The sequence below is a fragment of the Talpa europaea genome (assembly GCF_964194135.1).
Source record: "Talpa europaea genome assembly, chromosome: 6".
Taxonomy (NCBI): Eukaryota; Metazoa; Chordata; class Mammalia; order Eulipotyphla; family Talpidae; genus Talpa; species Talpa europaea.
This window is the reverse complement of record NC_140072.1, coordinates 95,766,310-95,895,867: the sequence shown is the minus strand read 5'-3', so window position 1 is coordinate 95,895,867 and position 129,558 is coordinate 95,766,310. Positions and strand designations below refer to the sequence as shown.

Genomic DNA, 129,558 nt, shown 5'->3' with positions numbered 1-129,558 from the left:
TCTCCAGCAAAAGAAAATTTATATATAAGTGTTAACTGGAAATAAAATTTCATTGATAGTTATAAAGATATAATAAGGAGTTTATTAGCTAATCAAAGTGGAAAGTGGTCAGACAGATTTCACTCTGGGAGAACTATTCCAACAAATACAAGTTTGAATTTAGTTTATACATATATAGGTAGGAATAGTGAGCCATTGGCATTAAAAGTGTAATTATTCCTCATAGGGTGGCTTCTGGTTCTATGTTGTTTGATCTAATGATAAACTGATGCTATCTATATGTAGAGGAAGGCAAGAATTTAATTTAAGAATTTAATTATAAGAATTTAATCTCTGTTTTTCCAGAGTGGACTATGGACATGCAAACTCTGGGTACCCAATATTTAAATCTTCTTTATCTGACTGCTTGGTCATTGGTGTGTGTGCGTGTGTGAAAAGACTGGCTTTACCTGCAGGCAGTAGCTTTTGCATAGCTGTCCCACAGACTGCAAGTCTATGCAGATGGTCTTGCTTGCTTTTTTATTTTGCTTTTTTTTTTTTTATTTATATAAGCACTGGGAACAGTCAGAAGTGGGGGAGGGTGAGAGAATTCACCAGAGCCAAAGGGAGAGAAGAGCAGGCAGAAGGACCGAAGTACACTGCTGAGGGGAGAGTGGGCGGCAGGAGAGGTCTGCACGCCACGTGGGACCCTCACCCGGTGGCCAGGGATCGAACCGGGTCTGATCGAACCGGCGATGCAGAGGCTGTGGGCAGCTTTGCAACCCAGCGCTCAACCGCTGCACCACCGGGGAGACCCTGGTCTTGCTTTCTTGCCTAATAAAATAGAAAGGGGTGTTTCCAGAATAGTTTACAGTTTGTTCATAGAAATAACTACTATATCACACTTGTAAACCAGAAGGGGATGTTTGTAACACGATGAGAAAATGAATTAATACAAAATGTATTATACCCATAATTATGAAATAAACTAATAAATAATATTAAAATCTAGTGAAATATACTTTATATTCACCCTTGTTCATAAAATCTTTCTTGCAGGGACAAGTATGCTTATTTGTTAATCAAAAAAAATGTTAGTTATAGTTTGAGTAACTGGACGGTGTTACAATGAGATAGGAAATAAAAAATGCTTTAAGAAAAGTTGTATCTCTGAGACATCGCAGAGAAACAAATAAATCTAGATGTTTGGAGAAATATAAGAGATCCTTAGAGTCCAATCTTACTTCTCATAGTATAAACCTTCCATCTAAGCTATCTTTAGGTCTTTTAACAAAATGACTTTAAAAATACAGGTAACTGTGGTTTACAAGACTGTACCTATCTTAGGAGTACAGATCCCCAAACAATGCCAGCCACCAAAATACCACCACAGTCCACTGGACCCCCTCCACCCTTTCCTTTTATCACCCCCTCACCCCCTGTTAACCTCAGTTCTACAATAAGGATCCAAGATTTTGTTTGGGTTTGGTTTTGTTTGTTCCTTTGTTTTGCTTTTTAATATTCCTCATATTAGTGAAATCTGCTATTTCTCCTTCTGACTTATATCACTAAGCAAAATCTATGCCAGTTTCATCTATATTGTTGAAAATGGTAAGATTTCATCTTTTTTTTCAAATAGCTGAGCATAGTATTCCATTGTGCATATATACCACATCTTCTTTATCCCATCATCCATCATTGAGTAGTTGGGTTGTCTCCATATCTTGCCTATTGTAAACAGTACTACAATAAACATAGTTGTGCATGTATCACTCTGTATCAGAGTTTTTAATATTCTTCAGAGACTTACCTAGAAGTAGAATTGCTGGAACATATGGCAGATATTATAATTAAAATATTTTTTATTTTTGCTGGAGCCTGAATAATGTTTCCATAGAGGTTGCACCAGTTTACATTCCCACCAACAGTGTATAATAGTTTCTTTTCTCCACACATTCATCAATACTTTTTATTTCTTTTTTTTTAATATATAAGTCATTCTCACAGGTATGAGGTGTTATATCATTGATTTTGACTTGCATTCCTCTAATAATAAGAGATGATGGAGGGATGACAAACATTTCTTTTCATGCGACTGTTGGAAATCTGTATATCTTCTCTAGAAGTTTGTTTAGTTTGTCCATTTTTTGATTGGTTTGCTTATTATTGAGTTTAATGAGGTTTTTATGCATCTTGGGTATGTCAGATCTATCATGTGCAAATAAATATTTTCTCCCATTCAGTAGGCTGTCTTTTCACTTTGATGATGGTTTCTTTCATTGTGGAGCTTTTCATTTGATATAGTCCCATTTGTCTATTTTTGCTTTTGTTTCCCTTGTTGTTGGGAGTTGAGCATCCAAAGAAACCAGTGTCATAGAAAAAATATATATGATGTGTCTTATGGTTTTGAGTCTTACATCTAAGTCTGTAATCCCTTTAACTTTTGAGTTAATTTTTATGTATGGCATGAGACAATGGTTTAGATTCTTGTCCATGTGGCCATCCAGTATTTGTTGAAGAGGCTTTCCTTTTTCCAAAGTGTGCTACTGGCTCCTTGGTTCTAAATTAATTGTCCATATATACGTGGTTCATTTCTGGACTATCAGTCCTATTCCATTAATCTATCTCAGTTCTATTCCATTTATCTCAGTGATAAAAAATTAAAGCTTTTCCTCTTGATTAGATATAAGACAAAGACTGAAGACTGGCGCTTCAATCAAGGCAGTCTGGAGCATTCTCTGATCCGGGGCTGGTGCAACTGCAATGATAATTCTAGGTGCTACCACCTTGCTCCTGTAGGCCCCAGTAGGTCAGGTCCTAAAATCTTGGTGTTGGTTTCCTCAGGAAAACCAAAAAAGAGTCAGTCCAGTGGTGAATAGACCCTTGATAACTTCCTCTACCAATGCTCAATTCTTCCCAAATTTCTCTCTTCTCCTACTTCCCCTCAGTGTAAGTATGGGTTGACTCTCCTTTGGAGAGCCATAATGGGAATTTATATGTAAGTGGAATTGTTCTAGCAAGCCAACAACTTGACTTGGGCAGCCACTGTGGGTGGGAGGTGAGAGGATGGTAGTTGATTCCTTTTCTTCCCAGAACCCAGACTCAGGATCCTTCCTTTCCATAAGGTGAAGAAAGGCAGAGATTGAGTGACTTGTACAGCACTCCTCAGCTCATTATAGGACTGAGGAGGTACCTAGCACAGAACCTGGCACAGAGTAGGTGCTCAGAAATGGAGAGCTCTTCTTTCTAGTATAGAAAGTGTTTCTCCTTAGGTTGAGTACCATTTACCCTTCTCCTATACATAATGCTGCATTCAAGGGCATTATGGTTTGTTTACTAATGCAGATTTTAGATACATGGGTTTTTTCAGTGTTTTCAATTTTTAAATTATAAATACAATGATGTTTCCAATTGATTGAATGTGAATTGAGAATCTCCTATTTTTTAATTTGTTTTTTCCATTACATTAAGGGGTGGGGGAGGATGTAGTGATTAATGACAAAAATTGATTTTATTTTCTCTAATTTGTGCTTAGTTAAGCACTCTTAATCTTTAAAAAGGATTCCCTTGGCTAGGGAGCAATGTCTATGCTCCAAATGCAATTAATCTCAGAAACCCATACCTCCACAAATCAAGAGTGCCAACCCATTTTAACTAACCACTCTTTTCTAACATGTCAGGAAATTCTCTTTTTCCCCTGTATGAACACTGAATATTTAATGAGAAATTGGTTGTTGAAGGACCTACAGTACCAAAGGTCTCAGAGTGATGTCTAGCTGCATACCTCTGAGGAGACTTAGTGATTAGTTGTTTTGTAATGGAAGAAAGAAAATAAGTAACAGTCACATAAACAATGTTTGGGTAAAACTTTCAAACTAATGTTCCCTGGAGAGCACTCTTTTTTTCAGCTGATTTTATTTTATTTTTTTTTTTTTATCCACTTTTTTATTTTATTTTTTTTTATAAATCTTTTTTTTTTTTTTTTTATAAATTTTATTGTTATATTCCCCATACAATTGCAGCCCCCCATTCTGACCCCAATCCCTCCCCTCCCGCCCCCGCCCCCCTAAAAGTGTCTCTGGTTCATAGTTTTTTGTTGATTTTGATTTTCACTTTCTTATAGTTATTCATTTTCCTGGTCCCTTATTTAAGTTTTCTAGATTCCTGCTATGAGTGAGACCATCCGGTATTTTTCTTTTTCTTTTTGGCTTATTTCGCTGAGCATGATCCCTTCCAGCGCCATCCATGTTGCAGCAAATTGCATGTGTTTATCTTTTTTGAATGCTGAGTAATATTCCATGGTATATATGTACCACATCTTCTTGATCCAGTCATCTATTTTTGGGCATTTGGGTTGTTTCCAAAGCTTAGCTATTGTAAACAGTGCTGCTATAAACATAGGGGTGCAGGTGTTCTTTGGAATTGATGTTTCTGTGTCCTTTGGGTAAATACCTAGGAGTGGAATTGCTGGGTCATATGGAAGCTCTATGTTTAGTAGGTCCAGAAATCTCCACACAGCTTTCCACAGTGGTTGGACCAGTTTGCACTCCCACCAACAGTGCAGAAGAGTTCCTTTTTCTCCACACCCTCGCCAACATTTGTTGTTGCTAGTTTTTTTAATATGTGTCATTCTCACTGGTGTAAGATGGTATCTCATGGTAGTTTTGATTTGCATTTCCCTGATGACAAGTGATGTTGAACATTTTTTCATATGCCTGTTGGCCATTTGCATTTCCTCTTCAGAGAAGTTTCTTTTAAGCTCTTCTGCCCATTTTTTGACTGGATTATTTTCTTTGTTGTTGTTGAGACTCATCAGCTCTTTGCAGATTTTTGTGATCAGTCCTTTATCATTAGTGTTGGGTGCAAAAATGTTCTCCCAGTTGGTGGGGTTTCTCTTTGTTTTTGTTATTGTCTCTTTTGCTGTGCAAAAGCTCTTTAATTTGATATAGTCCCAGCTGTTTATCTTTGCCTTCACTATCACAGCTTTGGGTGATGTGTCTGTAAAGATGTCTTTGATGTGCAAATCACGTAGTGTTTCGCCTATATTTCCTTCTATATATTTTATGGTTTCAGGTCTTATGTCTAGTTCTTTAATCCATTTTGAGTTGATTTTTGTGTATGGTGTGAGGTGGTGGTCAAGCTTCATTCTTTTGCATGTAGCGACCCAGTTTTCCCAGCACCATTTATTGAACAAACTTTCTTTGCTCCAATGCATAGTCTTTGCTCCTTTGTCAAAGATTAGTTGACCATAAACCTGTGGGTTTATTTCTGGATTTTCTATTCGATTCCATTGGTCTGTATGTCTGTTCTTGTTCCAATACCATGCGGTTTTGATGATTATGGCTTTGTAGTATAGTTTGAAGTCTGGGAGTCTGATGCCTCCATTCCCTTCTTTTTTTTTCAGGAGAGCTTTGGCTATTCGGGGTTTTTTGTGATTCCATATGAATTTCATCAATAATTGTTCTATTTCTTTGAAGAATGACATTGAAATTTTGATTGGAATAGCATTGAATCTGTATATTGCTTTTGGAAGGATGGCCATTTTAATAATGTTTATTCTTCCAATCCATGAGCAGGGGATGTCTCTCCATTTCTTTGTGTCTTCTTCTATTTCTTTTAACAGTGTTTTATAGTTTTCTTTGTATAGGTCCTTTACCTCTTTTGTTAGATTTATTCCCAAATATTTGATTTTTTTTGTTTCAATAACAAAAGGGATGGTCTTTTTGATTTCTTCTTCTTCAGATTTATTGTTTGTGTATAGGAAGGCTACTGACTTTTGCGTGTTGATTTTGTATCCTGCCACTTTACTGAACTGATTGATGAGTTGAATTAGCTTTTCTGTGGAGTTTTTGGGGTTCTCTATGTATAATATCATATCGTCTGCAAATAGTGATAGTTTGACTTCTTCTTTTCCTATTTGGATTCCTTGGATGTCTTTCTCTTGTCTTATTGCCCTGGCTAGGACTTCCAGTATTATATTGAAAAGCAATGGTGAGAGTGGACATCCTTGTCTTGTTCCAGATCTTAATGGAATTGCTTTCAGCTTTTCACCATTGAGAATGATACTGGCTGTTGGCTTGTCATAGATGGCCTTTATGATGTTGAGGTATGTTCCTTGTATCCCAAGAATTTCAAGGGCTTTTATCATGAATGGGTGTTGCACTTTGTCGAAAGCTTTCTCAGCATCTATTGATATTATCATATGGTTTTTATATTTCTTTTTGTTGATGTGTTGGATAACGTTGATTGATTTTCGGATGTTAAACCATCCTTGTGCCCCTGGAATGAATCCAACTTGGTCGTGGTGAATTATCTTATGGATACATTGTTGGATTCTGATAGCTAAAATTTTATTGAGGATTTTTGCATCAGTGTTCATTAGGGAGATTGGCCTGTAGTTTTCCTTTTTTGTGTTGTCCTTGTTCGGTTTTGGTATTAGTGTAATGTTGGCTTCATAGAACGTGTTTGGTATTGTCCCTTCCTTCTCAATTTTTTGGAAGAGTTTGTGAAGGATAGGCACTAATTCGTCTCTGAATGTTTGGTAGAATTCATTTGTAAATCCATCAGGTCCTGGGCTTTTGTTTTTGGGGAGGTTTTTGATTACCATTTCAATTTCGCTAATTGTAATTGGTCTGTTTAGGTGTTCTATTTCTTCTTTATCTAGCTTTGGGTGATTGTAGAGTAGTAGGAATTTGTCCATCTCCTCTAGATTGTTAAACTTGTTTCCATATAACTGTTCATAGTAGTTACTGATTATTCTTTTGATTTCTGCTGTGTCCGTTGTGATTTCTCCTCTTTCATTGATGATCCTGTTTATTTGTGCTTTCTCCCTTTTTTCCTTTGTGAGCCTGGCTAGGGGTTTGTCTATTTTATTTATTTTTTCAAAGAACCAGCTCTTGGTTTCATTGATCTTTTGGATTGTTTTTTTAGTTTCAATTTCATTTATTTCTGCTTTGGTTTTTATTATTTCTTTTCTTCTACTGTTTTTGGGGTTTTTTTGTTGTTCTTTTTCTAGATCTTTGAGCTTCGAGATTAGGTTGTTTCTTTGCGTTCTTTCTTGTTTCTTGATGTGAGCTTCTATTGCTATATATTTTCCTCTTATTACTGCTTTTGCTGCATCCCATACATTTAGGATATTGGTGTCCTCCTTGTCGTTCAATTCAAAAAATTTTTTAATTTCTTCTTTGATCTCCTCATTAGTCCAATGGTCTTCCAGTAGTGTGGTTTTTAATCTCCATGAGGTAGGAAAGTTCCTTGCCTTCTTTTTATGGTTTATTTCTAGTTTGATGCCTTCATGGTCAGAAAAGATGGTTGATATGATTTCAATCTTGGTGTATCTGTTGATGTTTGTCTTGTGCCCCAGTATGTGATCGATCCTGGAGAATGATCCGTGTGCGCTTGAGAAAAATGTGTACTCCGTTTTTTTGGGGTTTAGTGTTCTATAGATGTCTGTTAAGCCCAATTGCTCTAGGTCTTTATTTAGAGCTTTGGTTTCTTTACTTATTTTTTGTCTTGTTGATCTATCCATTGTTGATAGTGGTGTGTTGAAGTCTCCCACTACGTATGTGTTTTCTCTGATGTCTGTTTTCAGAGAGGACAACAGTTGTCTGATATATTTTGGTGCTCCTTCGTTTGGTGAGTATATGTTAATGAGTGTTATTTCTTCTTGAAGTATTGTCCCCTTGATCATAATGTAGTGACCATTGGGGTCTCTTTTTATCTTTTTGAGTTTGAAATCTGTTTTATCTGATATAAGTATAGCTGTTCCTGCTTTCTTTTTTGGTCCATTTGCTTGTAGGATTGTTTTCCATCCTTTAACTTTGAGCCTATTTTTATCTTTTGTAGCTAAATGTGTTTCCTGGAGACAGCAAAAGGTTGGGTTTTGTTTCTTAATCCAGGCTGCAACTCTGTGTCTTTTTATTGAAGAGTTTAGTCCATTTACATTTAGAGTTAATATTGATATGTTAACATCTGTATTTGCCATTGTGTTTGTCTTTCCTTTGATTTTATTTATTTATTCTTTTAATAACTTTTTTTTTTTTGGCCTTCTTTCATTGTTATTCGTCGCTCTGAGGTTCTGGCTTTAGGACTCCTTGTAGTATTTTTTGGAGTGGGGGTTTAGTTGCAATGAAATTCCGGAGTTTCTGTTTGTCTGGGAAGGTCCATATTCTTTCTTCAAAGAGGAAGGAGAGCTTTGCGGGATAGAGTATTCTTGGTTGGCATCTGTTTTCTTGGAGTCTGTTGACTATGTCCCTCCACTCTCTCCTTGCCCGTAGTGTTTCTTCGGAGAAGTCTGATGTCAGCCTGATTGGTTTTCCTTTGAATGTTATCTGTTTCTTCCCTCTTGCCAGCTTCATTATTTTTTCCTTGTCCTGGATTCTTGGGAGCTTTACTATTATGTGTCTTGCTGTATTTTTCCTTTCGTCGTGGAAGTTTGGTGTTCTTCTTGCTTCTTGTATATCAATTTTCAGCTCCTTCTTCACATTTGGGAAGTTCTCTTCAATTATCTCTTTGAATATTTTCTCTGTTCCTACATCTCTCTCCTCTCCTTCTGGTATTCCTATAACTCTTATATTTCCTTTCCTCATGGAGTCAGATAGTTCCCGAAGTCTTTCTTCGTTCTTTTTCCTTCGTACTTCTCTTTCCTTTTCTGTTTTGGTTCTTTTTATTTCTGTGTCTTCAAGATTACTTATTCGTTCTTCCATTTCATCTATTCTGCTTTCATTGCTTTTCCCAGAATTCTTTAGTTCTTCCATTAATTCTTTGATCTCCTGCATTTCTTTTACTTCCCTCTTTAGGGACTCAATTTCTTTCTTCTGACCATTGTTTTCCCTCTCTAGGGACTCAATTGCATTCTTCTGATCGTTGATTATTTTTCCCTTATCATTGTTTTCCTTTATGACTTCTGTCAGTTTTTTAATCACGGCAATTTTAAATTCTCTTTCTGGAAGGCTCAGAAATTCTTCCAAGTTATTGTCGTTGCAATCTGGGGGCTGGCTTTCTTTTTGTGGTGTGCTTTTTCTCTGGAGAGTTGCTAGGTTGCGTGTGGTTCTTCTCCTCCCTACTGTCTGTTTTCTAATTTGCCGTATGCGTTGGGACACTGTGTTGTTGGGACTTGCCGGCATCTTGGGTGGGCTTCTCTGTTCCCCTCTGGTTCTTCCAGGAGTCATCTGTCAGTTTCAAGCAGCCTTTACTGGAGAAAGGTCCCTGTTCTAAAATGCCGATGTGGGGACACACTCCCCTGTGCGCCTGGTCTGCCCCGGCGGTGGGTTCCTGCTTCCCTCTGGGCTTGGACTGCAGGCCAGAGGGGGTCTGGCGTGGGCGAACTTCCCCCGCTCACCTCTGGCTCCTGAGGAAGCCTTCTGCAGGTAGTCTTTACTGAAGAAATGTCCCTGTTCTAAAATGGTGATGTGGGACACACTCCCTGCGCTTCTGGTCTCAGGCACACTCTTCTGCGCGCCTGGTCTGCCCCGGCTGTGGGTGCTCGCTCTCCCTGTGGGCTCAGACTACTTGTTCAGAAGGGGCCCGGTGTGGGCTAACTCCCCAGCTGGCCACTAGCTCCTTCAGTAGCCTGTGCTGGGGTCAAGTCGCTAGGTGGCACCAGAGATCTCTCCTAGAGCCCTTGGGGAGCTGATTTTCCACCCCGTGGGACAGGGAGCAGAGCGGGGATGGTAGGGTACACCTCAACAGCTTTGGGGTGCTGTGTCTGCCTTGTGCCCCACCGTCGTGGGGAACCCACGCCCCTAATTTCGTGCCCCGGGTCTCAGTTCCAAAGCCCTCAGTTCCAGGACGCGGGCTGTAGCCCAGATCAGTGGCTCAGGAATGGCGCCTTTTGAATCCCGCTCCCCTGCCTGGGCGCCTTGTTCCTGCTCACTCAGGGAGGGCCTCGCCCGGGTCTCAGTTCCAAAGCCCTCAGTTCCAGGACGCGGGCTGTAGCCCAGATCAGTGGCGCGGGAATGGCGCCTTTTGAATCCCGCTCCCCTGCCTGGGCGCCTTGTTCCTGCTCACTCAGGGAGGGCCTCGCCCGGGTCTCAGTTCCAAAGCCCTCAGTTCCAGGACGCGGGCTGTAGCCCAGATCAGTGGCGCGGGAATGGCGCCTTTTGAATCCCGCTCCCCTGCCTGGGCGCCTTGTTCCTGCTCACTCAGGGAGGGCCTCGCCCGGGTCTCAGTTCCAAAGCCCTCAGTTCCAGGACTCGGGCTGTAGCCCAGATCAGTGGCGCGGGAATGGCGCCTTTTGAATCCCGCTCCCCTGCCTGGGCGCCTTGTTCCTGCTCACTCAGGGAGGGCCTCGCCCGGGTCTCAGTTCCAAAGCCCTCAGTTCCAGGACGTGGGCTGTAGCCCAGATCAGTGGCGCGGGAATGGCGCCTTTTGAATCCCGCTCCCCTGCCTGGGCACCTTGTTCCTGCTCACTCAGGGATGGCCTCCGCCGTCTCCCCGCAAGCCTAGGTCTCAGGCACAGGGTTCAGCTGATTTTAATGCACTGGTAATTTATTGAGCACCTACTAGATGCCATACACCACAAAATATAGGCCCACTGGCTAAAATACAATGTGAAATGTTCTATGACACAGAGGAGTAACTAGCACACCACAGAAGCACAGTGATTCAAGGAGAACCCTGAGGGCTTATTAGTTGAACCAAATGAGCAGGGTCATCTCTGTAATGTGTACAGCAAAGCATTATGGGAGACAAGGCTCAAGAAATCAACAAGACCATGGTCATAAGGCACTCACACACCATGCTAGGGAGGGACATTGAATGTTAATAAGTCAATGAGAGATATTAACAGAAGAACAACATGAACAATTGTGTATTTTAAATATACTAGGAATTTTAGAGAAGATACTAAGGTTTTCAACCAGGCACAACAGTAGTAGGAGAGAGGAGAATTTTCAAGAGTAATATATTAGAATATAATATTAGCAGATTGGATAGTGAACAGGAGGGAAGAGGGGAATCTCTACAATGATTCGTTTGATTTGCATTTCATAGGAAGAAGAAAATCTTTACTCATTAATTAAGCCCATAACTTTGTCAAAGAAAAAACAGTTTTATAGAACTGACATATATATATCAATATATGTTGGTTTTAATTCATATTCTATTTTTTTTGGAGCATGAAAGTGAAGTTGAGGCTGTTCTATTTAATATCACATATTAAAAAGCCCAGATACGCAAAACAAAATAAGGGTGATTATTCTATTTATAAAAGAATTATTTGTTTATAAAAAATCTTCATATGATACTTCTAAATTATCAGATAAAAATATGATTTAATATACTGCTCCTCGTAAATATTTATTTTATAAAAACAGACATGTATAAATTTGCAAAATAACTTAAGTTTTTTTCCCAAGGTGTTTTAGAGTAAGACATAGATTAGTATTTTCTAGAATTAAGAAATAGTTATTGGGTTCCCATTGTATGCCAGACACTGCTCTAGATATTTTGGTGATAGTATTGAATAAAACAAACCAAAGTTTCTCACTACATGACATGCACCTCAAAGACATCTTTACAGACACATCACCCAAAGCAGTGATAGTGAAGGCAAAGATCAACAGCTGGGACTACATCAAATTAAAGAGCTTCTGCACAGCAAAAGAGACAGTAACCAAAACAAAGAGAAACCCCACCAACTGGGAGAAAATTTTTGCACACAACACTAATGATAAAGGACTGATCACAAAAATCTACAAAGAGCTGATGAGACTCAACAGCTCAAAAATCCAGTCAAAAAATGGGCAGAACCGCTAAAAAGAAACTTCTCCAAAGAGGAAAGACAAATGGCCAACAGGCATATGAAAAAAATGTTCAACATCACTTGCAATCAGGGAAATACAAATCAAAACTACAATGAGATATCATCTCACACCAATGAGATGTTATAAAGGGCTATGGGGAGAAAGGATCAAGTTATTCTGTGCTGCTCTCCACTGTATCCACCTTCCCCCCTACCTCCCCTCCCCACCTTTGTTCCAAAAAGCAGTCATGGTGGGGCCCAGAGACAGTGCATAGGTCCAGGGCATTCAAACCACCTGTTCCTTTTCAGGGAATTTCTACCACAACTGCTCCTGAAATTTAGAAAGGATGTTTCCTGATCCTGGAGCATGAAAGGAGTAGGGTAAGTCTCCTCAAAGTGTCCCATCAATTTTGAAATGCCTTATCCTCCTTAGAGACATTTCCATAGAAACCTGCTAAATTTGCTTGATCATACAGAAAATCTGAGCCGATTAAATTTTTAACATGTTTAAATACAGAAAGCTGATGTTAGGAAATTGCATAGAAGCCAGTAAAATCTCCAAAATACTATTATGACTAGAGTCCCCTTAAGTGGAAACTTTCTGGGACTGTTAGGCATATTCTAAAGGAACTCAGACAATCCCCTACTATATACTTTTTCACAGTTTAGTAAGAATCATGGGCTACTTGAAAATATACAAGCAATAACTTCATTTTCTTCCTTTACTTGTCTCTAGCTCAATTTCATTTAGCTTCTGGGTTGCATAATGTTTTTGTACTAAAAAGAGATGCACATTAATTGCACTTTTAGATCCCTGAGTCACTCTTGCTTTTGCCATATGCTTTTAATTTGAGGAGTGAGATTCTAAAATGTAAGAATTACCCAAGTAATTTATAGTAATGCAAAATTTGGCTCAACAAGCAGATCAATAGTCTCCAAAAGGCCTAGGACAGATAGAGAGACAGTTACAAAAAGTCATTATCTAATTGGGAAATATCTACTCTAACACTAGATTTCCAAGTGACCTTAACTGCAGATACTCTTGGCCCAGAAAGCAAAATAATCGACAGTCCTTGAAACAGCAGCCAAGGGCATTTCTTTGCAACATCATGCATCATAGAAAGAATTGCCTATCTGGAACTTTCCAATTTCATTTTCCCCTTTTGTTTGGCAATACACCAAGAAAGAGACCCAAAATGATTTACAGTATTCCTTTGGCAAAGCTCAAAGAACCCTCAAATGTCCCTGTATTTTGATTACAACTGCATTCATCCCATTATGATAATAGAGGGTGTTTCTTATCATGACTGCTAGATCTAATGCTTTGTCCCCCTCTTTTTACAGAGCAAATGGAATTATAGCTATTTGTACTTCTCAGTGGACACAGTATAGATTATGTCCTGTGAAAAAAGATAAATCAGCTTCAATGAAGTAGGAAAACAGTATTACCTTATAAAGGTAATGGAGATGGCATTAAGATGCCATGTCCCATCTGAGGGTCTAGATCTTTCTCATTAGGGCAGGATCCCTACCCAAGCATGGGATAAGGAGCTCCTCCTAGCACACTAGCACCTCCAGGTCCAGGTTTATAAGTATCCTGGGGAGTTATAGGTAGGGGTCCAACAGGATAGTTGGACAGGAGCAGGTCTTGTGGCACTGCTAAAGATCATCCCTGATAGCAAGGCACAGGGACAGGTGGAGCCCATTTATACTGGCTGCAGGGCAGATGCAGAAAGGATGGCAGGCAGGGTGGTCAGTGATGAAGATAGCATTCAAGGCAGCTCCTAGGTTTATAAGAGGGACCCACCCAATCAGTCCCCTAACTCCCTTCTCACTCCCTGGCCAGCCTCCCTCCCCATGTTCTGATCATTCCCCCCTGCTCCGGTCCAGGTGACAACCTGGCATGATTCTCTTAATCAGAACTCAGGTTTTCTCTCCTCTATTCTCTGTGAGTTCCAGTTGCATACTGTTTTACCAACATTCTGAACAGCTGAATTCTCCTCTTTTTGTTCACAGTAGACTTTGATTTCTCCATCTAAACCATAGTCCAATTGTTAACAACCTAAGCCAATCTGGATCCCTTTTCCTCAGGAACTGGGAAAGTTCCATCTTCAAAACCCTTTGTAAAATTTCAAATGGACCCAGATCCTAGTCTGACAGCAGTGCCCACTCACAAAGGTTGACAGATCACACTCAAAACAAAATTCTAGGAACTGAGACCTCCCTGGAATGTTTGCCACAAAGCAGTCCACAAAAATAACATGTGTACTTTCATTTTGTCAAAAAACCTTTAACTTTGTAATGACAATATGTCTGAATTGAATAGTGATCTTCAATTTACATAACTTTGAACATTTTAAAAGATCTATTTCAAGAACTGAACAAGAAGTGGATGGGCCAAGTTCCCTTCCATACATGATTTTTAGGTTCAAACACATGGAGATATCAGTGCCTGAAATTTCTATGCCACGATGTTGTAATAAATTTTACATGGAAACATAACTATGCCTAACAATTGTTGAAAATACACTGTATGCCACTTACCCATTATTTAATTCTCACATCACTATATGAAACAGTTCTTTCAATATTGAGGAAATAGAAAGGATGAGTTTAAAAAGAATGCAATCTAAACAGTTAATTTCAGGGTTAAATATAAGCATATTAAAGTTAATTTGGCCCACCTCTGGTGATGCAGCCATTGAACGCTGGGTTGTGAAGCTGCCCGCAGCCGCTGCAGCCTCGATCCCTGGCCTCCAGCGAGGGTCCCACATGGTGCGACAGATCTCTCTTGCCACGCCCACTGATCCCCCCAGCAGTGTATTTCGTCAGTCTGCCTGTTCTGTTCCCCACTCTGGCTCTGGTGAATTCTCTCACCTTCCCGCGCTTCTGACCCAGTGCTTGTATAAATAAATAAATAAATCTTTAAAAATAAAATAAAATAAAGTAGTTAATTTGCCTTCTGGAAAAGTTATACTGACTCATGTACATACCCAACAGACAACACTACCGTCCTTTCAAACATACTCACCAAAGCATCAAGGATTATCTTTTAAAATATTTAATCATTTGATGGGTGAAAGTGGTGAAGGTGTTTTATTGTAGTTATTTTCATTGTCTTTATTTGAAATTCCATTTTCTAATATTTTAACTTTGTAGCCCTGAATATTGTGGGTTGGTAAACATAACTGTTAAATAAATACATAAAATGCTTCCCTGTTTTACCTGGAGCCAGTGTTAACTATTTTATTTTTAAAAGGAAAGAACAAATTAGAAAACAAAGAAGGTAAAAGTATCGTGCTTTCCGATATTTCTATAGTTTGTTCCAGAAATAGGAACAACCTCTTTATTCAGAGGAACCACAAAGAAGTTTGTTCTGTTTCTCTTCTCAATAGCCAGTGAGTCAGCACCAGCATTGGCACCTTCAAGAAGCTGAGAGTGACAGATCATATGATCAAAAGCCTGTGGCTATGTATATGTCAAAACTAGGTTGAGCCTCACTCTGCTTTTTCTCCTTTTCTTGTATAAGTGCTTCACTGGCAACAATCACATTAAAGTGTGTCCACATGCTGAGAATTTTTACAACTTAATAAATATGTGGTTATGAAATAAGCAAATCCCAATACCTATGCTCAAGTGTAAGGAAGTGGGTCAAACAGCGGAGCTTGTTCCTGTTGCATTGCCTTTCACCCAGCATGAAAGGGTTGCATCAAACAGGATGATGGGTGTTACAAGGGCAGAGACCACAAACCGTCTGTCACCACTGCCATGCACACTGGAACTGCCTTGCTGCTTCTCTCTCTCTCACCCTTTTGTGGCAAATAGCTTCTGGTACATTGCAAGAAGGCAGTGCTTTCCGGAAATAGGGCACCTCTAACGAAAATGTACATCAGACAACAGTGGAAAAAATCAGATTACCAGCTATTTTTAAGTACATTTGAATTCTCAAGTGCCATGATTCCATGCAAACCATTATTTTCTCTTCAGTTCTAACCAGAATAGCTAAAAGAAATTGACTATAACCAAGATGAAAATGCATACATTGTGAAAAAATGAAAAATGATGTAAAAATAAACTGACAAAGTAAAATAAAACTCAAAAAAAAAAAAAAAGAAATTCAGAGGCAGCAAGTGGAGAGGTATATCCTCAAAAGAACTGCCTTCCTACTTTGGCTAGTTTGTCTTAAAACAGATTCTGTCGAAAAATACTATTATGAGGTATGTGTCCTTCAAAAGTTTTATCTTCCAATGGCATAAAGACTATTCTATGGAAACAGGAACAACATTCAGATAAAAGGTGTATTCATTTTCTTTAGCTGCTTTAAATAGTCACCACAAATCAGTGACCCAAAACAAGTTCTGGAGATCTGGAGTGTGAAATGGTTTGAAGTCAAGTTGTCAGCAAAGCTGTGTTGCTTTTGGAGGCTCTAGGGGAATATCTATCTTCTTGTCCTTTCCAATTTCAAAAGTTACCCACATTTCTTGGCCCATGACCTATTCCTCTATCTTCAAATCTAGTAATGTCAGGCTGTCTCTCTCAAATTGCCATCTCTCTAATTTTGCTTGTCTCTCTCTTTTATAAAACCACTGTGATTACATCAGATCCACCCACATAATCCAGGCTTCCACCCATCTCAAGATCTGCTGATTATCAACCCAACTCTACCTGCAGCCTTAACTCCCCCCCTTGTCATGTAGCATAACATAGTCACAGGTTTCAGGGATCAGGGCATGGAAATCTCCGCAGGAATCATCATTCTGCCCAGCACAAGAGGAAACACCAAAGACTTCAGTTTTGTGTCTTTAATCCCAATATCAACCTTCAAAGTGGGATATTTACAAAGTAAGAAATTGAGGGGGTTTTTCAAAACTGAGGTTTTGAGAATTTAAGAAATTTTCCCAAAGATAATTCGGCTAGTGAGAGAGGGAACTAGAACATGATTCATATCTATTTTGGAAGCCCGTGCTTATCCTCCACGTCATGCTTTTTACCCAAGAGGCTCTTCCACTGAGTCACTAAACCAGATGGAACCTCAAGACTATTACGAAAGAACGTTAGAGGAAATTCATTTTTCTTTGAGAATTTCAGGGAATTCTGATGATGAGACCACCATATGATTCAGACATTTGCTAACTCTTTCAGGTTTTGGGGATTCTCAACCAAAAAACCAGGAGTTTGAACTAGATGGTATCTAGCACACCTTCCTGCCCTAAAGTTCTAAGATTGTACAATTCTATGGGGAAACCACTCTACTCAGGACAGTGCCATTCAATGCATGGTTGTGGATCACAGTCAATACACAAAGTTTTCTTGCATATCTGTCATAGTATGTTCTGGCTATAACAAAATACACTGATTGGGTAGCTTATAAAAAAAACAGAAATATATTGCTCACAATTCTGGAAGCTGGAAAGTCTAAGATCAAGGTGCCAGCATGGTCACCTCTAGCCAGCATCATAGCCAGTGTGTCTTGCTGTGTCCTCACGCGGTAGAAGGGCTAGGGATCTTTTTGGAGTCACTTTTATAAATGAACTAATGCCATTCCCGAGGGCTTTACCCTTAACATAAGCCACTTTCAAAGACTACTTCCTAACACTATCATCTTTGGGGGTTCAAATTTTAACATATTAATTATGTGTGTATTGGGGGAAATAGGGGGAAAAAACATTCAGCCTACAGCATTATCCATGACAAGACAAGCAATTTTAGCCAAAATGTTAGCCACCTACACCAGACGCTGAATGTCAGATGCCTGAAGGAATGAGGAGGACAGAAGTTTCCAGAACTAAAAAGAGGAGAGAACTATACAGAACAGGCTATTTGGGTGACCTCATTATCCTTCTTCTCTCAGGTCTTCTTTCAGGTCTTCATTGTTCATTTCTTTGGTTTTTTTTTAAGATTTATTTATGCATACAAGAACTGGGGTACAGGCCAGAGGTGCAGGGTGTGAGAAGATTCATAAGAGACAGAGTGGGGAACAGAACAGGCAGACTGACTGAAACACACTGCTGAGGGGAGCAGTGGGCAAGACAGGAGAGGTCTGCTGCGCCATGTGGGTAGCTCCCAAGCTGGGGGTCGAACTTGTGCTGCAGTGGCTGTGGATAGCTTCATAGGTTGCATCTCAACCCCTTGCGCCACCAGGGAGGCCCACAGGGTTCCTGATTGTTTAAACTCACAAACCCACCTGGAGTGTAGAGGCAAGGGAACCACAGGCACACAGTTTATAGCTAGACCTGCAGACAGCAGGGTGGAGAAGTGTGGGGAGTAAATCTGGAGGAGCTAACATAAGATACTTGACTCAGGCTCTAACTTCTGTTGTCATTTGTCATCATATTATTAAATGCAACAAAGCTCTTAGCTCAATAACCTCACACTCCATCCAGGACTACTTCACCTCAGAAATCAGAGGCTGCAAGTTTTATGTAGTCAGTAAAAATAGCATTGCTCACTCCTGGGTGAATAGATCTCTGATCTCTGCCTCTTTCTCCCTCTTCCTCCTCTGTCTTTCTCTCTCTCTCTCTCTCTCTCTCTCACACACACACACACACACACACACACACAGCAGTGGCTTCCTTTCATTGGTACTACTGTTAACCCATTTGATATCTTTCTCCCTCCCAGAAAGATGGTGTTTCTGTCCTAATCCAGGTCCACAGAGAATGAAGTTACTGTATTTCCTATCACTCTATTGGTTTTGTAAGCTACACTCAGCACCCCTCAGTCAACTTTTTTTTTAAAGATTTATTTATTTATTTGTACAAGCACTGGGTACAGTCAGAAGCGCGGGAGGGTGAGAGGATTCACCAGAGCCAGAGCGGGGAGCAGAACAGGCAGAAGGACCGAAGTACACTGCTGAGGGGAGCAGCGGGCGGCAGGAGAGGTCTGCGCGCCATGTGGGACCCTCGCCCGGTGGCCGGGGATTGAACCGGCGCTGCAGAGGCTGTGGGCAGCTTCGCAACCCAGCGCTCAACCGCTGCGCCATTGGGGAGGCCCACCCCTCAGTCAACTTTTTGTGGCTTGTAATCGTAAAATTCAGATTGGATCGGATCATCTGCACAGTCTCTTATGGCTCTCAAATCTGTGGTTCAGTAGTTCACAAAAGAAACTGGGCCATGGACGTAGGCTAAGCTGTGTGACCTTCCAACTAGATTTGAAAACATTTTAAAGAAAAAAATGTTTTAGCCTGTAAAACAGTGCCCTCTTGTGGGAAGATGTGACACCTACTAGAACCACAGTGCCCTGAGGAAATTACAGTCAGAATAAACTCTTAGATAATAGTGACCAACATTTAATTTACCACTTAGTGTCAAATACTGATCTACAAACTTCACAGGTATCACCCCCTTTAGCCTTTTAGTACTCCGATGTTGATGGGCAGTTTTTCTTCAGCTTCTTCAGAAGTGAAGAAACAGAAGAACCTAAGGCTTAGAGTAACTTGTCCACATGCTCACAGTTCTCAGAGTGGGACTGAATTCAAACAATGGGATTCTTACTGGGCTACATTCAGAACTCAGAATTATGCTTCCTCATCAGAGCAAAATACCTTTAAATGGTTATTAAAATGAAAAACTGCTTAGATATCATCTAGCCAGTATTTTCCCAAATGGTGTACTATCTAGAAGCAATTCACATGAGGAGAATGAAGTTATGGTCATGTGTTGGTGAGGGCAGGGAGGTGACTTTTTCATGATCAACATGTTTGAGAAACACTGGGCTAAAGAAAGCTTGCAAATATTCTTTATTTGTGGCTTGGAAGAATTAATACTGTTAATATAGCCCTCCTACCTAAAGCAATATAGAGATTCAGTGCAATCCCTCTCAACATCCCAATGGCACACTTCAAGGAAATAGGACTAACATTACTAAAAGAATTACAAAAGACCCCAAAGAACCAAAGCAATATTGAGAAGAAAAATGGAGGTATCATCCTCCTGGATTTCAAACTATACTACAAAGTGATAGCAATGAACATATATGGTACCAGAATAAAAACAGATACAGTGATCAATGGCATAAAATTGATAGCTCATAAATGAACATATATGGATATGTAATTTATTATAAAGACGCCAAGAGTAAACAACAGAAAGTGTCTTTAACAAATGCTGTTGGAGGCCTCCCTTGTGGCGCAGCGGTTGAGTGCTGGGCTGCGAAGCTGCCTGTAGCCTCTGCAGTGCGGGTTCGATCCCCAGCCCCCGGTGAGAGTCCCACATGGCGCAAGAGACCTCTCCTGCCATGCCCGCTGCTCCCCTCAGCAGTGTATTTCATCGGTCTGCCTGTTCTGTTCCCCGCTCTGGCTCTGGTGAATTCTTTCACCCTCCCGCGCTTCTGACTGTACCCAGTGCTTCTGACTGTACCCAGTGCTTGTATAAATAAATAAATAAATCTTTAAAAAAAAAACAAATGCTGTTGGGAAAACTGGACAACCATGTGAAAAGAATGAAACTGGGTCATTAAGACCATCCAAAAAAAATTTAAATGAGTTAAAGATTTGGATTTAAGATCTAAAGCCACAAAAATAACACAGAGGAAAATATAGGAAATATTCTCTGTGATATAGACCTTGTGGTCCAACAGCAAGATAAACAAAAGCAAAATAAGCATATGGGACTATCTCAAACTATAACGCTCCTCCACAGTGAGAAGCTCCTCCATCATCAAAATGAAAAGACAACTTATTGAATGGGAGAAAATATTTGCACATCATATATCTGAAAAACAGTTAATACCCAAGATATAAAGAAGGCACATAGCTCAACAACAAATAAACCAACAAACCAATCAAAAAATGGGCAGGTCTGACAAACACTTCTCCAAAGAAGACATCAGGTGGCCACCAGGCACATGAAAAAAATGTTGATAATTATTTATTATTAGGAAAATGCAAGTCAAAATTATAATGAGATAGCACCTCACACCTGTGAAATGGCCTGTCTCAAGACCAGAAACAACAAATGTTGGTGAAGATATAGAGAAAAAACTACCCTTGTTGGTGAGAATGTAAATTAGTGCAACCACTGAAAAACAGCGGGGAGGTTCCCCCAAAATTAAAAATTATGATCCACCAATTTCACTTTTAAGTATCTATACAAAGAATGTAAACATCTATTGAGGCTGATATGAATATGAAAGTTGGATCAGGGTGTAAATGTTATGGGGTCAGATAAGAACTTATACTGTGCTTTCTGAGTGTTCGAGAAGAGTTTGAAGTGTGAAATTAAGAATCCACAGAAGTTGTATGTTGGACTAGGTTCTATCCTGTTTCACATATACTTGGTGTACAGTCCATTCTGGAAGCAGGGACACATCTTATGCATCTCTCAGTCCACTCCAATTTTGGTTTTCAACAACCCATAATCTACTTTGGGAAAATAAGGAGGTAGCCAGTTGCTTCTGGCTTCAGGTGATGAGCACTTGGTTCCGAAGCTCTGTGCTATGCAGCTCCTACTTGCCTATGGACACAGTCATTAGAGCCCTTCTATCAAATGATAAAGGCACCACAGGCTTATCAAGAAGTATGGTGCTTTGTAATGACTGGAAAGAAAAAACTAACTCCTCCTTTTAAAAACGCTACAAGTTGTCCTTAAAGGGAAATGACAAGTTTAAAGCACAATCTGATTAAAACACTTTCCTAAAGGGTAATTGTCTAGCTGCTTCTCTTCCTTCAGAGATACCAAGGTAGAATGCTGAAATGCTGTTGATTTTGGTCACCTACAGGTCCATGTTTCTTTGCTTGAGGCTTGTGATGTACAGAACTCAGAGCAATGCTGCCACCTGCTGTACAGATGGATCTCTCTTTTTTCCCCTCTCCTAAAGCAACATTAGCTGTGACAGAAATTAAAGACAGAGGTGAAAGTAGGGAGAGAGATCATTCGCAACCAATCAACTAATCTCCTCATGTGCTGAGTTGGTGCCGAGTTGTGATTATGACCAAAGACATAATTTTGCTTACTGCATTTCTTTAACACATAGATATGTTTTGAAGTCTTCTTTATCACCATGTTGCCTGAAAAACAGACCATCAATTTCTCTCAACTTTCACTGATACTGTAACAGGATGGTACCCAAGAAAAGGGGAAGTTTCAGGTTTCCTGCCCCACCTAAAGGAGGGCGGAGCTGAGCAGGGAGAAAAAGAAGCCGCAGAGGAGACTGAAGAAGGAAGCAAGCAGGATGGGGAGCCAGAAGGAGCCGCGTGGAACAGAGATATGTGAAGAAACTACGCTGGCCTTTTGGTCCTGAAACAGATGTGGGTGAGACACTGTGGGGAGGTGACAATGGCAGTTTTTATCTTGATTTTGATTTTGCTCTTTTCCTCCCAGACTTGTCTGGTTATTTCTGATCCTTTTCTGTGGGTCCCCACTGAAAGGTGCTTTGGACTTGTGGCAGGCTTTGGGGCCTTGCTCTGGGCCCATCCTGTTTGGGGGGACCTTTACCCATGAGGGGATGGGTAGCTTTGGGTGCTTTATTTAGAAACTATATTCTTTGTCTTTTCTGTGTTGTTTACTAATTGTATTAAAGTACCTTTCCATTAAAGTCTTATATGTTTTGTGTTGATGTGGTGGATGGCAGAACCTATTTAGAGCAGGCAGTTTTGCAGGGTTTAGAGTGCCCCTCTCCCCATCCTGTAATAGTACTATTGCCATTCCAAGCACCATTATCTCACACATGCACTTGGAATCTCCTCCAAATGTTTGCCTATTCTTCATTTCTACCCAGAGCATTCCCTCCTTCAGGGAGATCACTTTCGAATGTATAGTCGAACCCACAAATCTCTTCACATAATCCTCTAGCATGTTCCTGTTGTACACAGAGTAAAATCCAGACTCTTTACCTTGATCTTGGCAGTCTAACATTATCCAGTTCCTGTTTGCTCTCTGTTCTCTTCCTGAGTTGTTCCAGCCATGATCATTTGAACAAAACAGACTCCTCTGCCCCTTGAGCCTTTTGTATTTGCCATTATTTTTTTTTTTTAAGATTTATTTATTTATACAAGAGCTGGGGTACAGGCCAGAGGTGCGGGGGGGTGAGAGGATTCACCAGAGACAGAGTAGGGAACAGAACAGACAGACACACCGAAGTACACTGCTGAGGGAGCAGCGGGCACGACAGGAGAGGTATGCCGCGCCACGTGGGATTCTCGCTGGCCTGGATTGAACCTGCACTGCAGGGGCTGCGGACAGCTTCACAGTGAGGCGCTCAACTGCCTGCGCCACCAGGGAGGCCCTACTTGCCATTATTTCTGCCAAAAGATGCAGGATCCGCCCTCAGGGATGTCATCTGGTCACAGAGCCAAGGGGACACATGGACACACCACCTCAGAGTGACCCGCTCCACACCCTGGTCCCATCAACCCTGAAAAGACCCCCGTAGCCACCCAGCCTCACTGGCCTCCTGGAGGGCGGCGCAACAGCTGTGTTTCCCTGTCCCTCCCTCGCCCTCTGCCCTCTCCACACCAGCCTCTGCACCGTGACTCCACGACGCTCCGCTGAGGGGCTCCGGTGCACGCGAGCCACCAGCGGCTATTATGAATAGTGCTGCTACCAATGTCGGGGTGGAAGTATCCGTTCAAGTTCTTGCTTTCAGTTCTGTTACAGGACAACCCCAAAAGGAAATGGGATGGCCTGGGTGTGAGTCCTTACCCGCAGGCTTAAAAAAAAAAAAATTTCAAACAAGCACAGAGTGCAGGCACAGATAGAAAAGGTTAATGACAGGTTTATTTACAAGGGAAATAAAAAGGGAGGGTGAAGGGGAGGGAAAGAGAGAGAGAAAGAGAGAGAGAAATTAGTTAACGCAGCTTACCGCCCACGCTGTCTGCGCTGGGGCTGCCGAGAGCACGCCGAAGGCAGGCAATACCAAGGGAGCTCAGGCCACAGGTGCTTCCATCGTACACCAAGCAATTTATGGCTGCTTAACGCCACCCTTAGTTCCCAGCAACCCCCGCTTCAGGAAGTCAACTCCACCTTTCGTTCCCAGCAACCCCCTCCCTCCTTCAGGAAGTCAAGCGTGGTAGCAGATGAAAGGCATGATGGGATTTGTAGTCCCCTGGCCTGGGATCTCCTTGGCATGGAGGTGTCAGTGGAGTACATAGAACATTACTGGGTGGAGTTCATTCAGCACATACTGTTCTCCCAACATACCAGGGGCTGGATTGGACTGATTACATTGTAATTCTGTGTTTAACTTTTTTTTTTCCTTTTACACAGAGGGTATGTCATTTCACATTCCCAAAAGCAACCACCCAACCACCGTGTTCCAAATTCTCCTCATCTATCTCATCTCTTGTGTTTTCCATTGCTACTATTACCAATTCCAGTGTCTTGAAGATTTTACACTATTCTTCAATGAGTTTTAAAATTTTAGCTCCTACATGTAGGTCTTCAATTGATGTTAAGTTAATCTTTATTATATAAGTTTGCTCTCCTGCTTAATTCTCTGTATGTGGCATATTCAGTTTTCTAAACACTATTCATGGATAAAACTGTTCTTTCCCCATTGAGTGTACTTTTAACCCTTATTGAAAATCAACTGACCATTTATGCAAGGATTATTCTGGGTTCTCTATTCTATTAGTTTGATCTATATATCTGTTCTTATGATAATATCCTAGTTTTTTTTTTAAATATCAAAACTGTGAGTACTCTAACTTTATTAATTTCAAGATTGCTTTGGTTATTCCATTCAATCTTATGATGGGTTTTTCTACTTGTGCAAAAAAAAAAGTCATTGAGATTTTACTGGGGAGTGTCTTTCATGAATGCATGCTATTTTCCCATTTACTTATATCTTGTTAAAATTAATTCAGGAAATTTTTGTAGTTTTCAGTATACAAGTCTTTCATATCTTAGATTAAATTTATTCCAAATCATTTATTCATTCGGATATTATTATCAATGGAATTATTTTCTTAATTTCTTTTTCAGCTTTTTCATTACTGCGGTTTAAATATGCAATTGAGTTTTGTACATTGATTTCTTAGCCTTTAATTTTAATTATTATACTCAAAGGACATAGAACAGTATGAGTAATGTGTATCTATTAAATAAAATCATGAAAAAATAGAACATTTTTAATCACTTAAATAGCTTATAAGAAGAGATATGCATGTTAAAACCACTATGAGATGCCATTCACACCTGTAATAATGGCACCTATTAAAAAACCTCAACAAGTGCTAGAGAGGGTACAGAGTAAGAGGAATCCTGTTAAACTCTTTGTAGAAAGGTCAAATGGTACAATTATTATTGAAAGCAATCCAGATATACATTAAAAACCTATAAATAGAAATATATGACCTGCAATACCACTCTTGGGCATCTATCCAAAGAATATGAAACTATCAATGAAAAAAAAAGTTCTATAATGTTCATAGCAGCATTATTAAAATAGTAAGGACAAGGAAGGAACCTAAATTGTCATCAACAGATGACTGGATCAAGAGATGTGGTGTATCCATATAATGGAATGCTATTCAGCCATTAGGAAAAAAGAATGATGTGTAGTAAAGCAAGTCAGAATAATTTAAAAATATTGGATGTTTACATAAAATATGACTTAATAAAATAAAATTACAAAAATTGTTTATATTAATAAATATTAGGTCTCTGAGGCTAAAGAGGAATTGGTGGGAAAAAGTGACAAGAGGACATGAAGAATGGTGATTATAAAAATCAGTCTGACCACACAAAGACCAATGGAATAGAATAGAAAATCCAGAAATAAACCCCCAGATTTATGGTCAACTAATCTTTGACAAAGGAGCAAAGAATATGCATTGGAGCAAAGAAAGTTTGTTCAATAAATTGTGCTGGGAAAACTGGGTCGCTACTTGCAAAAGAATGAAGCTTGACGACTACCTCACACCATACACAAAAAAAAAACAACTCAAAATGGATGAAAGAACTAGACATAAGACCTGAAACCATAAAATACATAGAAGGAAATATAGGCGAAACACTACGTGATATGCACATCAAAGACATCTTTACAGACACATCACCCAAAGCAGTGATAGTGAAGGCAAAGATAAACAGCTGGGACTACATCAAATTAAAGAGCTTCTGCACAGCAAAAGAGACAATAACAAAAACAAAGAGAAACCCCACCGACTGGGAGAACATTTTTGCACACAACACTAATGATAAAGGACTGATCACAAAAATCTACAAAGAGCTGATGAGACTCAACAAAAACAAAGAAAACAATCCAGTCAAAAATGGGCAGAAGAGCTAAAAAGAAACTTCTCTGAAGAGGAAATGCAAATGGCCAACAGGCATATGAAAAAATGTTCAACATCACGTGCCATCAGGGAAATGCAAATCAAAACTGCCATGAGATACTATCTTACACCAGTGAGAATGGCACATATTAAAAAAACTAGCGGGCCTCCCAGGTGGCGCGGCAGTTGAGCGCTGGGTTGCGAAGCTGCCCGCGGCCTCTGTGTCGCTGGTTCGATCCCCAGCTGCACCCTGGCCACTGGAGGAGGGTCCCACATGGCACGCAGACCTCTCCTGCCGCCCACTGCTCCCCTCATCAGTGTGCTTCGGTCCTTCTGCCTGCTCTGCTCCCCACTCTGGTGCATTCTCTCATCCTCCCACACTTCTGACTGTACACAGTGCATGTATAAACAAACAAACAAACAAATAAATAAATGAATAAAATACATGCCTCTTTAAAAAAAAAAAAAAACTAGCAACAACAAATGTTGGCGAGGTTGTGGAGAAAAAGGAACTCTCCTGTACTGTTGGTGGGAGTGCAAACTGGTCCAACCACTATGGAGAGCTGTGTGGAGATTTCTGGGACCTACTAAACATAGAGCTTCCATATGATCCAGCAATTCCACTCCTAGGTATTTACCCAAAGGACACAGAAACATCAACTCCAAAGAGCACCTGCACCCCTATGTTTATAGCAGCACTATTTACAATAGCTAAGCTTTGGAAACAACCCAAATGCCCAAAAATAGATGACTGGATCAAGAAGATGTGGTCCATATACACCATGGAATATTACTCAGCATTCAAAAAAGATAAACACATGCAATTTGCAGCAACATGGATGGTGCTGGAAGGGATCATGCTCTGCAAAATAAGCCAGAAAGAAAAAGAAAAATACCAGATGGTCTCACTCATAGCAGGAATCTAGAAAACTTAAATAAGGGACCAGGAAAAAGAATAGCTATAAGAAAGTGAAAATCAAAATCAACAAACAACTATGAACCAGAGACACTCTATAGGGGGTGGGGGGCAGGGAGGGGAGGGATTGGGGTCAAAATAAGGGGGTTGCAATTGTATGGGAAATATAAAAATAAAATATGTTAAAAAATTTAAAAAAATCAGTCTGACCATATGTGAAAATAAATTACTATATAAGACTATCATGCTCAATCAAGATTGGTATCATGCATATAAGAACAATGAAATACCACATTTTAAATGTTTTTCTATTGCTGCATGTCCTTTTCTAAGAGTTTTACAGTTTCAGCTCTAATATTTTAGTGGGAATAAAGATGATTATTTTTTCCATTTTATGTATTTTCATATTTTCTAAAGTGTTTCTTTTATAATAGCACATGAAAAATGCTGTTTTAAAAGTAGACATTTGTCACACAAAAAAGAGAACTGAGAACATTTTAAGCAAAAGTTAGAGCACTGGTGAAAAAAATAAAGGAGAAAAGGTCATGCAGTGTTCTTCAGAGTGTTCTCAGAATGGTGAATTATAAACTTTTTACTCTTCCAGAAGAGTAAAATTATTATTATATATGATAATTATATATGATCGATATAATGACCCAAGTTCTCCAGTTAACAGAGAAGGTACTAAGCAATAATGAGTGTATTTTTGTAGGGTTTAAGGAGAATTTGACAGTTTTGTAATTTTGGTTTAGCCCATCTTTTATCTTCTCCTGAGGAAAATGGCAGCTTAGCAATGAATACTTGTCAGAATTATCTCCTATCTGTGAGTTCTCAGTTTTCAACTGGTGCCGAGAAGCGCAGAAGGGCATTTGTAGTGGAGCCCAGGGTCATTCAAGGTAACTTCTCTACATGCCCTTAGGGATTCTGTTATCTTAAAAAAAATTTACATTTATAAAACTTAGTGTTATACTAAGTTTTTAAAGACCTCTTATAAGCTTTAAAATGTGATTATTTTATTGAAAACATACAAGGTGTGATGTGAATTACAAACTTAAACTAGACCTACATTAAAAGATTTGAAGATCCTGTTTTAAATAATTTCAACTACCCTATAAAATCAAAAGATTTTTTTCACAATGTCACCCTTCTGCATAACTGAATGTAGCAGTTGATAGTGCTAAATGAGTGGAAATCCAATACACAACTCAATATTTTTACAATACTTCTCAAAAACATTGAGAAGTCCATTGCTATAAAACCAGTGTAATGGTTGGTGAAAAGTCATGTACCTTTAAGAGTCAGATAAAGCCAAACTAAGAACCAATCTTAGAAAGCTGATTATAGAACTACCAGGAGGGGAGGGGTGAGAGCAAAGTGGAGAGAGGACAATGGACTTTGGTGGTGGGTGCCCTGGGGTAATGACACTTGGTGGGGGAGATCCTAGATTTCTTTTCCTTTTTTTTTAAATTTATTTATTTTTATACAAGAGCTGGGGTACAGGCAGAGGCACGGGAGGGTGAGAGGATCCACCAGAGACAGAGCGAGGAGCAGAACAGGCAGACTGAAGAAATACACTGCTGAGGGGAGCAGAGGGCAAGACAGGAGAGGTCTGCTGCGCCATGTGGGATCCTCGCTGGCATGCTGGCAGGGATCAAACCCATGCTGCAGAGGCTGTGGACAGCTTCACAGCACTGCGCTCAACCAACTGCACCACCAGGGAGGCCCGATCCTTGATTTCTAAAGCACACTGATGTAAACCAATGTTATCCCGAGAGGAAAAAACAAAAACCACAATTGTTAACAAAAGCGAATATAAGAGAGACCCTTGTCTTGGAATAAAAAGAATAAAAATTTTCTTCTGATGGAAGTAAGTCAAGATAGTCACAAGAGAAAAACTGTATCCTTTCAAATGTGTGACATTTCAGCCAGAATATTGAGTGAGGTATCTCAAATCTTGACTTTTCAGAAATAACTGATTGAAAAATGCATCCATATCATCAATGTTAAATGTATTCAATATTTTTAAGAGTTCATAGTTGTGCTATAGTGTTTTTTTTTTTAATCTAACTGAACTGCTATAATGGGAAAAATAGGTGCAGAGAATTCATGAAAGCTTCTTAAATGTCTTAAAAATAAATGTATGATTAGTTGAAGCTTTTAATTTAAGGCATGCAGCTGTTGGTGTAAGCAGTATCAAATTTCAAAAGAAGAAGTTAGAGCGTGAATAAATAGAGTAAGTGAAACAGTTTCCTGAGAAGAAATAAAGTAAAAATTAAGCACATGGATTATCATTACTTTGCTTCTCATATTCAAAACATAATGCTGAAATATAAATTTCAAGTATAAAATGTACTTTTATATTATACTGAGAAGCAGGCTATATAAAAATAATGCAAAGCAAAAGGTTAAGATTATCCAATAGTGTGATATGTAGTCTGTTTACATCATATAGAAATTGAATGATCTTACTGTTATTCCTTTTAAATAAAGAACACCAAGATAACATCATATTGCTACATTCACATAATTTATTAAACATAATATAAACTTGGCTGCTTAGAAAAGAGCTGTCATTATGTTGACATGTAGTTTGTTAATCTTCTGTTTATATCGATTGGTATTTAAGGTTATCACCTCAAATATTAAATATTTTCACTTAAAAAGAGACTTAAATTGGTTTTTAAACAGTAAAAAATAATAATAGACAGTTCACTTGGATGAGAATAGTAGCATACATTTAATACTAATAGAGTCACACATTCTAAATGTTCCTGTTAACCTCAAGTGATTTTTATGAGCTTTGGTCAATGTTAGATTCAACTGGAAACTAGTCTCAGATGTCTTTTGCTACCCATTTAAGGTAAAGTTTATTGAAAGTTATGATTACATAAGAATATCATGATTCAGGGTTTAAGTGTTGGTTTTGTAAGATTTTTTTTTTTTTTTTTGGCATTTAGGTCTGTGTCCTGGAATTGGTGCCCAAACAATTTTAAGTGTGGTATGAGCTGTTTATGTCACTGAGTAAAATTAGAGATGCCTGTTACTAATATGAGGAGAATGAAATATGAGACAAGGCCAACATGTGAGAGCTTTTTCTTCCGGGCAGAGTTGGAGGAGTTTAAATCGTTCACTTTCATTCTACAAGTAATGGGAAAGTTTGAAACATTTGTTCTTGGATCGCCCTCAAGCTGATTAAAGTTACTGTGCTTTTCTAATACATCTAAGGTAAGTAATCAGATTTAACTTGGATTTTATACAGTTCTGTGATTTAAAAATTGTACAATTTAAAAAATTCACAAAGATATAGGTTTCTTGATAATTTCCTTCATAGGTGATATAAAATGTTTAATAAATTTATCTGAAAATAATTACATACTAAGAAGCAACAAAATGTACTTAGTTTCTCATTTCAACCTTTCTTGAAGTTTTCCTGACCACTAACATGCTATATACTTTTGCATAATATTGTATTTCTAATCAGGTATTCAATTTCTATCAGGTATTCAATGTATACTATAATTACTCTTGACAAAGTTGACTCTTTAAGATACCCTACTGCTACACTACTCTTAAATTTCTGTTTAGAATTGCATTTGCTGTACAGTTTGTCAGTGTTTTTGTCGTAGGCATTAAGGAGCTGATTTAAATTAATAAGAGCAAAAGTCCAGGTTGTTTGGTAAATTGGGAAGAAGCAGAACAGGAGCAAAACACCAACTCTGTCTTCCCAATTATTCTTGGATAAAAGAAGGCAATTCTCTCCCAAAAACTGTGAAAAAAAATTGTTGTTCAAAATATATATTAAAAAGTAGGTATAACTAGGATAAAAGGTGAACACGTAGTGATGATGCTTTGACCTACTAAAGCTGTCAGTTGTTTGTGTTTCCTAGGTTAATATGGGACAGTCAGAAAACAAGTTTTTAAAAGAAGGCGTAGAGAAGAGACAATAAGGGAAAATATAACCAACTAGCTAAAAGATTTGTCAGCAGGATGAAGTAACTCACTGGTACAAAATGTCCCAGAAAATGTACTGTTTATTTTTTGCTATTTTCTTGGAAACATTTTGTAGAGCTAGACACAAAGAAGTGTACGAGTTCCTTACTTTTATAGGTTCTAACATTTTTCTATGGCTTTCTTTCGAAGCAAAATGCAAAGTAGTTTTTCAAAATATTTCAGTACTGAATTTCATCTCACTGCAGAACAGAGGCCATCAGAATGGGACAGTAAAGGGTGGGGACTAAGGGGGAAGGGGACCCACTGGTCTATGGTGAGGATTACTGGGGCTTTGCTGGTGGTCGTGGTGTGATAATTTACATGTGCAGCGATATGAACCTATATCCCTAAAACATATATGGTATCATTAACCAACCTTACCTCAATCAACATATATTTAGAAAATACATATAGACATATATATTGAATTTCAAAAAATAGCAAATCCCAATTTCCAAAAGAAGTTACCTAAGCTGCAGTAGAAATGCTGAAAGTAAAATTGGCCCAAGGTATCCTTTAAAAAGCATCCTTTCTAGTCATTATATTGAATATGAAAATCAAATAATAATGTAAATTATGAAGTTACTTTGTGTATTTTGTAGGATCTATGATCTCCCTTCATTCCTATGCTTCTTGGCTCATCTAAGCTACTTGCTTCTTCGCACCTGAGCCCAGTCCTCCCATGCCCACTGTGGTTTCCTGTCAGGAAGGAAAAATACTGTATGTCCTATGTGTGACTCCACCACCTTCCCATTTCCTCAGATGCCCCTTCTGTGTTTCTTTCTGTCCTTCCCTCTACCTTTTGTTCTCAGTCTTCTCAGCATCTGTCTAGCTTGTTCATCTCTGGACCTACTATAATGACAGACATTGTTATAATGTTCTCACAAGTATTCTAGAATTCCCCTTCTGCTATACCTGCCTTTTCAGACTCCAACTTCATTTTTAATTTTACATGTTATTCTGTCTTAGAGAATTTTATAGGAAGATAGATACAGGAGTATCTAATAATTTGTAGATTTTCAAGTCTCAAGACCTCTCAAAATATCAGAGTCCACTTGACTTCATATGACTGGTGTGTCATGTCCCACTGAGGGAAGATGAGCCTAGGGATGTCAGGAAGGCTTATGCCCAAAGAGTGTGTGCTTCATTCTAAGGCAGTAGAAAACCATTTGAACATTTACAACAGAAAAGTAGTATGGACAGATTTATTCTCTGGGAAGGTCACTCTGGTTGCCATGGCGAATGAAGTGGGGGCATGAAGGAAGGAGGTAGACAGGAAAGCTATAAAAAGGCAAACGATGGCCTCACCTGAAGACTGGGAAATGGAACCAACAGGCAGTTCTCATTGCTATAAACAGGTTATCTTAGAACCAGCTTTAGCTTTGTGGCTATTTTAATTCTACTTTAAAGATTCTCACTTGGTTGTACTTGTGAGACATCTCTGAAAAGTCTACTATCAACGGAGAAGTAGTGAGTACAAGTTATCTCATGTTTAAGCTATGGAGTTAGACTGACACTTTCTACCTGTATGCCCTTGTGTGAAATAATTACCCTCTGCCTCAGTCTCTTCACTTGTAAAACTGGAGCTAGCCATAGTATGTACCTCCTAAAGCAAAAAAGGAGCATCAGTTTAGTCCATACAAGAAACTTAGAAATTTTCTGCCTTCTTGGTAAGCATTAGCTCTATTTATCATCCTCTCTTCCTCCTCCTCCTCACCACCACCATCAGTAACAAGAAAACATGTAGCTTCTTATTCTCTCCTCCACTAAAAGGAAGTAAGGGAAGGACCTCAAAATGGTGATGAGTTTTCTAAACTGCTTCTCCTGGATTCCCTAAGAAGGCACCAGGAGGCCTATGGAGGCAGGAGAGTCTAGGCTGAGGCTATTTTTGCTCCAAAAGAGAATGTTCTCCACACTCAGCAATGCTGAGAGGAATGTGTACATTCCAGAACACAAATAGACAGCCCTCCCTGTTATTGTCACCAAATGAACTGAAAATCCCTAACAGTATCTTTATATTTATAAAGGAAAAAAATAAATCAAATGACTGCACAGGTGAATATTTTTCTTTCATAAAACATTTTAGATCCTAATGAAAATCTTTGTTAAAATATTCTAAAATGTGGGCCTCCCTGGTGGTGCAAGGGGTTAAGATGTAACCTGTGAAGCTATCTGCAGCCACTGCAGCACGAGTTCGATCCCCAGCAAGGGAGCTACCCACATGGCACAAAAGACCTCTCTTGATTCATCCGCTGCTCCCCTCAGCAGTGTATTTCAGTCATTCTGCCTGTTCTGTTCCCTACTCTGTCTCTGGTGAATCCTCTCACCACCCCCAACACCTCTGGCCGTACCCCAGTTCTTGTATGCATAAATAAATAAATCTTTACAAAAAATATTCTAAAATGTTCATCTCAATGAAACTTAGAAGTGTGAAGTGTGCTATCCCCATATCAGGATGTATTTATTGTAAAGGTGTAATTTTCACATTTGAAAATCATATTAAATCTTTCCAGTCCCAAAGAAATGGTGACTATAAGGACTGAAGTTAATCACAGCCCAAAAAATCCTATGAAACTTTTCAAAGAATTGTCAAAGCAGTCACAAGTTTCATATACACCACATTTGATAACTAAGAAACTTAATTATGTTTACCTCGAGAATTTCTTTTTTGTTTACATATTTAAAGATTTGCAATTAAAAAGAAACTCAGATTGGTTGACAAGTTTAAATAACTTTTTTAAAAAGTTGTTCTTAATTTTCTGGGCCTCCTGGTGATGCAGGGGTTAAAGTTTCAGCACTATCCAGCTATCCCCAGCCACTGCAGCATGAGTTCTATCCCTGGCCAGGGAGCTAACCCAAATGGCACAGCAGACCTCCCCTGTCTCGCCCACTGCTCCCCTCAGCAGTGTATTTCAGTAGATCTGCCTGTTCTGCTCCTCATTCTGTCTCTGGTGAATCCTCTAACCCCCTGCACCTCTGGCCTATGCCCCAGTTCTAATATGCATAAATAAATCAATCTTATTTTTAAAAAGTTGTTCTTAATTATTTGTAGATATCTTTTAGAATTAGACTTTAGTGAAGTGCTATTTTTAAAGACAAGGAAAATTGAGGTTTTTGAAGGAGGATTTAATAGTTGGTTTGCCTGGAAATTTCAGCATCAGTTATAAAATCAAACGTCTTAATGAAGTAGATGACAGGCTACCTAAATCTCTGGTTAAATGCAGCTTTCAAGTATAATTTAATTCAACACTTTGTTACACTCTGTCTTCCTTTGTAAACAATGTCAAACTTGAGGGTTCTAGCTACACAGGATAAATGGTTCTGTAATATAAGATGTTCCCCTTCCCTCAGCAGGACTGATACTTAACTGGCTCTTAAGTCACCAAAAAAGGTTTGCACACTTCTCCAGAGAATTGCCCTCATCTCAACCCACATCATTGCCCAACTCCTTCTCCTGCCCTAAGCTGCTGGTCTCATTGCCTGACATGGGCCACCAGAGAGCATTCCTTTAATATATCACTTGCATAGGAATCCTTATCTCAAACTATGCTTCTAGGAACTTCACATAAGTCTTCCACTGCTGAAATGCTTCCTTCTGTCTTTTTGATTCTGTGTGAAGCACTATCTACATTTGTCTGCATTTCATTTGTAATCTCTTTTTGTAATCTATATATTCAGTCTCTTCAGTGAAGGACTCTCTTTGTTCCTGGATCTCCTTTCTGAGAGACTTTGAGCCTGTCTGTCAGCCTTTGACTGATCTCCCAGTGTCTCATTTAACGTTTTCAATATTGTTGTTTTGAATTTGTTGTCAGATAGTTTCTCTATTGCTGTCTCCTTTACCTGTGTCCGGGACTTCTGTCCTTATCACTTCGCTTTTACATCTTGTGTTGAGATGTTCCTTGCTTCCTGGGCATATATATTGCCTTATTTATTGCTATTTATGTCTGTGTGGTTGGGGTGCTGGGGATTTATCTTTGTCTTCTTCTTAATTTACCTTACCATGTGGTGGAGGTAGACAGGGGGTCTAGGGCCTACCTCCTTCATCTTGGTTTGAGGAGTGATTTTAGTCACGCTACCTCTTGTTCCACAGCAAGCTGTATTCTGTGCGGAGATTGGCTCCACCTCCCCATTGTTCCTTTCTTCTGAGGGTCGTGATCTATGAAACTTGAGCCTCCCACAAGACTCACCTTCCAGAAAGTTTGCAACTATTAAGCAAACTTAAACAAGAGAAGAAAGCTGAAATTTATGTCCCCAAATTCCAGGATTTTCTATAAAGCTACAGTAATTAAGACACTGGGATGGACAGAGAGAGCTCAGCAGGTGATGTGTGCCCATGGTCACCTGAGGGCAGGGCAGGGGAGGTCAGTGGCAGGCAGTGCCATGGCAGGAGGAGGCAAAAAAAAAACCAAAAGGACATGTCACCTCTTCAGCCACAGAGCCTTCCCAGACTGAGCTTTGTCCAGTGCCCTCAATGTAAAGAGCAAGAAACCATTGAGTTATCATCATATTTAACTTGTAACAATGGGATTTTGACCCCTCTGCTTGGCATTCTCAGTGGGGCTGTGATGTAACAAAGCTGTCCTTTCCTGGAGCATCTTCCTGCCTCTGTGTTCCAAGCCAGAGATGAGGCTGGAAGCATGTGGGGGCCTATGGGAGCAGTTGCTGCCAAGACCAAGGAGGACCCTCCTTGGCCAGAGAGTGGAGGACTGGGTGGTGGTGGGTAGCTGAGATTCCCTGCCTGGTGGCAGGGCGCCCTGGGCAACATGCCTGGCGCTGTCTAGAACCCCAGAATGGATGGGGATTCACACTGTACATGCTGAAGAGTACTGGGCTTATACCACAAATACTTAATCTTAATGGATTAAGTTACAGCCCAAGTCACAGCTCTAGTTTCTAGCATCATCCTTAGAAGTTTGCTCAATTAATATTTTTATCAAATTCAACAGGCCTCTCATTCTTTCACTCAAGATTTTATTGTATGACTATTATGTATTAGCTGTAGTATTTTAAGGCCACAACAATGAACAAGAGCCACATGGATTTTTTATTCTAAAGGGCAGTCAATAAACAAGTAAACAACCAAATAAACAAAATGGGTGTGTCCAGGACTGAAATAGGGATGTTTAAGAGGTACCTCTATAGCAGAATTGCTGTTAACTTTCCTGTAAATCATTACAAAATTGTCTAAAATGGATATTAAAGTTTTCTCAATTTTATTATGTGTGAACAAAAGATTTCTATGGTAGGCAGAATAATGATTCCCCAAAATGCCCATGTCCTAATCTCTCGGACTTTACATGGTAAAAAGGAGTTTGCAGGTGTGATTACATTAAGACAGTAAGTGCGAGGATTAGTCCAGAGAATCCAGGTGAGCCCAATCTAATCTCAAGAATTCTTATTATGGGAAGGCAGAGGGGTCAGATTCAGAGAAGGAGATGTGAGGATGGAAACTAGAGGCTGCAGACAAGGAATTCAGTGAGCCTACTGCAGACAGAACAGGGAAGGACAGATTCTTCCCTGACCCTCCTGCCAACATTTTGCTTTTTAACCTTAGAAGAAGAACCATTTTCAGACTTGAACCCTAAAACTATAAAATAATAAAATTTTATTGGGTTTGTGACAATTTGTTATACCACCAATAAGAAATTATATATAGGAATATATAATTAGGAACAGATATATATAGCAGATGGAATATATATATAGGAATAGATATATATAGCCGATGGAAACTTTTGTGTGTGTGTGTGTGTGTGTGTTACACACATACATTCTTAGGAAACTGTTATCTTTATTGATTAGTAATAGTACTGTAAAATTATGCACTAGCTTTCAGTTTCAGTCACTCTGGTCACCTTTCCCAATCCAGCTGCAGTCTCTTGGTATATTATTTACAAATATTCTGAGGTAACCACCTTACTTCACAAAGTGACCAAACTTCGAAATAAAAATAATAGTATGACATGATGGAGAGTGACTATGTCTGGAGAAGGCTTTTTTGAGGAGATTACATGTAGCTGCTCCTGGAAACTAAGAAGGAGCCAGCAGAGTGTTTCAGGTGGAGAGTGCCCAGGACAAATCCTGCGTGAGAATTAACTTGGTCTGTTTAAAGCACAGATGGAACATAGTGATCAAAACCAAAATGGTAGTGAAACCAGAGATAAGCAAAGGTTAGGACATGCATGGCTTGATAGACGATAGAGGAATTTGGATGTTCTAAGTGTGGAGAAAAGTGTGGAATGTTGGCATTGTACACATTTGGCTACTGAGCACAGAATGGCTTCCAGAGGGGAAGAAGGAAAGTTGTTTTTCCTGTTGTGTAGATGAAAGTTCACGGTGGCTTGAATGAGTGGGATGGCAATGGGCATGAAAAGAAGTACAGATTTGGGGTTCCTGTGACAGTGAGGTTGATGAGACTTGTTGATGTGGGCCTGGAAATAAAAAAAAAGAAGAATGACTTCTGAGACTTTGACTGGAGCAACTGGGTGGGTGGTGGAGGACTCTAATATAAGGAAAACTGAGGAGTTCAAAGAAATTAATAAATAATGCCATTATGAAATCATTAAACATTTAAGTCTTGACTAATGTAGGTTATTATTAGTCTTACTGAGTATTTGAGATTATCATGATGAATAGCACAATTTTATATAAGCAAAACATGAGAAATTACCTATTGTTAAATTGGAGAGAGATTTCAATAACTATTTCAGCCTATGATTTACTTTAAGTAAGGACAATACCTCCAAGCCATTCCTAAAATAAATGCACGACCTTTGCATTTAAAAAAATCCCAGAGGAGAATATCTTTTATTCTGATTCATCATTTCACTACATTTGTAGTCAAAAAAGTTTTCTTGATCTCGTATCTTCACGTTATAAGTTAAAACCATTTTTCCTTTACATAAAGGGAAAATGAATAATTTTGTAAAATCCCTTGATAGAAATGAAATTGTTACTAAAAACTATTACCCTAATTTACATAAAGCAATAATAAATATTTATATATATCTTTACTCAAACACATTTTCTGATATTCCTGGAAGTAGTTTACTATTTAGGAACTTTATTATAGGCAAAAGTTAGTGTGGTCGGTTTTGTACAAAGAGCTTTTTATTTGTAATTTAGTAGCTGAAGAAAGACATAATTTAATCATTTGACATAAAATTACAAATTCAATTCTATTGCTTAAAAGCTATATAAGTACCCACTTGATTCTTTCCCCACTGAATCTTTTGAGAACTTGACAACTTGATTATTTTGGGATGATAGTTCAATTCCAAATTAAATCCTGCAGAATTTTGAAAGATTTATACATATTGAGTTTATTTATTAACATCTGAAAATATGATCACCGATTTCAAGTGGATTTGTCATAATTAAGATATTTTTAATGACAGATGAAATGCCACTCTGTGTTTGGAACACAGTGACATGTTTCAAAGTAATATTTCATTCTCTTTTTAAAAATCATCAATTTTGGAAATGTACTATTAGGATGAAAATATATTATTTTAGAATCACTATTGACAAACCAGTTCTCTCTCTCCCCCTCTCTCCCTCCTCCATCCTTAATCCCATTTGCTCCCCTCCCTTCACTCCCTGCACCACCCCCCTCCATGGTAGATGGTACGTGAACAGTACATTACAACCACAGAAGGCACCCACATTGAGAGACCAGGGAACCAATCTGTCTGCAAGATTGGCATTTATGGCTGGAGAAAGCGTTGCCTCTACTTATTTGTTCTTCTCTTGCTCGTCATTCTTCTGGTGAATTTTGCTCTCACAATTTGGATTCTGAAAGTGATGTGGTTTTTCCCAGTAAGTATTTTTTCCTGGCAAGATGTTCTTGTTTTGTTTGTTGAATCACTTTAACCATATTGTATGAGTAGAAGCTTGCTTTAGTGTAATTGGTGTTTCTTCTCTGTCTGGGTCAGAATCAGTAGCAAAACAAACATATAAAATTTTAATCTTTTTACCTTTTTATTAAACTTCACTATGAACTATAGTGTACTGGGTGTTTTGTTTACTTTTACTGTAATTTTATTGTAATTTTTCTCATTAGTCATTGTTTCTACATGGTGAAGAAATCAGATTCATCCAAGTTTGAGATTTATTGAGTAATGATTGCTTAATGATCTAAGTGACTAATTTGTAAATTTTTTCAATTCATGCTTTCCTAATCTCATTCATATTTACTATTAAAATCTTACTTTCTTATTTTCCTAAAAGAACCCTTCATTTTGATATACAATAAATTCTTGTCCAGAGGTCAAATGATAATTTAACAACAGATTTAACAATAAAATATCAGTAGTCCTAAGGAGTTTATATTTTATTCTAATATCCTCATGTTTTCAGGATAGCTGAGTGATTTTATATGCTCTGATGATATTTGGTGTAATTTTTGAAAAAAAAACTCATTTAATGTAGAATGGCATAATTTTGCAAGATAGTCACAGTGAGAAAAAAACACCACAGTCAACATCACAGGGAGATTAATATATTTCCCATGTGTATCTGGACGGTGTGATACAGACATGGGCTTTTTATAATCAGATTACTCCTTGACTTACTAGCCTTTACTTTCTATGCTATTGCCTGTATCTTTTTATAGTTGTACAGCCAGTAGATACATTATTAATTTCATTGGCATAATACAATAAATAAATGTTTACTTTTCATACATGCAAAGAGGTGAAATACCAATCCAAACAAAATATAGCTTGAAATATGTTATTTAATATAAATTTAATATATTAAATATTTAGTATAAATGTTATACATTATATTAGTAAACAAAGATATATTTAGTCAAATTTAAGTAATGATTTCTAGTTAAAATGTGCAAAAACAATATTTTTGCAATGCCTGAATAGTATTTAGTTCTATTGTACAGTTTTACTTTATGAAAGTAATACAACATGTGGCATAGATGTTTTTGTATATTATCTGCACTTTATGTCTAAATTTAAAATACTTTAATACTTTTTGGAGACTTAATCAAGGTTGGAATCTTCAAATTACAAATTATGGGATCTTTCAGCTACACTGTTGACTAGACGGCCCTACGTCAATCTGAAGTAAGTTCCTCAGTTATGCAAAATGCTAAGTAAGATAATTTAAATGAGCCTGGGAAAAAGAAGCCACTCTGTGTCCCAGAGACTGTCAGACTTTCACAGTCGCACCTTTTGACTCTGACACAGTCAGTAAATATATATTGGTGAATAGAAATGTGCATTATATTAGAAACATGTGTGAATTAATTTTGCTGACTATATTAATATAAAGTGACCATATTGCTAGTTTGTGTTTTCACAGCATTTAAAACAAGTTTTAGGTGTTATAAATCTTTATTTATAACAAATAAATAGCTGCTGGGTGCTTTTCGCAACTTAGGATAGCTAATCACTGAGATCAGCAATTTTTTCCCATCACCACTGCGCTATTTCTAGCCTGTACTTCCTAGTGAGATGTCCTCTTTGAGCATGGTGTTTTCTTCAACACTGGACATCTGTTGCTAATTGGTAGTGAATATTGCGAATTCTTTAATGATGCCCTTCAACAAAAAAACCACTGAAGAATACCAGTGTTTATGGGATCAAAAGTTAAGATGCACAATGACATTGTCTTGCTGAAGTAAAAAAGAAAAGTTTTTTAAAAAACCCATTGTCTCATCTTTGCAACAGACAGGAATGGGTCACTTGCGTGTTATAAAAGATGGACTTCGCCTAGAAGGAGAATCAGAATTTTTATTCCCATTGTATGCCAAAGAAATACGCTCCAGAATGGTAAGAAAATGATGAAACATCTAAATAATTTGTATTTTAAAAATAATAAAAGGACAGAAATCCAATATATTTCAGTGATTTCTTAATGTTTTATGTACACACATTTTTCATATACTATAAAATACTTGTTATTAAGAACTTATTTCTGATATTACATTCTAAAGAGATTATTTTCATGTGCTTCAGACTAGAATTTGATGGCCTCACCAATTTTGACCATAGTAAAGGAGTTTAGAAATGAAAACTTTTACCAAAAACAATCTAGATCTCTTTCCATTAGTGCAAGTAATTTAAAACATAACACCACGCTTATTTCAAGGCATGTTAATTGTATGAGAGGTTTAGAAAGAAATTATTTTGTATTAATATGTTCTGTACTAATTATATTAATTACAGATTATCATCCTATGGTATTATCCAAAAATAGATGAAAAATCAACACTATAACTGTGTAATCTCAAATTAAAACTGTATCACCATTGTCTTCATTTACAAATATGGAATTTATAACAAGTAGAGTCAAGCAAAAAATAGACAAATTTTGTAAAATGTTCTGTTCTCCTTATGTGATGCTATGACCTCATTGTAGATATAAACAATTTGCTAGATTAAGTAATATTATCTAGATAAAATGTTAAAACTTCATCCAACTATAACTTACCAATTATATGAAGAATATACACTTCATTTTCATCCCATATAGAGGAAGAAAGGATATGTCAGTATTTCCTACAAGCAGATTTTGTTCCAGCTACTCTAGGAGAATTAGAAAGGAGACAAAAAGTCGCCACTGGGAAACATTTGGTCTTGTAAGAGAGGTAACTGTACACTACTCAACTGGACATCAGACCAACCGCCAAGTTCTATTACCAACTGTAAAGTGATAGAGTGAAACTTAAACACACACACACACACACACACACACACACATATTAAAGGAGAGATCCTCTAGCATGTAAAGCACAAGCAGGTATTAGGCACAATCATTTTACTTCTGAAAGTATCTCAATTGACACTATGACTTGGAATGTCACAGGCTAATACATAGAAGAGCCTGATTCTGTCAATTTATTAAATTAATACACTCACATCCATCTTGATGACATTTTGGTGTATTAAACAGAAGCACTATTAAAAACAAGGAGAATTACCATAAACTTTGATTAAAAAAAGGAAATCAAATATGAAGAAAGAACTCAAATATTAAAAATTAGCCTTTCCATTCTTACTCCTCAGAGTTAGGTTGAATGATCCCTTACCATATTTTTTAAGATGTGAGACAGGAAGAATAGTGTCGTGACTGAAATCAGATGCCTAGATCTTAGATCATAGCAAATTTAAAATTTTGTGTTTAATAATTCCTTGTTCTATATTATCAGATTTTTTTAAATCTCTAATACACCTTTTATAAAAAAATAGCAAAGTTATGCAAAGTATTATGTAAAGTATCTAAAGTATTTTAGATACTCATAAATTATTTTAAATATTTGAAAAGATACTTGACTACTAAAGTAGAAATAAGAGCAATGTATTTGATGGTTTATAACAAGGATGGAAGCCAAATGTATGATAAATAAACATCATGACAGGAAAAAACAAAACAGGGCCTTGCTGATGGCGCAGCGGGTTGAGTGCCGTGCTGTGAAGCTGTCTGTAGACCCCGCAGTGCGAGTTCGATCCCTGCCGGCTGGCGAGGGTCCCACATGGCGCAGCAGACCTCTCCTGTCTCGCCCCTTGCTCCCCTAAGCAGTGTATCTCTGTCATCTTCCTGTTCTCCTCCTTGCTCTGCATCGGTGGGTCCTCTCCCTCTCCCGCGCCTCTGGCCTGTAACCCAGCTCTTGTATAAAAATAAATAAATCTTAAAAAAACAAAATAAAAACAGCTAGAGTAATTGGAGGCTTCTCACTGCCTTTTCTGGAGTTTTCAAAACTGTTTTCAAAACTATTTGATGGATGCAGTCTTGCCTTTGCACTGTGTTGTTGAGCCCATGTGGGTTGTATACATGACTAGATACAGTTAAAGCCTCTATAAAACCTTGAGATTTTGTATGAGAGGTGGAAGTTAGGTACAGAAAACCACTTGTTTTGCTGCCCAAGGCAATGCAACTTAAGTTCTCTTGTTCATTAAAACTGCTACCTACCAAAAAAAAAAAATAAATAAAGAAATGAAAATACAGGCCTACATTAAGAAACAAAAAAGGGAGGCCTCCCTGGTGGTGCTAGGGGTTAAGCACAGCACTGTGAAGTTATCTGTGAGTTTGATTCCCAGCCAGGGAACTGACCCACATGGCGCAGCAGACCTCTCCTGTCTCTCCTGCTGCTTCCCTCGGCAATGTATTTCGGTAGATCTGCCTGTTCTACTCCTCACTCTTGTCTCTGGTGAAACCTCTCACCCCCCACACCTCTGGCCTGTACCCAGCTCTTGTATGCATAAATAAACGAATAAATCTTTGGGGGCCTCCCTGTGGCGCAGGCGGTTGAGCCCCGCACTGTGAAGCTGTCCACTGTCTCTGCAGGGCAGGTTTGATCTCAGCCAGCCGGGAGAAACCCGCACTGTGCGGCACATCTCTCCTGTCTCGCCCGCTGCTCCCCTCAGCAGTGTATTTCAGTCTGCCTGTTCTGTTCCCCGCTCTGTCTCTGGTGAATCCTCTCACCCTCCCACCCATCTGGCCTGTACCCCGGTTCTTATATAAATAAATAGATCTTTAAAAAAATAATAATTAAAAAAATCTTTAAAAATAAAAAAAGAAACAAAAAAGAGCTCAAACAAATAATCTAAACTTAACTCAGGGAACTAAAGAAATAACAAATGAAATCAAAAGCCATTAAAAAGAGGAAATAATAAAAATTATAGCAGAATTTAATGAAAAAAAAACAATAAAAATGATCAATGAAATGAAGAGCTTCTTCAAAAGATAAAACAGACATACCTCTAGGGAGGCTCATAAGAATAAAAGAGAAAAAACTCATAAGAATAAAAGAATAATAAAAGAAACAAAAGAGGAGAAGTTACAACAGACATCTCAGAAAAGAAATACAGAAAAATCATAAAAAACTACTCTGAACATCTTTATGCCAACAAATTGGAAAATCTCAAAAAAAAAAAGGACAAATTCTTAGAATTATGCACCTTTCAAGACTGGATCAGGAAGAAATAGAAAAATTGAACACACCATTTATAAGAAAGGAAATTGAAAATTTAATGCAAAGTCACACCCCTAAAAAAGCAAAAATTCAGAAACAGAATTTCACTACTGTGTTTTACCAAACCCTCAAAGATGAACTAATATCTATTTTTCACAAAATTTTCCAAGAAACTGAGGAAGACGAAATGTTTCCAATTAGCTTTTATGAGATGAACATTACTCTGAAAGCAGGTAAGAACATCACAATAAGAGAAAACAATAGACCAATATCCCTGCTATACAGAAATGCAAAAATCCTCATCAAAATTAGCAAACCAAATTCAACAATACACTAAAAGAATTACATATCATGACCAAGTGGGATTTATTCCTGGGATGAAAGTATGGTCCCATATATATATATATATATATAAATGTGATAATTATAAATATAGCCAACAGTTCAACTCAGATGAATGAAAACATGAAATGCTCTTTTACAGAAACCAAACAAATGATGAACTAAATTAATTTAAAATAAACTTCTAGACTATAAAATGAATGACTGCTTACCAAAAGGGAAGGAGGGGTGGGTAAATCAGGGAAAGGGCTCAATTGTGTAGTGAAGGATATAATTGGGCTTTTAGCAGTGGGTAAACATCTGTAAAATATACAGATGTTAATTGTAATGACATACAACTGAATCTTATATACTACTATAATGATACTTCAATTTTAAGAAAGGAAAAAATAAAGTAAATCTGAGGTTTTTTTTAAAAGCTCTTTTGCTACCGACTTGTCATCTATTAATATTACAAAATTTTTCTAAAGGATATCACTAGCTAACTATGAAAACAGAAAAATTAATTCACAAGAGGTAGCTCTCACCTTCCTCATCTGGAAAGTTGAAATAATGCCCCCTATACCTCACAGTAAACATTACAGTTACCTGTCAATTGTTTTACTTATCAAAAAAGTAGATTAAAGAACAAGTGAAATTCTATGTGAGAAGATTTGGTAAATAGTTCAGGGAATATTTATATTATTTTGTTATTAATATTGTTACAGAGCAATTTCTGCTTTACTATGAGCAAGAGAAAATCTAGTTATAAGTTCTTTTATTCTCACATAACAAGAAGCTGGAAAGGGCACCTACATCATGGGTTTAGCACTCAGCAACATTGGGGTCAGTATTTTTACCATCTCCTGCCTTCCCCAGAGTCACTAGCTATCTGCTGGGCCATATCCCAGGTATGTGGGCAGGAAATATGCAATGACATTGTGTGTAACCCTTTCAAATGTTTGCCCAAAAACTCCCAGTCCCACTCTCAGCAGATGTGAGATAATTTAAATCTCATTGGCTAGAAGCATGTCACTCGCTTATTTCTGCATGCAAGAGGGGATGAGAAAGCAATTAACCTTTCTATCCCCGCAGTGGAAAGCAAGGGTGACAAAGGATTTGAGGATCCTCCTTGGATCAGACAACATAAGTGCTTCCCAGAGTAACTTCCTTAGTCTAAGAATGGGAGTGTATCTCACAGCTCTAACCTGAGCCCTATCCTACCATTCCAGGAGAATGATAAAAAAAAAAGAGCATGGAAATTGGCAACTAAAGACTAGGTTCTGTCATGGAAATGTCACTCACTAGCTGTAACTTTGGGTGAGCTATAATTTAACCTCTTTGAATTTAATTTCTTTATCTATGTATTAGGAGTAATGATACTTCATAATGTGAAGGATGAAATGAAAGAATGGATGCTACTGGTGAATTATTATTAATTCTTATTATCATGCTAGTTAGAAAATTATTAACAGTGCAAAAACAAGTATTAACGTCTCACAGGATTAAATGTGAGACAGATCCATCTGTTTTCAAAAAGCAAGTTGGAGAATTTCTCGCCAGGTAGATAAAATTCCAAAGGGCTCTTTCCTTTATGAAAAAAAAAAAAAGACATTATTCCCTATAACTTTGGAAGATATTTGATTTCCTCTGAATGAGCGATAAAACTATCTAAATCCAACAACCAAAAATTACTATATTCCTTTTGAAGAAAATTGTTTATATAAAAGCAAATAATGTATAAAAAAAACCCCACCCAATCAGAACTATGATTGAAAACACTTGAGTGTTTATAAAACCACTTTATCTCTCAAAAAAAAAACTGAAAAATATATAGGGTTGGCCAAATAAATTTGGAAAGCTTTTAAGTATGTGAGAAACCTTTGCATTTTGAATGTAAGCACTTCTATTTATTATAGAAGTGCTAACCATATTATAGAAGATTTGATTTATCTTCTTGAAATATATTGTGTCCTAGAGATAAATAATAAAAATGAAATTTTAATTACTTGTAAAAGAGAAAGTACTATTAATTAAACCCATGAAAGAGGATCACTGGATCTGTGACTGGAGAAACTATTTTATATCAACCCTAAATTTATATATAAATATAAAATATAGTCACTTAAAATAGTATCCATCTGGCTAATTTTGTAAATCCTTTCCTAGGACACGTCTCTGCTTCTACAGTCAACTCAGAATGTGACTTTAAATGCACGAAACTCTGAAGGAGAGGTCACAAGCAGATTAAAAGTGGGTGAGTCCAGCTTCATCACAATAATTTGTAATCATGTGGCCCATAAATAGTTGAAATGAATGGATGAATTTGCTTTTTCTTCTAAACAATTCAAAGTTATTTAGGAATGATCAAAGTATGAGTTTTGCAATTAGGCTGTGTTGACAACAGAAAGAATAATTATCACACGGGAGGATGGTCCGAAATAATTTATTTATTTTTTAAAGATCTATTTATTTATGCATACAAGAGCTGGGGCACAGGCCAGAGATGCAGGGGGGTGAGAGGATGAGCGGATTCACTAGAGACAGAGTGGGGAACAGAACAAGCAGATTGACTGAAATATTCTGCTGAGGGGCACAGTGGGTGAGTCAGGAGAGGTCTGCCGCGCCATGTGGGTTGCTCCCTGGCAGGCTGGGGATCAAACTCATGCTGCAGAGGCTGTGGACTGGCCCATAGTGTGGTGCCCAACCCCCTGTGCCACCAGGGAGGACCTGGCCTGAAATAATTTAATTAAAATTATTTTGATTACAAGAACTAGAGGACCATTCAAGATCAAGGTAAAGTTAATGACCTCAAGAGAACAGAGTTCCACGCTCAACTTTAGGAGCTGACCTCGAGAGAACAGAGATCAGAAGGCTAAAGGCCTCCCTTGCCCATTTTCTTTCTAGACACTTCTTTTCCAATATATCTCAACTGATCATTTTCACTTGGTATTACCACTGCATCAGTTTTAACTCTATTTAGCCTCCCTGATTCTCTATCTGATTGACGAAAGCTCTCAGTGCCAACCAATGTAGTCTTGAACATCATGAACTATAAATTCATAACAAAGTTCTCTAATTGGCCCAACTCATCTGTTCAACCAACTACCTTGGGTCAGCTATGTACACCCATGAGTCAGCTAAGGCCAGAGAATGAGGTCATATGGAATTGAGGTCGCATGAAATCAAGCATGGTGAGAAAATGATTACAAAGAAAGAATATAGATTTAAAACAAACAAAAAGAGCAAACCAGCTGGTACAAGGAATATGTATGCATTCTCTGTACTATCAAACATGCTATGCATTTGCTAAATCTAAGAAATTGGATGGCCCTTAAGATTATGAGAAAATATATGATAAGTGTACTGCTAACACAAATGGGTAACTTTAAGTGTCTCTCCTTTTAATTTTTTTTTTTTTTTTTTTTTTTTGGTGGGACCCTCGCCGGTAGCCAGGGAACAAACTGGCCCTGCAAAGGCTGCGGGCAGCCTCGCAGCCCAGCGCTCAATCGCTGCGCCATCAGGGGAGGCCCAAGTGTCTCTCCTTTTAAACGACTTTTACAAAACAGAATAATGTTACAATAGAAACTACAGCTATGTATTAACCCAATGACTCCTTTTTTTATTGTACTAATACAGATGCTCCACATTTTATGTTCTACTTTAATCTATATAAGTATCCTAAATAATGAATTGTATTCTTTTGCTTAAAAGTTTGTTTGATTATAATGTCTAATGAAATAAATTCTCAGTGGATCTAGAGACAAACATATACATTTTTGAACTTGTCAAAATTATATTTTCTTGAAGAGTTTTATAGTATTTGTGATTTATCTTTTTCATTTTCTCTTTAAATTATTTCACTCTCTATAGATATTGTGTGACCCATCTTTTTTATGTGGTTAGTTTCTATAGACTGTCAAGTAATTAATAATATGTAAAGAATCTGCAATATTTTTTCTGTCCCTTAAATGGCCCTTCACTAACATCTCTCATCTGTCTTCCCACACTTTTCTCGATTTGTCTTTGTTACCACAGAACCTTTGAGAAATCAGAATTGGAAGCAGGAATGTGGTCAATTATAGCCCTAGGACTTGTAAATTATTGTCCTTTGACTCAAAGTTTGTAGTTTGAGTCATCCCTGTCTTCAAGTAATTAGCTGAAAGTGTAGTTTCTTTATAATTTTTATAGTTGTGAAAATATTCCATATAACATGGGGAGGAGATTTGAGGAATTAAATTACAATCAAGTTACCACTGAATTAAATATTGTGCAAGATGGGAAGGTCGAAAAAGCCAGTTTAAACCTGGGAGAGTATTCCAAGAGATGAGATGGATGGAGCAAGATGGCCTGTCTGAGCTGTGTCCATGGAGATCTTTTGGTCACAGAAAGGCTTACAAATTGAAAATAAAACCAAGATTTTTTAGTCAAAACAGATATAACTTCAACAAAGCAATCTGAGAATAAATAAAAGGGGATTCATCCAAGATAATTGCCATGAATAGCACTGAGGTTTAATTACAGAGTCGAAAAACATAATGGTAATAAATCTTAAATATTTAGAAATTTGGTATTACTGGGTGAGATAGCATATGTAAAAATAGATATTTAAACACTGCTTATAGTAAATATTTTACAATAAACTTTTAAATTAATTCCTCAGGTCCCAAAATGGTAGATGTTCAGAGTCAACAGTTTCAGATCAACAACAAGGATGGCAAGCCACTGTTTACTGTTGATGAAAAGGAAGTGGTAATCGGTGTAGATAAACTTCGAGTAACTGGTATGTAGTAATTCTGGTTTGTTTATTTGTAACTTTTTTTATTGGGGTAATATTGGCTTAACAAAGCTATATAATTTAGAAGTATAGGTTCACACCTCTTCAGGTGTATGGTATCATACCATACCCAACACCAAAGCACCCATAATCTTCTTCTGTAGACATTCACCCTTTTGTCCCCCCACTCCTCTTTTCAGTACCCTCATTCTGTAGTCCTAGTTCAAACTAGAAAATTCATAACCTATGTGACAATACACATTAAAGCAGTTTTTTTCCCTAAAAGACAAAGAAATCTAATTATAGGAAATTGATTAATCCCTAATCAATAAATGGCCAGGTTTCCCAAATACCTTGGTCATCAGAAATCCAGCAGTGTATAGTTAGGAGAATACACACTTGATAGATGTAGATTTTTTATTCCTATGTCAGCTGCATGATCACAGGCAATTTATTTAATCTTAGTATGCTGTTTCTTCATTTTAAAAAATGGGTTGATTTCTACTGTATGAAATTGACAATAAAGGTTTTGGTTGAGTATTATTGTACTGCAGGGCAATGAAGTCTTTGGGGAAAATTCTCAAATAAATAGCATAGAGGCAGGAGGGGAGCGGCACCCACCGCCGGGGCAAACTGGGTGCGCAGGGGAGCGCATTCTCGCAGCAGCATTTTGGAGCAGGGACCTTTCTTTGGTGGAGACTGCTTGAAGTTGGAGCAGGGCTCCCGGAGGAGCCAGAGGTGAGCTGGGAAGTTCGCCCACGCCAGGCCCCTTCTGGCCTGCAGTCTGAGCCCAGAGGGGAGTGGCACCCACCACTGGGGCAGACCGGGCGCGCAGGGTAGCATGTCCCCCGCATCGCCATTTTAGAACAGGGACCTTTCTTCAGTAGAGACGGCTTGAAATCAGCAGAAGGCTCCCAGAGGAGCCAGAGGTGAGCTGGGAGGTTTGCCCACGCCGGGCCCCTTTTGGACTACAGTCCGAGCCCAGAGGGGGGCGGCACCCATTACCAGGGCAGACCCGGCACACAGGGGAGCATGTCCCCGGCATCGCCATTTTGGAGCAGGGACCTTTCTTTGGTGGAGACTGTTTGAAACTGGCAGAAGGCTCCCAGAGAAGCCAGAGGTGAGCTGGGAGGCTCGCCCACACCAGGCCCCTTCCTGCCTGCAGTCCGAGCCCAGAGGGGAGCGGCACCCACCGCCGGGGCAGACTGGGCGCGCAGGGGAGCATGTCCCCCACATCGGCATTTTAGAACAGGGACCTTTCTTCAGTAAAGACTGCTTGAAACTGGCAGAAGGCTCCCAGAGGAGCCAGAGGTGAGGTGGGAAGTTCGCCCAAGATGCCGGCCAGTACCAGCAACACAGTGTCCCAAGGAATACGGCAAATTAGAAAACAGGCAGTAGGGAGTAGAAAAACCACATGCAAACCAGGAACTCCTCAGGAAAAAAGCACAGCACAAAAAGAAAACCACCTACCAGATTGCAACAACAGTAACTTGGAAGAACTTCTGAGCCTTCCAGAAAGAGAATTTAAAATTGCAATGATTAAAAAACTGACAGAAGTCATAAAGGAAAACAATGATAAGGGAAAAATAATTAACGATCAGAAGAATGAAACTGAGTCCCTAAAGAGGGAAGTAAAAGAAATGCAGGAGATCAAAGAATTAATGGAGGCGCTAAGAACTCTGGGAAAAGCAATGAAAGCAGAATAGATGAAATGGAAGAACGAATAAGTACTCTTGAAGACACAGAAAGAAAAAGAACTAAAACAGAAAAGGAAAGAGAAATACGAAGGAAAAAGACAGAAGAAAGACTTTGGGAACTATCTGACTCCATGAGGAAAGGAAATATAAGAGTTATAGAAATCCCAGAAGGAGAGGAGAGAGATATAGGAACAGAGAAAATATTCAAGGAAATAATTGAAGAGAACTTCCCAAACGTGAAGAAGGAGCTGAAAATTGATATACAAGAAGCAAGAAGAACACCAAACTTCCATGACGAAAGGAAAAATACAGCAAGACACATAATAGTAAAGCTCCCAAGAATTCAAGACAAGGAAAAAATAATGAAGCTGACAAGAGGGAAGAAACAGATAACATTCAAAGGAAAACCAATCAGGTTGACATCAGACATCTCCGAAGAAACACTAGGGTCAAGGAGAGAATGGAGGGACATAGTCAACAGACTCCAAGAAAACAGATGCCAACCAAGAATACTCTATCCCGCAAAGCTCTCCTTCCTCTATGAAGAAAGAATAAGGACCTTCCCAGACAAACAGAAACTCTGGAATTTCATTACAACTAAACCCCCACTTCAAAAAATACTAAAAGGAGTCCTAAAGCCAGAACCTCAGAGGGACGAATAACAACTAAAGAAGGCCAAAAAAAAATAGTTATTAAAAGAATAAATAAATAAAATCAAAGGAAAGACAAACACAATGGCAAATACAGATGCTAACATATCAATACTAACTTTAAATGTAAATGGACTAAACACTTCAATAAAAAGACACAGAGTCGCAAGCTGGATTAAGAAACAAAACCCAACCTTTTGAGCTCTCCAGGAAACACATTTAGCTACAAAAGATAAAAATAGACTCAAAGTTAAAGGATGGAAAACTATCCTACAAGCAAATGGACCAAAAAAGAAGGCAGGAACAGCTATACTCATATTAGATAAAACAGATTTCAAACTGAAAAAGATAAAAAGAGACCCCAACAGTCACTACATTATGATCAAGGGGACAATACTTCAAGAAGAAATAACACTCATTAACATATATTCACCAAACGAAGGAGCACCAAAATATATCAGACAACTATTGTCATCTCTGAAAACAGACATCAGAGAAAACACATACGTAGTGGGAGACTTCAACACACCACTATCAACAATGGATAGATCAACGAGACAAAAAATAAGTAAAAACACTAAAGCTCTAAATAAGGATCTAGAGAGCTTGGGCTTAACAGACATCTGCAGAACACAAAACCCAAAAAAATCTGAGAACACATTTTTCTCAAGTGCACATGGATCATTCTCCAGGATCGATCACATACTGGGACACAAGACAAACATCAACAGATACACCAAGATTGAAATCATACCAATGATCTTTTTGACCATGAAGGCATCAAACTAGAAATAAACCATAAAAAGAAGGCAAGGTACACTCCTACCTCATGGAGATTGAAACCCACACTACTGGAAGACCACTGGAATGATGAAGAGATCAAAGAAGAAATTAAAAAATTCTTTGAATTGAATGACAATGAGGACACCAATTTCCTAAATGTATGGGATGCAGCAAAAGCAGTAATAAGAGGAAAATATGTAGCAATAGAGGCTTACATCAAGAAACAAGAAAGAACTTAAAGAAACAACCTAATCTCGAAGCTCAAAGATCTAGAAAAGAACAACAAAAAACCCGAAAACTAGTAGAAGAAAAATAATAAAAACCAAAGCAGAAATAAATGAAATCAAAATTAAAAAAATAATCCAAAAGATCAATGAAACCAAGAGCTGGTTCTTCAAAAAAATCAATAAAATAGACAAACCCCTAGCCAGGCTCACAAAGGAAAAAAGGAAGAAAGCACAAATAAACAGGATCATAAATGAAAGAGGAGACAGCGGACACAGCAGAAATTAAACGAATAATCAGTAACTACTATGAACAGTTATATGGAAACAAGTTCAACAATCTAGAGGATATGGACAAATTCCTACAACTCTATGATCACCCAAAGCTAGATAAAGAAGAAATAGAACACCTAAACAGACCAATTACAAGTATGAAATTGAAACGGTAATCAAAAACCTCCCCAAAAACAAAACCCCAGGACCTGATGGATTTACAAATGAATTCTACCAAACATTCAGAAATGAATTAGTGCCTATCCTTCACAAACTCTTCCAAAAAATTGAGAAGGAAGGGATAATACCAAACACGTTCTATGAAGCCAACATTACACAAATACCAAAACCGAACAAGGACAACACAAAAAAGAAAACTACAGGCCAATCTCCCTAATAAACACTGATGCAAAAATCCTCAATAAAATTTTAGCTATCAGAGTCCAACAATGTATCCATAAGATAATTCACTACGACCAAGTAGGATTCATTCCAGGGACATAAGGATGGTTCAACATCCGAAAATCAATCAACGTTATCCAACACATCAACAAAAAGAAATATAAAAACCATATGATAATATCAATAGATGCCGAGAAAGCTTTCAACAAAGTACAACACCCATTCATGATAAAAGCCCTTGAAATTCTTGAAATTCTTGGGATACAAAGAACATACCTCAACATCATAAAGGTCATATATGACAAGCCAACAGCCAGTGTCATTCTCAATGGTGAAAAGCTGAAAACATTTCCATTAAGATCTGGAACAAGACAAGGATGTCCACTCTCACCAATGCTTTCCAATATAATACTGGAAGGCCTAGCCAGAGCAATAAGACAAGAGAAAGACATACAAGGAATCCAAATAGGAAAAGAAGAAGTCAAACTATCACTATTTGCAGATGATATGATAATATACATAGAGAACCCCAAAAACTCCACAGAAAAACTAATCAAACTAATCAATCAGTTCATTAAAGTGGCAGGATACAAAATCAACATGCAAAAGTAGTAGCCTTCCTAAACACAAACAATAAATCTGAAGAAGAAGAAATAAAAAAAACTATCCCTTTTATTAGCGAAACAAAAAAAATCAAATACTTGGGAATAAATCTAACAGAAGAGGTAAAGGACCTATACAAAGAAAACTATAAAACACTGTTAAAAGAAATAGAAGAAAATACAAAGAAATGGAAAGACATCCCCTGCTTATGGATTGGAAGAATAAATATTATTAACATGGCCATACTACCAAAAGCAATATACAGTTTCAATGCTATTCCAAACAAAATTTCAATGTCATTCTTCAAAGAAATAGAAAAATTATTGATGAAATTCATATGGAATCACCAAAAACCCCAAATAGCCAAAGCTCTCCTGAAAAAAAAGGGAATGGAGGCATCACACGCCCAGACTTCAAACTATACTACAAAGCCATAATCATCAAAACTGCATGGTATTAGAACAAGAACAGACACACAGACCAATGGAATTGAATAGAAAATCCAGAAATAAACCCCCAGATTTATGGTCAACTAATCCTTAACAAAGGAGCAAAAATATGCATTGGAGTTAAAGAAAGTTTGTTCAATAAATGGTACTAGGAAAACTGGGTTGCTACATGCAAAAGAATGAAGCTTGACTACTACCTCACACCATACACAAAAACCAACTCAAAATGGATTAAAGAACTAGACATAAGACCTGAAACCATAAAATACATAGAAGGAAATATAGGCAAAACACTACATGATATGCACATCAAAGACATCTTTACAGATACATCACCCAAAGCAGTGATAGTGAAGGCAAAGATCAACAGCTGGGACTACATCAAATTAAGAGCTTCTGCACAGCAAAAGAGACAATAACAAAAACAAAGAGAAATCCCACCGACTTGGAGAACATGTTTGCACACAACACTAATGATAAAGGACTGATCACAAAAATTTACTAAGAGCTGATGAGACTCAACAACAACAAAGAAAATAACCCAGTCAAAAAATGGGCAGAAGAGCTAAAAAGATACTTCTCTGAAGAGGAAATGCAAATGGCCAACAGGCATATGAAAAAATGTTCAACATCACTTGTAATCAGGGAAATGCAAATCAAAACTACCATGAGATACCATCTTACACCATTGAGAATGGCACATATTAAAAAAACTAGCAACAACAAATGTTGGCGAGGTTGTAGAGAAAAAGGAACTCTCTTGCACTGTTGGTGGGAGTGCAAACTGGTCCAACCACTATGGAGAATTGTGTGGAGATTTCTTGACCTACTAAACATAGAGCTTCCATATGATCCAGCAATTCCACTCCTAGGTATTTACCCAAAGGACATAGAAACATCAACTCCAAAGAGCACCTGCACCCCTATGTTTATAGCAGCACTATTTACAATAGCTAAGCTTTGGAAACAACCCAAATGCCCAAAAATAGATGACTGGATCAAGAAGATGTGGTACGTATACACCATGGAATATTACTCAGCATTCAAAAAAGATAAATACATGCAATTTGCAGCAACATGGAGGGCACTGGAAGGGATCATGCTCAGTGAAATAAGCCAGAAAGAAAAAGAAAAATACCGGATGGTCTCACTCATAGCAGGAATTTAGAAAACATAAATAAGGGACCAGGAAAATGAATAACTATAAGAAAGTGAAAATCAAAATCAACAAAAACTATGAACCAGAGACAAACTATAAGGGGTGGGGAGTGGGGAGGGGAGGGCTTGGGGTCAAAATAAGGGGGTTGCAATTGTATGGGGAATATAAAGATAAAATTTATAAAAATTTCAAAAAAAATAAATAGCATAGAGGCTTCAAACCCAGGTCATCCTATACAATGCATTAGCAAAATGCTCATTTTTTTTAGCCTAGACCTCTTTATAAGCTATGACATCAATTTTAGTATAACAGAAGAGAAAAATCATATATTACCTGCATGCATATATCAGAATCACTTGGAGATTTTGCCTATATATATATTGTCTGTCTGTAATGGAACCTAAGAATATGCATTTCTTACAAGTATTCAATTGATGCTGATGCTGAAGTGCCAGGGGGCACATGTTACAAATGCAATGGAAAGGGACTGAATTCTTTGAACAGGGTATTCTCTGATTTAATATATATCTTAAGATCAATATAACCATTAAAAGGAAAGAGAAAAGAATGGAAACAATAAGACCAGTTAAGAGGATGTTACTAGTAGTATGTGATAGAAGATGGTGACCTAGACTAGGTAATAGCAATGACATAGAGGGAAGCTAATGACTCCAGATTAAGGGTTAACATAGAAACTGGGATCAAATGGATAGCAGGCATTTGGGAGGGAATCAAAGATGAAAGATGCACTTGTTTGTAAATGATAGCCTTACTCCTTTGGTTATGGAGAAGCCTGAGGAGAATAATTTAGCAGAAAGAACCTTCAGTTAATACTGTAGACACATTAATTGAATATATCTGTGAAAAGGCCAAGTGAATGGATGTGCCAAATCAGCTATTGGCTATGTGAGCTATCTATTGCTCAAAGCTTAAGTCTTGATTAGAGATGTAAATGAAGCTATCATCAATTAACTGAACTCTGAGATTAATAGATAAATTGTGGAGCATATATTCAATGGAATATTACACAGCTGTGAAGAAAGATGAAATGGTGGCATTTGGGACAAAAAGGATGAAACTTGAGGTAATTATGCTGGATGAAATCAGTCAAAAAGTGAAAGACAACTTCAGATGGTTTCACTCATCTGTGGGAAATAAATACCCCAAAAGTAATTACATGCTAAAAATAGAAGGAATAAAAATTTGAACTCAGAATAAAGGGTTAGGAAGAGGGAGGCAGATGGAGTATGGCATAGGTGGTTTGGTGGAAGGTCTTTAAAAAAATGAGAAAAAGGGGCCTTCCTGGTAGTGCAGGAGTTAAAGACAGCACTATCAAGCTATCACCAGCCACTGCAGTGCAAGTTTGATCCCCAGCCAGGGAGCTGACCCACATGGTGCAGCAGACCTCTCCTGTCTTGCCCGCTGCTCTCCTCAGCAGTGTGTTTCAGTGGGTTTGCCTGTTCTGCTCCCCACTCTGTCTCTGGTGAGTCCCCATACCTCTGGCCTGCACCCCATTTCTTTATGCATACATAAGTAAATCTTTTTAAAAAACAACAAAAACAAAAGTATTAGTTATCTTGTTAATCACTTACTTAGCAGAAAAATTTTTTAAAAAATGAGAAAAAAATTTACTGAATGCTGAGATATGCCAAAACTAAAGGTGAGGTAAAGGAAGAGTAAATACCAAAGGAGTGTGAGAAGGAAGACAATGTTAAGGGAGAAATACCACAAGAGCCATGGAATCAAGAGAGTCTATGTTCTTGCAAAGAGGTCCAGAAAATAGGAGGAGAGAAATTACCATTGAATTGATTATTATGGTCATTATTATCTTAACACAAGCATTTTCATGGACAAAAAACAGTTTTAAGTGGTGACAATGTGAATGGAATAGACAATAGAAACATTACGTGGAAGTTTGGCTGTAAAGCAAAGCAATGGATTTTTTTTTTTTTTTTGGCAGCACTTGAAATGCCATATTTGTCCATAAAAGTCCAATAGAAGTGTAAGGTTAATCTTATAAACATGATTTCTGTAGATACAAAAAATCTAACAAAGGTCAGGGTGGGTATCATCCACTGTTTGAACAGAAGTATTAATATTAAACTCTTAAGTACTCGAACAGTATCATGGTGGGAAGAATGGTCAACGTTGAACTCCGTCAACTGCCTTCACTACCATTTCAATTGATTTTATATCTTTTTTTTTTTTCTTCATTCGGTTTTTTTTTTTTTATAGAGGCATGTTTATTTATTTGTTTGTTTGTTTGTTTTGTTTATACATGCACTGGGTACAGTCAGAAGCACGGGAGGGTGAGAGAATTCACCAGAGCCAGAGCGGAGAACAGAGCAGGCAGAAGGACCGAAGTACACTGCTGAGGGGAGCAGCGGGCGGCAGGAGAGGTCTGCGCACCATGTGGGACCCTCCTCCGGCAGCCGGGGATTGAACCGGTGCCGCTGAGGCTGCGGGCAGCTTCGCAACCCAGCGCTCAACCGCTGCGCCACCGGGGAGGCCCACAATCTGTATCTTCACTATAAATTGTTCCAGGATCTAGAGGGGAAGAATTGTGTCATCCAAATACTTTCGATACTTTATAGGAGAAATGACCAGATCATTTACTGTCTAATCTCAGTGACATATTCTAAAAAAAGTTATCATAAAGTTCAACTGAGTTTTTTTTCTTTTTGGATTATGCTTCCCCACATAAATATATTTATACAGGGTCATATTATACAGGATAGTTTTATTTATATGATATAGTAGAACTTTTTTCTGTTAAAAATTAGAAAAAAATTAGAATATACAATCAAAAATTTGTACTATTTCCCACAGGAAACAGATATTACACCAATTTTTAATATAATTTTGATTGGGAATATTAAATATGATTACAAATATAAATGAAATATAATTACATTGAAAATCAACAACCATTTACTGACAGTTATTTTATGAAACTATTTAGAGGCATCCATTTTTATATGCAAATAGATCTTAGGAGTATTTGAGACTTAACAGTAATGGTATAATCAACATCACATAATTTGAGCATTTACAAGTCAAATAATAAAAAGTTGCTCCTCTTAGTTAAACATAGTACTTTTATTATTATTATTATTAACATGTTATTTTACAGACTGCCTATCAATGTATTACCATTATCACATGCTACTATAATATCACTAATTGGTAATATTAGAAGTTAAGTCCTTGGCATGCATTTAAAAACTAATTATGGAGTTACATTTCCTTGTAAAATAGTGCCATTGACACTCTTAAAAATTTAGCTCATGGGGGAAAAGAATTGAAGTGGTGTTAAAATAATAATTGCCTTTAAAATTATAGCCTATTGCAATTTCTAGCTGGATTTTGTAAAGACTGTATGTTTATAGTTAAAATGTGTTGAGACTTTTTCTCTTACTCATGAATTCATTTGTTTATATAAAATAGATAAAAAATAATTATACAAGTTTATGGCCTGCATTCCTTTTGTTCCTAGCTATGGAAAGTAATGATTATTTTTTGATGATTATTTTAAAGTTCATCCTAGTTTCTTCATAGCAGGTTTTTCTAGTCACGTTTTGAACAGTTATATAAACCTAGACAATAAATCTACCTAGTGAATAAAACTATAGTGTATCTCTACCTGTCTTATTAATGGATGATTTGAAGTGGTTTTTCTTTATTTTTTTCTTTTACATTTTGTCAATCAGGAAAAGCAAGGGGGGAAAGAAAAGGATAAAGGGGAAAAGGATAAAGGATAACACGTGCATACTATGTTAAATTATTTCCCATGTCAAATAGAAAAATGTTTTTATATTTCAGGCAAACCAGACATTGAACTACAAAATTTGATTAGCACAGTTTATTGTGGAAACTCCAATCCTCAGTATAGCCTTACTTTACATAATGACTTCCATTATCATTTAGCTTTGCTTAAGTAGTATTTTAAGAGGTATATCCTGTTACAGCATGTGTGAACATCTGTTTCTCATCTGAATATAAATTGCATGAAATGTTACCCTTCACTTTTGTTTTTTTATTTCAGTTGATTATATTTTTCTGTTAACTATGTTACTAAATCTGGTTTGTAATTTTGACATTTCGTTTTATGTTGATTAAAGTCTCTTTTACTTATGTGCCACAAACTATTATTTCTTGAGTGAGGGCTTTCAATGTATGCTTTGTTCATCCTTCATATTTAAATGTTACTGAAGAAGCAGTAGCTATATTAACAAAACTGATCTAGTTAGCAATACTGTGCTGAAAATGTGAGGATATTGTAAATTGTTAAATTAGTAAGGGTTGCTGACAAAACCTTTTAGCTCAGACTTATGATTTCTCAAACTAGTGTCTGGGAAACTTTCACACCAGCAATTTTATTTCAATGCTAAATATCAAAACCAGTGCAAAAGTATATTTGAAAGTAAACATTTGAATTGCTTTCAGTGTTTCTTAAAAAGGAAACTCTGCACAATGTAAGACAGTTCTGGGCCACTTCTGGAACCAAGAAGGAGACGAACAGATTATTTGCAAACTGCAAATGGGCCCTGCGACAGGGGAGAGGCCTAAAAGACTGGTGGGGAGGTACCAGAAGGGCCAAAGGAGGCACGTCAAAAAAAAAGGGGTAGAGCTTAAGACAGGCAGCTGCACCTAGGTAAATCATAAAAAAGTATTTTTATCGTGGTGGCGCCGGCGGTTGAGCGCAGCGCTGTGAAGCTGTCCACAGCCTCTGCAGCGCTGGTTCGATCCCGGCCGACCAGCGAGGGTCCCACATGGTGTGGCAGACCTCTCCTGTCTCACCTGTTGCTCCCCTCAGCAGTTTATTTCGTCAGTCTGCCTGTTCTCTTCCCCACTCTGTGTCTGGTGAATCCTCTCACCCTCCCGCGCATCCAGCCTGTACCCCGGTTCTTGTATAAATAGATAAATAAATCTTTTTAAAAAAAGTATTTTTATAAGCAGTGTGGTGCTACTTAATCTGTATAAGCCAATAAAAATAAGAAATGTTTTAAATATAATATGAAAGATATATTTCCTTATCAAATCCTTTACTTTTCCAGGGAACTGGATTGTTTGTTCATTCTTAAATTGTCACATTTTCCTGTCTATAAGCTACTGTATTGAAAATCATTGTCCACACCCTCCATATATTTAAAACAGTGCCAAGGGGGGAGAGAGGTCACTATCTGTGATTTCTGTTTGTGTGCTGACAGTTATAAGACACCACTCAGGCTTAGGTGCAACAACAATGGGGTTTATTTGCAAAGGGGCAACTGGGGAAAAGAGTTTCTAAGATCACCAGTGGCTGGCTCTTGCTCCAGATAGCATCCACTGTACCCAGTAGTCTAAAACAAAAGCTGCTCATGCAAGATGGGGCAGTCCCTTAGTAAAAGCCTGGAGCTGGTGGCACTCTGCAAGCAGTGCACAAGGATACAATTCGTGGTGGCAGCTAGAGGTGTGGGACAGTGCTAGACTTAACAGCACCAGGGGGAAATGCTGGACAACCAGAAGCAGTGGAGCTGACAGAGTGCCAGCCTCTGTAACAAACATGTGGATTCCTAGAAATCAGAAATTCAATTTCAAATATTTAAAACTTTTTGCTTTTCTATAAATGTCCTGTAGTGCTCTAAGAAACAGATAGTATAAGATACAAGTTTTAGCCATAAAATTGAATAAATTCAATCACCCTAAAATAATGTGCTGAAGCAATTTTCAACAGAAATTACTACTTTTTCAATTTACGGATTAAATATTGCACTCTAATTTTAAAATAAGTATTTATAAATGCTTTGAAAAGTATTTTGTGTCTAGGAACCTAGTGAAATCACGTAATCCTTGGAAAAGTAAGAAAGCAGATCTATGCCAGTTTTTATTATCTACAACTCAAAGGACCTACACAAATCCAGCAACAAAGATGTCGGCTAATTCTTTAATTTGTTTAGTGTCATTTACTTAACTTTTGTAAAATGATACATTTTGTTTCTTGTCTAGGTCCTGAAGGGGCTCTTTTTGAACATTCAGTGGAGACACCCCTTGTAAGAGCCGACCCTTTTGAGGACCTTAGGTAAGAATTTTGTTCAAATATAAACAAGTTCTCTTGTGGAAGATAGCTGGATATGTGCTGGGATAATGTTTTAGTAGTTATTTTCAGATTCTTACTCCATTTGTTGTCTTTATCTTCATGACTTTCTGCTTATAATTAATCATTATGTATTCACATCCAGTGATATTAGTCCCACCCCAACCCATGGCCACACTTTTCTACCTTCCGTTTCTATAAATTTGACTACTCTAAGTGTACCTCATATAAGTGGAATTACCTCTTTGTCCCTTTATAGCTGGCTCACTTCACTTAACATGTCTGTAACCTTTAGTACATCCTTAAATAATATCAGAATATATAAAATTACCTAATTCCTGCTATATATGCCCATGTATATTTACTTTATCATTAGACTACTGAATGTCATTTACTGCTGTAACTGTATATTCCAAATACAAATAGTATATTTGTATTGTATTAAACAACAAATAAATAATACCATTGTGAACTTGCAAAGTGAGAGCCTCAAGGCCTTTAAGCATATTTGTGAGTATACAGTGTCATTGTGCTGCAGAAGCCATGGCTGACCCCGCTTCTCTTTCAAGATGCTCTCCTTAATTGCTCTGCCAGCAAAATGATGGAAATATGTGTGAACTTCTTGACTTTGAGAAATGTTTCTAACTTTCCAAATTAAATGATGTCTGCTATAGGTTTTTGGTAAATATCTATTATCAAGTTAGGAAATTTCCATTTTAGTCTAAGTTCCCAGGTCTCCTTTCCCTCGTCTTTGAACCAAGGTATAAGAACAATTGAAAATTTGATATAAACTCATCTGCAGAATGAAAAATCCAGTACTTTGGGGGAGATTGGATTTTATTCTATCAATGCCAGTTCTTTAATGAAGTTATTTTCAATTTTTCTATTTTTAAGTCCATTTTAGTTCTTTATTTCTTGGTAGAAATTTTTCCTTCCTACTTAAGATTTCCAGATTTTTGGCAGAGAGGAATTAATAAATTTTTATGATGAAAGTATGTCCTTTTCTTTACAGCAAGGTGTATATATATACATAGATATACATGTATATATACATACACATATATACACATATATATATACTATTATACCAATCTTATGAATTCCATTGTTAGTATCTTCTATATATTTATACTTGCCTTCTTTATCAGTTCACAAAGAAGTTTGTTACAACTCCCACTATAATTTTATATTGTTGACTTTCCTCTTCATTATGCATTTTTAGATGCATGCAAGTCTGTGTCAACTAATCTTGTTAATTGTTCCTTTGAATCATTAAGTCATTGCTCCTATATTGTCTGGTGTTAATATTACTATACACAGGTCTACTTTCCTTTGTACTAATTTACCTTTTCCCAAACTTTTTCTTCAATATTTTTGCCCTATTATGTTTTAGTTATTTCTCTTAGGGTAATTTTCTTGAATTGAGCTTTTCTTTTAACCCCTATATATTTTTTAACTTTTAATAGATGAATTTAACCATTTACATATTATGATCATTGGTTTACTTGCTATATTTTTATATTATTTACTGTGCTGCTTCTTTTCAATGTTTCTCTGTTCTGATTTTTTTGATTAGTAATTTTTCTATTATTCTCCCCACTCATTTTTCCTTTCAATATTCTATATTTATTCTTCTAATGATTATTCTTCACATGCATGGAGATAAATTAGTACTTTCTAAGGCATTTTCATTATTTTCCCAAATAATACTAACAAATTTAGAAAGTTATTTCTATCCAAACTTCCCTCTCAATTTTTATTTTTACTTGTCTTCCACTGTTATATTTTTCAGGCAATACATATTTATATATATATAAATATATATATACAAATATTTTTTATACATATATTTTATAATATATACACATATATTTTTTTTTGTGGGACCCTCGCCAGTGGCCGGGGAACAAACCGGCGCTGCAGAGGCTGCGGGTAGCCTCACAGCCCAGCGCTCAACCGCTGTGCCACCACGGAGGCCCTATCTTTATTTTTTAAATATTTATTTATTTATGCATACAAGAACTGGGGTACAGGCCAGAGGTATGGGGTGGTGAGAGGATTCACCATAGACAGAGTGGGGAACAGAATAGGCAGATTGACTGAAATATACTGCTGAGGGGAGCAGCGGGCGAGACAGGAGAGGTCTGCTGTGGGTTGCTCCCTGGCTGGGGATTGAACTCATGCTTGCAGCGACTGTGGATGGATGACTTCATAGGTTGCGTCTTAACCCCTTGCGCCATCAAAGAGGCCCCATATTTATCTTTAATGACACATTTTATTAATTTTTCTAATGTCTACTCTGCTTCTTGCAGAATACTCTTTTCTTCTGATTTTCATTTCCATAAGTACTTTTATCAGTAAGGATCTATAGTAAACTTCTCCCCTCTGGGTCTGAAATGTCTAATTCCTTCAGAGTTGAATAATAGTTAAGTTGAAGTATATCTCCTCCAGACTGACTAAATTTACATCAGCATTTTAAAAGTACTACTAGGCACTTTAGGTTCTTTGTAAGCAATCTGATCTTCATTATATTTTCAAGATTTTCTCACTAATCTTAATATTGTGCAGTTTAGCCACAGTGTTTGGGTGTTGAGTATGTTTGAATTCATACTTGTGTCTTGACATACTGTTTCAATTTTAGAAACTCCTGTTATTTTTTACATTCTGGAAAATTATTTGCCATTACCTCTTCATGTGTGTGTCTTCCTCGTTCTGTAGAGTACAAGGCTTCTTAAAACAATCCTTGCATCTGCTCTGTAAAAATCTTCCTAAATTATAAAAAAAATGCAAACAAAACCTAAAGGACAAACTTATTTTCTATTTTATTAACATGTAACAAATACATATATTGTACTTAAATCTGTATTTTTCCAAAACAAATTTGTGTTTTAACTTAAAAAATTAGTTTTAGGAGTTATTCACAAGTAGAATTTTCTTCTGTTGTGCTATGCCAAAATGTTTAAACATCTGAAACTGCTGTGTAGGGTTGGGCTGTTTAATGTTTTTATCTACTTTTAGGGCACACTAATTTCATAAACTCTCATTAATGCTAAGTTTATTTATTGCACATTATTTCTGAATTTATCAATGAATAATATACAATATGTTAACATTCAAGAATGACACAGAGATACTATATACTTTATTAACCATATTTCTGTGCTGAACTGTTCATTATTGGGATGACTTTTTTAATACTCTTTTTTCTTGGTTTCTTTTCCCCATTTCAGATTAGAAGCCCCCACACGGAGTCTAAGCATGGATGCCCCAAAGGGTGTTTATATTAAAGCTCATGCTGGGAAAATTGAGGGCCTTTCTCAAATGGATATCATTTTTCATAGTAGTGATGGAATGGTGAGTTCAATAAATCAAGCCCCTGATGATACTAGTATCATGACCTTTAAGGTTTCAGTACCTTAAATTTATAGCAGTTTGTAAAGAAGTATTATGAAAGTCGAAGAGCAGAAACCGAAAAGGAAGGCAAAAGATAAGTTAGCATTAAAAGAAGGGCCAAAAACAGTTAAAATGATTTTATATTGGATTCACACAAATTTCTTGGATTGGTATTTGTGCTATATAAAGTCTCTTATTATTTTAAGCTTTGGAAAAATACTACAGACTTTGATTTTACAGAGACTATCAATTCTGCCATTTCAGTTGACTCTGAGAATTACCTGCAAATGATAACCATCATCTGAAATTGCCTAAAGCATTATTCTTGCTTACAAAAAAAGTGTTTAAGTGGAAATTAAATATGAAAAGAGCTTTAAAGACAGCTTCAATGAGGATAAAACCTGGAACTTCAAGTCCAAAAAGAAAAAAATCACTGATAAAAGAAGTCATAATATGGCTACCCAGTACGTATTTTTCTAGGACTAGATCAATACACTAATTTGAATTCAGGACAGTTAACAAGCCTCTGAGGTCTATCTTACTATAAAATAGGGAAAAAAATATTTGCTTACCTATGTCATGAGGTTCTGAAACACCAATGTGGCAGCATGTATGACATTGTGAAATTATATTAAAAGGTTGGTGTCGCTGAGGTAGCAAATAGTGTCCTTAGTGGCAGCTCGGGACAGGACCTACACAAGTCATCTGGAAAAGCCCCTGAAAGTTTCAACTCATTGGTATGAAGTCAAGAGCTGCAGATGAATAGAAAAATAGAAATAAAAAATTTTGGAATTTCATTACTAAATCATGAAGTTACTACATACTTGAAAATTTATTACACTGAAAATGTATGTATGGGTTTTAATTTTGAAATATTAGTGGTTTCCATAAATTGTCATTTTTACAAGAAGTATATGTCCTGACCCACATTTAATGTTTATATTCCTTATTACTAGGAGCTAGGTCAATGTGAAGACATGTGTGGCATCCCACAAAATATTGTCTCACAAAGGCAAATAAAGATGAGCCAGGAAGCAGTATGTGGACTACTAGTTACAAAAGCAGGAAAAAAATTGACCAATTAACTAAAGAATACCAACTAACCACAAGAAAGATGAGAAGCTAACAAGTTAGGGGAAAGCAAAGTATATATGGGAAAAACAACCAAAGATCCTCAAACACTGGACAGTAACTTAAATAGGTTCTTCTTTAAAAAAAAAAGACAAAAAAAAAAAAACCCACCTAATTGGTTATTTTACTCTGAGTGTCCCAGACCAGAGTAGAGCTTTCCCAGCAATACACTCCTAGATTCCCACATATGGTCAGCATGCCAAGAGGAAATACAGTCTGCAAATATCAATTTATTAAAAGACTGGAATTCATGGGTGTTATGTAAGCCAAAAGCTCTAACTTTGTGGAAGAAAATGATGCCTACCTACAATACACTTTAATTCCTTCTAAAAAGCAAGTGCTCTAGACTAGGTAACATTTTGCTGCTCAATATGACTATTTTTATTTTTCAAAAGACTTCCAGATTTCAATCATTGGCCAGAATATGTTTGCAGTTCAGTTTAAATAGATTTTAATAGGATGCAAAAATTTGGCAACTTTCATTTTATTTGGTTGGTTTTAGTCTGTGTACCTACTGCTTTTCAGCATCTATTAGAAGGCAGCATAGTCTCAAATAATAGTAACAAGTTAGGGAAATTGTAGATAGCTAATGATGAATTTGTCTTTCATAGAAAAATAAAGCCAGGATAAATTCCAACATTCTCAGATAGTAATAAATTCCAACATTCTCAAATAAATTCCAACATTATTAAGATAAATATATTTCTTTGAGTTGTATGTTATCCAATTGAGAAGATAAGCCAGCATACAGAGTGGACCACAGGTAATTGTGACTCAGCAAAATAATTCCAGTTTTTGTCAGATAATCCATAAAAGAATTTTTAAGATATATAATTGCAAATTTCCCTAACTACCACAATGGGTAAAAGAAAAAGTAACTTCTCTCCAATTTAGAGAAGGAATTAAGTTCCTGACTGAATGTGAATCAGGAACTAGGCTTCAAAAAAATCAGATAGTTATAATATGACTTAAGTAAAGCCAGTTGCCTACTGTATTCTCTATGCAGAGAAAAAAAATAATTTGGAACCATTTGAGAATGTGGATTTCATGTTTATCATGTTCATTCCTACTTTACTACTTCCTCTCCCATTTTTCTCTCAAACAGCTTGTGCTTGATGCTGAAACTTTGTTATTACCCAAGTTGGCTGATGGGACTTGGAGTCCTGCCGGCAGCTCACAAAGCCTCTATGAAATTTGTGTGTGTCCAGGTGGAAAGCTTTACCTGTCTGTAGCTGATGTGGATACCACATGCCACGAAAACAGTCATGTCTGTCTGTAACCTGTTTGCATCTTCCACACAGCACCTGCCTCATTTCAGCGAACATGTCAATGAATGTTTAATGCTCACATCATGTCTTCACACTTAGAAAGCAACTTGACACCTTCTAATGTATAGACAGCACACAGTAACAGGACATACTCTCAAAAGGAACTCAAAAAGAAAAATAAGCCAGTGAAAGTGCCTGGATAAAACTAGATGATCTCAAAGTGGCATGTGGATGTTAAACACAGAAGTCAAAGAATATCAAAATGTGTTTATCCCACTAGGTGGATTTCACAGGAAAATGTCAGGTTTTGAAATAGTTTAATCTGATTTTCAATATGTAAAGGAATAAATTATAAAAAATAATCATTCTTTCTGTATATACAGTCAATGAGCAATAAAAATCAACCTACATTTTCCACAAACGTCACAGTGTGAGGGTCTTTCTTTAATCCTCTCAACAATCCTTTGGGTTAGCTATTATTTTTCCCCATTACTGGTGACAATGACTCAGAACGAGGTCACATTGTATCAAATGCATTCTACCAAACATTCAGAAATGAATTAGTGCCTATCCTTCACAAACTCTAAAAAAATTGAAAAGGAATAATATCAAACATGTTCTATGAAGCCGACATTACACTAATACCAAAACCAAACAAGGACAAAACAAAAAAGAGAAAACTACAGGCCAATCTCTCTAATGAACACTGATGCAAAAATCCTTAAAACATTAGCCATCAGACCAACAACGTATCCATAAGATAATTCACCATGACCAAGTAGGATTTATTCCAGGGATGGTTCAACATATGAAAATCAATCAATGTAATCCAACACATCAACAAAAAGAAATATAAAAACCATATGATAATATCAATAGATGCTGAGAAAGCTTTCGACAAAGTACAACACACATTTATGATAAAGCCCTTGAAATTCTAAGGATACACCATAAGATAATTCACCACGACCAAGTAGGATTCATTCCAGGAACACAAGGATGGTCCAACATCCGAAAATCAATCAACGTTATCCAACACATCAACAAAAAGAAATATAAAAACCATATGATAATATCAATAGATGCCGAGAAAGCTTTCGACAAAGTGCAACACCCATTCATAATAAAAGCCCTTGAAATTCTGGGGATACAAGGAACATAATTCAACATCATAAAGGCCATATATGACAAGCCAACAGCCAGTATCATTCTCAATGGTGAAAAGCTGAATGCATTCCCATTAAGATCTGGAACAAGACAAGGATGTCCACCCTCACCACTGCTTTTCAATATAATACTGGAAGTCCAGAGCAATAAGACAAGAGAAAGACATACAAGGAATCCAAATAGGGAATGAAGAAGTCAAACTATCACTATTTGCAGATGATATGATAATATACATAGAGAACCCCAAAAACTCCACAGAAAAACTAATCAAACTAATCAATCAGTTTAGTAAAGTGGCAGGATACAAAATCAACATGCAAAAGTCAGTAGCCTTCCTATACACAAATAATAAATCTGAAGAAAGAAATCAAGAAAACCATCCCTTTTATTACTGAAACAAAAAAAAAAAATCAAATACTTGGGAATAAATCTAACAAAAGAGGTAAAGGACCTATACAAAGAAAACTATAAAACACTGTTAAAAGAAATAGAAGAAGACACAAAGAAATGGAAAGACATCCCCTGCTCATGGATTGGAAGAATAAACATTATTAACATGGCTGTCCTATCAAAAGCAATATAAAGATTCAATGGTATTCCAATCAAAATTTCAATGTCATTCTTCAAAGAAATAGAAAAATTATTGATGAAATTCATACGGAATCACCAAAAACCCCAAATAGCCAAAGCTCTCCTGAAAAACAAAAAAAAGGGAATGGAGGCATCACACTCCGACTTCAAACTATATTACAAAGCCATAATCATCAAAACTGCATGGTATTGGAACAAGAACAGACACACAGACCAATGGAATCAAATAGAAAATCCAGAAATAAATCCACAGATTTACGGTAACTAATCTTTGACAAAGGAGCAAAAAATATGCATTGGAGCAAAGAAAGTTTATTCAATAAATGGTCCTGGGAAAACTGGTCGCTATATGCAAAAGAATGAAGCTTGACTACTACCTCACACCATACACAAAAACCAACTCAAAATGGATTAAAGAACTAGACATAAGACCTGAAACCATAAAATACATAGAAGGAAATATAGGCGAAACACTACATGATATGCACATCAAAGACATCTTTATAGACACATCACCCAAAGCAGTGATAGTGAAGGCAAAGATCAACAGCTAGGACTACATCAACTTAAAGAGCTTCTGCACAGCAAAAAAGACAATAACAAAAACAAAGAGAAATCCCACTGACTGGGAGAACATTTTTGCACACAACACCAATGATAAAGGACTGATCACAAAAATCTACTAAGAGCTGATGAGACTCAACAAAAACAAAGAAAATAATCCAGTTAAAAAATGGGCAGAAGAGCTAAAAAGAAACTTCTCTGAAGAGGAAATGCAAATGGCCAACAGGCATATGAAAAAATGTTCAACATCACTTTTAATCAGAGAAATGCAAATCAAAACTACATTGAGATACCATCTTACACCAGTGAGAATGGCACATATTAAAAAAACTAGCAACAACAAATGTTGGCGAGGTTGTGGAGAAAAAGGAACTCTCCTGTACTGTTGGTGGGAGTGCAAACTGGTCCAACCACTATGGAGAGCTGTGTGGAGATTTCTTGACCTACTAAATATAGAGCTTCCATATGATCCAGCAATTCCACTCCTAGGTATTTACCCAAAGGACACAGAAACATCAACTCCAAAGAGCACCTGCACCCCTATGTTTATAGCAGCACTATTTACAATAGCTAAGCTTTGGAAACAACCCAAATGCCCAAAAATAGATGACTGGATCAAGAAGATGTGGTACATATACACCATGGAATATTACTCAGCATTCAAAAAAGATAAACACATGCAATTTGCAGCAACATGGATGGCGCTGGAAGGGATCATGCTCAGCGAAATAAGCCAGAAAGAAAAAGAAAAATACCGGATGGTGTCACTCATAGCAGGAATTTAGAAAACATAAATAAGGGACCAGGAAAAAGAATAACTATAAGAAAGAAGATATCAAAATCAACAAAAACTATGAACCAGAGACACACTGTGCAGGATAGGGGGCAGGGAAAGGAGGGCTTGGGGTCATAATAAGGGGGTTGTATTTGTAAGGGGAATATAAAAATAAAATTTAAATAATAAAAAAAGAGAAATTCTAAGGATACAAAGAACATACTGCAACATCATAAAGGCCATATATAACAAGCCGATAGCCTATATCATTCTCAATGGTGAAAAGTTGAAAGCATTTCCACTGAGGTCTGGAACAAGACAAGGATGTCCACTCTCACCACTGCTTTTCAATATAATACTGGAAGTCTTAGCCAGAGCAATAAGATAAGAGAAAGACAAACAAGGAATCCAAATAGGGAATGAAGAAGTCAAACTATCACTATTTGCAGATGATATGATAATATACCTAGAGAACGCCAAAAACTCCACAGAAAAACTAATCAAACTAATCAATCAATTTAGTAAAGTGGCAGGACACAAAATCAACACACAAAAAATCAGTAGCCTTCCTATACACAAACAATAAATCTGAAGAAAGAAATCAAGAAAACCATCCCTTTTATTATTGAAACAAAAAAAAAAATCAAATACTTGGGAATAAATCTAACAAAAGAGGTAAAGGACCTATACAAAGAAAACTATAAAACACTGTTAAAAGAAATAGAAGAAGACACAAAGAAATAGGTGAAGACACAAAGAAGACATCCCCTGCTCATGGATTGGAAGAATTAACATTATCAAAATGGCCAACCTACCAAAAGCAATTTACAGATTCAATGCTATTCCAATAAAAATTTCAATGACATTCTTCAAAGAAATAGAACAAATATTGATGAAATTCATATGGAGCCACCAAAAACCCCAAATAGCCAAAGCTCTCCTGGGGAAAAAAAAAAAAGAAGGGAATGGAGGCATCACACTCCCAGACTTCAAACTATACTACAAAGTCATAATCATCAAAACTGCAACAGGAACAGACTCACGGATCAATGGAACCAGATAGAAAATCCAGAAATAAACCCACAAATTTACAGTCAAGTAATCTTTGACGAAGGAGCAAAGAATATGCAATGGAGCAAAGAAAATTTGTTCAATAACTGGTGCTAGGAAAACTGGGTCGCTACATGCAAAAGAATGAAGCTTGACTACTACCTCACACCGTGCACAAAAACCAACTCAAATGGATTAAAGAACTAGACATAAGACCTGAAACCACAAAATATATAGAAGGAAATATAGGCAAAACACTACATGACATACACCTCAGTAACTTCCTTAGAGACTCAACACCCAAAGCAGTGACAGTGAAGGCAAAGATAAACAGCTGGGACTACATCAAATTAAAGAACTTCTGTACAGCAAAAGAGACAATAACCAAAACAAACAGACGCCCCACCAACTGGGAGAAAATTTCTACACACAACACTAATGAGAAAGGACTGATCACAAAAATCTACAAAGAGCTGAAGAGTCTCAACAAAAACAAAGTAAATAATCCAGTCAAAACTTGGGCAGAAGAGCTAAAAAGAAACTTCTCCAAAGAGGAAATGTGAATGGTCAACAGGCATATGAAAAAATGTTCAACATCACTTGAAATCAGAGAAATGCAAATCAAAACTACAATGAGATACCATCTTAACACCAGTGAGAATGGCACATTTTAAAACAAATGTTGGCGAGGATGAGGAGAAAAAGGAACTCTCCTGCACTGCTGATGGGAGTGCAAATTGGTCCAACCACTATGAAAAGCTGTGTGGAGATTCCTCAGTCTGCTAAAGATGGAGCTTCCATATGATCCAGCAATTCCACTCCTAGGTATTTACCCAAAGGACACAGAATCATTAATTCCAAAGGGCACCTGCACCCCTATGTTTATAGCAGCACTATTTACAATAGCTAAGCTATAGAAACAACCCAAATGCCCAAAAATAGATGACTGGATCAAGAAGATGTGGTACATATACACAATGGAATATTTCTCAGCAATCAAAAAAGATAAACTCATGCAAGTTGCAGCAACATGGATGGAGCTAGAAGGGATCATGCTCAGCAAAATAAGCCAGAAAGAAGAAGAAAAATACCGGATGGTCTCATTCATAGTAGGAATTTAGAAAACCTAAATAAGGGACCAGGAAAACGACTAATTATAATAAAATCAAAATCAAAATCAACAAGCAAACTATAAACCAGAGACACACTATGGGGGGTGAAGGGTAGGAGGGATTATGGTCAAAACAAGGGGAGTGGGAATTGTATGGGGACTATAACCAAGATGAAAATGCATGCATTGTGCAAAAATGAAAAATGATGTAAAAAATATATAAAATAAAATTTAAAAAAAACCTCAAGAAACAGGAGAAATCTCAGAAAAGCAAGTCAAAGTGATATATCAGACCTCAAAAAAACTAAGGAAAGATTCAACAAAATTTTTAAAAATGAATCAAATCAGAAATAAAATTAATGATTTATTTAATTGAAACTTTAAATAAAAGACATTCACAATGCAAAGTGCTCAATAAACAAGATCAAGAACTTGAGAGAAACCTATAGAGGCAGAAAAAGTGAAATGGAGGACCTAATTATTGGAACATAGTATGCACACGACTCAGGTGAAAGAAGAGAAGGGAAAAAATGAAAGTGCACTTCAAGAACTATCCGACTCCATCAGGAAAGGCAACATAAGGATAATGGATTTCTCCAAGTGGGAAGAGAAGTTAAAGGGGAAGAAAAACCATACTCAAAGGAATAACAGAAGAAAACTTTGAAAGGACCTAAGTATACACAAGTCCACAAAGTTAAAGATCACCTAGTTAGTTAAATGTAGAGACCTATACCAAGCCATACAGTGATGAAACTACCAATAGTTCAAAATATAGGAAGAATGTTGAAGGCAGCTAAGGGTTCAGAAAAGGGAGGTAACATAGAAAGTTACTCCAATCAGGCTTTTATCAGACTTTGCAGGAGAGATTCTGCAGATAAGGAAAGAATGGAAAGACATATTCAAAATACTCAGAGATAAAAAGTTTCAGCAAGAATACTTATCCTGCAAGACTCTCAGATATGAGGGGGTGGAATAAAACCCTTCTCAGATAAACAAAACTTGAAGGAGCATGCCAACATTAGATCATCCATACAAGAAATGTTGAAAGGACCTCTCCTACATAAACTGAAAAGTAGAAAATATACAAAAATTAAACAAGGAATTAAACATTAACCAGAAAAAAATGAAGATAAAAGGCAATAGCAATACCTCATGTATCACAAATTACTCTTAATGTAGAATGGCTACTTGGGTCAGAAAACAAAACCCAACTTTTTGCTGTTTCCAGGAGACCTATCCAATACCAAAGTAAACAGATTCTTAAAAAAAAAAAAAGTAGCAAAAACAATGCTACATACAACTGGTATTCTAAAAAAAAGCAGAAACAGCCATTCTTAAATCTGATAAAATACACTTCGAACCAAAAAAAGTTTAAAAAGAGACAGATATGGACATTATGAACTTAAGGGACAAATAAGTAGCAAGAAATAGTAAGTAGCAAGAAATAACATTCATCTGTACACACACACACACACACACACACAAGCACACACACACACATTCTCAATAAAGGAATGTCAAAATATGTAAGACAACTATTAACAAATTGAAAAACAGACATTGATTGTAATACTAAATAGTAGAGGACTTCAACACCTATGCACATAAATGAACAGATCAACCTGACAAAAAACAATTAACAGGGGACCAACAGCCTTAAATAAGGAAATAGATCAGTTGTGTTTAGTAGCTATTTATAGGGTACTATACCCCAAAAAGCTGAGTCCACATACTTATCAAGTGCATTGGAACATTCTCTAGGATAAACAACATATTGAAGTAAAAAATTCTTGAAGATTGAAATCATATCAAATATCTTCTCTGATCAAATGGTACCAAAGAGAAATCAAAAACAAAAAGTGAAAAAAGACCTACATTCAGAATGAATATTCATAGGGTTTCAGTGCAGAAATATTAGTATATTTGACTGGAGGGTATTGCCTGTGATGCTTGAAATGCTTCATGAAAACATATTTACTGCATTATCTTTATTAAGTCCAAATTCTGAAATACATTGGATCTAGGGGTTCTACATATATAAAGGATTGTGAATCTTTACTTTTTAACGAAAAGACTAGAAAAACACAATTTTCAACTAAATCAACTATCACAAAGGTTAAACAGGGTTTTCTGTGTAAATTTTAATATCAAAAACAATATATATCCTAAGTGTTGAAAGTGAATTTCAAAGTAGCAAACACTTTTTAAAGAAAGTTCCAAAAAGCTGAAGACCCAGAAACTGGGTATTCTAGATCTGCCTACTTTTGAAAACTTGTGGTTTGGGTATACAGTTGAACATTTCCTGTTAGAATTCAATTGTGGGGCCTCCCTGGTGGTCTAGGGGTTGTTTCAGCACTATCACCTCTACAGCCTGAATTAGATGTCCAGCCAGGTAGCTAACCACTTATGGTGCAGCAGACCTTTCCTGTCTCACCTGCTCCCCTTAGCATTGTATTTCAGTAAATCCAACTGTTCTGCTCCCTATTGTCTCTGGTGAATCCTCTCACTCCCCACCTCTGGCCTACACCCCAGTTCTTCTAAGCAAAAAAACCCCATAAAACTCAATTGTGAATTTGTCCCACACATGCAGTTCTCTCCTAAAGTAAGATAAATATCAAATATCAACCTACAGGAGAAACATATTTGATGTGTATCTTTCCAAATATATATACACACACACACACAGCACCACCACCACTACCATATATACATAGGTAAATATATATAGAGACTAATCTTATCCCATGAAAAGTTGAAATAAACCTTTAATTAAATAAATGAACACTTAATAAATTTAGTATACACCAAGTACTTCGTATTCAATCATGAAAAAGAAACCTACTAAAATTCCAGTATAAAACACATTGAAGAATGCTATCTTAATATTTCCAATAAACACACATATACATACCTATCAAAATTTAATATGGGAAAATACTATATTAGATTTTTAAATGAACTATTTCTCAGGAAATACCAGTTACAATAATTTCATATGTACATTTGCTTTATTAAAATTATGGCACTTAATAGCAGAAATAATTACATGAGCTTCACATCGAGAAGCAATACAATAGTGGAGATGCAACATTCCTTATTACTAATAAAAGTAAAAAATGTCTTAACATGTTCATAAGCCCTTAATTGCATAAATTATTATACTTAGCATCATGTACAGCTAGCACGCTTATATAAACTAATTATCACACCTTTCTTTTAAATTCTGCAAAAAAAGGTTAAATAAGTATGGTAGAACACTCATACATGATGAAAATTAAATGTCAGTTCTGAACCATTCATGAAGAAAATACAAGTTGATAAGTTCCTCTTTTATAAGCTACTAGATATTGTTACAATTATTTTATAATTTTTAAATGTTTTTAAATTAAATTCCAAAACACTCCACTAAATGTTGAAAGAAAAAAGGTTTTTTAACTCCAGCACCGTTAGACAATGAAAGACTGCATCCTATTCAACCGACTGTATAAATTAAGATATTAGTGGAAAATATATACATACAAAGGAAATGTTCTAGCACTTGATAAATGTTTTAGTAAGCAATTCTCAGAAGTAACAATAATATCTGATGGCAAATATGCCACAATTTTGAATTTCCATATGCCATCTTCATGAAATAGGAAGCCTGTAAACATAAAATGTAAAAAAATTGCAAATAAAGATGTAAAGTGTATTCAGTGCATTCTAAGAAGTACTATCCGCATACTCCTACTCAAGTAATATTCAGGATTAAAATACTGTACCCTTTTAAAAAATGTATTGAATATTTAAGATGTAAAACTGCAGCAAATTCATAGTCAGATCCAGCTGATAAGAAAATAATGCATCCACTTAAAGAGGATTCACTTAAAAATGATTAACACCAGGGACTTAACTCCCCTTATGCGTTTAGACCAATGATATGCCCAGTGATTCATTAGCTCCTTCAAAAATGCCCATGTTAAAACCATAAAATTTACTTCATCCTAACCAGAGACATAGGGACTGTTATTTAACAAACTGCTAAGCTTTGGTTACATAAAGTGCAGTTCAGTAATGTGCCATCCTAGCCATCCCTATATATCTGGCAATTTTGTAGTTCATCATTATCTTCAAGATGATTTTTAGAGTCAGTTTAGGTTTTCTGTTGGTAGTCATGTTAGTAACAATGGCACCAACCAAAAATTCTTCTCAAATAATCTGCAGTGTGCTTCACAATTCCTAAGTAACTCAATGAAGCTTATGAAAATACAGCAATTCATACCTGTGCAAAAACACATTCAATATTTTGCTGTTATTTTTAACTACTTTCACACTTTTTGTTGTATAAAATTTTCAAGTTTTATTATGATACACGCAGTACATTCCATCACTCTCATAGCAACCTCAGAAGTGAATCTGTCATTTGGAATCTGTGGAAAAGGAAGCAAATCAGGGTATCTTGTTTTTAAACTGTCTACACCATAAGCTTCCAAGGTGTGGACATCATTTGTCAACCCTTCAAGTTGCTGACTATATTCCTCTATTTTTTGTGCAAGTGCAGTTGGCTTTACATCTTTATCAGATTTCCCCCTCACAGCATAATCAGCTGCAATTAAAGCTAACTTGGTAGAAAGGTAACACTTAAAGCACACCCATTCGTTGGCATTTTTATGAAGATCATTCCTGGCAGCTGAAAAATTTGCTCTGGCTTGTCTTAACCATCTACGTGCTTCAACTGGATTACCAACTGACTTGAAAGTGGGAGGAACAAAGAACCTTTGAGAGTAAGTCTGTCCAGCTGATGATGGGCATTTTTCTTTATTTTGTTGTTGCCTTTCAGACTTGTGGCTTGTTGCTTCTTGATTCCATGAAGTATAAAATCTCTGAAATGAGTACTTGTCTGACTGAAATCGGGATGCTGATGTTGAAAATGTTCGCCTTGAGGCTCTGTCTGCATTTTGATCTAGAAAAGCCTGTTTTTCTAGTCTATTTATTTCATTCTGCAAATGTTTAAAAACTTCAGTAGCAATGTCATGATTTTCTGGATTTTTGTCAGGGTGCCATTTCAAATACAATCGCCTAATAATCTTTTTTCTTTCAGATTCTGGCAGCTTCCAAGCTTGCTCTACCACTGATGTCACTTCCTTGAGGATTTCTGGTAAAGAATTCACCTTGAGTTTTTTGGGGGAGGGATGTTTGGTAGAGGATGTCCTGTGGCTCTCTTTACCAGAGAAAAGAGGAGGAATGCTCCTCAGCCCCGGGGCGAGGTACTCCGTAGGGCTGGTAGGGGTAGAAGGGGCACTGTCCCGGCTTTGAGAACTTTCCTCAGGTCTTGAAAACTTATAAAGATCAAGGGAGCTAACTATTTTATATTCACTATAACCAATATCAATCTGATATATCTTTCCAAGAAAACTAGAGTTATCAGCATCTTCTCTTTCAACTTCTTGTACAATAATTGCATAAGTATAAGTTGGCTGGTAAGAGCCATAGATATCACCACCTTCAGCGTCAACAAGATACCCAACATATTCTCCCGGGTAAAAAACATTCATTGGATCCATAAGGAGTGTATAATGAATTTCAGCAGGTATTGGAGTACCAGGCATTGGCAGTTCAAGTTTTGATGGTTCTGATGAGTCGTATTTCACTCCTAAACTGTCAAGTTTTTCACTGATCCTGTAAATATCATTGCATCCTAGCATAGCAATTAGATACGAAGTATCAGAAATCAAATTGTCAGTTGCTGATTTAAGTGTCATTGCTAATGCTAATAGGAAATTAATATCTTTACTGTCTGAATGTTGTATGTAAAGCAGGATGACTGCATTACCAAATCTCTTCAGAAAAGCAAAAGTTTCACTTCTACTGTGGGGAATAGGATTAAAACCTTTAACTCTTAATGTTGTTTGCAGCTTTTCAAAACAGGACACTTTCAATCCTTCTCTAAGGGCTTTGCAAAGCCTTATGGCTTTTTCTTCATTGGCCAGGAAAGCATTATCATTTTCATGCTTCATAATTCGAATTAATCCTGTAATGAACTGTTCAGAAGACAAGAGCAACTGCAATCTTCCCTGAAGAGAACACAACGCTCCAAACTGACAGACTTTGGGAGTCTCTTCATCTAATTGTTCTTCAAGTATACTGCTCAATAAACGAGGTCTGAGTTTTTGAGGAAAGAGCATAATCAACTTAGTATGGAATCCATGGTCTTTGCCTAAGTAGCACTGACTAAGATCAACCAACATTTGCACACCAATATTCCCCTGGATTCTACTTTTGTAATGTGGTGCATCGTCAAACACCAAGATGCTGGACTTTACCAATCTACCATCCTGGCTGGGAAGATAAAGTGCAAGGTCTCGTACATTCTCAAGATCACTCCTCACCTTGACTGAATCATTCTGTAGACTCTTGAATAAGCCAGAAACTACTCTCTTAACTGTACGCATTTCATTAGGATCTAACTGTTTGCCTTCAGAATTTTTGAATATACGACTCAACACTTCAACATATTGCTTAGTTGAAATAATATCTTCAGTACCTAACAATTTGAACAACTGATGAAATGTGCCAAGTTCTAATGGTAACTTATACAAATAAGGTTTAAAATCAGATTCATATTCTAGATTTATCACTACTTCCTCAGGCTTCAGAAGTTTCCAACCATCTTCTACCATTACAAAAGCAACACCCCGCAGCTGAAATCGAAATTCCCTTTTTTCTGCACTGAGGAATTCATAAATGCTCCTTAAGACCTTTGCTCTAGTTTTTACCATTTCTTCATCCAAAGTTGTTATGTTGCATATGTTTCTGCAGTTATTAATGACCTTATCAAGAGGAGGATCCAGGTTAACATTCAACATACTTAAAACTTGTTCAAGCTGTTCCTGTGGACCAAGGTCACTACCTTCTTGCTCCTTGATACTCAAGGGTGTGGCTTTCTCTGGAAGAATAGGGCAGGATGTCCATAACAGCTGGAGCACATCACACTGCTTGAATTTTGGATTTACTTGTGCTCCATTGAACTTTATAAGAGGAAGTGTTCCATTTACCTCTTGATATTGAGGATGAAATCTAATGAATTCAGCAGGGGCCCGCTCAGGACATAAGAATGGTATCAAAGATAGTTCTTTCAGAAAATTTCCAGATAACAAATCCATTCGTTCTTGGAATATATGATGGAGAAGGATATCAACTGTATTTTGTAATGTTTCTTTAGACCAGTTTTCTGTATTAGCTCTCACACTGATTTCCTTAGCAAACTGTAACAACTGCTGCTGAGAAAGTATATACTTTAGTCCAATATTTCTTAAGAATTCCACCCAAGAGGTCATAAAATTAACTTGATTTTTGGGTTTTATAAGTTGTTCTAATTTCTTAAAAAATTCCTTTGGAATAAATGATTTTTCAGGAAGCATAACCTCAAAAACTCTCACAGTTCTATCATAGAAATGCTTTGCTTGCTTTAGTCGACTGTTAGCATCATGGATTATTAATAAACTTTCCAGTTTTTCAAAAAGTTGTTCCTTGATCTCTGACAATTCTTCAATACTGGATAATCTATTCTTAAGATATATCAAGTGCTCTAATTTTGCATCATAGGAAAGATTTTCAATTTTTGGTAAGAGGTGTTTCAAATATACTTCAAGATCATCTACAGGTACACAACCCAGCACCTCATATAGTTCTTTTAAGTGTATTTTTTCCTCAAGAAATGCAGATGACGATGATTGTGTCCATTTTTCTACTTCAGCTGAAGGAATGCTTTTTGTAAGTACATAGGATGTTCCAAACTTTGCAATGCTCATATAGCGACCACTGATTGATCTGTAGCAGGGAAGTGATTTCAAAATTTTTATGTCATCCTGGGACATCAAGTGACTCAAATTACAGTTGAAATACATCAGGAGTGCCTCAAAGTCATTTTCTACTAATTTTTCAGTTCTAAATGTTGATGTTTGGACCATATAATGCACAGCTTTCAAAATGCTTGTGGGGCTTTCTATGTTTGCTGTGTGACCTGATAACAGAGGAACTAATGCACTGTCTTTGGAGCAGATTTTGTTCAAAGCAAGCTGAATACATCCAGCTTTCATGAGAGCATGAAAAACTTTATCACTTTGAGCATTTGGAAAAACTGCAATGTGCATGAGACTTAGAGGAAGCAGAACATCACCTTCAGGAACTACAAGCTGATTGGCTGAAACAGTAAACTTTGTTCCTGGAAGCAATGCCCAGTCTTTTAGGGTATCAACAACAATGTCAAATGTTGGTTTTGTTTCTTCTTGATCTTCTTTCACACTCACAGATTCGCCTATGAAATGCCATGCATTCTTAAGCCAAGATTCACTTGCAAAATTGTCTTTCCACTTTGTACAATTCTTGGTTTTATACTCACGAGGCAATACAGAGGAAAGCAAATCAGCAAAGCTGGAAATGTCAAATACTTTTGCAACTTTACAGTTCAACAAGATATTACTATATTTCAAATATAATGTATTCATGAACAAATCTTTGCGTGATGGAATCAATTCATGGTATGTTGTTAGAAATTTGGATCGTTTAGCATCAAAAGTTTGTAAAACACTGTCCAGTGTAATGAGAAGGGGCAATCCCTCTACTTCAATCTCATTCTCTTCTGCATCCTTAAAACAATAATCAACTAAAAGTTTTAAACTATGAAAAAGTTTTAGGTTAGTCTGCTGGAGACGACAAGGCAGCTTTCCAATATGACAATTAGTATCCGGAGAAGAAAATGTCATTAAAAATGACCTAACATCAGCAGGAGTTACATAACTAACAGGAATATCTGCATCTATAAGACAGTGGTACAGATTGGCAGTTTCATCACAGTTATAAACTAAGTTGAAACCAATTTCTAAAAGTAGGTGTTTCAATCTATAGACATTCTCTGCTACCGTTTTGCGTGTTGTAATATTATAATCTGCATTTTTAAGGTGCTGTAATTCATCCTGCAGTAAATTGTCAAAAAATGGTCTAGTTTTATTTGAAGTAGACATGTTAATCCAGGTAATTATAACTGCAGAGTGCAAATCAGAGCCGTCAATATTTGGAGCCCGTACAACAGGTAAAAGACGTTTCATATCTTCATGAATGCAAGTATAAAGTGCTTTCACTAGACAATACAGGTCTGGTTGTAGATCAAGTCTGTTAACTGGGAAAAATGATAAAAATTTCTTTAAAGTGTCCTTTACGACATGAATAGCTGTGTTCTGTAAAACTGATAATGTTGGGTCAGAACCAGGGAAATACCGTTTCTTTAACTGGATTAACAATTCAACATATGCAGGAGCTATTAGTGCTGTCATTAAACTATTATTCCAGTCACTTCGGACACCAACCCCATTATCATCACGCCACAGATTTCTTCTGGCTGAATCTAGAGCAAAGTGGCCATTCACATGAAAGGGTAGCCCTGTCTCCAAAGAGAGGGGCAAAAAACAGAAGGCCCTATGGGGTTTTTTATAATTGTGCGTAATGCAGGCAGCCACTCCACCACGTGGGAAGAGAGTAATATCTTGGTTCTTGTGAGCTGATATAACACTCTTAGATACTTTTTCCATACTTGAAAAACCTGATCTATTACAAATAAGCCATGTAGTCAAATTTCCCTCAGAGTCCTCAGTATCCATAGTATAGGTTATCTGCTGAACTGGTATGTCTTTGAGTTGCCTCTTTTTAGTAACACTATCAATTACAGAGGCATGAAATTGTTTCCTTTTTAATCGGTCTCCATCAGTGATTTTGCCCTTTACAGAATAAAGCACATTTAGAGCTCCAGTGGCTTTATCTATTTCACAAATAGAAATTTTTTCCATGTGATTAAGAAACATTAAAAGTTCTGCCCCATCTGACCGCAATTTGTCCAAAAGATTCTGGACCATTCTGTCTGATGATGGAACTGAGGAAATTTCTGAAACTTTTGCCATTTCTGCATTACGAAGAGGAAATCTAAACATTGTACAATTATCCAGTTTAAAATGGGTTCCCAAATAAAGATCCAGAACATCTGAGAACTGTGTCCTAAAATCTGCATCCAAATCTCTAAACATACGTCCAGGACTAACAGATGTGGCTCCTGGTGCGTATCTGGCATGAGGATCAAAAATACACAAGATGTCATTGCCAGAAATAAAAGAAGGGCAGTCTGTAATATGATACACAGAATTGAATCCTATTCCATATTGTCCAGTTTTACAAGGATTTCCTTCTTTGGTGCCTTTTCCAAGATTCTGAATTCCTCTGACATCATCTTCTGTAAAAGGCTGGTTATTATAAACACAAAGTGCTGGTCCCTGCAAAGGGGCCCACTTATCATCAAATATTCTATCAACTGGATGCTGTCTAGGATCAAAAACAAAGCAGATTTCTGTGGCCTTTGCATCATCAGCATTTTGAAGAAGTTCTTTTAACATTTCCTTTTCTGAAGGATAGGCATTAAGGATACTCTTAATCCTGCTGGTCAGTTTTTCTTTCTGTCCAAATTCAGTGCCAAGTGTGGTAAAACAGACATTGGATGCATATCTTTCTAAGGCTTTATGTCGCTTTGGCACTGCTCCTAGTTTTACAGCTACTTCCCTGGGAATATCAGCATGACAATATTTTACAGTAGTGTCCTTTACTTTTATCCAGGGACAATCATTGTAGCATAAAGATTTAGCAGGGAGAAGCTTAAGATTAGTGTCTGGTAATAATATTTTGCCATAATTTTTCTCACAAAACTCTTGTTTCTTTTCTCTAATGAGACTCCATATCCCTTCACTAATTACTCTTCGGCAAAGCTGAAAGTTCTCTTCTGTTATTTGTTTTGTTCCTTTTACTTGATCAATAGATTCCAAAACAAGGGCAAAATCTTCAACAGTAAATGACTGCTTCACACCCACACTTTCAAAAAGTTCACGGAAATTATTTTTATATTTATTAGGTAACTGATAAAGGTATGGTGCTGCTTCAAAATTCAAATGAAAAGAAACTTTTTCTGAGTCAACATATGCATTCTCAACTAGAATGAAGCTAAAGGATTTTAGTTTTTCAGTAATGGCTATCTTAGTCATTTCACTTTGCATCATTGCTTCATGAAGGTATTTGTAGCAAGCATTGGTGATATTCTCCTGGTATAATGTAATTCCATCATCAACTGATTTTGCAACTTCTTTCAATTGGTTTACAACCAGGTCAACTGTTGGCTTCCTCAGTAATCCCAAAAACTCTTTAACAGCCAATGACACTGAACCACAACCTCTGAAGGAATGTGAGTTTTCATTTAGAATAGGTTGCAAAAGACAAACTACATCCTGATGTTCAGCTGTATAAAGGTCAGTTGCTGCAAACATGGTTTCGGGTGTGAAACTGTTACCTTTCCAGTTCAGAGAAAAACCCGCTGGTTTTGTTAGAAATGGAAGGAAGGGGATTGTTTGAAATTTTACAGCAAAATCCTTTGCTCTAGGATCCCTTATTTTTAGTTTTTCATCAATAAGACTTAATAGGATACTACTTCTTAGACAAGCAGCAACATGATCACTTTCATTAATTTCAGCTACTGACTCTGCACGTTCTATCATGTCATCCCATAAAATATCATCTTTTGCCATACCTAACTGAACTAGTTTAATCAAATTAATAGGATTAAGATAGTCCTGAGTAGAACCATAAGGGAATCGTCCATCTTGTGTATCAAATAATTTTGCAACTCGTCCTTCAGGATGGATTAATCTTGATGGTAAAACCAAAGGATGCCCCCCCAAAGAACAAGGAATACAAGGAGTAACACGAAGAATTCCTGAGAATTCATCCACTTTTTCATTTAGAACAAAGTTCATTAAAGGGTCTCTGAGCTCTGCTTCAATTTCTTGAATATTTGGAAAAAACACTTCTGAAAAAAACTGTTTCTCTGAAAATGTATTTTCAAGCAGTATCTGTTTACAGCCAGCTCCTTCAAATCCTAATTTTACAGAAGAAGGAAGTTCAACAGCACAAAGGTTTTTTGACCCAGTCTTTTTGAGGTATTTCAAAAATATCTTAAAGGCTGCTGGGCCAACATCTTTTCTTTTAAGTATAGAATCATCTAGAAATCTCACATTCTTCATGGAAACCCATGTTGATCCATCAGAGAAGACTCTGGTCAATTCTTTCCCTTTTCCATGAGCTATATCTTCATAAAATCCTTGACAAATTACAGAAAAATCATCATGAACTAAATCAGGATCAGGCCATACTGAATAGTAAATATAATCTGTTAGTTCTCCACTGGTGGTCATGTCACGTAGGACACAGAGTGCCTCTAAGTAAGCTTTCACAATAACATGTCTCATGAAGGTGGTATTCCATTGTCCTTTTGTATCTGTCTTCCAGATTTCTTTTCTATTTGAAGTAACAGCAAAGCACCCATTGATGTGAACCGGCAATCCTGTTTTTATTCGTAAAGGTAAATAGCAAAATACCTCTCCAATATGTGGTTTGACAGTCCACTTCTGCTCCTGGATTTCAGACAGCAGAACTCCTACTGCCCCACAAGGAACCAATCCTAGTCTTCTTCCACTTTCATTCAGGGAGAATTTGAGAGCCTCTCCGGTATCCATGCAGGTACATATAAGCCATGTGGTACAGTCTACAGTTTTTTGTGACAACTCATCGGGTGGCTTTTTTGGCTGACTTGACTTAGCCATTTCAAAGAGAGCAGCTGGGTCATCATCTGGACCTCTAAAAAGGGGTGACTGTAAATCAGCAATCCTTCTGAACACATGGTGGAATTCTTCAACTGTGATCTGAAGAATGCAAGATGACTTTGGTGCATCAGTAGGAAGTTTTTTATTACTGCTGCTACAAGTCTTCATGAGCTTAGCAGCTTCTTTTAAAACACTTAAGACAGGTGTATTCAATGCTTTGGAAGAGCAGGATTTTTTTTTAATTATTATTGTGTCTTGTGCCAAGCTAGGATTGGTTTCCTCAATTTTCAAATACTTCAAATACATTGAGTTCACACTCTGAGTGAAAATGATAAGCCTATGTCCACATAAACTAAATTCATCCACAAGAGAGTAAATATCTGCTGTATTATAGCAGGTACTACTAACTTCACTCACTTTTGCTTCCTGTTGAGTTCTAAAGGACAGTCTGAAAAGAGTTCCATTGTAGCTGTAAGGTGCTTCCACAGTCAAAGGTAACTGACAGCCAAACACATCTATAAATGGCTTGAACTGATTAGGAAATTTCCTAAGTCTTTTCTGTTGCTTACTCCAATTAATTTTGATCCCGGGATTAGATTTGTCTTTAATGTGTTTACTGATATGGTTTATGTTTGGATCAAACATTATCATGAATTCTCGACTCATAATGATGGGAATGTCAGTGATATGGTACACAGAATTAAAACCAAGACCAAATTTTCCGACTTTGTCAACTTCTCCCCTTTTTAAAGACTCTCCTAACCTAGTTATGTTCACAAAATCTGAATCCGAGAATTCAGAATTATTGAATGACCACAGAGCAGGCCCATGACAAGCTGCCATCCCTGGGTCTAGGAGATTTTCCCTAATATCCATATTTCTTCTCATATCAATCATGAAACTGCATTCTGTTGCATTTGCGTCATCAGCATTCTGAAGCAGTTCTTTAAAAATATCTGACACTGAAGGGTATTCTTCCAGAATATTTTTAATTCTTACAGTAAGTGGTTCTCTTTGTCCTGACTGCTCAAATCCCATATTTTCAGGGTTGATCAATCTTGTACTAAGGCATGGAACTTTCAGCCATTCTGCAGTTTTCATGGGTATGTCCTCATGCACCAAAATGATTGGTTCCACTGAATCTTCTAGTAAGTCATTAAGGTCATCAACTTTGATATCACAATAACAGCATTCATGAATTGGTTTCATGATAAGTTTAGAAGGATTTTTGCTATGATGTATAGGAACTGGTGTGTTGGGACTTGCCGGGATCTGATTGCTATATAGCCATCTGATGATATTCAACATAAGATGAAGATTTTGTTTGCTTTCTTGTTCACTGAGATCTTGGGCACTTTGGAGGTATACCTTCTGAATGACCATGGATATATGATCTGATGTTAATTCCTCTATTGAACCACAGACCTTAAACAACTGGTGGAATTTTGCCATGGTCTTAGGCACACTATGCAAATAAGGCTGAAGGTCAAGATCATGGAAAGGCTTTATCACAGCTTGGGCAAGTGGACAAAATTTTTTGCCAGTCCAAATCCATGGAAATTTTAAGGCTTTGAAAGCATCTTTCCCTTCATTTAAATGATCATGCATGAAGCCATAAATTTCAAGTAATATATGTTGGAATTGATAGTAGTCTTCATCACTAAAGGTTTTTGAAGTATACCAGTCAACAACAATTTTAAAGTGTTTTAAGACAGCACTGATAGTAGGTTTTGTGAAGATACCTAACGCTTTTTCCAAGTTTACATGTATACTTTCCACAAGAGGAAGTGATGAGCCCACTAGGATTGCATGGGCTCCATCACACATATCTGGTGGTGCACAAAGATTACAGAGATCTCCTTTCCAGACTAAAGAGCCTGGGTAATTTGGAGGCCTTTCCTTCCAAGCTGGAACCCATTTTATTTTCTTCAGTGTCATTTTTCCTTCAGATGACTGCAACAGTGTATGATTCTTGTTTAAAACCAGCAAGAGTGTTCTGGCTTTCTTTAGAAGAACCTCCTGATTTGGACAAGAACTGACCTGTAAGGCTTCGATTTTTTTTGCCACTTGCACAACATCTTTCTCTTTGAGACTGGCTTCATTTTTTAAACCAATCTGTCTTAAAGAGTGAAGGACATCTGGTGAGGTAAAGCCTGAAGGGGGAAAACACATTTCTTCTTCATCATAAAAGAGATCCTTTAGTACTTCTATATCAGGATCAAAGAGCTCACTGGCTGATACCACGTGTTCTTGTGAAATCTGAATGAATTTTAATGGCATTAACCAATCAAGTACATTTGGATTCTCATTTTTAAGAGAGGACAGATTCTCAAGGATCCATAACATAAGGTGTGTTATTTCTTCACGTGAATAAAATGCATTTTCAATATCCTTTAAAACAAGCTTTAAGCAACTAGTGGTTTTTAATTTCTCTGTTTTCAACATGTTTGCCAAGCGAATGGTCGCTTCATCACTACTATCTATTACTGAAATGGAAAGTCGCAGGTCTGCTGGAAGTTTGGCAGTATGGTGTAAGACTTTACAACCTTTCAGTTTTGTATAAGAGGAAATTCCCTGACCAGATGAATGGTTAATTCGCTTGAATATTGTTAATTCCTGAATTATTCTTTTCTCTTTTTCATTGGTATCAGTTAAACTAGCTAAGAACTTCCTCAGGGCATCTTTGTGTGTTGGAAGTAGCGAAGCTATTTGATTACATAATTTCTGCAATGGCATCTTTTCCATTATCTGCAAAACAGCATTTGGTAATGGCGAATGAATGTATTTTTTAATAAGTGGATGTTGTAAAGAGGTATCTAATTTTTTAAGGACAATCCCACCAAGTTTTTGTACAATGTCTGCAATAAATTCTGGAAGCTGTGCTTCAGATTCATCATCTAAAATGACTAATGATGGAATCCTGAGTCTAATGAGTTCTACACATTTCTGACCTTCATCTAGTGTAGTTCTGGGGATAAGTGGCATCTCATCAAATAAAGTCAAATCCTCTGAAAAATGAATATATAAATTCTTCCAAACCATTTTAAGCCATGAAACAGATGGGTGATTTTTATCTTCATCAAATGGATACCACTGAACGATCAACTCTCTGCCAGGCCAGAATGTATTCATTACTTCTTTGATAAGACGTGCAAATCGCTCTGGATTTAGAAGTTGCAGCTGAGTACATGGTCTTCCTGTAAATCACATACAGAAATGTTACCAATACATATAAATCTACTGTAAGTATTTAGCTTACTATGCTCACAGATTAGACAATACTAGAAAAATCATTTTAAGAGTTTTAAGTATACTATAAAAATGCAAAAGCTCAGGATAACTGGACTAAAATAAGCTTTAAAAATAACACTGAAGAATTTATGCATAAATCCATATTTATAGTAACCTATAGGAGAAATGCATAAAGTGCATTTAAAAACATTTTTAAATTATTCTCATATTCTACAAATGGAATCATTATGGAAAAGTGTAGTGCTAATTTTCAACAAATAAAGGTACCCAAGTTTTATGGATAAAAATTATATAAGTACTTTATTTAAGGGTTAAGTAATCTATAAACCAACCAGTATGAATTTCTTTTTAACTACATTGTGTTACAGTGTACCATGTTTCTAGGCACCATGTGCTACATGGCTGTCAGGACTAAAAGAAAAGCATTAAGGTGAAGCACAGGAGTGAGAGTCCCAATCTCAGTTGACATTCCTTCTGAAGCTGTGGCAGCAAGGAAACTTATACAGTTTTCTTTTAGCTACAAACTTGATGTGTAAGTTAGGTGCCACTTAATTTTTCTGGAAAAGGATGGGGGATATTTTAGGTCTAAATAATGTTCTACATACTTGCTCTACTCTGGAGCATGTTCATAACTTTTCCAAAGCAGCTCTGACTTAGTTACCTATTTAATTAATTACCTATTAACTTAGTGAAGTGTTTTTTCAGAGTGTTGGCATTTTGCAGAAATGCTTCTGGGATAACAGCAGGGCTCTGCTGCAAAGACAGGGGGTGCCCCTCACCAACCTGCTCTACTATGGCTGTTTTATAAACTAGGAGACTATTTGTCTGAAGGAAAATATTTATGTTCACTTTTAAACGCTGCTCTAAAAAATAAAATTTTATTTCTAAGTGCATTTTTGTGTTTCAGAGTAATTACAATACATGCAGGAAAAAAATGAAGGGGGAGAAACACTATATGCCTACATGTATGTACAGACCCATACAGAGAAATAAAAAACATTCCAGTATCAATCTTGTGGAAAACTGAAATTTAATTTTTTTTATACATACAATTTCTCTACTTCCGAAACACTAATTCTGCAAAGTTATAAAAAAAGAGAATATACCTAGGTCCCTTGAAACTTTTGTATATTATTATTTTTTAGCCAAGGAAGGACAGTCTTATTTTATAGTTGTACACATCAGAAAAATAACTTTACCTTCCACCAAAAAAAAAAATTATCTTTCATGATACAGTAAGGCATTAATGCCCTAAAAATTTAAGCAGGGGCATACTTTTGAAACTTTTGGATGTTGTCAGTGTCTAAATTCTGTTTATACATTACATGATTTAGAGTAGGTAAAATAGTAATATTTAAGGAATCATAAAATCTCTTCAGTAGCTTACCAGTATATCCTCCTCAGTCTGAGTCTCATTAAAAATAACTTTTATAACTAATTTAAACAATAATGTTCAAAAAGTGATACTAAATTAATTATAACAATATCCAAACCATAATTAAGGCAAGGATATAATATCAGAAAGAGAGAAAAAAAGTGTTAGAAATTAAATTTAGAACACTTCAATAAAATAAAAATATACACACACTGTAATCTATGCTAATAATTGCCACATAACATGCATTTTGTAGATAATCCTATCTGATCTCATTGTGTGAAATTTAGCAATTTATAAAATACATACCTACCATCAGAAAAATTATCTGATATTAATGTATAAATAAAAAGCCAACAAAACACACACACCACATATAACATGCAGCTAACAACAGTCATGCTCAACTGAAAAAAGTAACAGAAAATGTGGTAAGACACAATTCTAAATACATAAATTGATTCAATCTGAAGTCCTGATTTTTATTTATTTTATATTTAAGCCTTCAGCATTTAAACCTAAATCATAAACATTAACATACTAACGAAGTCTTCATGCCATGTATTAGAAAGCCACTGCAATTGTGAAAAACTAACAGGGTCAGCAAAATAATTTTTACATCATTTTAGTAAATGACTCGTGTTTTTGTGGCACAGCTTTTAAAATTATCAGCAATGTCAAAAAATGTTAATTTAGTAATGAAAGTGTTCCTAGAAATAGAAAGGTCTTAAATTATTATGAACTATGATTATTTAATTGAGAAATAACTATTTGAAGAGTAGTTTTAGCTTCACCATAGATCAGCTAAAAATAATATCAACATACTGAATCATTATCCAAAGACTGCATTATGTTTTTATTGAGTTATGTTTATGTTCAGTATAACTTTAAGAAACATTTCCAAATGGATAGAAAGAGGATATTATAGTCTACATCAACGTGTGCTTAACCATGAAATCCCAGTGCTGAATACTAATTAATAGTTCATTACATTTAACCAGACTCTTTCACAATGACACATAGTTCCAGGCCATAAATACAGTATTAATTTTTATACTTTCCCTAAAAGAAAGTGACAATGTCAGCTTTAATGGTACACTCTAGAGAGATATCTAAATCTCTTTCTAAATACATAAATGATTAGCGCCCGTTAAATGGTATACTGGAGATCAAATCTTCAAAGAAACAAGAAGGAAAAACATTAAAGAGCAAACAAAGAAAGGAAAGGGAAGCCTGCCTGCTCAATTTGCACTCCACCTGGCACTCCTCAGCATGTCTAGCAGCAGAACTGCAAGCACACTGGGGTATTGGGGTGGGGAGGGGCAGTAGAAACTTCTAACAAGGAGCATGCCACAGTGATTCGAAAATAGCACTAGTGACCAAATTTCTTCTCAAAAAGTCAACATTAACACTCTGCTGTTTCCTTCCTGGCTTTCTTGTTGATTAGGAGATGCCACAACTGGGGACAATCCCTAGGGCAGATGGATATATGCAGTCTATTTATAACGAGATTTTGTTTTCCTCTTTAGTTATACCTTAAAAATCTAAGATACTGATTAAAATTTAAGACTATATAGTAACACCAGTTTAACAGTAACTTGGCTTTTAAATTAATTTTAATATAAATATTTGCTTCAAATAATAGATTGAAATAATATTTACCAGAAATAATTACCAGAAATAATATTTACCATAAAAACAATTTTCATAAAGCAAACCTTGCATTCTCTAATTTTCCAGTATAGTATAAACTTGGGAAAAATAATGCAAGTTGAAAATTTTTACTTAAATAAAAGAAAATCAATATAACGACACACTAGACATCATAAGAACAATTAGCCAAATGCTCCTAATGAAAACTGTGCTAGCTATTTTAGTTTTCCTCAGGATGCAAGTTCAGGGATTCTCTGCTATTTTCAGTTTCAGTACAGTAAGTCACCTTTCACAACTGTAAATCATAAGGTCCTCTCACTTCATAGTCACAGACTCCTGAGTTTACTCCTCTCTGTCCTTTTTAATCTCAATACTTATATGTATCATATAACATAGGTGTGTTTACTTTCACCCTTTCCCATTAAATACCGGAGCATAAAATACAAATTTCAGCATAATTCTTTCATTTGAGAGCCAACCTTTTATGAAATGAATGTTTCCAAGTCATTTAAATATGGTAATATGGTTTTACTGTGTTATTTATAACAACCACCTACACAACTATATTAGTATAGTTTCCTCTGTTGTTTAATAGTTAGTATCACCATAAAAAATTGTTAACATAAATTTCTAGCTATTGAGGTAAATGAAAAATCAGGATTCAAAGAATCAAATGAACAAAAACATCAGGCTACAATGAACACAACATTTAGTCAGTTATCATACCTGAATATCCCCAGAGAAGTTGTTGTGCTAGAATATAATTAAATTCACTCTTAGAAAAAACTAGAATTATCATAATTTTCACAAGATGGCTACAGAAATTATTCTGTATCTTAACACTTTGTGGAATCTTTACACATCATTAAGTAAAAGAAAACCATAAACAAAACAACAGCAAAATAAATATCTTAAAATTTGAAGATGCATTTCAAAGCAAACTAAAACCAAGCTACATAAGGGTGGGGAACCTTAGATCAGAAAGAAAGCAAAGAAAGGTGTATGTATTTTATATGTGTAAATTACATTTAACAACATAAAGTCATCTGATAAGCTACCAAAGTACTCTTTTGCACAGGTTATCGTTATGTTATACTGAGATATCCTAGATAAAAATTAAGAAAGGGAGAAATATGAATTTTTTTAAAAAGTTTTGCAGTATCTCTTCAAAGCAAAACAATTCTGACCTTATGATAGAGAAAGGGATGTTTTATTAAATATTTCCACTGCCTGCTTATGATAACTATCAATACCTACAAAATTCAAAGAATTGTTCCATGGTCAGCTAAACCCTCCTCTGCCTAAAGCAAACCATTTATCAAGTAACATCTCTATAAGATGTTTGTGTATTTGGATACCTTGGACTAAATTTGACAACTATTTACAGAAACCACCAGTCTTATCAAATGATTTTAAGCTCTTTAAATTACTTTGGAGGCATTTTTTTAGTCAATATGCTTCTATATGCACGTAAACAGACAGACATGATTCCCAACCTTGTTTTATAGTCTGGTGAGAAAGGGAAGTATTAAATAATTATTACAAATGATTTAAACAGGTCCAAATGTATGCAGGTGGTGACAGCTCAGTGCCATCAGTATAGTTGGGCTGTGTAAAAGATGAGGACAAGATATCAAGATAATGGGAATGACAAAAGGAAACCTAAGGCCCCATACCTAAATAGGATCAAAAATGAAAGCAGATAAATCATAAACAGATGCTATAGAAATTCAGAGGATTTCTCAAAGACTACTATGAACATTTATAAGATGAAACATTCAATAACCTAGAGGAAATGGATAAATTCTTAGAATTATACAATCATCCAATATGGAACAGAGAAATAGAAATCCTGAACAAACTAATCACAAGCAAGAAAACTGAAAGAGTAATCAAAATTCTCCTAAAAAACAAGAAGTCATGGACCAGGTGACATCACAAGTGAATTCTACCAAATGTTCAGAGATGAACAAAAACCTATCCTGTTTTAACTCTTCCAAAAAATTGAAAAAACACATTTTATTAGTCCAATTACATTTTATTAGTTCAACATTATTTTAACATTAAAACTAAACAAAGACAACACACAAAACGGAAACTACAGACCAATTTCCCTAGTGAACAGACACAAAAATCCTCAATAAAATATTAGCAAATCAAATTCAACAATTATTAAAAGAATTATACACCATGACCAAACAAAAAGATGGTTCTACAACTGACTATCAATCAATGTAGTTTACCACATCAAGAAAAAGAAAAATTAAAACCAACAAAGAAAAATTAAAACCATACGATCATATCAATAGGTGCTGAAAAAGCATTTGATAAAATCCAACATCCATGTGTGATAAAAACCCTCAAAAAACTTGGAGTAAATGGCATATGTCTTAACATAATAAAAGTCATTTAAAAAAAAAACCCACAGCTAATATCATTCTAAATGTTGAAAAACTGAAAGCTTTACCACCAAGATCTGGCACAAGACAAGGATGTCCAAGCTCACCACTACTATTTAACATTATATTGCAAGTCCTAGCAAGAGCAATTAGATGAGGAAATATATAAAAGAAATCAAAATTAGAAAAAAAAAGTAAAGCTACCATTATTTGCAGATGTCATGATACTATATAGAGAGAACCCTCAAGACTCCATGGGAAAAATAATCAAAACAACTAATGAGTTCAGCAAAGTGTCAGGGTATAATATCAGTAAACAAGAGGAAGTAATTAAGAAAGCAATCCCATTTCAATCACATGAAAAAAAAAAATACCTAGGAGTATACCTAACAAAGAAGGTAAAAGATCTATACAAAGAAAACTAAAAGACATTGTTAAAAGAAAGAAGATACAAAAAATGGAAAATACACCCTGCTCAAGGATTGGAAGAGTCAGCATTGTCAAAATAGCCATCCTACCCAAAACAGTAAGATTCAACACAATCCCAATATAAACATCAATGGCATTTTTCAAAGAACTGGAATTAACACTACTAAAATTCATATGGAATCACAAAAAAAAGATAAAAAAAAAACACCCAAAATAACCAAAACAATCCTGACCAAAAAGAAAAGAGAACAGAGGTATCACACTGCCAAACTTCAAATTATATTACAGAGCCATAATAATTAAAAGAGTCTGATACTGGAATATAACAGACACACAGACCAAAGGAATAGAATCGAGTGCCCAGAAGTAAACCCACAACACTATATGGGCAGCTGATCTATGATAAAAGGGTCCAAGAACACACACTGAAATAAGGATAGCCTCTTCAATAAATGGTGCTGGGAAAACTGGACAGCTGCATGAAAAAGAATGAAACTTGATTAAGGTCTCACCCATACACAACAAGCAACTTGAAACAGATAAAAGACTTGGATGTAACACATAAAACCAAAAAACACAGAGGCAAAAACAGGCAAAACACTTCATAACATAAGCTTCAGTGATGTCTTTAGAGATTTATTCTTAACGGCAAGAAAAACAAGAGAACGAAAACAACGGGATTACGTCAAACTAAAAAGCTTTTGTACAATGATAGATACCATAACTAAACAAAAAGACACCCTACTGAATGGAAAGCAGTATGGAGGTGACTCAAAACATTAAAAATGGATCTGCTATATGACCCAGTAATTCTATTCCTAGGAGTCTATCCCAAAAATTAAAAAACACTAACTCAAATGGAAACTTTGCACTCTTGTGTTTATTGCAGTGCTATTTATAAAAGCCAAATTATGGAAACAACGTAAATGCCCAGAAAGAGATGAGTGTTATCAAGAAGATGTAGTGTATATATACACAATGGAATACTACTACTCAGTGATCCAAAAAGATAAATTCATGCCATTTGCAGCAATATGGATGGAGTTGGAAGGGATAATGCTAAGTGAAGTAAGTCAGAAAGTGAAAGATAAATACTAAATGGTATCCCTAATATATGGAATAGTGAGTATAACTAAACTAAGGATCAGATAAAGACAAGATTAAAAACTAACCCTTGAGGGCATCGCCAGTGGCGCAAGGGGTTGAATTGCAACCTATGAAGATATCCGCAGCCACTGCAGCACAAGTTCGATCCTAGGCCAGGGAGCTACCCACATGGTGCCGCAGACCTCTCCTGTCTCGCCGGCTGCTCCCCTCAGCAGTGTAGTTCAGTCAATCTGCCTGTTCTGTTCCCTGCTCTGTCTCTGGTGAATCCTCTCACCCCCCACACCTCTGGCCTGTACCCCAGTTCTTGTATGCATAAATAAATAATAAATCTTTAAAAAAAAAAACTAACCCTTGAAAGCTCACTACAAAACTGAAGCACTTGGAGCATAAAGAAGGAGAGCAACACAGTAATAAACTATGTGTGATTTGGTGTTGGGTGTATGATGTGCATGACATGGCATTACCTGATGAGGGGATCCAAATATTACCTCAATTAAAAATTACTTAATTTTTGAATTTTTTTGGAAAAAACAAAAGGTTACTAAATCATAGCACAATAACAGGGATTTGCCTTTTCATTTTTGTGTCCCAATCTCTTCAATAGCCAGTCTATAGAAGAGTTAACAGGTCCAACTACAGTTGTCAACCAAAAATTAGGAATGCAAAAATAAAATTACTTGGTCCTTGCTCTCAAGGATTTTACAGTCTAGTGCAGTAAAATTATGACTGTAAAAAGGCAAAGAGGATTAAATGGACCATACACTGGGCCCCAAGAGCAAAGCAGGGGCATCTAGTTCAGACGTACATGACAAGGGCGGGAGTATGGAAAGAGATGTGAAAAAGACTCTTGGAGGCTTGGACGCCGAATAGTGAAAGATAGATAAAATTAGGCAAAATGGAGGATCAAAAGAGAGTATTCTAAGCAAAAGCAATACCACATACAAAAATACAGACATGAGAAAACTTTCATGGGGAAAAAATTTACCAAGTAACCCCCTGAAGTGGGTACTGTGTTCCATGGTGGTGACAAACCTCTCATGAGATTAAGGGAGCACTCAAGTTTATCTACAAGTGCTTGGGACAACAAACACACAAGACACTGAATGAATCATGGCTAATGAGATGGTAAATTCATAATTCTGGACAGCCTAAAGTCCACACTTAGAAGACTACGTCTATCATGAAAGAGTCAATAAACACCGGAAATCCTTCAGCAGGGGAGGGACATGATTAGAGGAAGAGAGAACACAGGAGAACAGGAGTTCATGACATGGGTGGAGTAATAATGTCACAAGAAATACAGGGCCTATCCTACAGCAATGACAGTGCAGGAAGAGAAGGGGACTGATGACAGAAAATTTAATCAACAGAACCTGGAAACTGGAGAACAAACCTGACAAATTGAGAATTCATTCTTGAATAACTTTTGGATAACAGGTACCTCTGTCAACAGGAACACTCAGAAGGAGAACTGATTTGGGAGAAGATGAGGACTCAAGTTGTAAAAACATTGAGTTTGAGATATTTATGGGACGCCAAGTACAAAATGATAATAGATGTATTTTATCAGTACATATTATATGCCTAGTTTTGTGTTAAATTAAATACACAATGTATACAACACCTGTTCTTTTGAGTAATACTATGAGTAAAGTATTAGAATAGAGCTTTATAATGACCAATATGCTGTGATAATGCAAAATTGGACAAAATTTAGCTGGTAAATTGTGACTACCTACCATCCTCATATCAACACTTATTCTTAATTCATCAGGCTTTTAATAAAGTGATCCTGCATTTTATGGAATTTAAATTGAGGGTCTTGGATATACAGTAGTGGAAGGATGTCATTGTATTACCTTGGTATTGATGAGGAAACATGTTCAGAGAAGTTGCATAATTTGTTCAAAGTCACACAATAGAAGAGTCAGGTTTCAGCTCAGATTCATGTGACTACAAAGGCCAGACTTGAAACCACTACCTTACACTATCCCTCTTGAGATTGTGGGGTGGAAACTGAAAACGAGTTCATTACACATGCACAATAGTGGCTGTCTGAGAGTAAATAAGTGTACTTAAAGAATGTATGGAACTAAAAAATAAAAGAGCTGAGCAAGGAACCCCTATAGTAACCCACATTTAGGGAATAAATTGAGGAACAGGAATTTATATATAATTTTACAAAGCAAGCCAAGAAGCAGGAGGATACAAAAGAGAGGTATCATAAAAGTCAGAGTTCAAAGAGTAAGTGATCAATAGTACCAAAAGCTTCAGGAGGTGAAGTAAAAAGAACAAAAAAATCCACAGGATTTAATAATTTTTAAAAAATCATTAATTGGTGACTTCAGGCAGGCAATTTTATTGGAATGATAGTAGGAACAAAAGTTTTTTGCACTGATAATGGATGATGAGAAAGTTTAGACAATAAGCATACACTAGTGTTTTTGTAAGTTGGAGTATGACAGAATCAATAAAGAGTCAAGGTTAGTGTTATTTTCCCCAAAGTGGGAAAAACAAAAACAAGTTTTAACTGCTAATGAAAAAGAGGCATTAGAAGTAAACAATGAAAATGTAAGCGGTAATTCAATATTTTATTCAGGATTTTAAATGTGATATAAATAAAAGGTAAAACTATCAAAAACAAGACAGAAGTAGTGAAGTACACTTGCAAATAACCTAATTTTTCAATTTTATACAGCAGTATTTTAAAAACCAGTCAATTAATTTTTACTGATAATTGTCAGCAAAACATTTTTTAATCATTTAGAGCAAAAAAGTATGAAATGTCATATATGAAGGGAGCTCCAAAAACATTATGTTCTAACCCTCTCTTCTCCCACACTTACAAATGCACTCCATCATGTGAGGAAAAGTGGAATAACTTTAGAAAAACCTATGCAGAAAGTCTCAGGGACAATCCCCATGTTCTGTTGTATACAGGCAGGCCCCATAATGAAGCCTGTCATCTCTGAAAGCTGTTTGTGACTAGACTTGGTAGCTAACCTGTTTAATACTATAGTAGTAGTCTACTGCCTGCCATAAGCCATGCTTTCCAATTCCAGAATTATCACTAATAGAGTGGTGACTTTGACCTTATCTGTTGGTCTCCTCTCTGCATATCTTACTGACTCAGATCTCAGGAAACAAAAGCAAGTTTATTGATTATCCATCAACTCTTACATAGTAAAGTTCCCAAAACATTTAAATTGTTCATGGCAATAAAGTATTATTAGGAAATTAATCTGGGTCTGAATTAAATGGTATATTACTAGTGACAATGCCCAGGAGGCAATTATCCATGACCAATATGGCCAGATAAAAATACTGAAAAGGATAGAGATCAGGATTATTAAATAATTGAGAGAATGGTAGCCTAACACTTAAAACAACATAAAGAAAAATGACCATGGATGAGCTGAGTCACACATTATGGGGACCAATCAAAATAAGATCCAAGATGCCCCATCTAGTCCAAAAAAAAATCTAACCAAGAATGAGACAAAATACAGCGCATGCATTATAATGGCAAAATAACAAGCCAGAATCCATAATAGATAAAAGGATATGTAAAACATACAAAGACTCAACATTGCAAAGTACCAGTCTACCTAAGTTAAAACATATTTAAAATATCCCTAAACATTAAACAACAAACCCCATTCGGCTAAGGCCACAGAATCAAGTTGTGACCACGCCCTCTTTCACAAGGTATTTGAAAATTTGGTAGTAAAATTGGTCTTTTGGTCTTCTACCTTTGTTATTTGATTTGGTTCTAAATAACTTTTGACTGGTTTCCAAATCTATATCTATCTCCGATACTGTCATTAGCAAAAAAAATATTATCTTCTAAAGAAAGTAATATAGTAAACATTTAAGGAAATACCACAGCAATGAGAAAGAATGAACTAGATCTACATGCAACATTCTGGATGGATCTCAAAAATGCAAGACTCAGTAAAAGCAGCAGATACAAAAAGTACATATCCCGTGATTCCTTTTGTAGAAAGCATAATAACTAAATTATTTTGTACTATAAAAAGTCACGACTATGGTTACCCTTAGGTAGGTATGACTAGAAAAGGCTTAAGAGAGGCCTCTGGGCATTGACAATCCTCTTCTGGCTTTGACCTAGATTTTTTCAGTTTGTAAAATTTGAAGTCTATTTTATGATATCTGTAATTTTCTGTATGTACATTACATATCAATATAAAGTTTTATATAAGAATGTAACAGAGAATTTGAAAAATAAAAATTTTAAAAGTTCGGAACAAAGAATATAGGTTTTATTATAGGAAACTGTGTTTAGACTCCCAAAAAGACTACTATGAAGACAACAATTTCCAATTTGAGTTATCTAGATCATGAAAAATCAATGTCACAGTTACTACCTCAAAATGACAGATTCTTTATGGCAAACAGATTTATATACTCATTTTCCTTTAGTCTCACTTTGTCACTTTGACTCCATTCTAAATTTATCTCCTTCATTCCAATTCCCTTCTCTTATACTTAAATGAATAAAGATGTACAATTAGTAGCCACTTTTCCTTTTCCTCTTTTCATTATCTTTGGAAAGAAAACAATATAGGCTATAAAAAAACATATCACAAAGAATATGCTTTACAATTTTAACCAATATATCAATATCATGACAGGTCAGTAAGATGAAAGGCACTTTCAAAAGTTAAAGGATGACATTAAACTTAGAATCATTAAAGTTTCTCCCCAAAGCATACTGCCTTTTCCTAAAAAAATTCTCAATAAAGGATACCCATCCTTTGCTAAGACCCCAAGAATCTACTTTCCTAACATTATTGTGGGGTTCATTTTATCTGTATTAAATATATATTTATAATATATATATATCTGAATTCCATTTCCCTGAAACTAACTCAGCACAACCACACAAAACAGTGGAGGAGAAGATAGTATGGACAACAAAACAAGGCTGACAGATGAAAGACCTGAGCTTTAGGCATATGTGAGCATCTGATGACTTTGAACTTAACATCTCTCTCACATCTGTGCAATCTTTTTGACAATAGTTGCCCTCACTAACACAAGGGATAGGAGGTATGATGCCAGCGGCTCAAATGAGAAAATATATGGGAAAGCACTGAAAAACTGAAAAGCTCTGTGCAAGAGTAAAAACATTTCTATAAACGTACACCATACACTATGACAGGAAAGACTTTCAAATACAATTACTAATTTTGGGTTCTTTTAGATGTCAGAATTCAGTATTGATACATCTTAAAATAAAACAAATGTATGGGTAGAACTATATGAAATTTCTGACTTGGAGGCTAAAATGGGTAATTATTCATCTAGTTTCAACTCAACAGAAATCTTATAAAAGCTATTTTTATAAATAGTTCATTAAAATAAAAACTATAATCAACTATAATACCTCGGGTTTGGGCAGCTTCCTTTAAAGCAACTAGAAGATGAGGTTTCAAGTTATCCAAAATAAGTCGTCCTTCAAGACCTGGGAAAAGGGACCTAAAATATGGAAAGAGCATTAGAAATTATAAACCTCTAAAAATTTTAAGTTGAAGAAGTTTTAGTCATATAATTTCAAACCAATGAATGTATTCTTTTACATAAATTATAATGGACATATTAAACATTATAATACTTTGTGATCAAATATTATCTAGGCTTCACTTTAAAACATGAGGGCATTATGCACTATATCCAAATCCAGAAATAGTCTGAACATCTCAGAATAAAGTTAACATTTTTCTGAAATGTAAATGCTTATCCTCACTTATAAAATATTACTTAATATATTACTTTAGTTCATTTAAATGAATTTTGTCAAAATAACTCATTATTGACTAGCCTTAGTTATAGTAGCACTTGATAACCACTGTTTTCAGTGACCTGTTTTTGAAATTGCCAAGGAAATCAACCGCTTAACTTTTTAACTGACAAAAATCTGAATGCTTGTTCACCTTGGAATGTAAAAATATATCCTTTTCATATTTTTCCAAAGACTTTTCATATTCTACAAAAGTTTTCATTAAAATCTAAAATCTACTTTAGTAATGGATGAATTTCATAGTAAAGACTCTAAATGTGGGTAGGGGCAGAGAAGTAACTAACAGCAAACATTTAAAAAGAGTGATCCATACAACTGACAAGGGACTGATCACAAAGATCTACAAAGAGCTCACACAACTCAACAAAAACAAAGTAAACAATCCAGTCAAAAAATGGGCAGAAGAGCTAAAAAGATACTTCTCCCAAGAGGAAATCCAAGTGTCAACAGGTATATGGAAAAAATGTTCACTATCACTTGTACTCAAGGAAATATAAATCAAAACCACAATGAAATACCACCTTACACCAATGAGAATGGCACATATTAAAAAAACTAACAACAACAAATGTTGGTGAGGATGTGGAGAAACAGGAACACTCCTGCACTGCTGGTGGGAGTGCAAACTGATCCAACCACTATGGAAAGCTATGTGGAGGACCCTCAAACTACTAAAAATGGAGCCACCATATATCCAGCAATTCCTAGGAATCTACCCAAAGAACACAAAAACACTAATTCAAAGTGATACCTACACTCCTATGTTTATTGCAGCACTATTTACAATAGATGAGATATGGAAACAACACAAATGCCCAAAAATAGATGACTAGGATCAAGATGTGATATGTATACACAATGGAATACTATTCAGCAATCAAAAAAGATAAACTCATGCCATTTGCAGCAACATGGGTGGAGATGGAAGGGATTATGCTCAGTGCAATAAGCCAGAAGGAAAAAGAAAAATATCAGATTGTTTCACTTATAGGAGGAATATAGGGGAACCAAATAAGGGATCAGGAAAAAATAATAATAAATACATAAAAAAACAAAATTACCAGGCAACTATAAATCAGAGACATTCTGCAGGGGTGAGGGAGAGGGATCAAAACAGGGCGGGAAGAACACAAGGGACTCAAAGGACTATGGTGATGGTGCACAGGTGATTTGGTGGTGGGAATTTTACGGGGACTACACCTGAGAGGAGAAAGCTAACACTGTGCAAAATTGAACAATGATGTAAAATATATATAATTAAATAAGTTTAAATTTAAAAAAGTGTGATCCATACCTTGGATAGTCTTCTGAGGTAATATAAACAACATCTTGATCTGCTACAGAAGAGGAGAAGGGAACAAAATGTCCATTTTGTAAAGGTAGCAGCTCCAACCCAAGCAGTTCACTGTAGGCTTGGTCAGAAAGCACGAACTCTAAAAGATGAAGCTTCTCAGCAGCACATCCTGAGTGTGCAGATTTCCTTAGCACCTGCCTTACCCACGCTGGCGTCACTTTCCTCACAGGCTTTGCACTGGAGGCAGTGAGCTGAACAGCAGCAGCAAGATTTGCTGGTACCTTGACAATATGCTTCCCTGAGCTCTGGAGGTAGTTGAGCACAGCTGTTGTGTATTCTAAACTTTCATCAAGTTCTGAGAAGTATGCCTGCTCCAATTTGACCCAGTGATTGCTAAGGGAATAAATAACGGCATTCTGAAATAGCTCGTTAAACAGAGGCTCCAATACAGGCTGCCAGTGCACCTTGACTTTGTTTGCATCGGGCCAAAGCTTATAGATGGCATCAACTGATAAGGGAAAATTGGAGCTCTTTTCTGCCTCCAGACGTTTTATTGAATCTAAGATCAGAGTGGCATAGGCTTTTGGGACAACATTCACAACCAGAAATTCATTCCATAAGGCTGCAGGGTCTCTCCACTGGTCCAGCTCTCTCCATTTTATGCTCCTGCGATTGTCAGTGAGGCCAAAGAACCCACTGATGTGAACTGGGAGGCCCGTTTTACTTTCCTCACCAGGTGGTAAAGGAAGAAAACAAAATGCTTTCCCTGAGAAATCAGATATTGCTCCCTTTTCCTCCTCATCTCTGCTCGATAAACACATGGCTATTCCAATAATTGGGACAAATTTCAATTCATCAGCTAGAGCATCAAGTTTACTACTTATTCCTCGCCCACCCACACCATTACACACCAACCAAGAAGCTTTCTGTGTATCTTTAGCATTCTCATCTTCTAAAACTATATTTATATGATATGTTACACAAGTTATGCTATTGCTTGGAATCTTTTTACAATAGTTACTTATAGCAGTTCCCAGAATGTTTATAGAATTTGTCCGTTCATGTTTCAGAGCCTTATTCTCACTAGCAGTCACCCTAAACATAAGTTTCTCTGTTCCATCAGCCTCTCGGACATGTAAGGAGACATCCTGCACACTTTTCAAAAAGAGCAGCACCGTGTCTGCATCTGCCTTGAAAGATTCAAACAACTCGAGAACCTTCTGCTTATTGTAGAGGTTACTGCTGAGCTGAGAAGGTTGCAGGCGAAGAGGGAAGCGGAAAAAGGTTCCTGGAAAGTTGCCATTTTTAAACGTTTCCTTGGTGCTTCCAAAAATGCCAATAAATGGTGCAAACTGGTCTGAAAGTTCAGTGATTTCTTTGTTATCATCTTTGAGGTTCCAACATTGGCCTGATTCATGTAGACCAAAAAGTGCTTGATGAGGATCTAACATCCCAATCTGGTCACCACTAAAGATACAAGGAACATCTGTAAAGAGAAATTCAGCACGTGTGATCAACTCTGAAGTTTAATGGACAGCTGTAATTACAATGAATAATTACTAGCAAAATTTTACATATGAGAAAGCATGAGCCATAAAATGACTCAAAAATAGATTTAACTAAAAACAAATTTAATTCAGCTTTAAAGATAGTTCTTTTAACATTAAGAATAATGATTTCTCTGGTTCAATAAGGATCAGGCTTAGAAACTATATTATTATAAAACCTAAGGTATATCTTCAAACATTTACTAAACAATTAAAATATGTAGAACATCTGGAAATTTACACTTAGGCCCACAGCCACGGGAACCCAATTAAACAGAACAGAGTTGTATCCTATGCTCAAAATAAAACTTCACTAAAAATTAAACTTCAACTATAGAGTCTCTTTTAAAAAGTGGAGGAGAGAAATAACCATGTAAACAATTCTGCTCATCATGTTACTCAGAAAGCATATGCTCTTGAGTGATTTTGAAATAAATTCCTTCATTGAGTCTTCCTCTCTCTGCCTCTCAAAGTGGAAGTGCCTCTCATGCTAGGAGTATCTCAGCACACTGGAACTAAGTGCAGTGCTTCAAAGACATATGTTTTATATAGCATAGCCCCTAAAATTCATAAAAATTACTTCATTTGTTCCTCAACCAAGGACATACAATTATTTGAACACTGATAGAAAAACTAGATATGTGGGATGTGCTCTTTATTATGAGAAATTCTTCACTATAATGCCTTCTAAGGCTCAAAGGGCAATTTTGACATTTTGCTTCACATGCTGAATTTAGCACCTAACCTTCATGCAAGATACAATTCCAATAAAGTCCACCTTTAATACTTATGGTCATTTATGGCAGGTTCAGAAGTCACAATCACCAATTTCTAAACTCTTGGATATTTTAAATAAGGAATGCTACATCCACCAACCTGACCACTAAACTGATCAACAGTGAGGTCTATGCACTCTCGACTACACTCCCTTTACAATGGTGTCACTCCCATTACTGAAATTATGTCACAGAGACTCCTGACAGGTGACCTATGATCTTTACAAATACTCAGATCAGGGAATAGCACTCTAGTTAATACTGCCCTTTAACAACGTGTTCATTCTCCAACAGGGAACAAATCTAGTGAGATGTACATGGAGGAAGTAAGCTAGACTCTCTAAACAACACATTTCTGTGTAACAGTCTCCACACTTACACAATTCATCTATGTGCCCCCACATTACATGTCACAGACCAGAGGGGTAACTCGAAAATAGCTAAATAGATGAGTGTGTTAATATTCACAGAATAGTTTTATACTATATGCTTTAATATAGTTTTGTTATATAACATAATTCATACCACTTAAAACAATATTATATGATATAAATGTAAATGCAACTTTTAAAAAGGCTTAATATAATTGGCCTATACTGTGGGGGGACATAGTCCACTTACCCAAGGCAACCCCAACTGAGATGAGTAGACTGAGAATAATAAATGCCCCCTTTCCTCTCACGAATATCCCACTCTGGACAATAATTTCTGTGGTTACCCTAACTATAGCTATAGCTCTATCAGCTCAATCTCTCTTCCTGCAAGTTCAAAATGCAAAAGTAGTTTGAAGCTAAACCACAACAAGGGCCAATTCCATAAAAAATTATCATAAAACTATAGAAAATACAAAGAACTTTGATTCTGGAAATGTAGCCATGTATTCTTAGAGATGTCTACACTAAGAGTTTCAAGCATTTCCTCTTTTAACTATGAACCATAAACCTCATTCTTTTTAGAGTCAAAACATGATTTTAAAGTAATCTTTAAAATACTCCAAAGTTTAAGAACAAATTTTTTATGAGGAAAATGTGGAGAAACCAGGAACACGTCAAAGATCTTCAATTTGTCAGTTATTAAACAGCATCAAATATTTTACTTTCTTCTTTAACCTCCTGATATTTAAGAGTATGCACAAGAAAATTGGTGAAAATAAATTTGATAATTTATAGTATTTATAGTATAGTACTTATAGTATAGTATTTATAGTATTTATAGTATAGTAATCCTGAAGATTTATAGTATTTATAGACTTTTCTAGAGTAACAATTCTGTATAGGCATTTCAAGAGATACATTTCAAACTTCACATAAAAAATTTAATATATGTACTGATTCGAATGGATCATTATCAGAATTTTTAGCATCATATGATGAAGCTTTGGTGTAGTTACAATAGTAACTTTATAAAACTCAAGACAGTGATACCAGCCAAAATTCTTGCCACTGACAGAAAATTTGGTAACGATCCCTTTTAAAACAGTATTATCTCTGAAGTCAACTAATTACAAAATATACACTGAAATAACTTTCAACATCAAAAGCGAAAAGCTAAATACTATACCTGTTATATGATAGACAGAATTAAACCCAATTCCAAATCTTCCAACCTTTGAAGGGTCATCCTTTTTCCTGCTTCTTGCTATTTCCTGAATGCCATGCCAATCCTCTGGGGTGAAAACTGCATTGTTGTATACATAGAGAGCCGACCCTGGATGTTAAAATGCACATGCAGGTATTCAGAAAGAAGCAAGTCAAAGTGCTCTGTTTTCTTTCCAGAACTTCCTCTACATAAAACTGCTAATTTGATGGAAAAATGGTAAGAAATGAATGGAGTGACTAAATTCTGCATTATAATTTTGATTTCACAGTAAAAATAAAAATACAAATTAATGATAAAGGTTATCAGCAGAAGAAATACAGTATTGTTGACCAAAAAGGAAAAACCAAGGATGCTGCAACACTCAGACACCTAAAATACAGAGCAAACTAGAAAATTTATAAAAGTTGTTACTAAATAGCATTTTAAATAACTTTTTATAAATGGAATTATCTATAAATATACTATGGAAAATTTGCTACTAAAGAAACCTTGAAAAATAAAGAAAGTCAAATAAATTAATTCAAATAAGATACTAAGAAAAATAAAGAAACTTATGCTAAAAAACCAATATTACATCAATAAATTTTAAAAAACAAATGAAGACAGAAAAACAAGAATTGCAAAAAATAACAACACTGAATACCAGGATTGAAAATGAACCTCTTAGCAGAACCGAGGAAGAATTCACATAACTCCAAAATCCATGAAAGGGAATCACAAATCTAGCAAGGGACACACCAGGTACTATTACCAGGAATGAAGGAGAGCAGCCAGTATGAAGGAAGACCCACCCTCCTTCTACTGCCAAACTGAAAGCAGCTGACCCTTTGCTGTGTGTTCGCTTTTACAGACCATTTGGAAAATAATAAATGCTTGTTTTTAAAAATTCAAATAAAGTGTTTCACTGAAAAAGAAGGTCCACATCCTCACTCTCCAAGGTTTTTTGACATATCAAAACTATTTTCCACTCTACACCACCAGTGCCACTCCTAGAAAAAGAGAAAAAAGTGAAATAGAACTGTCTTGTACAGTGTCGTTTGGCACTTTTCTTACACTGGCTATTCAGTGTCAAAAGCAGCAGTATTCACACATTGACAAAACTACTTCAGCGAGCTGAGAACTGGGTTGAAAGTCAGCTAGATATAGTCCTTTTCAATTAGTTCCTGCACCTAGCAGGTATAATCCAGTTTATCATTTATGTTTTTAATCAAAGTATAATTGTGGAATTAGGAAAAAAGTATATATTTTGCCTTTGCTCCAATCAACTTGAGTCTCAATGAATCATCTCCATCACTGAGATCAATTTTAAAATACCCCACATCAACTGAGGCTACAAGATAGGCAGAAGAAGAGAAAACAAAGTGGAGGGGCACAAAGCACTATGGTGGAGAACAGTGGGTACCTTGGTAGTGGGTATGGTGTGGTGACATAGATCTGAGCAGGTAATTCTATGGCCTCGAAATCAAGAGGTATGAACCTATGCCTCTGAGTCAGTGTTGTAAACAACACTACCTTAATAAAAAGTAAATACAAATAAATACAAAAGATATCCAAGATTTGACCTGTCTTGGTCAAAAGGGTATGCTCTTGGTTTAAAGAGCAAATAAGAAAGGAATAAACACCCTGGGAGAATAACAATGAGACTACCTGGAAGGAAAGGTCTTATAGAAGGACTTTCAAGGGAGTACCCAAGAAAGAGAAATAATCAGCCACATCTCCTTGTAAACATTCAAATGAGAGACCTCTGGGCAAACACACTAATAGTATTTACTAGCCAGAGAGTTCTTATTTAATGGATCTTGTAGAAAGTTGCTTATTGTGAATAAACCTGGAATTTATAGATTTTTGAGGCATAATTCCTTGAAAAAGTCACAAATCATGTAATTATCAGAGAAAACATGAACATATTTTAGGACTGGAATAGTTCTCTGTAAGTGATGGCCTGCTTGCATCATTGACAGGTCACTTCTACTGAACCTAGGCCAAGGTGTGTCCTAATACAGCAGGAAATGACGTGGAAAGTGCTAACAGTCCAAGACTTCTATTTCCTTCACTTGTATTTTTAATTAACCACATTCCTGAAATGCTTAATAAAGATGTCTAATTCTTCGACAATTGATTAGAAAAATAAAGCCTCTGTGATCTCATTCCATAAAAAAGAACAAAAACATGTTTGACTAGAGAGCATTCATTTGTAAAACTTAATGTCAAAAAAGGGGAAAAAAATTGTGATCCAAGATGATTACCAGTAAAGACAATATTGTAAGAGGGCCCTCAGCAAGTATTTCCTAATAAAGATATCAAAGATCATTTCCATATGTTTAATGTTTAAGATTATTTTAAATTAATGTAATTCTAAGTATACTTATGCACAAACTTGGCTAAATAATCTTATTTAAAGTATATCTGTAAATAAGGTAAAGTCAAGGCTAGAAGCAAATACTCTACACATTAGGTAGAATTTTGAAGCAAAATAGTTTGAGGATCTCTTCATACGCTTCTCTTTATGGTTCTACAGGTATATATATATATATATTATATACTAATTATACTAATTATATATACTATTATATATATACTAATTATATAGTATCAGTATATATATACTAATTATATAGTATCAGTATGACACTAGACATAAAACACTATCACATCTATGTCATTTAACCCTCAAAATAAGTAGAGGTAGATTTTGTTCTTATTACCATTTTATAGGTGAGCAGATTGAAATTGAGTCTCAGTAATCTACTTAATCACAGTGAGGACCTGAGCTACAAGAACCAGAGCTACCAGAGCTACCACTAGACAAAGGGGTGTCCCTGGAGATGAACAAAATGGCAGACCTGTGTAGGATCAGGACATAAAAGACCCTCATCTTCATATCTGGTATGTATCAACAATGGTTACATTAAATTATAGACTTTCAGAGCGAGGGAATGTTGTAAGGTTTAATCCTATTATAAAAATGGAAGGAGATGAGATGACTTGCCTAAAATCTCAGAGTAGAAGTCAGGACTAGAAAGAAAACTTCCTGATTGGTCTCATCATATATCTTTATACATTTAAAAATGCAATTTTCATATCACAGACTAGACCTAAGAATGAATATATGAGAGCTGTATTAAATGCTAAATATTTACTGTTTAAATATTTAATAATATGGATTAGCCTTCTAAATCATTAACCATCTTCTTAAAAATATGACTTGCATCTCTTTATTTTTTATTAAATATTTTATTTTATATAATTCTTACATGATTTTTCATCTTTGCACAATGTATGCATTTTCATTATGGTTATATTCCCCATACAATGGCACCCCCCACCTTATTCTGACTCTAGTCCTTCCTCTCCCTGCCTGTCCCTCTCCCCACCTCCCCGTAGCGTGTCTGTGGTTTATAGTTGCTCGTTGATTTTGATTTTTACTTTGTATTGATTAGTCTTTTTCCTGGTCTCTTATTTAAGTTTTATAAATTCCTGCTATGTGTGAGACCATCCGGTATTTTTCTTTTTCTTTCTGACTTATTTCGCTAAGCATGATCCCTTCTAGCTCTATCCATGTTGCTGCAACTTGCATGAGTTTATCTTTTTTATTACTGAGTAATATTCCATTGGGTATATGTACCACACCTTCTTGATCCAGTCATCTATTTTTGGGCATTTGGATTGTTTCCATAGCTTAGCTATTGTAAATAGTGCTGCTATAAACATAGGCATGCAGGTGCCCTTTGGAATTAATGCTTCTGTGTCATTTAGGACTCACATCTCTTTAAAAATACATCCAGAAAAGTCTCAACTGATCCTTCTTTCTCTCAATAACTTTCTATCATAGTTATTCACAACCATACTGTTGACTTTAGAGCTATATATTAAAAGTTACAAATCTTTTGAACACAACACTTCAGAGAGTAAGACTGACATATCAGGTGTCAATTGATTATGATTCTCTTAATTGTCTCTCATCTTCCTATTATCTGTGATCTTGTGTTGTTGCTGTTGAGGTAACTGGTTTCAACCCATATATAATTTAGAGGCACAGGATCACTCCCTTTCAGGTGCTGTTACCACACCTTATACCCATATACCCATACTCTTCCACCATATCCATTGTGTGTCCTCCCCACCTATTTCTCCCCCCATTTCTTTTTCTCTCTGGTAGCCTCAGTTCTAGTCAGATTTCTAAAGTTTGCTATTGGTTTGGTTTTATTTGACCCTTTGTTTTGCTTCTCTATATTTCACATGGAAGCGACTGTATCTGGTATTTGTCCTCCTTCTGATTTATTTTGCTTAGCATAATCCCCTCCAGCTCTGTCCATGTTATCACAAAATATTAAAAATGGATCTCCTATATGATCCAGCAAGTCCACTCCTAGGTGTCTACCTGAAGAATGCAAAAACACTAATTCGAAAGCATACATGTACTCCTATGTTCACTGCAGCATTATTTATAATAGTCAAGCTATGGAAACAACCTAAGTGTGCCAAAAGATAGATGAGGTGATTAGGAAGAAGTGATATAAAAAGATAAACTCTCCTCGGTCTTTCTCCCAACTCACTTCAAAACACTTCAAGGGTATCCTAAAGGTAGAAAATAATACATGAAAATAAAGTCTCTTACAATGTCTTTCCAAATGCAGACACACACACACACACAAGGAAAGTCCTTTTGTCTTACTCATAATATAAAATACAAGTTGATAGAATCAGTTATCATGTATTTATATTGCTGGTTATTGTGTTTTGAGTTTTGAGGTTTTTAATCTTTTCTAAAAATACAAACTAGCAGAGATACCTGCTCACCAAAAGTAGAGACAAACATCTGAGTAAGTGACATTAAATATGCCAAGATGTAAAGTACAAAGTTGTTCATTAAACAGAGTATTATAAATCACTAAAAATAACCTGTTAGTATATAAAATAAAATTTGTTCTTAATTTTTATTCTTACCCTGATATTGTGCCATATCCTTTGACCAAAGAGTCTCTGTTCCATATTGAGTTTCATCATATAAAAATTTAACTTCTGTGGCCCCAGCATCTTCTGCATTCTGAATTAATTCCTAATCACAATATACACCAAAAACCATTTAATAATACATAATACATGGCCCATCTTTGTATTTATTTACAAGATTTCAAAAGTAATTATATTTAAGTAAAGGGTGCTACTACTTTTATCATTATCTTTAAGATCTGGTTGGATTCTCTTGAAAGTTGTTACATATAACATAAGAGCATAATTGAGTCTGTCTCCAAATATGCATACCTAAAAGGCCTTTTTAAATTCACTATCTCTGAGCCTCTAAATACAAATCCTGAGATTATAACTGTCTTACTACAGACTACCCAAAGTCTTCATTCAAAGAAATGACTGCGTCCAAAGTTACACTGATTGTTCTGCCATGAGGTCAGATAACTCATTCTCAAGAAGTTGCCAAAATTGAGCTTTATTTATCATTCACAAATTAACCTTTTCTTAGAAAAAAATCTCTGTTTGTATGTACCAATTAATACGCTGCATTCCTGAGAACTTAAGATATGAACCTGTCTTTTTTCTAGGCTAAAGTGAAAGCTTCTTGAAGATCAGAATTGACTCATTCCTTTCATTAAAAAAGAAGTAATTTTATTTTTTTGATGGACGTTGGGTGAGAAATGAGTGGTCAGACTTTTAGAATGTAGAAAGGAAAGGGCAAACAACAAGATTTATACCAATAGATGGAAAAAATCCCTAGTACAATAACCCTATCGGATTTGTACACCTGCCAAAACATTGAAGCTCCAGAATCTGAAATAAGAGTCCAACTCTTAGAATCAACACCATAACCATCAAAAAGTGATAAATGTCAGAAACATCATCTCCATTATTCTTGATCTTGTCTAAAGTTAGGAAAAGTCAACAGATGACAACTACCTGGGTAAGCTCTGACTTAGACCCAACCAAATTATATAGTCATATTTCAAATGGCTGGGTCTTCGGAAACATCATAATTCACCCTGTATTATTATACTCATGAAGCTCTACTTTCGAAAGAACTAATTTTTTCCCCCAGCACCCTGGGATCACCTAACATGGAAACGGGTAAGGAAGAAAGCTTATATTAATACTATAGCAATACCAACATAAAGCCTTTACCAGAATAGAAATGATTAAGTGCCCACATGAATTGAGACAATTATAAGATTGAGTGAAGAAATGTTGCAGAATTGAAGATCTTGCTTTGAGATATAAGGCATTCAGCTCACTCTGTCAAGGTTAGGAAGTCTTATCCCATCAACTGCTCAAAAACAAACACATTTCAGCCATTCCCTTAGCTACTTCTTTAGCTAGAAATTCCTCTATTTACACAACTGCCTATTTTTTATAGAATTTTTAAGATTCATTTCTACCGTTATTTAGTATAACAGAATTCCTGAAAATGAGTAGTCTAATTTACGTTAGTATATTACAAAAGAAATAAGAATAAATATCTAGGGAAAAAACATGTTAACTGACAAATGGTAATTATTTTTGAGGTTGGATCTTGGTTTCATTTAGATCTCTATTTGTGGGGCCTCTCTGGTGGTGCAAAGGGTTAAGCACAGCACTGTGAAGCTATCAGCAGCCTCTGCAATACTAGTTCTATCCCTGCCAGCCAGGGAGCTACCCACATGGCACAGCAGACCTCTCCTGCTCTCCCGCTGCTTCCTTCAGCAGTGTATTGCAGTTAGTCTTCCTGTTTTGTTCCCCACTCTGTCTCTGATGAATCCTCTCACCCCCCCACACCTCTGGCCTATACCCCAGTTCTTGTATGCATAAATAAATAAATCTTAAAAAACAGAAATCTATTTGTGATTTATGTGAGTTTTAAGGAGCAGATGAAGAAAAGTAGAGCTAAAATCCCTAGAACGCACCTCCAACTCTCAGTCTCAAGTTGAACTACAAATAAAATCAATGCTTTTTCTCAGGGGATTTCTTTTAAACTGATTCTGAGCACATCAAGCAATAAATATGCCAATCTGCTTAAGATTTTGGGGATGTCACTGATAAATTTCTGACCCAGTTTAACAAGCATCACAAAAGGTCATGGTTTACATTAGGTGATTTGTAAGATTCCAGTTAAATCTAAATTGTTCACATTCTTCTGAAATATCCAGAGAACAAAGATGATACTGAGTTGGCTAACACACAAACATATACAATCAGCAACGTGGAATAAACATCCAGTGGCTGTCATCTATAAGAGTGTGTAAGGCTTGCATATAACTTTGGCCTTATTTGCAGGATCCAGATGAGACAGACTCCTACCAACTAAATCTTCATTTTATTTTTTTTTTTATAAATTTTATTGTTATATTCCCCATAAAATTGCAGCCCCCCCATTCTGACCCCAATCCCTCCCCTCCCGCCCCCGCCCCCCTAAAAGTGTCTCTGGTTCATAGTTTTTTGTTGATTTTGATTTTCACTTTCTTACAGTTATTCATTTTCCTGGTCCCTTATTTAAGTTTTCTAGATTCCTGCTATGAGTGAGACCGGATGGTCTAAATCTTCATTTTAAATTTACTGTATTCATCTCTTTCTACCAACATAACCCAATATCCACATTCTTCCTATCTTCACTTTCCTATCAGTATAAAAAGTTTTCAACTCACTATTTTGTGAATCACTAGCACCTACTCTAAAATATATGACTGAAATTGCTCTAAATTGTCATCATTAAAATCACTAAAGATACAGTAATCCTTAATCAGCAACTATCTAAGTGTGACTATGTAAGCTAAATAGACACAATCCTATTCCCTAAAAATTTACCATCTCAATTAGAAAGTATAAGTGCTAAGAAAGTGAATGTAGTAAAAACTACAAACATCAGGAGGAAAATGCATAACAATAGATTTACTTTTGCAATTAATTAAGGAGGTTTCTTATTAAGCTTAAAACAAAATCTAATTAGTACCACATCTTCCTTTATTGCTCTCTTTTAGTTATTCTGGGTTTTTTAAAGAGAGTATGCAAACTGAAAGCATATGTCATAAGTAGAATTAAATAGCTAAAATAATTATCCTATTAAACTCTCAAAAAGAAAATTTCTAAATATATGGGACAAAAGGGCATGTGTTCATGGCCTCTGAATATGCGTTTTGCATTATTTTGTTTGTCTAGATAGTTGGCTGGTTTGTAATGTTCCTGAACAATGTTTTATATAAAATATTCCTAGAGCAACAATGTACTTGATTATAACAGTTTAGTATACTCCTTTGTCTCTGAAATCTCATATACTTACACTGACTGTATTCTCAACCCATGCCATCCAGCCCTTCAGGCTTGGAGGGAAATAAAAACAGCCATTTAAAGCTAGACAAAACATTAAAAAAAATTAAACAGTAACAGAAATTCTAAATAAGTTTACCCCATCTCATTTTATCAAATAAAGTCACACATGTATACAACATTGCCCTACCTTAAGAATCTGTCCTCCTTCTGGGTATCTTCTTAAAATGTCCTTGAGAAAATCAACAAGTGGCGGAGTTGTTTGACCAAATCGACCTAAAATAAAGAACATATTTCAAATGGTTTATAAAAAGAATTCCATGATCAAGGTGTTCTTTGACTGTAAGTTAGAGTTTCATACATTTCACTGCAGAATTCTGGTATAAAAATCTACTTGATAAAACAGATTCAGTATAAAGTAAAGCAAATTTAATGTTATCAAATCTCAATTTTTTTTATTGAGGTAATGCAGACTTACATTACTGTCGGTATTTTAAAAGTATGGTTCCCCCACCCCCTGTATATATCTACCATAATTTACCTACCAATCAGTCATAATCCATCACTCAGTATTTTTTAATTAAAGTACAAATTAAGTTTTAAAAAATGTTCAAAAATACACTGTCACAAAAGATGATTAATTCAAAAATAAAGGGCATGGTGGGGGGTAGGTTGCAGTATTTCAAAGCAAATGAAATAAATGGTGCTAGTTTATGGATGCTTTATTCATAAAAGATGGTAGTGCCAGAGAGTGTTGTCTGTTAGGACACACCAAATATTCTCAATCTCAACCAATGTCTGCATTGTTCTGAAATTCAGCACAGTCACTGACTCAATAGCTGCCCAGGTCAAATAGCCTTAATTCTTTCCTAAAGTAGAGATTCTTAGAACTGACCAACCAGGCAACCTTTAAATGAGTGGCAAAAAGTGAAGGTAGAATGAGAGGAAAGGAAGTAATTTCTCAGATGCACAAAGTAAAAAAAAAAAATCTATACACAAATAAAAAAGAAATCTGTGCTTATAAAACAAAGTTATCACTATATGTGTATCTACATCATTTTGGTACAACCAGCCACCAAGAGCAAGGCCCTACAGGACTCTACAGACTATTACATCCCATACATTCATGTAACAACATCAGCTCTATCTACTCTGGTCCTGAAATCCCCTCATCATATACCAATGGTATATACCTTCATTTCACTTTTCAAACATAATCTTTATGCAACTAAAAATAGCATACGCCTTGGTAAAGTCAGTATTATACCTCCCCCTTTCAAGCCTTTTGATTGAAGGTTTACAAAGAGATGACAATCTTTGGAAGTCAGATCTCCAATCTTGATCCAGTCAGATAACTGAAAAAAAGAAAAGAAAATGCATGAAAAACAACTAATTCCTAATATTGTAAACTCAAAACTTTACCTCAACTCTTTCCACATAAGAAATAATGCTTGTTAACTGTTCTTACTGAGATATAAGTTTCTCTGGAGAAGTGAATATTCCAGAGAAAAGAAATTTAGTCAAATATTTTATTTAAAAATTTAAATGAATTTTATTTAAAGGTTTACAAATAAAGGTTTGTAATTTTTATGATGTATCAGGAATATCAACACAAACAAATCATTCTTTTGATCATCAGAACTCTATGGATGCCAACAGATATTAGAGCACAGAAAAATATTTTAAATTCATTGAGATAATTTGGTTTTAGGTCATTTAACATATTAATATGCATAGCAATTTTCTTAGAAAAGACTATACTAACAGTATATCACAAATTTTAGCAGCAAAATTTTTTTTTCATTTTTTCTCAATTAGCACTTATAGGATTTCTTTTTTCTAGAAAGAAACTTCAGAAAACACTAGTGTAAATGTTGCAATAAACAGGTGTGATATGAAAGAGACAAATGAAGATTACAATTGCTTCAGCTGCTTTGGTCTATAACTTCCCTGAAATTGGCTTTCCTGGAAAACACCTTGATATTCATTTTCTTATTAGTTATCACCATTTCTCATACAGGCAGGGACAATATGTGTAAACAGCAGTGTTACGGAGCTTTTTTTTTTTTTTTTAATAAGGTAAATAAGGAAAAAAAAAAACAGATTAGTGTTCAACCCAATGGCCCACTCTTGAGTGACCTCCCACAGTCAAACATTACTGAATATCTCACCTGAAAAGCCACCTTGCAATTGATACTTCAGTACTTCAGTGACAACATGTGAGGCCATTTATCTTCATATCAAGAATTCAGTACTTCCAGCTGTCTGCCATGTATCTCACACTGATACCCTTCAAGGTTCCTAAAGCTCAACCTGTCTAAGGTAACCTAGTGAACAAAGGTTCACTAGTTCTCTTTCCATCTTTTATTTTGTATCTTTCTTAATAGCCACCTGCTCCCTAGTTCACTTTGATAGGAAAGCTAGGGGAATGGTCTCCCTCTTTCCAAACCACTAGTCCAATTAATCGCTAGGTCCCAGGATGCCCAGACACAATCTTTCTTATATCTAAGAAATCTTTCTTAACATCTTGATTGTCTCCATTTCAAATTTTTCAGACTCTCAACATCTCTTAGACTTTTTATAATAATTTTCCATCTGGTCTTTCTCTCCTTATATGGTCTGCACTCTAGCCCGTTTCTATTATACAGTTCCCAGTTCATAAAGCATTTTCACATATATAATCCCACTTAATTTTAAAGCAAGCCTGTAAAAAGCTCATTGCACAGAAAATATGGGTAATAATCATCAGTACTGTTGTTAACCCTTTGCACTCCACTGTCCCCTCTCAGGGGACATTGGAATTCTAGCATATCACTCGGATGTCCCCTCTCAGGGGACATTGCCATTTATTAGTGATTATGGGGAATTGAGTTATTTCAATGCAACTTTTTGAGACATGCATGTTTCCCTGAAGTTTTATCTTGAAATGGCACAAGAAATTAAATCAAAATATCGTGAAATTACTAAGATATATACAAGAAATGTCAGCGGGTTTTGTGTTGGACGAGAACGTGAGATGCGTGCTCATGACGGCCCAAGCACTTCGTGACGCCACTTGAAAAGAGCGATAAGGGGAGTTTGTAGAAGAAAGGTCGGTTTTCGAACATAGCGCGCACTGTATAGTGAGATATATAATTACAAATAAACAAGTCTACATCTGGAGGAAAAGATTTTCAAAGCTGAGCTCATTTTGGTTTGAAGCTTCGAGCAGTGCACATAGATCTAACGAGGAGAAAATCAGAAAAGTGATTCTTTTCTTAGTGAATAAATTGTTTGGTGAAAGCTATTTTGATAAATATCATCTTGTCAGTTAGTAATAACAATTAGAAATTTTCAACCCATGCATTTATTCATATTTTTTATTAGAACAATGGCAAAGCATCCAACCACGAATGAGTCTCATGACACAAGTAGTAGTGAAGATGAGCTCCAGATAGACCTCTATACAGACATGTCAAACATGCACTAATCAGCCTGCAATGCATATTGGGGAGTGTTACAAAACTTATCATACTGTACAAAATTATAAACAATAAAATATTGGTTTTTTTGCAAATATACATTCCTCAATGTCACCCAATTCATATAAGTCCAATATCATTATAATACGTTACTTGGTTCCAAAATTATACTAAATAATACGAGAGTCTGTAAATGCACGTTTCCGCCACAAAGTAGCCACAAAGTAGCATAAAGTACCTGGTAGCCAATGTCCAGAATGGTTCGGAGTGCAAAGGGTTAAAAACAAAAATTTAGAAACTACCCTATTTTTATGACACAATCATACTGTGGGATATTATACAGCAATGATAATGCACTAATGAAACCCTCCAAATTACTGAGCAAGCAATATAATACTTGGTTGTAATCTGGATCTCCCAAAATTTCTTCCTTTGTTCAGTTGTCAAGGATACAGGGAAGTAATCAAGATTAAAGAGTTGACAACGATAATATTTTTGATGAATTGAAAGATGAGAAAATTAAGTAATATTTCAAAATTCCTGGTTTGAGCTCAAACACATTTGGCACAGAGGAAAAATGATCACGGAGATATACAGCAATACTATACAGTTTCATGGTAGAGATAAAATGCAAAACTTATAAATTCCATTTCCAGCCCAGGAAAGCAAAAGCAAGACTAAGAGAAACACAATGGTTGGTGACCCAGAAAGACTGAAGACTAAGCAAGTACCCACTGCTAAGTCTAACCCCAACCCAAAACAGTGAATGAAAAAGATGTAGGAAGCTCTTACTTCCTGCCATCCTAAAATATTTAGAATTCGAGCCTCCCTGGTGGCGCAGCTGTTGAGCGCTGGGTTGCGAAGCTGTCCGCAGCCTCTGCAGCGCCGGTTCAATCCCCGGCTGCTCCCCGGCCACCGGAGGAGGGTCCCACATGGCGCGCAGACCTCTCCTGCCGCCCGCTGCTCCCCTCAGCAGTGTACTTCGGTCCTTCTGCCTGCTCTGCTCCCCGCTCTGGCTCTGGTGAATTCTCTCACCCTCCCGCGCTTCTGACTGTACCCAGTGCATGTATAAACAAACAAATAAAATAAATAAATAAATATACATGCCTCTTAAAAAAAAATTTAGAATTCTCACTAGTAATTCAAATCTAAAATATTTTGGGCAGCACTGAACTAACAAGGAAAAGAAAACCACTTCTGTGAAAGATTTGCTTTTTAAAAGGTGACCCTTTTTATTTATTTTTAATTTTTAATTTTTTACATCATTTTCCATTTTTGCACAATGTATGCATTTTCATCTTGGTTATAGTCCCCATACAATTCCCACCACCCTTGTTTTGATCCTGCTCCCTTCCCCCAACCCCCCATAGTGTGTCTCTGGTTTATAGTTGCTTGTTGGTTTTCATTTTTACTTTATTATAATTAGTCTTTTCCCTGGTCTCTTATTTAGGTTTTCTAAATTTCTGCTATGAGTGAGACCATCCAGTATTTTTCTTTTTCTTTCTGGCTTATTTCGCTGAGCATGATCCAGCTCCATTCCATTTTGCTGCAACTTGCATGAGTTTATCTTTTTTGATCGCTAAGAAATATTCCATTGTGTATATGTACCACATCTTCTTGATACAGTCCTCTATTTTGGGGTATTTGGGTTGTTTCCATAGCTTACCTATTGCAAATAGTGCTGCTAGAAACATAGGGGTGCGGGTGCCCTTTTGAGTTAATGTTTCTGTGTCCTTTGGGTAAATTGCTGGATCATATGGAAGTGGAATTGCTGGATCATATGGAAGCTCCATCTTTAGCAGACTGAGGAATCTCCACACAGCTCTCCACAGTGGTTGGACCAGTTTGCACTCCTACCAGCAGTGCAGAAGTGTTCCTTTTTCTCCACATCCTAGCCAACATTTGTTGTTGCTAGTTTTTTTTAATATGTGCCATTCTCACTGGTATAACATGGTATCTCATTGTAGTTTTGATTTGCATTTCCCTGATTATAAGTGATGATGAACATTTTTCATATGCCTGTTGGCCATTTGCATTTCCTCTTTGGAGAAGTGTCTTTTTAGCTCTTCTGCCCATTTTTTTTTAAATCTTTTTTTTTTAAAGATTATTAATTTATTTATTTATACAAGCACTGGGCACAGTCAGAAGCACAGGAGGGTGAGAGAATTCACCAGAGCCAGAGCGGGGAGCAGAGCAGGCAGAAGGAACGAAGTACACTGCTGAGGGGAGCAGTGGGCGGCAGGAGAGGTCTGCACCCATGTGGGACCCTCCTCCGGTGGCCGGGGAGCAGCCGGGGATCGAACCGGCACTGCAGAAGCTGTGGGCAGCTTCGCAACCCAGCGCTCAACCGCTGCACCACCAGGGAGGCCCTTCTGCCCATTTTTTGACTGGGTTGTTTACTTTGTTTTTGTTGAGTCTCATCAGCTCTTTGTAGATTTTTGTGATCAGTCCTTTATCATTAGTGTTGTGTGCAAAAATTGTCTTTCAATCCGTGGGGTATCTGTTTTGGTTACTGTCTCTTTTGCTGTGCAGAAGCTCTTTAATTTGATGTAGTCCCAGCTGTTTACCTTTGCCTTTGCTGTCACTGCTTTGGGTGATGAGTCTTTAAAGATGTTACTGAGGTGTTGTATGTCATGTAGTATTTTGCCTATATTTCCTTCTATATATTTTATAGTTTCAGGTCTTATGAAGGTGACCCTTTCTAAAGGCATGCATTAGAGCACTACAAAGTTCAACAGTTACATAGAAGGCAAAGGCCCATCCTCTGAATCAGGCAAAAGCCCATCCTCTGAATACTGTGCCCACTTCTTGTGTTCTGGGTGAAAGCCATCCTAGACTTTATTTAAAGCTTATTTTTAATGGTTTGAGTCTCCTTTTCTGTTTTAAAGAACTTTGTTTAACTTTTATTCCTAATTGAGACCCCTACATTCTCTAAGGTGTGTAATAGTTAAAAGTTCATACATTTTGGAATCAAACACACTTGGCTTCAGATCCTGATTTGATACTTTACCTCTCTGACTCTTTACCTGTAGTCTTCTGAAAAATGAATGGGGTAAAAAGTAATTCATGAGGTTGCTTTGTGTATTATTTGAGATATATACAAAATATCCTCACAGTGTGTGGAACACAGTTAGGTGCTCAATAAATGTCAATCGTATTTCCAATGCATTTTACCCAAGAAACATGCTGAGAAAGTTACTTCCCAAAATTATTTCTCCAGGCCAGACCTCTATCCCTTGAGCTTCAGTCCTAGATCTTGTTGAATATCACTAACCACTGCCTAATTTAGACTCTTACAGAGCAGAGGCCTCACAATTAGTTAGAATTCATTTTATCTCATCCTTATTATAAATAGGAAAGTAGATCCTAACACAGTAATTAATTTGGACTCTGCTACCCACTGGCAGTACGGCAAGTAAGATTTAGGTCACCTACCACTTCATGTGTTTCCTAGGTGCATCTTTTTTATTTCACCATCAGGTGAACCATACAAAAGCAAACTGATCGCCACATTTCCTCCAAAATTAAATACACCCAGCCCCCTACTTATTAACTGAAGCATTACTTTCCAGTTCTCACTCAAAGCTTGGGAACATCTTTGGCAAAGTCTTGTGCCTGTTCTATATCCAACTTCCCCTCCCTGCAAATATACACAGCTATTCAGTACTAAACTGGCATCATTTTATCTTTTACTAAATTTCCTGTATATCCTTTTCTTTTAGTTTCACCTCTACAGTCAATGTGTAAAATCTCATTACCCCACATTAGCACACAAGTTTCCTAACTAAGCCCTCTCTGCCCACCCACTCAATTCAAAATACTTTAACACACCACTGTCACGTTAACCATCTTATACCTATGCTATACATTGACACTCCCCCCCCCCAAAAAAAAACACTTCTAATGACATGACTGAACACATCTGGGATATAATATGATGAAGCAGAGGCATAACCAAAGAAACAGGTAGAGAACCAGGAGAGCATATACAGAAAGGTGAGCAGGTAGGGGTAGGTACAGAAAAAGAGGAAAGAACAACAAACTCTCCTGTTCAATTTGTCCAAAGTTCTCAGTCAGGTCACTGCCTGCAGGATACCAAATACCCTGGTGAACTGATAAGGAGAACTAATCTAAGGAGAATATGAGAACAGATTAACCAGAAATCTGTGCCTAAGTGGGCAAGAGACTAGAGAGTAGGCCCAGATATGGAATGGCTAAAAATCACAGGTACCAAGTACTTTGTCAGTATTTATATAAGGTAGTAAAGAATCCAGTACTTGAAATGTTATTCTATATAACTCAAGTATGTCTTGAGCCATATCTGTTCAACTCTTTTTCACTTCTTTTAAATTCTGGAAATGTTCTTTATGTAAAAACTGAAGCTACTTAGTAGGATAAAGTAAGTTCATTTTCAGCAAAATGTCTTTAATTAAATGCCTTTAATTAAATGCCTTGACATGTTTAAAATTTACAGTATTTTCACCAATACATATGGCCACATGTGATATTTCTGTTTTCCAAAGTTTTGGCTTGCTAAGTCATTCATTTACACTTCAGAAGTTTTAATATAAATTTACTCCTTAAGATAATAGCTCGGAGGCCTCCCTGGTGGTGCAAGGGGTTAAGACACAAACTATGAAGCTGTCCGCAACCTCTACAGCAAGAGTTCCATCCCTGGCCAGCCAGGGAGCTACCCACATGGCAAAGCATACCTCTCCCAACTCCACCTTTGCACCCCTCAGCAGTGTACTTCAGTCCATCTGTCTGTTCTGTTCCCTGCTCTGTCTCTGGTGAATCCTCTCACCACCCCCCACACCTCTGGTCTGTACCCCAGCTCTTGTATGCATAAATGAGTGAATCTTTAAAAAACATATATATAATAGCTCTGTATCAAGTTACATCTATAGATCCTTTCATCCCTACCTTTCTGTGGTATAAAAATGGGAAGGAACTTCCAAAACATAATGGTGAAGATATTTACCTGTGACCCAGCTAAATTTACAACGCACTGAGAAAAATGAGTAATGATTAAGTCACTACAATGACGATGTCTCCAAAATCACTGTCTCTAATGCATCAATTTCAGGAAGTGAAGATTGAGACAAAAGGAGGGGGGAGAGCTAACAAATGTAGAAACGGTACATCAAAAAAAAAAAAAAATCACAACTAATACAGGCACATACCCGTGTCATTCTCCTCAAGTTATTAACAAAGCATTACCTCCAGGTGACCCTCGGATGAGTATTTCTCTTCTGCTGTACCAGAATAAAGGCCGGTCAGTTCCAGCACCGGGGCGCCCACTGCCTAGCAAGTTGAGGCGCTAAACAACTCAGGCCGATCACCCTTCTAGGGAGAGGGGCCTCAAGACCATACCTCCCTGCCGCCGAGCCACAGCCTCTGCTCCGACACCGGGAAGCCAGTCTCGGCCGAGATGCGCTCCTTCACGTCGCGCACGGTCCAGGACGCCTGAACGGCCACGGTCCTGCAGCCCACGCAGCTGGGGAGCACGGTCACCCGGAGCCACCTGTGAGAAAGCAGAGGGACCCTCAGTGGGACCACGTGGGGCCGCGCCCGCCGATCGCGCGCCCTTCCGCCCGGGGTCCCGGCTGAGGGGACCCTCGCGGCCCTCGGCCCGGCGCGAGGCCGTTTACCTGTCCCCCATCACTGGCGGCCCAGCCGCGAGCCCGCGCGAGCCCCGCCGCACCGTCGCCTGGTCACGGCCCACCCCGCCTCAGCCAGAGGCCCGGCCGGGGCCCGGAGGGCGGGAGCGTCATCGCGCGGCCGGCGCCGCCCCGGTAGGGCTCAACCGCAGGTCCCCAGCAGCGGCCCCAGCCGCAGGGGTGGGGTAGGCCGGAGGAAGCCGCGGCTGCCGAGAGCGGCACACGCAGGCGGAGGCGCGCTCCCGGACGGCAGGGGCTCCTCGAGGCCCCGCCGCGGGCACGCGCCCGCCGTCCCGGACCGTTAGTTGAGGAGCCGCCCCGCCCTCCTTGCCCCGCCCGGACCGTTAGCTGAGGAGAACCCGGCTGACCTAGCCCCGCCCCGCCCGCAGGCCCCGCCCCGCCCCGCCCCGCCCCGCCCTTGCCTGCAGCTGGGCCCGATCCCAGACAACCTCAACACTTAACCTTATATGCAGAACACTCTTTTAAAGAGAACAAGTGTTTTCCCTGATGGAGTTCAAGAGTGCCGTGAAATAGAGATCTAGACATTTCTAACGACTATGTCTCCTTCAACGTTAATAACTTTTAATGTATGGAAATATCTCCAAGTAAAGTTTACAGTGACCTCAGGCACAACAGGGGGCTGTGATGGCTGCAGAATAGCAAGTGTGTTCCATGGTTTCGTTTATATAGTTTGTTTTTAAGTTACAAAAGCAGGATCAACAATTCACGTTGTGGAGGTGAAAGTGCCAGCAGTAAATTAATAAATGAGAATACATATAAATATATCCTTTGACATGTTTAAATATATGCACCTTATTTTGGCACTATTATCTTGTTGATTGTCTGTTTTCCCATCACACCTGCAAGCTCCTTGAAATCAGAAACACAGGTCTTAGAGTTGGTAGAATCACGCCAGAATAACTAACATTTCCTTGTTATTTGAAAGTGTATGTAGGTTGATGACGCTGAAGAGAATGGAAGTCCTTTCCCTGGCTTATTTCACATAGGCATGGATGACACACATTGCAAAAAAGGCAGCAAGTGCAGTATGAAGGCAATTCAAAGGCAATATAGTGAACAAGTCAATTTAAGCTCTTATAGTTTAAACACCCTAAATAGAATTTTATTGTCGACCTAAAAAAAGTGGTTTTACTGCTTTTCATTGACCACTTCCCCCCTCCTCCCATAATATACTCAGAACTCACTATCAATAATACATGCATAAATACCCTTATAGCTGTTCCATCCCTCCCGCCTAGGTACCTTTGAAAGAGAAAGTATTGTTAAGTCATGCAGGTCTTTCACTTGGAACAAGAAAGCACACTCAGAGTATGTTAATTCAATGTAAAGATCAGGCAAAATAACCCTAATATACAAATATTTTCTTCTTCAATCAGACAGAATGCACAAGCAATTACTTTAGCATATCAGTTGGTGGAAAGAATGTGAGCTCTCATTTCCCTGCTATAGTGTCACAGCATGTCTACTCCAGGACAAATCCTCCCAGGAAGCAGGTAAATGGGATGTGATAACAAAGGAACATAGGTACAGATTTGAATACTTGAGAGACAAAGAAATGACCTTAACCAAGAGAAGTTATTAAGAATTGAAACAGATTTTACCATGGAAGGTGACTGATCTTAAGAAGCTTGAATATGTGGAATTTTATACTCAGGATATGTTTTACAGTGTTAGTAGGCATGGGAAACGGAGGAGTGATATAAAAGTTACAGATATAAATCTAGGAATATTTATTTAATTATTCACATAATATTTATTAAAACTCTCCTCATCTGTATAGGAGGACAGCAATACAACAATGACAGGAACACAATAATGAACAAAATTGCCTATTTTATGCTTACGTTCAAAGGAAGGAAGAGAGCAATAAACAAATAATAATAAATTCATGATGTCAGCCAGGTAAAAATAAGTACTATTTAAAAATGGGAGGGTGCGGAGCAAGAAAACAGAGAGGATGGTTACAGATCTCCTTCCTGAGAAGGGACATTTGAGTAGTGGCCTGAATGAAACACTAAAAGATGAAATCATCCAGAAGAGCTACATTGTGAGAAGAAAGGCAGCCAAAAGAGCTATTAGTGCTGTTCATGCTTCCATTGCCTTTGACCTGGATTTAGTGTCTTTACCTTCTGTTTCTTCTTCCTTCTCTACCTATCTCCTCCTGTCTGTTGCCCAACCAACCACAATATCAGATTTGGAATTGGTGTCTATTTTGTTTACTGATTTCTTCCCAGGGTCTGGAAGTGTTCCTGACACAGAATGAATGCTCAGTAAATATGGAGGAAGGGATGGAGAAAGGGAGGGATGCAGAGAGGGAGGGATGGGCAGAAGAAATGAGGGAGGAAAGGAGAGAGGAAAGGGCGAGGGAAGGAGGAAGGGGAAAATGAATAAACAACTTAAATATGGAAAAATAGGAAGACGTTTAAACAGTATTCATAATCCTAATACCCCAGTGAAAATAGCATTTTTATACACTGCCATTAATTTAAGGGCTTTTAATATGATTGCAACTATTCTAGGAGCAAATGGTATTTTTTTCAAGATTTTTATTATTGTATAAACCTCATTTCTAACAACTGTCTAATTTTCCACTGAAAATAAGTATCTTAGGCTACTTAACCCTACTGAGATTTACAAGAGTATGTCAATGTTTCAAGAGTGCTAACACTTAAATCTCTTTGTTCGTGAACTTTCACCAATGATAAAAAGGAAATGTGCAAAAATAATGTATTCTAAGAAATGTTTAGCTTGTTCTGTAAGAGTCTATTGTCTGGCAGAACGACAAAAAGTCAAAACTTTAGTCCCTTCTTTTAGAGTAGGTTCAAATTCATTAAGAAATAGGGAGTCCTGGGACCACCCTAAGAGCCTGTTTCAGATATATAAAGAAATAAAATTGTTTAATTGCACAAGTTGGAGGTGGCAGGATAGAAGCAGAGAACAATGTTATTCCTTCTCATAACCCCTGTTTTAACTTGCCCTGGTGCCTCTTTTTCCCTTTCCCCAAGCGACACATCCTGTGTTGCAAGGGCCCTACTTCCTCTATCACTTCCAGTCTCTGACACACTCATTTCAGTGACTGAAAATCCTATCCTTGGTAATAATCAAAATGCCAGTCCAACCTAATGAAAAATTCTTCAATAGCAATCCTTTTATTCTGCCCATCCTCAGTCTCACACACCACATGGGAACATAGTCTCAGGTTAACTTCCCCTGAAACAATGCTGAGTGATTTTATGAAAAGGAATGTGCATGTCTTTGATTAGAAGGAAATATTCTGGAGAATGTTATAAAGACAAACATATAACATATCATCAATTCCTGTTTAATGGGTGACACAAGACTGTTCAACTTGAAATAAAACAGTGAGGATCTTGTGGGTATGCCATTCAGTGAAGTCCTAAAGAATGAGGAAAAAACTAGCCACGTAGACAATGGAAAATGATCTCTAAAGGAAAGAAATAGTATCTGCAAAATCATGGAATCAAAAAATAATAAACAAGCCAAGGGAAATGGCATTAGCTCCACATGATAGAATCAGAGAGTTCACTTTAGGGAATTGAGAATATGATACTGGAAGCTTTTGCAGGAATATTGGTCATGAAGATCCCTGTATGCTACTCACAGAGTTAACATAAGGGAATAAAGAGGCAGGTTCAGTGATCACAATTACGTTCTACAAAGATTCCTCAAGCAGCAGTACTGAGAATGACTTGAAGGAGCCAAGACCTAAAGCAGGAACAAAACTAAAATGATATCAGTGAGATTAAGTTAAGAGGTCTAAGAAGGGAATCAGCAGTGCCACTTATTTAGGTAAAATGCCCACAATATTTCACTAGAAGACCATTGTTGACTTGATCATGTACTCTGTCCAGAACCTTCAAAAACTGTCCAATGGCAATAGGATCAAGTTAATTCTCATGGCATACAAGGCCACAAAATTTAGCCCCAGTCAAAATTTTCAGATTCTTCTGAGACTAGCCCACCATCCATAATACATTGGGTTCATTATCTGCTGAAAAAAAAATGTAACATTTGTGAAATACATACTATGTGCCAGGTACCTACCAAAAGCCATATGTGCTTTAGTTCATTTAATCATTCCAACAACCCATGAAGTACCAAAACCTTGATTTTCATATAAGGAACATGAAATTAAACATCTACTTGCAGTTCTACTACTATAAATGGTATTAGACCAACTTCAGAGGCCAAGCACTACTAAGGAAGAAACAATAATCCTTACAAACGAACTCCAGATGCTCAACGCTGCTTATGATCAGCCTCCTTCCCAGTCACATTTGCTTCACTTCTTGTGAAAAGCTAAGTATACGTTTTCCCTGCTTTCCTTGCAGCTAGCTGTGATGCATGATGTAGCTCTGGCCAATGACAAATAGAAGACTGCTGTGAAATTTCTTGTTTTCCTGATAAAGGAGATAGAACTATTGCCTCCCTTTTTCTCCTCTACCTATACTGGATGTGGATATATTAGAGCTGTACTAGGCAACTTAAAAGCACAGAAAGTTCTGAAATGTCACTCAATTGTGGGCCCAACATTATTCAAGGATGGCCGTCCTCCAGAATTCTTGATATGTGAAACAAACAACCTCTTATCAGCTTAGCAACTGTTAGGCAAAAACATCTGAACAGAACATAAACAAAACTAAACTTTGCTGGCTGGTGTTAGGAGTGAAGTTGATATCTACCTACATAAACACAGTCACTCATTCATCTAGGACATCTTAGTCATATTTATTGAATATTAGTATGTGCTATAGGATCTACCTGTAAGCTGCAAAAAGGAATGCAAAAGTTCACCTACTGCAATTAATAAAACTTAATTATAATTAATAAAAACATGACACATGCTATAATACCAATCTGAATGAATAATATACAACTCACATGGAAAGAAGCATCCTGAAAGAGGTAAAGAAATCTTCAAGAAGTGGTGACTATTGGACTAGGACTTAGGGCTCTATCAGATGGAAAGTGATGGGGAGGGGACCACAGGTAGGTAGGAACAATGGTACATGTGCTAAACCCTCTCCATCATAGCTCTCCATCAGATTCTTTTGACCTGAATGAAGGTATGTTTTCCTAAGCCAGACTTGTTGGTTTACCATTGATTTCTTTGTATGCTTTCTTGGGGTATCCCAATCCCCAACCTCACCTGCCCACAGCCCTCTGTCTACCCATCTATATTGATAAACACCATCATCATTTCCTCTGCCTCTTCAGTCCTTTCTGAAAACAACTATTCAAGTACAAACAATTTTGAGTTCAATACCTAACTACATGTGACATAAATTGGTGACCTATTGTCTGAATAAAAGCAGAAAAGGAGACTACAGGTGGCAACGGAGTCTTGTGGAAAGTGTGGCTACAAAAAAAATACAGGCAAAATCAAGATGATATGGTGAGCGGAAGATGAAAAGTCATGTACCAATGACCTCCCAAGTCACTCTGAAGAAAAACCAGAGTCCTTAGCCCACAAGACCTTACTGAGCAATTTTTGAGTTCTGGTCCTCATCTCACCCGGACTCATTCTATCACAATCACACTAGGCAGCCTTCAGTTCTAGAACAATAATGCATGCTTCCTGCCCTGGTGTTTTTGCACTTCCCATTTACCCTGTTTGGCATGATCTTTATCCAAATGGATTTCTCACTCCCTTACCTCCTTTATGTCTACACTCAAATAGTCTCTCAGGAGGCTATCCCACCCAGCTTGTTAAAATAAACAGCAATGGTCACAATGCTACCTCCAGCACTTTTGGTCCTCCTTAAATTACCTCCCTTGCCATAGCAAGGGATATATACTGAGCTCTATAATGTCTATATATATATACTGATATATACTGAGCTCTATAATGTCTATCAAAACCCACTATGCTATTTGTTCCGTGGGAATGTCTTTTTAATTCACTGCTCTCTGAATGTCCACTCTCCCTGCATCCTCGACTCCACATCTCCCTTCTTGCCTTTGTCTTGCTTTCCTTGGTCTCTGAC

At 36.7% G+C, this 129,558-nt stretch overlaps 2 protein-coding genes across 2 annotated transcripts; one reads left to right on the top strand and one right to left on the bottom strand.

Annotated features, from left to right (window-relative positions):
- Positions 1-38,466: 38,466 nt before the first annotated feature.
- On the top strand, positions 38,467-66,991 carry SGCG (sarcoglycan gamma; the record flags this gene model as incomplete). The annotated part of the gene is made up of 7 exons (XM_084234475.1): positions 38,467-38,661; positions 40,530-40,631; positions 46,265-46,352; positions 48,759-48,878; positions 61,101-61,173; positions 64,419-64,542; positions 66,818-66,991. The coding sequence occupies 7 exons, from the start codon at positions 38,467-38,469 to the stop codon at positions 66,989-66,991; spliced, it is 876 nt and encodes a 291-aa protein (XP_084090601.1).
- A 9,554-nt stretch (positions 66,992-76,545) lies between these two features.
- SACS (sacsin molecular chaperone) lies at positions 76,546-123,531 on the bottom strand (the record flags this gene model as incomplete). The annotated part of the gene is made up of 10 exons (XM_084234887.1): positions 76,546-88,103; positions 91,913-91,939; positions 100,532-100,623; positions 102,240-103,725; positions 106,123-106,269; positions 111,109-111,220; positions 114,599-114,684; positions 115,676-115,763; positions 123,243-123,393; positions 123,521-123,531. 10 exons carry the CDS (start codon positions 123,529-123,531, stop codon positions 76,546-76,548), a joined length of 13,758 nt encoding a protein of 4,585 aa, XP_084091013.1.
- Between the last annotated feature and the right edge of the window lie 6,027 nt (positions 123,532-129,558).